This window comes from Hylobates moloch, unplaced genomic scaffold, assembly GCF_009828535.3.
Source record: "Hylobates moloch isolate HMO894 unplaced genomic scaffold, HMol_V3 SCAFFOLD_3, whole genome shotgun sequence".
NCBI lineage: Eukaryota > Metazoa > Chordata > Mammalia > Primates > Hylobatidae > Hylobates > Hylobates moloch.
This window is the reverse complement of record NW_026652278.1, coordinates 108,688,477-108,832,655: the sequence shown is the minus strand read 5'-3', so window position 1 is coordinate 108,832,655 and position 144,179 is coordinate 108,688,477. Positions and strand designations below refer to the sequence as shown.

At 34.9% G+C, this 144,179-nt stretch overlaps 1 pseudogene; it reads left to right on the top strand.

Annotated features, from left to right (window-relative positions):
* The first annotated feature begins 70,021 nt into the window (after window positions 1-70,021).
* On the top strand, window positions 70,022-124,556 carry LOC116481063 (tetratricopeptide repeat protein 39C-like; annotated as a pseudogene).
* Window positions 124,557-144,179: the final 19,623 nt, after the last annotated feature.

Below are 144,179 nucleotides of genomic sequence, written 5' to 3'. Positions count from 1 at the left end.
GTACTACACATATGCCAAAAATCTGTTTCTTACAATGCAGGTCACCAGTTTAATTCTTTGTAAAGCTTTTTCTGTTCGACTGTCCATGTGATGCTTACCCACAGTGTATAACTTTGATAATATGTTATATCCAAAAATATCAGTAATTTAAAAACGTGTTGCTAGCTGGGCACAGTGGCTCACATCTGTAATCCCAGCACTTTGGGAGGCCGAGGTGGGTGGATCACGAGGTAAGGAGTTGAAGACCACCCTGGCCAGCATGGTGAAACCCTGTCTCTACTAAGAATACAAAAAATTAACCAGGCATGGTGGTGTGCACCTGTAATCCCAGCTACTCAGGAGGCTGAGGCAGGAGAATTGTTTGAACCTAGGAGGTGGAAGTTGCAGTGAGCTGAGATCGTGGCACTGCACTCCGGCCTGGAGGACAGACAAGAGTGAGACTCTGTCTCAAATAAAATAGAAAAAGAAAAAAAAAAAGTGTTGCTAGTAACTCAATCTGTTTGCCAAACTCTCATATTTATAATTAATTTTATAGCTACATTTATATGTCAAATAACAGAGCTCCAAAATATATAGAGTAAAAACTTCTATTAATCACACAAGAAATACTTGAAAGAAACAATCGTAATAAGGAACTTTACATATCACTATCATTTTAAGAAAGGTCACTTATAACTAAGATTGTTTTCTTTTATACTTACACATATAGCTCACCCGTAACTGACTTTACATTTCACCAAGAAAATTTTATACAATTGAGGGAATCTAATTTCCTTATGCTTAAGATTTCATAACTGGAAAAAAGGTTAAATGTCATTTTAATTTACATAGGATCATTGTATTCCTATTTTCTAGTGGCCAGCTATGAAGGCATTGAAGCCATCCCCTACTCCTGCCTGATTCTGCTGTGTTGTATCTTTATTTTACTGCTGTGTTGTATCTTTCCTACTTAAAGAAAATCTTTTTAATTTCAGCTTTAAGCTACACAGACTACACTGCATTATTTGTAATACATTTCTACTGTCACTCAGAAAGACTATTGAGATATTCAGTAAAATAGAGTTTCTTTTAAAGTCAGATTTGCAGTAATATAAATACAAATTACTAAGTTCATTAAAAGTAATCACTGGTATAGTTTTATAAGGAAGTTGAAAAGCTAACAACATTTCAAAATTAAGCATTTCTAGTTATTAGTTCAGTTGCTTCAAGAGGCATATGGCAAATAAAGGTCAATATTTTCACTAATTAACAGCCTTCAAAAGCTGGAGAGTAAGAATTTTTAAAATATATTCTTAGGATGGTCTGCTCTACAAGCAAATTTATGATGAAATAAACATAAAAACAATAAAGTAAAATATTCAAAAATAAACTGGTCTAATACATTTTCTTTGTTTTGTGACTCTGAAATTTTTCTGTGTGAAGAAATCACAGGACAAAAAAAACATTTTTCTGGGGGTATAGTGCAGAATAATCACTTAGTAATGTTCTTTTAAGTTGAGATTTATTTATTCCTTTGCGCAGTAAGAAGACACTAGTAAGGGCAAAGCCTCAAAATTGGGACCAAGAAAATAGAGATAAAGGAGAGAGCACTGCTCTCAGGAAGCGAAGGCACAGGCCATCCTAGGATCCTAAGATTGGACCAGTTCACCTGGGACTAAGAAGGGAGGGCAGTATCATCTTGGCACGCAGATATCCAGACACTCCAAGCTCCATACAAGCTAGGGCAGTAAGACTAATTTAACAATCCACCTCTTGGTGACTTTTTGGACCTTGAATGTTATCTGACTTCATGAGGGTGAATTCAGGACCGAGAAAGTGAGAGCCGATGCTGAAGTAGGTTTGAGGGCAGTACAGAAGCAAGGATTCACACAAACCAAACACATTTTCTCTTTTCCACTATTAAAACCCCTTGGTTTCAGAGTAGATTGTTTGACTTTAAATTCATTGTAATGTATCTTTTCATTGAGACAGTAGGACACATGCCATCTTAGAATTTTTCTTTCCTTAGAAACAAATGCTATACTAAAAAATAGTTTTGTTCAAAATCAGCAATGCTTATAGCTTTAATTTTAGGATTCTTTACATTTACATCTTAAGCATAATAACACATCTATATGTATCACAGTTTTCAGCTATAAAGAAATACTTTATATCTATGGATAGAACCTCAAAAATGTCCTAAGAGACTTACAATTTTATTTTCCTACTTGACAGAAGAATACCAGCATCATGACTAATCAATTAAGATATAGTACACTTCCATTCACCTTAATGTCATGGTCAAGACATACATATAATATGCTTTGTTGGTATGAAAAAGATAAACAATTGTCTTCTATAGATAAGGAAAGTGAGGAACTAGAGCCTAAGGCTTTTACCCAAAGTATATTTCCGGTAAATGTCAGTATTGTCATTAGACTCTGCTGTGTTTACTGCTTTACACTACCCAGAGTCTCTATTCTAAGTCTCAGTTTCTTTTCCTGCAAAATGAGGAAAAATAGTACCTACATAATAAAGTTTAGTGAAAGTTAAATAATAAGTAGTGTATTTGGAAAAGTATTTCATAAACGTCAACTGCCATTAATATTAGTGTTAACAATATGCTACGTTTTCACTAATACTAAAGATATTGCCCTTAAAACAAAAGTACAATGGTTGGAAAAAACACATTAGGTAATCAATGGCATGTTTACATGAGGGCTTATCAGACGCATGGGATAACTTTTTTATGAATAAGCGTAATTTGTTTTTTCACATATATCATGTAATTGAAGAGATAATGCTCATTGGTTAAACAACAACTCTGCCAGCACATTGTTTATGATCATATCAAAGGCTTTTGCAAATGCTCCAATGATATTTAGAAAAATAATTAAGACTGGAAGAAAAATACATACTGTTTCATATATTTGACTAATATTAAGCTAATCTTTTTTTCCTTTATTTTTAACAGCTTCATTTAAGCATAATTGATATACAGAGAGCTGGATATCCTTACAGTGTACATGGCATAAAGTTTCAGTTATGCTATTTCTAGAAATCAACTGTACAACGTAGTGCCTATAGTTAACAATATGATATTTTGCATTTATTAAATTTATTAAGAGGGCAGATTTTATGTTAAGTTTTCTTTTCACAGAAAATGTTAAACGAATCTTATGTAATAGTCTATGTAATTGCATATGTCTGAAGGTTACTTTTGAGATGATCAGCTCTGTATACACCGACGCTACTTTTGAGAAACGAAAGTCTGTCCTGCAACAAATTTTCAGTTATGTTTCCAAACAAGCCAAACAAACTAGGACCCGATCGTTACATGTCCTCATCATTACGAGAAGATATTATTATATGATAAAGATAGAAATATTGATATGTTGATATAAATAGTATATTTATTATTTCTAAAACCACTTTTGAAATTAATTGTAATTAATATTTATGTGCTTTTAAAACTACTTTTGAAAGTAAATGAATATCTTTTAGGATGAAGAATGAGGTCACATCCTTTGCAGGAATATGGATGGAGCTGGAGGCCATTATTCATAGCAAACTAATGCAGAAACAGAACACTCAAGACCGAATGTCCTCACTTGTAAGTGGAAGCTAAATGATGAGAACACGTGGATGACAGAATGGAACAACACACACTAGGGCCTGTCCGAGGGTGGAGGGTGGGAGGAGGAAAAGGATTAGGAAAAATAACTAATGGGTACTAGGCTCAATAACTGGGGGATAAAATAATCTGTACCACAAATTTCCATGAAACAAGTTTACCTATGTAACAAACCTGCACATATACCCTGGAACTTAAAATAAAAGTTAAAATAATAAAAATAGTTTAAAACATTGGAGAAAAAAAGCACGAAAAACTTGTTCATAATGTTTTTAAGCTTCCTTTGATTGCCGTTACTAATGATATATAAGATACAGTTATATTATTGCTGGACTGGGTCTGCTCTATGCTTATCTTTATGGATACCTTAAATTCTCTTGGTTAAGATAAGGCAAGACCAGGCACGGTGGCTCACGCCTGTAATCCCAGCACTTTGGAGGGCCGAGGCAGGTGAATAGCTTGAGCCCAGGAATTCGAGAGCAGAGTGGGCAACACGTTGAAACCCTGTCTCTACAAAAAACACACAAAAAATTTATCTGGGCTTGGTTGTGCATGCCTGGAGTCACAGCTACTCAGAAGGCTGAAGCAAAAGGATGAATTGAGCCTGGGAGATCGAGGCTGCAATGAGCAGTGATCATGCCACTGTACTGCACATAAGCGTGGGTGACAGAGCAAGATCCTGTAAAAAATAAAAAAATAAAAAATAAAAAACATAAGGCTAAATATAAAGTAATAAACTTGCTGGGGTATTCTGGACCAGCTGGATTAGGGATGTGTACATTGATGACTTACACCTGGTGTAACTGAGCCTGGTTTGGCTACCTGACCAGTGGGACCTAAAACACCTTGATAGGAACTTTTGCCCATATTCCCCTGAACCCAAGATAGTTTGCAGAGGATTTGCGATCCCAAAATTAATACATTCTAGACCACTAAGAAAGAAGCGGAGGGAGCAGCCACTGGATGTCTTTTGGGTCCTCATGCTTGCCTGCACTTTCTTTCTCCTGCTCTTTGGTATTAATTACATTAAGGCCTTACAGGAGTGCAAACTGTGAGTCCTTTTAAGTCCCTTTAATTATTCAAACTTGTGAAATTGTTGCAATTTAGTTCTCCAATTATCTGCTACCTTGAAACCAAAGGGGATACATATCTTTTGCAGAGGAAAGAAAATTGAGGTTGTGAGTGGTTATAGGAAGAGTTTAAAAAGCAAGGGTTGTGTCAGCCTTTGGAATTCTACCAAATTCATTGCACTCCCCAACCTTTCATTTAGAGTCTTATTTTATTTTCTTGCCCTACTTTTCTATTGCCTCCTGGAACTATAATTTGTCCAAGATAATTCACTTAGGGAAGACATTCTTCTTTGATGCCTGGTTATTCATGGCTTATTTTGTCTTAATCCACTTTTTTCGTTTTCTAATGAAATTTTCCAGCCCATTACCTAGCTGATTGCTGTGGAAGGTAAACTGCTATAGCCTCTATGGTAAATAATTTGGCATGTTCTTAAAATGTTAAACTTACTGCTATTCTGAGATTCAGCAGTTCGACTTCTATATGTTTACTTAGGAGATTTTTAAAAACCTACATTCATAAAAGACTTGTATATATTCATAACAATCTTATCTATATTAACCTCAAATTGGAAGCAATCCAAATGTTCATGAACAGGGTTACAGATAAACAAATTCTAATGTACTTATACAATGAGATGCTTCTCAACAATTAAAATGTGCTGGTAAATGCAATAGGTAAATGACTGAAAGAAGTCAGCCACCCAAGATTACGTATTATGTTATTCCATTTACCAAGTTCTTGATTAGTTATAATTAATCTATGGTGAGAGATATAGTGAAAAAAAAAAAACACCCAGATTAGAATATAGGGAAATCTGCCTGGAAGTAAATACTGGGTATCACTCCAAGTGTCAGGCTCCAGCCCAAGCTGAGGACTGAGGGAAGTGAGTGGACAAGTGACAGGCAGCTGAAAGAACACTCAAGTAATCCTAGGGAGTTTTGACATGGCTCTATTCTCTCTCTGGGCACAAGCAAGCCAGCCGTATGTACAGCATCAGTAGGGTAGCTGTACCTTTTACGGACAATAGTGGCTCTGAGCCAAGCACAAGATCATGTGAGTGGTAACCTAATGCACCTCAGATGGCATGATTACATAATATGCCTCATGTGGCATGGTTACATAAAGTGCGGAGTCGTGTGCCTGTGTTCTGAACCCGCTGAGACATGCTGCACTGGAAGGCTGCCTTGGCCGACTCCTGACTAAAGCACAGCCATTTCCCTTATACTCCACCACCTCTGCTGAGGGCATCCTCCAGGCAGAGACATGTGCCCATAGGGCAGAGACCCAAATTCATAACCCACAACAACAATACAGAGAGCAACAGCTCACTACTAGGATCCCAGCTATGCTACTTATGACTATTAGGGCCTAGCAAGGGCCAGAGCCTAGAGATGCCCACCATCTCTGCAGGGGGTTGTCAGTAAGGCTCTTGACCACCTTAATCTCCATGAGACCCCTTGCAAGGCTGCTGTTATGTTCTGCCCATTGTCAGGAATAAAGGTACAACACTGTGTTCCTAAAATGGCGCAGGTGCCTCCTTGGGCAGCAGTTACTAGGTTTAAGGCCATTCAGTTTTTCAACACCTTTTTTCTCATCTGATCAACCTCATCCATTAACAGAAAGAGGGCTACTTAGGTGTAATTCAGAGCCCAAGCGGTGTGCTCTGCAAGAGCAGTAACTTGTGCTTCTACAGTTATGACACTCGCTCCAGGGATAGTCATTTCTAAGGGGTAGAACCACCAGGGGGCTCGTTGCACTTGCAAAAACCGAGAGCATACCACCTCCCAGTTATGTGAGTGGGTCCGGGCAATGTGGGGAGAACAGTGGCAGGTACATAAGGCCACCCCAGGTACAACAGCCAGTCCAGTTCATTGGTAGGTAAGACCACCCTGTGTCCCCACAGACCCATAAACTCCCAGGGGGCACAAAGTCCATCAGAGCCTGACCTTGATGGGGCTGCTTGCTATACCATATCTTCAGTGTGGTGACATGTGTTATGTTTGCACAGGCCGTAAGGGGTACCCATCCCACAGTAGTGGTACCCTAATGTTGTTCTATGCACCGTGTTGCTTGGGCCAGAGGTACTACATGTTCCCCCACTAGCCAGCCCCACCCATCATAAACACCATGGGCCAGCCAGGAGGTGGATGTACCATGGGTCTTGCAGTGTCCTTTGTCCAAGGCTTGCCACGTTGCGTTCCAGGCATTGGCCATGGGACCCCAAATCTCCAGCCATGTCCAGTTCTCTGCAGACCTTGAATGTATGTGCCAAGGCAAGCCATCTGCAGCTGCTGCTGGAAGGGCAGTGCAGATCCAACTGTTGGAAACATTGGTTATCTCAGTGTAGGCGTGGGCTCAGTCCACAATGCAATCAGAGCATGTTAACCAATGGTCGAAATGACAGAGCAGGCACAGGTGCTAACAGAGGTAAATCACATCCCTCAGGCAAAATACAGGCTAACCTTTCATCCTGGATAAGAATGCAGCCACCAAAGGCTTCTGCACTCGGCGATGGTAGCACATTTTCTCAGCTCCCCATGATTCCTTTGGGTCCTGTATATATGCCAAAGTCACAGGAAAGCTCATAATAGGCCATACAGACAGTACATATGTCTCCCGGAGAAGGGATCGCCCCCGACTGTTCCCTTATGAACAGTCAACTGTGGGGACATGTATTGAACACCCAAGGAGTTTCATGCAAGTCATACTGTAGGCCCTCTCCCCAGGGAGCTTCGACGGCCAACAACCAGGAGTGGGGGGCTTTGGTCCATGAGGTCCATGGTCACAGCCAAGTTTTCTGTTGCCTCGCCTACCATTCATCTCCACAGCTGGTTGGGGGAGGTCATCCTTCCTCCCATAGGTTTTGCCACATAGCTTGGCCCCACATGGACCGGTGACCAAGTGGCCACTTCTGTATTTTCCAGGTAGTTAACCACAAGGTTAAGCCTCAAGAGACCACCCAGCTATTGGTACAGATTGTCATAGGTGTCACCTCTTTAGTGATCACCATCCACACTGCTCTAAGTTCAGCCCACTGGCTACTTTGCCCATACCCAGTTTCAAACCATATGGTGTCAGTACGAGGTTGGACTGCAACAGTGGTCCAGGAAGCGGTAGTACCTTGGCTAGACCCATCTGTGTACCATGCCCCACTGGCAATAGGGGGGCTCCCTTCCTTAAATGGTGCTGGCTTGGGGTCTAGGGGTGCCTCAGGCCCCATGGCCTTATCTTGCATTATGACTACAGGTCCCAAGACCTCTTGCAGCTCTGCTGCTAAGGGACTCATACTCAGAGTACTCCGCTGCTCAAAGTAGGTGTCCCACTTTGCTAAAGTGGATGTCTGCGCTGTTCCAGTCCAAGGGGTCATTACTCATGAATGCACCCATCCCACTATAGGGCATGTTGTCCGCTTGACAACTGTAGCCTATCTTGTCATGTTCTCATGAGGCTGGAGGGCGGCATATACAGCTGCTGTTTCTCTGTCAAGGAATACCGGAGCTCAGCTGCTTTCCAAAGTTGGGACCAAAAACCTACTGGCATTCTAAAGGGCTCCATGCACTGCGAGGGGCCCCAGCCAAAACCATCTGTGGTCACATGCACATGCAGCTCAAATGAGTGCCCCTAGTCAACTTCCTGTAGGGCTTGTGCCTGCTGAATAGCCCACCTGGCTGCTAGGAAGGAGGTCCCAGCCGCACCATTCCAATCCCAGGAAAGAGGAGCATTGCCATTTCTAAATCTGCAAGATAATCAGAAGTTAACATTAATATCATCCATGACATATAGAGACCATGACATATAGTGGGGCTATGCATATAGCCCTGCGGCAACACTGTAAAAGTCCATTGTCACCGTTCCATGAAGGAATGCTATTTCTGGCTCTCCAGAGCAATGTCAATTGAGAAGAATGCATTGGCCAAGTCCACCACATAGTGGTACCGTTCCAATTTCATCAGAAAGTGGTCCATCAAGTCCGTGATAGATGGGTCAGCTGCCAAGCCGTGTAGAATGTCCACCCATAGAATGTATCTGTGCCGGTGTCTACCAGTGCCAGCACTTGCCGTATGTTGGTGGCAGACAAGTGGATTGCTAATTTTACATGTGGCCTCCAGTCATCCGGTGTTTTCCTAAGCTAGGCACCTTGGCCAGTTCCTTAATCAAATAGAAAAAGTTCTACGCCCCCGCCCAGCTGCAGCAAATAATCTTTGAACTGGAACTCCCAGGAGGGACCTGGTCATGCAGCATTCTTCTTCTCCTGAATGACTTGCACCAAGTCTGTATAGGACTGCCATCTACTGACAGTTTTGAGCATTTCACCGGCATCGTTCACCGTTCCTGTGGCTGCCCATAGCCTCTCAGTCAGGGTGTGGTCACCTTGCCCTTTTTCCAGCCACCTACTTACTTGCAGCCACTGACGAAAGAAGGGGTCAGTTGTGATAGAGGCCAGCTTTTCCATCTCAGAGGTGGAACAGCATATACAATCTGTCCCCTCGTTCCACAGACAAACCATCCAGGTGGGCAGGGGTTTCCTGGACGTGGTAACAGTTTCTTTAACTCCACGCCGGACCCCTTAGGGACTAAGCATGCACTTCCTGCAGCACAGTCACAAATGCCCATCCAACTGGGCAAAGGCTCGCTCCTTCTCGATGCTCTGTGCTTCCAGCTGCTTCAGTGCCTTCTCCATTCTTGTGGGGGACCCATGTACCACCACCCAGGTTTCCACCAGATCCCATCCAAGCAGCACAGCTGCTTGTCAGCACAGCCTATCCAAGTATCACAGCTCATGTTGTGGCCACATGGCTGACCTGGAATCAGCAGGGGCCAAAGGCTCACTCATGCCAACTATGTCAAGTGTCACACCAAGTGTCAGTTTCGAGCCCAAGCTGAGGACCGAAGGGAGTGGGTAGACAAGTGGTAGACAGCTGAAAGAACACTTGAGGAATTGTAAGAAGTTTCAACATGGCTTTGTTCTGTCTCTGGGAGCAAGCAAGCCATCCGTATGTACAGCATCAGCAGGGTAGTTATACCTTTTGTTTTGTTTTTGTTTTTGAGACGGAGTCTCGCTCTGTCGCCCAGGCTGGAGTGCAGTGGCGCAATCTCCACTCACTGCAAGCTCCGCCTCCCGGGGTCACGCCATTCTCCTGCCTCAGCCTCTCCGAGTAGCTGGGACTACAGGCTCCCACCACCACGCCCGGCTAATTTTTTGTATTTTTAGTAGCGATGGGGTTTCACCGTGGTCTCGATCTCCTGACCTCGTGATTCGCCCGCCTCGGCCTCCCAAAGTGCTGGGATTACAAACGTGAGCCACCGCGCCCGGCCGGTAGTTATACCTTTTACAGACAATAGTGGCTCCGAGCCAAGTGCGAGCTCATGTGAGTGGTTACATAATGTGCCTCACATGGAGTGGTTACATAATGTGCAGAGTTGTGCACCTGTGCTCCAAACCCGCTGAGTCATGCCACATCAGAAGTCTGCCTTGGCCTACTGCTGACTAAAGTGCAGCCATTTCCCTTACACTGGGGAACTTTAGTGATGAAATGTTCTCCATCATTCTTTGTTTTATTTTTTTCTTTTGTAAGTTTCACATTTCTATGGAATTAGCAAAATTCATCAAATAGAACACTTAGAACTGTGTGTTTTCTTTTTTGTATACTTTGAGTTTCCATTTAAGCATTTTATTTTTTCTCGCATATAAATTGCACCTGAACTTTTAAAAAAATAATAAGAATGAAATAAAGCAAGCATAGAATCAAAGGTAAGGGGTTATAGTAACCTATTTTACTTCCCACCACAACAAAAATTAAAGGAAATTAAAAGGATTTTTTTCAGTGTTACTAGATGTGGTTTGACCTATATTTGAGTGGTCTAGATTCCTGAGGTTAGGAATATTTGTACTACAATTATTTAAAAAAGTGTGTATGGAGGAGACAGGATAGCCAGCCAACATTTGGATGGCATCATGTTTTAATATCTTTGTTTAATATGATTCAAAGCATCATACCTAATTGCAAACGATATTCCTTTTAAGTATGAAACTATCTGCAGATGTATCTGTTTTAAGCAATTAGTGCACAGACCAATGTCAATTGAGAAATTTGAAATTAGGTCAACTATTTTTGTTGCTTGATTCCAAGCAACCAATTTTACTTAATTTTACATAAATTTGTTTACTATTTGTCACACTCTACAAACATTTGCTTTTAATTCTATTATCTAGAAGAAAAAAACTAAGAATGGGAAATATTTTTTAAAAATGAAGGCTTGCTACGATTCTACAGAAAAATCCTCTCAAATTATAGATTCTTTTTGTAAAAGAAAGTCTCAGAAACACAGAGTAATAATAATAAAGAACTATATTTCCTATAATTCACAACTAGTTGACTTCTGCTAAGGTGTATTCTTTTCACCTTCTCTAGTATTAAGGAATTCACTTCAGGATTAAGTGTCTCCTCATTCCTTCTAAGAAGTTATTTTCTGAATAAAAGTGACTGCCTGGGCAGACTGAAAGGTGAATTTTAAAAAGCTGACTCAAGGATTCTGGGAATATTTATGAAAATATGTATTCTAACCTAGGAGTTAAAAGCATTCAGAATCTCAAAAACATTGGTTTCTATGAAAATAACATTTTTGGTAATTTTTACAGTGATATTTCATATCCACATTACTCATTCACTGCTTTTAGAAAGATCTGAGGGTATTGCTCTTTGCAGGTATATTCAGTTTTTTCTCTTTAAACCACCACTACCAATTATCAACAGCCCAATGTTTCTGAAGACTTACAAATAATTTATTTTTCTTTACCAATTGGTAAAGCTATAGGTGAGGAAGAATAGTCAAAAGGTATTTAGGAAAAGCACTCCCATTATACACTTAAGAGATGAAAACCAATCTACTCTAAGCCAAAGAAATCAAAAAATAAATAAATAAATAGAAAAACAGAAATGTTAAGCATTTCTGCAATGACTTAACATTTTTTTAAAAGTCTGAGCTTTTTTATACCCTCACATCTCAAACAGAAGAATTATTTCTTCTCATAATTACTTAATAATTGAATTCTAATAGTGGTATAATATTATCCAGAACATAAGGATTAATTATCATATAAAAGATAGCTCGCTTCACTAAATGGGCTATGTAACTAACCCAAGGTCACTCCTTATCAACATCCTTACACACATACACACACAAACACACACACTTTCACATATTCATGAACACTCTTACACACACTCATACACACGAATGTAAACACACAAGTCTCAGAAATTTCTCAAGATACTGGCTATCACTTTTCATCAGTTTATATTACTTGTAGCATACTTAATAAAAACTTAAATGTATTAGATACATTTAATAACTATTAAATAAGTGCAGGTAATATATCTCAAAATATTTTTCAGTGTAAAATTTGTATTAGAAACTGCATCTGGTTCCTCCAAAACTAGAACTAGTGTGCTGTTTTTTGTTGTTGCTAAATGAATATAACACAATTTTGGAATTTGCACTCCTAAGTTTATAAGCACTCCAAATTCATTTAGTGAAGTGTTGCTCTTAATAAATACATACATATTTATATACACGAACACAAAATCCAGGTCAGAAAATGCAATAGATAGGGCAGAATTTTTTAAAACACTTTATTTTTTATCTTTTTGTCCTGTGGATATTAGCCAATAACAGTTTTTAATAGAGGCCATAATAGATTTTTACCTCATTTGTGTTCAATAAGTACTTGTTGAATCAATTAACAACTGTAGGAGGCAAAAACTAGTTATGTGAAAATTTGTTTTCAAAAGCAACATTCATAAGTATTTTTGTGGAAGAGAAAAATACTTCATTATTATTTTCAGCTATAAAAATCAAGCACCAGGCCGGGTGTAGTGGCTCACGCCTGTAATCCTAGCACTTTGGGAGGCCGAGGCGGGCGGATCACGAGATCAGGAGATCGAGAGCATCCTACCTAATACGGTGAAACCCCATTTCTGTTAAAAATACAAAAAATCAGCCAGGCATGGTGGCGGGCGCCTGTAGTCCCAGCTACTCGGGAGTCTGAGGCAGGAGAATGGCGTGAACCCGTAAGGTGGAGCTTGCAGTGAGCCAAGATCGCGCCACTACACTCCAGCCTGGGCAACAGAGGGAGACTCCATCTCAAAATAAAGACATAAATAAATAAATAAATAATCTAGCACCAATTAACCACAGGCCAGGGGGTTGAAGGGAAAAAAAATGTGGTTTCTGTAACAGACGTGGGTATAAGTATAATAAAAATGTGTAAAGAGTGATTTACAATTATAACAGACCAGAGAACTTTGCATCTTAATCTTAGCAAATCTCAGATTTTAATAAAATTATTGATTGGCTTTTCTAATATTATTACTATTTCAGGTTGCAAGATCAATGTACACAGGGTAATTATATTCAAAACACAGAACAATGCTAGAGATCACATAGTTTTTAACATCTTCAGTTGTATGATATTAATCCGTAGTCTTAGGATTTCTGTCTAGACCTTTCAAGAAGACAATGAACATTTTACCCTCCTTGTATTATGGAAATTTTCATATTTGTTTCTAATATAATGTTTACTAACTCAAAAAATGTCATTAGGCAGGCAGAAATCCCATTCTTTTCTACATGTAACAAATATTTGAAAATCAGCAACAAAAATGTAGTTATTAATACTAATCTGAATACTAGATCATATGCCATATGTTTTCACAATAATATAAAATTGCAATTAAATATTTGATTAAAATTTAATAAAAGACACAATTATTGGCTCTCTTTGCTAAATCTAAAATAAAGAGGTTGAACAGATGCAGTTGACTTACTGTCTAAACAAAATTCTCTCAAAATTCTTGCAACATGTTTTCGAGTTAACTACAGAGAAATAGCAATAATTCATCTTGAGGAAGCAATTGACATTTAATTAACTAACATCCTTTACATGCAAATTAAAACTTATCTGAGCAACCTAATTGGAAGTGTTTCTAGTGTGCTTTTATTAATTTAACTAACAACTATGAGTATTTCATGAGTTTTAGCTGTATAGAGCAACAACAAAAAGCTTTATACTGTAACCATGTTATATAATAGATACCTAGAATAATATTTTTGAATAGGCATATACTGCTCTTATCCAAATTCACAAATGGTTTCATGTTATACCAAGACTGTTCATCATCTTGAACTCATACAAAGACATTAAGGCTGGAAAAAAACATACAAAGTTTAATTTAAAAATAACTTTACTTCTATCTGAACACTGAAGCAGTCGCCAAATGTATTTTATATTCCGAGTCTATGGAAAAGCTAATACATTTTTGGTCAGTACTTACGCAGCCAAGCTATTTAATCTATAAACACAAGCCACTAGTATCTCAAAGAATGGCAATGTAAAGCTAAGATATTTTAGCCTAGAGACAGCTATTGAGACCAAAAACTTCAGCACCTATCTTCAAGTGTCATTTCCATTAGAGTGGAGTTTAAATCTCCTAACCTCTCATACAGCTGGAAAATAAAAGCTCCATTTTAATAATAAAGATGACAAAAAGGAGAGAAAATAAATTATTTGATGATTATATCCATAATTGAGAATTATTTGCTTTCTAAAAATGAAAATTGCCAAGAGAGCATAAACTTTCTTGAACATCTTAAACTTTTTGCTAAGTATTATGCATTTATTTTTCATTTTTTTAAACTGGGAATTTAAAAATGATCTTAACCTAGTTACAATTGCTTGACATTTTTCTAAGTCTATTGTTTACATATTATTAGAATGTCATTTTTCTGGTTGATGGCTCTTGCTTTCCTGCTAGTAAAAATGTAATTTAAAATACTTATTACTATTAAATTGGTACACTGATAACTTGAGTGAATTTAACTTAAATATGTAGCAGCTTTTAAACATAACCTGTTAGAATTTCAATAAGAACAAAGCATTTAAGTCAGAAACTATAAGAATCCTTTTTTTATTTCAAAAATGGGAATCAAATGGAAATAATGTAATTCTACTTGATTTATGTTAATTATCACCTGATACTGTATAGAACATTTAATTTTCCCCACTGGAGAAGTGAAAATAAGTTTCTAATTCCGTATTCACTGAATACTGATATAAAATTACATATAACAAACTGAAAATTTTGTTAATCTTCAGAAATTTAGTAAGATAAGAAAATAACACTTTAACCCAAAACTGAAAATAACAATTCATGAAAGAAATGCTTGGGCTTTTATTTATTGTAGTGGTACAAATACATATTGAAGTCATTCTCATCCCTTCGAATCTATCTAAAATAAAATATTTTTCCCACAAGATTAGATATAAACTCTTACTTTTGCGATGGAATTTTTTGTTTCAACTTGGCTAGGCTATGATGCCCAGATGTTTGGTCAAATACCAGTTTAGATGTTGCTGTGAAGGAATTTTTTAGATGTGATTAACATTTAAGTCAGTAAAGTTTGAGTAAAGCAGATTACCCTCCATAATGTGGGTGGGTCTCATCTTCATCCTTAAACTGAAGGTACTGGGGGAGAAAGACTGCAGTCCCCCATGAAAGAAGAAATTCTGCCTCCAGATTGCCTTTGAACTCACAACACATCAATTCTTTCCTGTGTCTCCATCGTTCTAACCTGGTCTTCAGATGTTATATTTGCCACCCCACATAGTTACAGGAACCAATTACTTAAAATAAATCTCTCTCTCTCTGTACACACACACACACACACACACACACACACACACACCCCTATCGGTTGTTTCCCCAGAGAACTCTAACACAGATTTCTTTGACTGTCTCATGTATTGGAAACCATTAAATAAGCATGATTTTTCTTGTGCTTTTCCTTGACTTGAAAAGCAGCAAATTCACCATTTGCTGCTCTGATAATCAACTTACAGATCGAATAATAATTGAGGCAGGGTATATCAATAAGGAAATAATTGTTAAGTTTCAATAGAACCCTGGTGATAAAATCTATATTACAATAACATAAAAAGTAAGTGATGACATAGCAAATATAGACAAACCAATTATTAAGTCTGGCCATGATGAAGAAGAAAGACAGAGAGTAACATGGGTCAAGATAGATTAACTTTTTAAGTCTCCATTTGAAAATAATGTGAAATATATAGTGGAATGCTAACAATAGACACAATATCTGTATACTTTTTATCTAGATTTATGAATCTTCAGTTTCTCTTCACTCATAAATGCTTCCATTTATTTTGCTTAAACAAAAGGGCATTCCCCTAAATAACGACTATGCAATTATCAAATTCAGTGAAGTTACTGCTGATAGAAAAAACTATTAACATATATAGTTTATATGCAAATTTTATGAATTATCCCAATAATGCCTTTTATTTCACTTTTTCTCTCAATCTGGAGTATAACTGATAAGCATGCATTGCATTTAGTTATGATGGAAAGCAATTTGAGTTTGTGCTCATGCTTACACAGTAAGAGGTGGTAATTTTAAATGAGATAAAATGGTGCAAGTAAAAATTAAAATTCCCTAAATTGCTATGAGAATGATGATATCCAACACATGAGTGAAAGCCCAACGATAGAAAGCAGATTTAGCAGTGGCAATACAAGTAAATTTATAGGTCTAATGGCAGAAAATTGGTGCCTGTTTTCTCAGTAAGTGGAAAGTGAGTTTATCTGCTGAGTATAGAGGAGAGTTTGTAGGGTCAGAAGTTTAAAGCGATTGGAAACTTTTGAAATAGCTGTTGTGATAAACGAGAAAGGGAGGCGATGAAGGAAATGGAAGGTTGTTCTGCAACACTGAGGGCAAACATGAAGTTGAACACTTAAATTTATGGTGGCCACAATCTAAATGTTGTACAATTTACTACGGCAATATTCAGGAGCCTCAGAGTGGGAGAGAGAATGTTCATTTAGAGTTTCCCAAGACTAGAGTTTATCCAGAAGAGTTAAAAAAAAAATGGACGATAGGGAATATGGTTAAGTTTTTGATGAGAGAGCTTGCGTGATAAAACATGTAGCCTAGTAGGAATGCCAAAATACAAAGAAGGAATTGATAAATAAGAGAAAAACAAAGCAAAACTAAAGTGTAAGCTGTAAAATAGATACAGGTAGATCATATATAGGGTTTTTAAAAAAGACAGAAACTAAGTTGTCCACTTCAGAATTGGAATTCTCAATAGGCCAAATCAGATATATAGTGGAGGTAACTAAGTGAGAACAATTGGGCGCAAAAACAACATAATATTGCAGTGATGTGATGTAGGAATTCACACTATTAGAAGTATAAATGTAACCATGAGAATGGATGTAAAGGGAAATTCACTGAATATCATATTTTTCAGTCACTAAGTTTCCATGTACCATTGGAAATTCCACATGAATTTGAAATCAGAACAAATGTGGTGAAATATTTAAGTGGAGAGCAAGACATCATATAGGTTTTAAATTCTGTAGTAACTGGATGCACGTTTACTTAATAATGAGAAGAAGATATAGAAAGGTGATATAGCTGGGTGGCATGTCTTAAAGAAAGAAGCAAGGCTATTTTAAAAAGGAAGGAACAGGGCAGATGTAAAGGCAGCATTGGAGATCAAGCACATCTGAGACACCAGCTTTCAATTTTTAGTTTAAAACTGTAATGAGAAAATTAGCCATTCCATGAGAGTGCAAGACAGGAAGAACTTAATTGCCATTGTCACAGAAGATGAAGAAAATGTGAAAATGAGAAGTTAGGAATGAGAGTTTGTTTACCAAAGGACAGAAAGTCCAGAACATGCGGTGAAATGAATTTAGAGAGAGAAGATATGGAGGGCTTGGTTAAGTGAAAAGGAAGAACACACAGCTATGGGCAGGAAAATACGAATATGGAAAAGATGGTAGTTGTAACTGGCAATGTGAATTTTAAAGCATTATCTCAGACAAGTGGATTAGAATTCACTTAGGCTTTTCATGAATAGCAGCAGCACTCTGGATGGTCTGCAGTCCTAGCATATTTTATGGCTGTCTTAATTGAAGGACACCAGCCAATTCTGAAAGAAAGATCCTGGTTTGGATTCACTACATGTTTTAAATACGTTACCAGATTCCAGGTGGATCTCAGAGTTGAATATGAAGCCTGAAATTTCTGGAACCCTCTTTTTGCTGTTCCTCAGCTAGTACGGATTCTGATATTGTGGAGCTCTAGTAATTATCTGTATCCAACTTTTTTTCCAATATTGAAATTGTTGGTTGCTTTTTTCTATTCACTTGATAGTGACTTTTTTAGCATATCCTGTAATATACATTTTTTAATTTTTTTATATTCCTAAGATCTTCAAACTAAGTAGTATAATAACAAATATTTCTACAGGAAAAGAATACAAAGAAAAATAAACAAACTAGTTATATATGCAGATTCAAGATGAAAATACATATAATTAGCAAACGCCAATATTGGAGATACTGTTTGAAAAATGTATAATTTTTTCCTAATGTGTTCAAATAATATAGAACATGAACATAGAATTAAAGAATATTAATTTTCTTAGTGAGTTTTGTTTCTTTTTTTTTTTTTTTGAGATGGAGTCTCCCTCTGTCGCCCAGGCTGGAATGCAGTGGCGCCATCTCAGCTCACTGCAAGCTCCGCCTCCTGGGTTCACGCCAATCGCCTGCCTCAGCCTCCCTAGTAGCTAGGACTATAGGCGCCTGCTACTGTGTCCAGAATTAGTGGGTTCTTGGTCTCACTGACTTCAAAAATGAAGCCGCGGACCGTCGCAGTGAGTGTTACAGCTCTTAAGGTGGCGCGTCTGGAGTTTGTTCCTTCTGATGTTCAGATGTGTTCGGAGTTTCTTCCTTCTGGTGGGTTCGTGGTCTTGCTGGCTCAGGAGTGAAGCTGCAGACCTTCGCGGTGAGTGTTACAGCTCTTAAGGCGGCGCGTCCGGAGTTGTTCATTCCTCCTGGTGGGCTCGTGGTCTTGCTGGCTTCAGGAGTGAAGCTGCAGACCTTCTGCGGTGAGTGTTACAGCTCATAAAAGCAGTGTGGACCCAAAGAGCGAGCAGTAGCAAGATTTATTGCAAAGAGCGAAAGAACAAAGCTTCCACGGTGTGGAAGGGGACCTGACCAGGTTGCCACTGCTGGCTCGGGCAGCCTGCTTTTATTCTCTTATCTGGCCCCACCCACATCCTGCTGATTGGTAGAGCCGAGTAGTCTGTTTTGACAGGGCGCCGATTGGTGTGTTTACCATCCCTGAGCTAGACATAAAAGTCCTCCACGTCCCCATCAGATCAGTTAGATACAGAGTATGGACACAAAGGTTCTCTAAGGCCCCACCAGGGCGGCCAGACACAGAGTGTCGATTGGTGCATCCACAAACCTGGAGCTAGACACAGGGTGCTGATTGGTGTGTTTACAATCCCTGAGCTAGACATAAAGGTTCTCCACATCTCCACCAGACTCAGGAGCCCAGATGGCTTCACCCAGTGGATCCAGCACAGGGGCCACAGGTGGAGCTGCCTGCCAGTCCTGCACCGCGCGCTCGCACTCCTCAGCCCTTGGGTGGTCGATGGGACTGGGTGCCCTGGAGCATGGGGTGGCACTCGTCAGGGAGGCTCGGGCAGCACAGGAGCCCATGGAGGGGGTGGGAGGCTCAGGCATGGCGGGCTGCAGGTCCCCAGTCCTGCCCCACAGGAAGGCAGCTAAGGTCCGGTGAGAAATCGAGCACAGCGCCGGTGAGTCGGCACTGCTGGGGTACCCAGTACACCCTCCGCAGCCGCTGGCCTGGGTGCTAAGCCCCTCACTGCCCAGGGCCGGCAGGGCTGGCCGGCTGCTCGGAGTTGGTGAGCCTGCCAAGCCCACGCCCACCCGGAACTCCAGCCGGCCGGCAAGTGCCACGTGCAGTCCAGGTTTCCGCTTTCCTTCACACCTTCTTGCAAGCTGAGGGAGCCGGCTCCTGCCTTGGCCAGCCCAGAAAGGGGCTCCCATAGTGCAGCGGTGGGCTGAAGGGCTCCTCAAGTGCCGCCAAAGTGGGAGCCCAGGCAGAGGAGGCTCCGAGAGCAAGCGAGGGCTGTGAGGACTGCCAGCACACTGTCACCTCTCACTACCACGCCTGGCTACTTTTTTTTTTTTTTTTGTATTTTCAGTAGAGATGGGGTTTCACCATGTTAGCCAGAATGGTCTTGATCTCCTGACCTTGTGATCCACCCCTCTTGGCCTTCCAAAGTGCTGGGATTATAGGCTTGAGCCACCGCCCCCGGCCCTTAGTAAATTTTTAATACAATATGTGGATAGGTGCTGGAGTACTGGACTAACTAGACATTCATAGGCCAAAAAAGAAAAAAACCTTAGCCTATGATTCACACTGAAGTCATACAGTATACAAAAGTTAATTGAATATAGATCATGGATTTAAAAACAAAATTAATGCTACAAAACTTTTAGAAAAAAACATAGGACCACATACACAAATTAATTCAAAATTATTTATAGATTTAAATATAAAATTATAAACTTTTAGGAAAATAATTTTTAAGAAAAGTTAAGATATGACAACCAAAAGCAAAGCTTATTATGGACGATATTGTTAAGTTGTTTTTCATCAAAATTAAAATCTATTGATTTCCACAAGATCCTATAAAGAGATAAGCTACAGGCCAGGCGCGGTGGCTTATGCCTGTAATCCCAGCACTTTGGGAGGCCGAGGTGGGCAGATCACTTAAAGTCAGGAGTTTGAGACCAGCCTGGCCAACATGGTGAAACCATGTCTTTACTAAAAATACAAAAATAGCTGGGTGTGGTGGCGGGCCCCTGATCCCAGCTACTCGGGAAACTGAGGCAGGAGAATCATTTGAACCCGGGAGGCAGAGGTTGCAGTGACAATAGTTGGTGCCATTGCACTCCAGCCTGGGTGACAGAGTGAAACTCCGTCCAAAAAAAAAAAAAAAAGGAGATAAGCTACAGCTTAGGATAAAATATTGGCAAACTACATGACTGAGGAAAGTCTTGTATCTAGAATATACAAATAACTTTCAAAACTCATCAATAAAACAAACAACATAATTAGAAAATGTACAAAATACATCAACAGGCTTTTTTTTAAAAGAAAATACATATGAGAGGTAAATATATGATATTCAACATCATTAGCTACTGGGGAACTGCAAATTAGAACCATAATGAAATATTGTTACATATCTATTAGAATAACTGAAAATTTTTAAAAAGTCGTATGGTAATGTCATAACACTGGCAAGCATGTAGAGTAACTGGACACCTCATATATTGATAGTGGGGTTGTATTACGGTATAGACATTCTGGAAAATATTTGATAGTTTCTTAGTAACACATGCATTTATTATAAGAGCAATTCTTCTCTTGAACATTTATCCCAGAGAAATGAAAACTCAGATTCACAGAAACACTTGCACATTAATGTAATCAGAACCTAGATCAAGAAACAGAGTACTACCACATCCATAAGAGCCTTATTTTTAACTCTGTTCTTCTACAGTGAGAAATTTGATTATTATTACTTGTTATTATATGCTTACTTAAGGAGTTCAAATGAGTATTGCTTAATCTCACTATGTATAAACAATGTCCCATTATTTCTGTTGCCACTTCTCTATCCTCTTGGGTTCTGAATACCTACGATTGGTGTCTGAAAACCTATGCGGGGCTGTCCATATATTCCCTGCCTTTAGGGAACATCCTCACTTCCACACCTCCTTCCACTCCCGGACTTCCCGCCCTCTTCCCCAGCCTTGCAAACTTAGGCTTTAGCATCTCACAGTGGGCAGTCACAGATGCTTCTACTTGACTTTTTATGAGCATAAATGCAAGTAACAATGAACTCTGAGTTCCACCTTGGGCCTCATTGCACCTTTAAAACGTATAGTGAATCCAAACCAGGATCTTCCTTTCAGAATTGGCTGGTGTCCTTCAGTTAAGAAGGTAATAATATATGTTAGGACTGCAGACCATCCAGAGCACTGCTGGTATTTATGAAAAGCCTAAGTGAATTCTAATCCACCTGTCTGAGATAATGCTTCAGAAAATCACATTGCCAGTTATAACTACCATCTTTTCTATATTCATATTTTGCTGCCCATAGCTATGTGTTCTTCCTTTTCTCTTAACCAAGTCCTCCCTATTCCCTCTCTCTAAATTCATTTCACTGCATGCTCTGGACTCTCTGTCTTTTGGCAAACGAACTCTCATTCTTAACTTCTCACTTTCACATTCCCTTCATCTTCTCATGAAAATAGCAACTAGGTTCTTCCTGTACTACACTCTCATAAAAAAAGATATTATTTCTCATCTACCCTTTGTAACTAAAAAAATGACAGTAGAAGTCTCAAATATGCCTGCATTCTATAAAAGCTTATGTACACTTTTGTTAATCAAGATTACCGAAACATACTAACTAGATTTCACATGATTATTATCACATGCAGGCTTTACTTTCCTAAATTAAATGTTTTCCCTAGTATAATTGTTACAATTTTGATATTACAAAATTTAAAAATTTTGGCTATATAGTTTTTAGTTTTTTTCTCCCTTTAAAAGCAGAAATGTAATGAAGTACATCAAAAAGAAAGTGAAGTTTGTTTGCTAATGTCCTACTTTTTAAAGTATACTTCCATATACATAATCAGTTTTGAATAATTTAGTGATACATATAAGCAAAAACAAGTGCCATTCAAAATTTTGAGAAATGAGTCAAACTGATTAACACAATATAGCTATGCTAGCTGAGTAAATTGAAAGCTATGTGTGTTGTTAAATCAACAGTCTTTTCTCCATTAGAGAAATAAAACAGATCTTGCCTACATTTTATTGGTACATTGTATTAGTATCTTCCAGTGTTACAGAATGTTATGCTGATATAGCTCAGAAGATAAGATGAAATATAACTGCCTTATCTCTATAAGGGATTCTCTGGCCAATTCTGGTATAAATTGGGCATGAAATGAATGTATTACTATAAAAGTGTGGAAATAAAACCCATTATAAACTAGAAATTAACCGTTGCAATGGCAAATCATTTTGTAAGCCACAGGATTTTCTTCCTGACTGCTTTGCTTTATTCTTTTTAAAGGTTCGCTGAAAAGCAATTACCATCCTTTTTCTATTTACTTTTCTTACTTATGACTTTCATATTAATGTGTACCTTGTCCATTTGGTATATATTTGAAGAACTAATTGGTTTTTAAAGGTCTATTGATTTGGTGGCCATAGTCTGTATTTGCTTTTCAACTATCTTTTAAAAACTTGCATCCTACAACTTAAACTTGTTAAAAAAATAAAACACCTAATAACACAAATTAAGTAAAATTAAAATTTCATTCTCTAATGTATGAAATAAGATGAGTCAATGCTCTGTAACAATTAGAATGAATTTCTGGTGATTTTTACCTTGTTATTCTCAAATTCCCTGTGTCACGACCATGTGATTAATGTATGTAAAAGTAGCAAGCAAGTGCATTTGTTGTTTATTAAGTGAGTTTACATATATTTAGTAAATTTTAGGACACATAACTTGTTATAAATAAATTATAATGTCAGGAAATCAACATATATATGTAATTTTTAAAACATTTTAAACTATATTATCTATTTTATGACATTTGCTTTGTGAAACTTGTTCCAGAGCTTTTAAATCAAACCCATTACAATTATATAAAGAGAGAAGTTCACACTCCAACACTATATATGCATTTCTGGAAAACAATAGTTGTAAAAATATATCTCTAAATAAAAATCAAAATGGACTCATTGCACTTTTTATCCAGAATACTAACAAAACAATACCTATACAAATAAAACTCTAACACATGAAGAAATATTACAATAAATGTTGGCCTTTACAAAACAAAATGTGAGTTATTTGATGGAAAGGAATATAAGAAAGGCATAAAACAGCTGAGTTTTGTAAACAAGACAGAAGGAAATTATATGTAGAAGTTGCAGGTGAAGATGCAGGTGAGTGCTCTAAGTGAATTACAGTGGCACTGCAGATGGAGGACTCTGGCCGCTTGTCTTTTATTTGACTCACCACCATCATTATGAGAGAGAACTGAAAATAAGCTTTTAATGCAGAGGACGAGGTCAGGCTCAACCAAGGGGAAGATCATGGGGGTAAATGATAATTCTACCTAGTATTCTTTCCTCTTGCCTATGTTAATACACTTAATTCAGTGGACCTTAGTGATATGAGTTTTATGTGTGTACATCAATGACACTTCCAAATTATATTGAAGAATTAGCCTACTTAGCATATAGATCAATTCTTATTGTGAGGTTATATACTGAAACAGAGTAGACTATGTTTATTTTACATAAGTAATATTTTTTCCTTTTACATAAGTGTATGATTTCTGAAGAACTCTTGTTGAAGGACCTGTTGGTTTACACAACTACAATAGAACCCAGTGAAAATACATTTATGATTTCCATGGAAAAAAAATCCTCAACAGTCAATCTCTTGAAAGCAATTTCTACATAATAACTATAGACTGATCTTTCCGAATATTTTAGAGGAATGGGTTCTTTTTACAGATACATGAGGAGACATTCTCTTCAGATACAGAGTTTATTTTCCAAAAATTTTCCTATGAACTTGCTGATGGTCCCCATATTTTTTTTTAGTTTGAGGATTCTAGGTTAAGATCCAGTTCTGCAGAAGGATTATAATGAGGTTAGTAAATGTGGGAAAAGCTGTCAGAAATGTTCCTAAATAATATGCATTTATTAAAAGCCTTCTGAAATAAAAAAAAAAAGATACTAAATGTGGAGTTGAAAAGAAGTACAACTCATGATTTGTCTGAGAGAATTTTAAATTTCCATCAGAGATTTTAGTCATATAATTTAACAAAACCAAAAAAAGTGAATATGTTTGTAGATGTATATAAAATGATAGAACAGTAGAAGCATTTTCTATAAAGTCAGCAATAAGACAAGCATTTAACTACTTTTCTCAAATATTTTCTGGAAGTACTATCTAATTTATTTAGAAAAGAGAAAGAAAACAGTTTTATTAGAATGAGAAAAATAGATGAAAAAACCATAAATATGCATAGAAAATATGATGACAATCTTAGAAAATTAAAGATAATTAAATGCATCCAAATAATTGTACACAAAAAACTTCAATTGTAATATACACGCATCAAAATACCTAAAATACAGAAGGCAAATAATATTGAGTGTTCTCAAGATTGTGAAAAAATTGAAAGTTCCATATACTGCTGTTGTAAGTTAATGCACCTACTTTGGAAAGTTATTTGGCAGTATCTACAAAAGATAAACAAATGCATACAAAATTCCCAACACTTCTAATTCTAGGTAAATACCCAACAAAAAGTTTTATGTATGTTCAATGAATGCAATGCCAAAAGACAAAATTTCAACAAATTAATTTTAATGATTGAATTGGCTTTTATTAGTGATCCATGAAGCAGACAGCATTCCATCTAGAAAGAGAGAGGTACTTTGTTGGGCATGACAGAACAGTTGGTTTTGTAAGGTAACTTGAGCACAAACAAGGAAACAGTAATAAAACATGTGTATTTGTTAACCTCATGTTACTTCAGGTTACTTTCCTTGTAAGGGTTAAAGCAGAGAGGATTTCAAGTCATGCTGGCTTAGGTTGACTGGGCCCTTTCATATGGGTTGATATGAATCTCCAGTCTTTAGGACACTTTGGGATTTTCCTGCTTCTTTAAAATTTCAGTTTGATTACATGGCACTTAGCATGACTGACTCCATTTTGTTTTGATCTATTGGGGCCTAGTGCAGGAGCCTAGTCCAAAACAATGCCTCCAATGAATTTTATTTAACAACAGGTACGAGGACTTGGCAGCAGTAATATTAATAAATAAAACCTAGAAATAGCACACATGGGAACAGCAGAATTTATACTTTGGGAAATATATTATGTTGAAGATTTGTTAGAGAATTGTAAGTAAAATTAATACATTCCTAAAATGTATTGGTGTTTGGTGTTTGCTATTTGCTAGTGTCAAGAAACACTGAAAAACTCTGAGTGGACAATGATTATGGATATCCTATCTAACACACCCTGCCAGGTTATCTCTGCATTTTATTGTCACTGAGTTACTTACAACCCGTGAGTGGTAGAACACATACTAATAAAAATGATCTTGTTCATAGAAATGCAAATTATGTCAATTGTAATTTAATTGCCTATTGCCCTGTATATTTGACAGTTTTGATTCTATTTATAAATTTATGTCATTATTCTTTTTTTCATCAATGGATGCTTGACACTCTGGATTCTTCTGTGAACACAGTTGTAACATCTCATTGTTTCTTTCAATAATTAATGAATGAAATAAAATCATTAATAAGTGCTTATTTTATATTTACATGAAGGCAAACATTTTATCTTTTTTACTTTTTAACATTACCCTTTTTGAATAATAATATGTCTCAACCCTAAAATACTTTGTGATATTTAGTTAAAAAATGGTTTGGTTGTATCAGCAACTATTTATTATTTAGGTGTTACCGTTGAAAGAGTGGTTGTTTTGGCTTAACTTTTAATAAAGATATATTCCAGAGTATGATCATAGAGAGAACACTATATGTGCAGTGCATACTCTGAAACATCCATAACATAATGAATGAAAAATATTTTTACAAAGAGCTACAGGAGATGATCCTAGTTCTTTCAAAAGACTTAACAAGCTTAAATATAGACTACATATCTTATAGAAATACATGTTGTAAAATTTGTCGGTCTTTGCTGGAACATCAGAATTATATCAACAAACGGATACTTTTGAAAAACAAACAGAGGCATTTAAACTGTTCCTTCACAGTAAAAGCAACTGCTTCTGAGATGAAATTTGTTTTGTGAAGTTGTAAGTTTGAAAACAGTTATTTGGAAAAGTTTCTGGCACCTAAAAGAAATTCATGCATTCCTAAAGCTTCAGCATGCTAAGAACTGACAGAAACTTAACTTTTAATTCGTAATTTACGCAGGAATGTGTTCGGGCTGTTTCCAGGAATTTTCACATGGCAGATCTCTAGAAGATGTGGGAAGAGTCTGAAGGAATCACACAGGGTCTTCACATTTATCAGGAGGTGAGATGAGCAACAACATGCCTTAAAGTGCCAACAATATTTGCCCCTCAGATTCCGGGTGCTCTGATCTGGTGCCCATCTTATATCAGCTAAATTTCTGCACTCTTTGCCTAATGGGAAGATACTTGTATCCTTTACCTCAGTTCCTTGTCCTCTGTCAATCACATACTGATTCTGCACCAATACAGCAAAATTTCTTACCTACGAAAACACTCGTGACACTTTTACAAGACTTGGAAAAGGAGTATTACAACATTTACATGACTTTTCATATAAAAATTTCAGTGGAAGTATGAAATGTAATCACAATTATTAAAATGTAATGTATATTGATTAGTCATTAAGAACAACTGCTTGATATCAATGAAGATGAAATTTAATGAGTTCAATTTCAAAACTAAAGTTAAACATTATGACTGAAAATAAAATATCATGATTAGTTCATTGAAACCGAGATGAAAGTTTTTCTTTTAGGCCCACATATTTTGGTAAAGTAACATTTTCATTGAAGTAATCAATAAAACAGACCATTTACAATTAAACCAACCATTTAAATTGTTGTATTATAATGCATTAACTCCAAAATACATAAAAGCTATACACATTAAACTATATTTATTTTAACACCATACAAATTATAAAACATTTAAAATATTCATAGGCCAGGTGCAGTGGCCTGTAATTATATAATTATATGCCTGTAATCCCAGTCAGGGCTGGAGAATCACTTGAGCCCAGGAGTTAGAGACCAGCAACGCAGTAACACTCCATCTCTACAAGAAAAAAAAATTCTGGACGTGGTAGCATGTGAGTGTGGCCTCAGCTACTCAGGAGGCTGAAGTTGGAGGATTGTTTGAGCCTGGGAGGTCAAGGCTGCAGTGAGCTTAGATTGTGCCACCACATTCCTGCCTGGGCAATAGCATGAGATTCTGATTAAAAAAGAAAAAAAAAAGTCTTTTATTTTAATGTTACACTTTTAACTTTACCTTGTCCTATTTTGTGTATTACATAGAGAGAAAACATAAAAAATTAATAGGTGAAAGTTCACATTAAAAACATAGCTATAGGATGGGCATGGTGGCTCACCCCTGTAATCCCAGCACTTTGGGAGGCCCAGGTGGGCAGATCACTTAAAGTCAGGAGTTCGTGACCAGCCTGGCCAACATGGTGAAACCCTGTCTGTACTAAAAATACAAAAATTAGCCAGGCATGGTGGCAGACTCCTGTAATTTCAATCTCCAGGAGAATCGCTTGAGCCCAGGAGGTGGTGGTTGCAGTGAGCCAAAATCACACCACTGCCCTCCATCCTGGGTGACAGATCAAGACTCCATCTCCAAAACAGACAAAAAACACAGCTACAGATGCACGTTCAGTAAAGGTTTGAGAACATTGCTATAGGTGTCAGACAAGATGTTGAATTTGACTGATAGTATATAGAATCATTAATATATATTTTCTCCTTCATACAAACATCATGACTACTTGAACAAATAGAATATTGAAGATTGAGGTGAGAGGCAAGTCTTAGAACATTTGTAAGAAGGAAATTTACAATAATAAATGTCTAAGTAAAAAAAAAGAAGGAATATCTTGAACAATCTGACATTACACCTCAAGGATCTCTAATTAACAATGTAACATAACACCCTAAGGAACTAGTAAGAGAACTAAGTTCAAAGTTAGCAGAAAGAGTGGAATAATATAGATCAGATCAGTCAGAGCAGAAATAAATGAAATAGAGACTAGGAAAACAATAGAAAAAATTAATGAAACTATGAGCTTGTCTTTTGAAAAAAAATGGACAAACCCTTAGCTAGACTAAGAAAAAAGAAAGACCATTCAAATAAATCAAATTAGAAATGGAAGAGGAGACATTATAACTGATACCATAGAACTACAACAGATCATAAAATACTATGAACAATTACTCACCAACAAATTGGATAACCTAGAATTGTATAAATCCCTAGACATATTCAACCTACCAATACAGAATCATGAGGAAATAGGAAATCTGGACGGATCAATGATGAGTAAGCAAAATGAATCAGTAATGAAAGCTCTTCCATCGAAGAAAAGTCCAGGGTCAGATGGTATCACAGCTGAATTCTGCCAAACATTTAAAGAAATATTAATACCAATCCTTCTCAAATTCTTCCAAAAAATTGATGAAAAGGGAATACTTCCAAACTTACCCTAATACCAAGGCCAGACAAAGATACCACCAAAAAAGTACAGGCAAATATTTTTAATAAGCATTGATGCATAAATTGTAAACAAAATACTAGCAAACTGTATTCAACAACACATTGAAATAATTATTCACCATGATTAAGCTGGGTTTATCTCTGGGATGCAAGAATGGCTCAACAAACATAAATAAATAAATGTGATAAATTAATAGAATGAAGGACAAAACCGTATGATCATACTAATAGATAGAGAAAAGGATTGGACAAAATTCCACATTCGTTTATTATAAAAATTGTCAACTCATTACATATAGAAGAAAAGTACCACAATAGTAATGGCCATGTGTAACAAAACCACAGATAAAATCATACTCAATAGTCAAAAGTTGAAAGTTTTCTTCTAAGATCAAAAACATAACAAGGGAGTTCACTTTCACCACTTCCTTTCAACATAGTTCTGGAAACCCTCACCACAGTAATTAGGCAAGAATAATAAATAAACAACATCCTAATAGGAAAAAAAAAGAAGTGAAATTGTCTGTTTGCTGATGACACATCTTATTATAGAAAATTATAGGTCTTATTGTAGAAAATTATAAAGATTCCATGAAAAAACTCTTAAAAATAATAAATGAAATCATTAAGGTTGAACGATATAAAATCAACATACAGAAATCAGTTATCTTTGTATGTACTAACAATGAACTCTCCAAAGAGAAATTAAGAAATCAATCCTGCTTGCAATAGCAATGATAGCAATAAAAATACTTAGCAAAGAAAAATTCTTAGATATAAATTTAACCAAAGATGTGAAATATTAGTATACTGAAAACTAGAAAACATTGATAAAAGATATTGACAAAAACACAAATAAATAGACATCTTTTGTACATGGATTGGAATAATTAATACTGTTAAAATGTCCAAACTAAGTAAATCTACTGATTCAGTGCAATTCTTAGTAAAATTTCAGTGTCATTTTTTCACACCATTATACAAAACAATCCAAAAATCCATATAAAGTCAGAAAAAACCCCAATAGTCATAACAAATTAAGCAAAACAAACAAACAAACAAAACAAAAACTGAGAGACATCATACTACCAGGCATCAAAATATATTACAAGGTGATAATAATTAAAATATAATGGTATTGGCTTAAAAATACATCATACACTGGAACAGGATAAAAAATCCAGAAATAAACCCACAGATTTACAGAAATTATTTTTTGTAAAGGTGCCACTAACGCACAATGGGGAAAGGACAGTATCTTCAGTGGTGTTGGGAAGCTGAATAACTACATGCAGAAGATAAAATCTGATTCTTATATCATATACAACAAACATCTCAAAATGGATTAAAAGTAAAATGTAAGACCTGAAACTAAAATGAATGAAGAAAACATCGGAAAAAAATCTCCTTAACATTGATCTAAGCAATAATTTTCTGAATAGGGCCCTGAAAGCATAGAAAACACAGGAAAAATAGATAAATGGGATGACATAAAACTAAAACGTTTCTACACAGCAAGGAAAACAACAGAGTAGAGAAAACCCACAGAATGGGAATCTATATTTGCAAGTCATACATCTGATAAAGGGTTAATATCCAAAATGTATAGGAAAATCAACTCAATAGCCAGGAAAAATACACATATAAATGGTCAAAGACCTGAATATACATTTATTAAAGACATCCAAATGTTTCACAGATTCATTAAAAAAATACTTAACATTACTAACCATTAGGGAAATGAAAATTAAAACCACAATGAGATAATGAGATAATACCTCCTAACAGTTAGAATGACTATTGTTAAAAAGGTGAAATATAAGTGTTATTGAAGATGTGGAGAAAAGGGAATCCTTGTATACTATTAAGTGAGAATGTAAATTTGTATAGCCGTTATGTAAAACCATATAGGGGTTCCTCAAAATATTAAAGATAGAATTACCATGTGCTTCAGCAATTCCACTTCTGAGTATATATCCAAAAGAATTCAAATCAACATGACCAACTTATGTCTGCACCCCCATGTTCATTGCAGCACTATTCATAATAGCCAATACATGGAATCTACCTAAGTGTCCATCAACTGATGAATGCATGAAGAAAAATATGGTGTGTTTACATAACTGAATATTATTCAGACTTTAAAAAGCAGAAAATTCTGTCATTTGCAATACCTAGATGAACCTCCATGAATGAACCTGGAGGAAGTTCTGCTAAATAAGCCAGGCACAGACAGCAAATACTACATGATATCACTTACATGTGGAATCTAAAAAAGTTGAACTCATAGAAATAGAGAGTAGAATGATGGTTATGAAAGCATGGTGGGGGATGAGAGAGGGAATGTGGAGATGTTGGTCAAAAGGTACTAAGTTTCAATTAGAGAGGAGGAATAAATGTTTGAGTTTTATACGGCACTATGACTACAGTTAATAATAATATTTTATATATTTCAAAATTGCTGAGCCAGTTTTAAACGTCTTACCACTAAAATGATAAGTGAGATGATAAATATGCTAATTAGTTTCATTTAGTTTTTAACTTGTTAACACCTATCAAAACATTATATTTTCCCTCATAAATGTATGCAATCATTATTTGTCAGTTAAAAATAATTTTAAAAGAAACATTTCTGAGATTGAACTCTAATGGAGTAATATTTCAAACATAACTATAAAGGATTTGGCCTGCATGTTTATACATTTAAATGCCTTTTCTCCTGTTAGCCTGTCTATTGTTAGTTCATTTCAATTGCCTTCAAAGGGCAGAAGAGAATATAAACAATATATGTCCTGTTAGAAATAAATACATAAAAACGGAGACAACAGTCTGAATACCCTAAAGGCAACCACCCATAGCCATGTAACCAAAACTTAAGTCATTCTGGTTTCCCCAAAACACTAACCTTAAACATAAATAAAACACAAACATAAGCTTTTTTATCCTTATCAGCATGATTAAATGAAATTAAGCCAACTAAACAAATCACATATTAATGAAACAGATTAAACAGCTCTATTTACCTAAAAATATACATGGCAGTCAATCATTAAAAAGTCAAAATACTTTATCCTTTATGATTGGTAAGGTGTGCTATAATTGCTGTAATACAGTAACTTTGTGCCATTTTTTGATATGAAGTCTCCCAGTTTGTGAAGTGTTTTTTTTTTGTATCCACAATAAACACTTAACATTCTAACTTGATCATGAAGTGGTTTTTTTTGTATGCACAATAGACACTTAACATTCTAAGTTGATCTGATTTTATTTTTCACAATGTATTATTGTGTATATTTATGTATATGTATATATAAATCTATGCAATTATATATAAAAATAATATCAAATTAAAATGGTACCTCTTTTCTTTCTGCTTGTTCTAAAAGTTACATATAAATGGGTGTCAAGAGGGCTGACAAACGCCACTCTGTTGGTCCTAGCTGACAGTATGATTTTTTTGTGTTCTTCATCTTGGTGATGGTTTCCTTGAAATGATGCTCCTTCTATGTACCCAGCTCAAGTATTGGTGCTTAGACCCAAGACAATCAAATCTTTTATATTTAATACCACTGTTTATTATCATTCCAGAAAATCTTCAGATTTTACATTCATTCCAGAGAGACTGAGGTTTTATATCAGGGATTAACTGATGTCCCTGTGCCAATTTTCTTCTTCCTATACCATTCCCTACATCCAAATGTAAGCTACCATCCATAATCTGTAGGGTTTTGTTTACTTGCCTTTGTCTTTGGGGACTTGATTTTGGCCATTTTGATAAATGTTAAATCTGGCATGATAAATCTTAAGCAGGAGAATAATATAAACTATTTATGTTTAAAAATTCACCATAGTTATTACGTGGAGTAAGGTTTGTAGCTTGGCAGCAGGGGGTCAGTTTAGAGCTATAGTAGTACTACAGGGGGAGATAATGGCAGCAGTGAAAATAAATGGATTTGAATTATATTTTATGGTAGGAACTGATGAAAGATGATCTATTAAGAGCAACTGGGAGGAATCAAGCGATTATTTGCAGATTTGGTTTTGCAGGTGCTAATTAAATGAGAAGAATATGAGAGAAACTGATTTGTGTAGTAGAGAGGAGACTAGTCTAATCAATTTTGCTTTTAATATATTAAGACTGAGATGTGTATTAATGTAACATTTAGGAATTTGGAAGTGGGAAGTGAATTTCTTAGTATGTTGTTTCGGGATGAGTTTAGAGATAGAGACTGGAATTTGGTTGTAATTAGCATGTACATAATAATCTGTGTTATGACTGACTTATTATAATATTTTAATGACCAGTGTTATAAAATTACTTGCTTGATAAAAATTTTTGATAATTTTTTTACAAAACTGGTAATTATTTAGGTTGGGAATTTTTTTTTTTTTTTTTTGAGACGGAGTCTTGCTCTGTCACCCAGGCTGGTGTGCAATGGCACGATCTCGGCTCACTGCAACATCCACCACCCGGGTTCAAGTAATTCTCCCGCCTCAGCCTCCTGAGTAGCTGGGATTACAGGCACCTGCCACCATGCCTGGGAAATTTTTGTATTTTTAGTAGAGATGGGGTTTCACCATCTTGGCCAGGCTGGTCTTGAACTCCTAACCTCGTGATCCACTCACCTTGGAAAAATATTTTAAAGCAATTCATCTACATATTTAGAAACAAGAAATTGCACATACACAAAAATACAGATTCAATATGACAAGCATTATTTTTTTCTTATATTTTAGTATTTAACATGGTATTCAATGACCATGTTTGAAGAAATAAACCATCTAAAGCAATAGTTTTGTATGCTTTTAAGCAAGATACTACACAGAGAAATGTGAAAGATTTATTTTAAGACAGGGAGATTTGCAGTTATCTTCTATCTACATATTGCAGCCTAATCTTTAAAAACTACTGAAGAAATGTCCAAAATAACAATGATTAAAAGGCAAAGGAAGCTTCCTCTCTTCCAAAAAACAGCACTATGTCTCAGTGGATCACTCCATGCATATTAATTAATTATTTTACTAACTTTGGAGTTCCATTCATAGGTTGTCATAAAACATATTATGTGTAATTCTGCATAAAGTTTTTAAAATTTATGATCCTGTTTCCTTATTCTATACAAATACCTTATATTACCCCTGAATAACATTAAATCTACTTAGGAGAATTATTTTATCCCGTATAGTTTAAGGATTATTACCCCCAGAATCAATAGTGCCTTATTGACGTAGTAATTTATTCTGTGGACCCAATCTTATTCTTTCCAGTTGAAAAGACTTTATTTATCATGGGAAGAAAGAAAGCGGCTGTTTATTTTTCTTGACAAAATAAATGAAAGTTCAGCATATCTGGAGAAAGCTGCTTCCTGAGATGAAAGCTGGCTGTGAAGAGACACTGGCCCTTTACAGTTAGATGACAGCTTTCAGTGACCTCAATTTCATTTAAACACACCGTAACAATTCTGTGATATTATATTTAAAGTACTTTTAGACCTCTCTTTAATTCAAAAATACAGGCTTCATGTGACTTTCTCCCTTCCAGCTAGAGGAGACTATGGCAATGAAGTTCATACTTTTAGGATACTGTGAGTTACTGTTACAGAATCCAAAACCAGATAAACAAGAATTGGGTGTAACCTACTATTTTCAGTTGCAATGAAGAAACATGCTGAAGTTCATTTTTAACCAAAAATCATCAATGACATGAATTTTTTTCCCACTCACTCACAATTTGATTCTGGCAAGCCATTTTTATTTACAATTCTTACTGAAACACTTCCTAATAAATCTAGGTTTGACATACGAGTGAGTTTTACTTAAGAGATTGTTTAATAACAGGTCTGTTTTGTCCTGATAAAAATGGAACTGTCACTGAATTTTAGTCATGGCTGTAGACATCCTCCAGGAAAATCACTTAAAGGCATATGGGAGTCTCTCTCTCTGATTCTCTCTGTCTGTCTGTCTCTCTTCCTCTTTCCATGAGTATAGCTATCAGCAGGGAGAGCTTGGCACCTGTGATTGGAATTTTTGCCTGACTTCTTGTGTCCAAACAAGCCTGTTTACAAGAGTAAATCTTCTCTATTTCTGCTGCTATCAGATTGAAAGCTCATGTTGTCAGTTTCCCTGTTTTGCAGGTAAATTATGCCAATTTCTAATTTGAAATGCATTAGATAGATGAAGTGATTTATTAGATAAGCACACTTTGTTGGGGTAAAGTTGGCATGCATAGCGCAGCTACAGCTATTTTCTTTGCTTCCCTTTAGGTATTAAATCCTCTTTAGGATTTATAAATAGATCTAGTCGATGTCCACCTCCCATGGGGAGTGATCTGCTCATTTCAATGTTGTCTGCAAACAAAGTGATAAATCTGGGATTCAGAGAGCAGGCCCGGTGGACTTCCAATCAAGTAACATAATCCAGCGTATCCTTGCCAAAATGGTAGGTGATATTTTGATCTCTGTACCTATTTAACATTTCTTCATCTAATCTTTTTAAAGATGGAACATGAAAGGTGAGTGTATTTTTTAGGGACCCTCTTAATAATCATAAGAAGTGATATTTTATTGTAGATTTTGTTTTGTTTTGTTTTGTTTTAATTTTCAATTTGTACCCAAACAGCATTGTTTACCTATTCTTATATGTTTGGATTTGTACCCATTTCTAGGATACAATAGTAAAGAAGATAAAGTCTTTTAACTAAAATAAATTAAATTTAAAATATATACATATTTTTAAGAAACAATTACTATTTAGCTCCTAGGGTGGAGGTATTTTCAAAATGCAGATGATAGAAGTAAATGATACAATTAAGTGAATACAGCTTTGGGAAAATGTAGAGGGATATGTTTTTCTCAAATGTGTCTTAACATGCAATGATCAATATTAAAATTATGCATCTTTAAGGTTGTGTCCCTAAAAACGTGGATATAACTATAATATTGCAGTATCTATGCTGTGTAAGAAAAGAAAAAAATGTAAGCTTAATATATAAAAAGTAAAAAAATTGCAGAAATCATTAAATTGATTGCAGGACAGAAAATGTATTGTTGTAAGATAGCGTATTTAGAATGTACAAAACATTATTGTCATTTTTCTATAGCTCTCGGTATAGCAGCCATCCATAAATTATATGGCTTCAGTTTAAACTAGAAAGGTCAACTACCGTTGGCATTCCATGTAATAAAATCAACAAAAGTTTGTGTTCTTATTAAAGTTCTATCTCTGAAGAAATATAGCTGGTGATGACATTCTTTTCTCAAGCTAGAAGTAGAGAGTTCAATTTTTGGAAGGCCGAACGACCTGGATATAATTTTCCTATTATAGTGCAGTTGACATTTTTTTCTGGGAAAATGTGTTTACTAGTAAAATGTGTTTACATGATATACACCTACCCCATTACATATTAAGAGTCTAAAATTGTTTATTGTTAGTTGATAGCCTTAGATAGTCCCTATGAAGTAATTTTGTTTTTTCACAGTCTGAACATCAAGATTTAATATAGCAGAAATACGTGTCTCAAAACTTTTCAAAAAATACTCAAAAAGACTATTTCTAAAGCCATGGTGATTTTTAGTGATCTGATCTATAGTTTTCTTATCATGCATTTCCTTTTTCACCATTTTTCCAATATTCTATCTAATATCCTGCACATGTGCTACTACTATGCAAGTTCCATCTGCTACGCGTCAATTTGTTGTAGTTGAGATTCTAAGTTGCCTCCTTAACATGAATATTGCCTTTTTACTTTGTCATAATCAGCTCTTGAGAATGGAGAGTGTTATTCTGTATTTATAAACTGTGGGTTATTAATTTTTTTTTTTAATTTTTATGTTGCAGAGACCTTTCTCTGTTGCCAAGGCTGAGTACAATGGCACAATCATAGATGACTGTAAACTTGAGCTCCTGTGATTGATCAACTGATTCTCCTGCCTCAGCTTCGTGAGCAGCTAGGACTACAAGCACACACTATCATGCCCAAATAAGCTTTTAAAAATTTTTGTAGCGATAGGGACTTACTATATTACCTAGGATGGTTTTGAACTGCTGGCTTCAAGTGATCCTCCCACCTTGGCTTCCCAAAGTACTGCGATTACAGGGTTGAGTCACCATGTTAAGTCTATGTTTATTTGTACTATTTGATATTGTCAAATTACTGGATATACATAATACATATGTAATTTTAAACTGTAGTAATAAAATGAATACCTGAGTACATACCACTTAATTTAAGATCTGGTATAATCTTATAATTTTAATATCATCAAAATAGTACAAAATACTGTAGAAAAATGAAAGCATAATGGTTTTATCAATTTTTGTTTCTATAACAAATTACCTTGACTGGGTAATTGATAAACAATATAAATGTATTGCTCACAGCCCTGGAGGCTGAAAATACTAAGCTTCTATTGAAATCAGTGGGAAAATAAGAAAACGGTACCAGAAAAATTCATTAACCATATAAAGTAAATAGACTTTTATTCTTTCTTTATACCAGTTACAAAAAACAATTCCAGAAAGATAATTAATTTATCTGTGAATGTTATGTTTTTCCAAATAATCTATAAAAATGCCATAATGGTGCTATGATCTCATTGAGGGAAAATATTAGAATAAAGGAAGTTAAAATTTAAGCTACAACTATATGAAATTTAAAATTATTTTCACCAAAATATGATGGAAATTTAGCAGAAAGACAAACCACAACTAGAAGATATCTACAATGCTTAAAATCGCAAATAATTGTTATGTAAAATATATAAACAACTCCCATGAATCAATTAAAGGAACAATTTACTAGCAAAATAAGCAGTAACACATTAGCAAACATTATACAGAAGATGAAAAACAAATAATCAGTAATGTATGAAAAATTGTTCAACCTCATTTCTAATTAAAAACCGTAATGAGATAACGTTTCGCTCTCAGCAAATTGTCAGAAAAATATAGTCTGCAATACATGGGTTTCATCAGTATGCTCTTAGGAGGAAAATATATATATATGCTATGTTCTTTGCATAATGGTTAAAATTGCAGGTTTTAGTTTCAGACATTTCTATGTTCTAACTGTCCTGTCACTTAGCAGCTGTTGATTCTGATCCTATTTGAACATTAGTGAAAGCTGCCATAAAGAGGGTTAACATAATGCCCATCTCATCCTCATGAGATAGTGTTTGACATATAGAAATAACTCAGTCTTAAGTATTTGCTAGTAGTTCTCAGCATACTTGATGTTTTAACTTCTTACTGCCATTGGCTAGGAGTTTCACTGAGCATTTGTTTTCTAAATACAAGTGAATAGAAAATATGAACTGCTCTGGCAATCACGCATCAGGCAGTTGGCTTGATGTTAGAGATAGATATGCAAGACAGAAGACCACTAAACACTCTTGCATAGTAGTCAATGGGGATTAATGAGATTCATTTAAGTTTCTGCTGTTTAAAATATCACTAGTATTTATGTAAATTAGTATGATCCTGAATTTGAAAATAAAACCAGAGGGAGCAGTAAATGTTGCCTTTCATTTTTCCTTTTCTAATCTTCAAATAGAAAATCTCTATTTGATGAATTACATAGTTATTAAATCTAGGAAAGGTAAAGCTATAAATCCAAAGACTCATTCTGTATTGAAAGTCTTTATTGAACGTGAAATTCGGTGTCTTTATGACCACTGTCACTCCACTGTGGTGGAGATTGAAGACTGCAATTAAAGAAATGTCAAATACAGTGCAGGATCTCTCCTTGACCTCCTCTTTCCGGTGAAAAATTATGTTGCTTTCTTGTGAGGTGAAGTTACTTATAAAGTTAGGTATAACTCAGAAATTTCAAAATTTGAATTTTAAAGTGAAGCTAGTCAAGCTGAGCAAAACATAAATCCACCTAGTCTCTGCTCCCTTCCCTAGCCTAACCCAATTTGAGATGTATGATTCATTCACAATCATATGATATGATTTCAAAAACACTTTTTTTGTTAGAAAATATAGTCTTTCTATTCACACTGCATTGGACTTTCTGGAGTGTAGATTCTTAAAGGATTAATAGGCAGTCGAATCACCCAGACTAAGGAATCTGCAATGGAGTTGTATAATCAAATAAATAAATCTTTGGAGTATTCTCCTCTGCCAAATAATGATGTGAACAGAGCTTTCTCTCCTCTCAGGTCAGATCTTTAGCATTCATTTTTATACATCAGCAATAAGAAGTTACATATTTTAATTCAAAATAATATAATTTGTGATGTAAATATGATCTAACAAGGAATATACTGAACAAAAGAATTACAAGACCTTAACGGAGGCAATCATAAAATTTTACTGAAAAATATGTAAGATGAAAATTAATGGAGAGACATGTCATGCAAATAGGATGCAGATTTGTTAGGTAAAGTTATTTGTTATTCTTCATTTGATTTGTAGCATTAATGTGAATAAAGTAAAAAAAAGTTGGCCAGGCGCGGTGGCTCACGCCTGTAATCCCAGCACTTTGGGAGTCCGAGGTGGGTGGATCACGAGGTCAGTAGATCGAGACCATCCTGGCTAACACGGTGAAACCCCGTCTCTACTAAAAATGCTACTTGGGAGGCTGAGGCAGGAGAATGGCGTGAACCCGGGAGGCAGAGCTTGCAGTGAGCCGAGATCGCACCACTGCACTCCAGCCTGGGCGACAGAGCGAGACCCTGTCTCAAAAAAAAAAAAAGTTATAAAACATAAATGCTATCAATGGCTATCAAATATAGCCTGAAAAATGTGAAGAGTAAGACAGTGGTGTGAAGAATAACCTACTAGATATTCATACATTATTTGTGTAGCCTCGTTTTTTAAAACAATGTGGTTGGTGCAGCAATATCTGTGTGTAACAATAAGGAAATGTTCAGACACCTGTGAAATCTTTATATAATACTAAGCTGCTATTGCAAATGAATGGGAAAATAAGAAAACGGTACCAGAAAAATTCATTAACCATATAAAGTAAATAGACTTTTATTCTTTCTTTATACCAGTTACAAAAAACAATTCCGGAAAGATAATTAATTTATTTGTGAATGTTATGTTTTTCCAAATATTCTATAAAAACATCCTAATGGTGCTATGATCTCATTAAAGGAAAATATTAGAATAAAGGAAGTCAAAATTTAGGCTACAACTATATGAAATTTAAAATTATTTTCACCAAAATATGATGGAAATTTAGCAGAAAGACAAACCACAACTAGAAGATATCTACAATACTTAAAATCGGCAAATAATTGTTATGTAAAATATATAAACAACTCCCATGAATCAACTAAAGGAACAATTTACTAGCAAAATAAGCAATAACACATTAGGAAACATACAGAAGATGAAAAACAAATAACCAATAATGTATGAAAAATTGTTCAACCTCATTTCTAATTAAAAACCATAATGAGATAACGTTTCACTCTCAGCAAATTGTCAGAAAAATATAGTCTGCAATACATGGGTTTCATCAGTATGCTCTTAGGAGGAAAATTGTTACAAGCACTTTAGAAAATACTTTTGCATTAATTATTGAAGTTAAAGATATGTGTACTTTTAACTTCTTACAGACCCATGAAAAGTTTCTTGCCATGTGCCTCAGAATAAGTGTTCAAGAATATAGCATAATTTTCAGTAACAATAAATAAAGGGTCATAGTAGTCATTCAACAATGGAATATATAAACAGCCTGTGGTATATTAATACAGTGGATTATTTTATATGTGTAAATACAGTACATTAATTTTCCAATTTTGATATTAATTTATATTGATAATCTTGACTTTATAATAATAGCCTCCAAATACCCCATCATTATATTCCATATGATGCTATTTACATAAATTTCAAAAATAGGTATAAACGAGCAGTAAAACTATAAAAATTGGCAATATATAACACTGATTTCAATATATAACACTAATTTCTGGTTATTAATTTCCCGAGGGAGAAGTGGATATTATGTAAAATTAAAAGGCACACATGGAGCAGTCAACACGTTACTAAAATTCAGAAATTTGTTGGTAAATATTCAGATGCTGCTTACTTTTTATTAAAACCATATATATATGGTATGTTTTTGTATGTAAGATATATATACTGTAAGATTTTATTCCATGGTGTATATGTGCCACATTTTCTTAATCCAGTCTATCATTGTTGGACATTGGAAACCATCATTCTCAGCAAACTACCTCAAGGACAAAAAACCAAACACCGCATGTTCTAACTCGTATGTGGGAATTGAACAATGAGAACACGTGGACACAGGAAGGGGAACATCACACAACGGGGCCTGTTGTGGGGTGGGGGGAGGGGGGAGGCAGGAGGGATAGCATTAGGAGATATACCTAATGTTAAATGACGAGTTAATGGGTGCAGCACACCAACATGGCACATGTATACATATGTAACAAACCTGCATGTTGTGCACATGTACCCTAAAACTTAAAGTATAATAAAAAAAAGATTTTAAATTAGGCATTGAACAAGTGTAAAGAAATATATACTACATAGTTTTCTACCAAAAATCTCAGTGAAATAGCTGAAATATAAAATTTGATGACATTTTCACCACCATGTGTCACACCGATGTTGTAATAAACAATATGCAATTATTTTTAAAGCGTTTCTATTAGTTAACCATACATAATTTTAAACTGTAGCAGATGGATTATTCTGAGGACCAAATCTCTCTGTGATTTACGTGTTAAAAATTCATAATACACTTGACTTTTCTAGCTTCTAGAGTGAACTTAAGAAACTAAAAATTCTGAGATTATTTGAAAGCATTTATGCTTTCCTCATTATATGAAGCATTATGCTTTCTTCATTATATTAAAATAGTTAGTAATATATTGTAAATCTTAGCTATCACTTACTATAAATTAAGTTGCTTTCAACATTACCTTGTCATCAAGTTGTAAGGTTAACTTTGTTGTTTTGTAAGGCAATGATACAATGATGTATAATCAAGACAAAAGTAAATGTTCCTAATAAAACTATGTCACAGATAATTACAAATGAATTTTTTTACCTTTGCTTTTACTGAGACATATTAAATCATGAGTCCTGTTGTATTTAGAGTCTTATTAAAGTGATACTTGTCATATAATTTTATGTCACAATATTAAACTTCCCAAGATTGGAAAGAATTATATGTAGTTATATGTACAATATAAAGGGGCCAGCAAATATGTGCATAAACATGAATCAAGGCAAAGACTAGAGTTATGATTTAGACAGAATTCTGAAGGACATTTTATATCCATCATCTACTTTAATTTTAGTTGAATAAACGAATTGAATAAATAAACAAAAACACATTTGACAAATGAGACTGCAGAAGTGACAGTAAAATTTAGGGGGTTAAATAGGTGATTGACTTGGAATGTAGCAAGGCTTATTACCAAATTGACTGACCCAGCTCCAGGAAAATTCTACAAACCTCACGGAAACAAGTGAGGATAGAACTGTCTTCATAATGCTGCACAATCACTAGATAAAGTTGGAAGTTACCATATTTTTGAAAAATAAATGTGGGAGAAAAAAATGAGAATTAAACGATAGTAAGAAAGTCAAGTGGGAAAAATTGAAAAGTGAAACAATTGAATGGCAAAAAGAGACAATCTGGAAGCAACACAATGACAAGAGCACAGAGAAGAAAAAGGGTGTCATTTTGGGGTTTGAACATAGCTAACTTATTCATAGCTCACCCCAGGTTAGTTCATGTCTAGGTTGCAATGTCAAGAATAGATAGGTTCCTCAGAAGGTTTTCCTGAAGAGCTTAATATTTTTACCAAATATTTTATGATTATGACTGACACAAATATTATTAAGCTCAAATAATTGACTGGTTTAGGAGCTAGAAAACCCAATTATTATTGCAAATGAAAGAGAACTTTTCCATGAGTTCATGAGAAAAAGTCTAACGCAGGTATATGTAATAAAATGAAATATCAATTAAAAATCTGGTCAGGACATACTGGTTGTGTACCCGGGAAAAGATACTTCATTTTAGGGAATTCATCTTTAAAAATTCCTATTACAATTATTTGCATGATTAAAAGAGATTTACCAGCCTGGGCAACATGGTGAAACCCTGTCTCTACAAATAAATAAATAATAAATAAATAAATAAATAAAATTAGGCCCAGGGTGGTGACTTTAGCCTGTAATCCCAGCAGTTTGGGAAGCTCAGATGGGCAGATTGCCTGAACCCAGGAGTTCGAGACCAGCCTGGGCAATACAGTGAAACCCCCATCTCTACAACATTTAGCCAGGTGTGGTTGCGGGCACCTACAGTCTCAGCTACTTGGGAGGCTGACATAGAAGGATCTCTTGAGCCCAAGAGGTTGAGGCTGCAGTGAGGGGCGACTGCACCACTGCACTACAGCCTGAGAGACGCAGTAAGCCGCTATCTGGGTGAGAGTGAGGGGGGCAAGAAAAGAAAAGAAAAGAAGAACTAATTTAAAAGTTGTATAATAAACTATACAGCATTCTGCTTAACACATGGTAGATTTTCTTTAAAGGTTTATTTCTCAATTTCTTTTGTATCTGTATCTTTAAAATAGAAATAAGAAACAGGTTTTACTCAATAAGTAAACATGTTGAAATCAAGGACTCAAATATCTGGAAAGATTATTTAGACACTGTTACCTACAAATAAAAGATTGCCTTACTTCAGTTAACAGTATATGCAAAGTTTAAATACAATGAAATGTCAGAGTTTGCACATTTTTTCTGTGAAAAAAATTTGCTCTCTTTGCAACCAAATTACTTTTAGTAAATTTACAAAATTCATAAATATATTTTTTCGAAGTAAAATAAAAGAACTAATAACGTTAAAATTATAAGAATTATGAAATATTCGTATAAACAAAAGAAAGCTTTTAAAACTCATTACTTGATTTTAGACTAATTAAGCCAAGACAGTTATATGTTTTATTTTACCTTCGAGTGTGCAGGAAGAGAAGAAATTATCTAATTTCACTACTTCAACAAATATATTTTGCAAGCATCCATAATTTTTAGAAGTCAATAGATGTGGGTTAAACATTTATTAGCAGTGTAACATTATTAAGAAAGCCACATTATTATAATTACAGCATGTAACACTTAAATGTTTCTGTTTACAGGACATATTACTCTCTGAGATTTGGATTTTTTAAATATTGTGTTAAAATAATATTTCCAAGGACAATTTTGTAATAAAAAGCAAAACAGTATTGCATATTTTTGTACATGCTTCATACTAAGCAAAATATAAGGTTGGGAACTGGAGAATGTTCTTAATTTAACACTTTATCAGATTAAACTTTTTGAAGGTTATGTAGCTTCAAGTTATATTTTTTTTATAGCTTCAAGCAAGGGAAGATTTTAATCTTCTTATCTTTCAAACGTTCTGTTCCCTAGTGACATTTTCAAGGGTAGGAAATTGAACTAATTATTTAGCAGTAAGCAAACAGAACAAACTTAAAATGCTCAAAGCTTAAAATATGTGAAAAATAAAAAGGCCAGAAAAGTTTTTTGAAAAGAAATATAAACAATTTATTTTTTTTCTAAATAATTTCTTTTTTTTTTTGAGACGGAGTCTCCCTCTGTCGCCCAGGCTGGAGTGCAGTGGCGCGATCTCGGCTCACTGCAAGCTCCGCCTCCCTGCAAGCTCCGCCTCCCGGGTTCACGCCATTCTCCTGCCTCAGCCTCTCCGAGTAGCTGGGACTACAGGCGCCCGCCACCACGCCCGGCTAATTTTTTTGTATTTTTAGTAGAGACGGTGTTTCACCGTGGTCTCGATCTCCTTACCTCGTGATCCGCCCGCCTCGGCCTCCCAAAGTGCTGGGATCACAAGCGTGAGCGACTGCGCCCGGCCTCTAAATAATTTCTTAACGAAAAGAGAAACAAGTATAAACTAGCTTTAGTAAAGGGGAACTTATTGTGAAGAAATTGGCACATTTCTTGAAACTCAAGTGCCAGGGAAGGCTCTAACAACAAAAGAAACTGAAAACTACCAGAAAAACTAAGTTTCATTTTTCAGTCTCTCATTTGTTTCTTCAGAATATTTATTTTTCTAATTTTTTCAATCTAGATTTTCTAGTGTGTACTCTTTCTAATAAAGACGGCCTCAAAATTTGACTTCAACATAGATACTCTTGAACTGTATCTAAATAACCTTAAACCTCAGTTCTAATTAAAAATTTATTTTATTTTATTTTATTTTTCCATAAGTTATTGGGGTACAGATGGTATTTGGTTACATGAGTAAGTTCTTTAGTGGTGATTTGTGAGATTTTGGTGCACACATCACCAGAGCAGTATACACTGCACCATATTTGTAGTATTTCATCCCTTGCCCCCTCTCACTCTTACCCCCAAGTCCCCAAACTCCATTGTATCATTTTTATGCCTTTGTGTCCTCATAGCTTAGCTCCTACAATTCACAATTGCAAAATCGTGGAACCAACCCAAATGCCCATCAATCAACGAGTGGATAAAGTTTCTTCATGTGGCAACTTCTAATTTTTGTGAGAGGGTCTCTGTTTGGTTGTATTAGGTAATCAGCCTACCCTTGATCCTTTATTCGTGGCTTGTGTGGAGGGTGTTATTGGAGGAAAGCGCATATGGCTTGTTTCTCACACAAGTAAGCGTTGTGAAATTCGACTGTCTCAGGAATGATAATGTGAACATTGGAGATGAAAATTTCTCAGAAAAGGGAACATGTTTGGTCAGACACTCCAAGACCTATTTAGATATGAACACTGCCAAGAATTATTAATATATCTTGAAGTTAGAAAATAATTCAATTTATATAGCCTAATTTCTAATTATTCCACTATTATTTTTCCGTCTTTCAGAAGCTTGGTCAATTGTGATAGAAAAGGGATTGTCATGTAAAATTTAATTGGCTTGTGAAAAAAAATTCTAACTGAAAGCAGGACTATCAGGAAAGGACCAAAGGATGAAAAATTATGAAGAAGCTGTTTATTTTGCTAAAGTTAAATTTTAAAAATAGTTCATTGCATTTTCTTTGCATCTAAAACTTCCTTTTTAAATTCAACTCCAGATATTTTTATGTTGCTGTTATACAGGAGCATTTCATCCTGACACCTGTCAAAAGAAAAAAAAAATAGTACTATAAATAAAAAAAAAATAGATGTGGCATTTGAATAACAATGAGTTGTCTGTTGTCAGAAGGCAGATGCATTTTCAATACCAAATGCTTTGCTCAGCACATTTTTTTATGTCGGAAGTGTGGAGATTTCAATCTGTAAAAAGTGTTTGGAGCTGTGAGGTGGTGCACACCTGTAGTCTCAGTTACTCCAGAGACTGAAGCAGGAGGATCTCTGAAGCCCTGTAATTCAAGGGTACAGTGTGCTATGATAGCAATGATGAATAGGTACTGCCCTTGAGCCTAGGCATCATAGAGAAAAGAATTAAACGATCATTCGGAGTCAATAGAGAAAATGTACAACCTTCATGAATAGTAACTAAGCTCCCTTTTCTTTGTTTGCCACTTTCAATTTGCCGACACTGGTGTCCCAATATGGCTTAGTATCCTTTCATATCTGTTGGGAATTAAACATGACATTGTTTTAAATTTAGAAAAAATAATGGACGTATTTTATGTCAGCATGGATGAAACAACTGATTCATAATTTACAGGATACTGTTTCTTGCTATTGCTGATTCGTTTAGACCTTAAAGTGAACACATTCTATGTACACTAATATACAAATATATAAGAAAGAAAAAGATTCTACTTATTATAAATATACCGTTGGATATATGTAATGAATTTGCTAATATTTGGCTTACATTAATAAAATTATGCATTTTAATAGTTTTTATTTTGGTCTTGATTTACTAATTCCCAGGATTTATAAATAGCAAGTAGAGGGTAGATGGGCTATTCAATGAAATAATTAGTGCATGACATCTTAGAAAGAATATACTTTATTTCATTAAGTGAATATCTAGCAATAAGGTGTGTTAAAAATAAAAAAAGAAATTGGAAGGTGGATCTTCATTCGAGGTTTGATTTCAGCATTTTCTTGCCTGCTGACACTGAACAAGACTCTTTACATCTCAGTTTATCTGTTAACATGATAGTGATACCATATTTGCACAATTCAAATCTCTGCATGTGTCTTACATCGCTGAAGCTAGTTGGGGGTTATTGGACTCTCACAAATAACTTGCTTGCTGACAGGCAGAGGATGAAGTGTGAATTTATTGTCTTTTGCTTAAGTGTACTGAGCCGAAGAGTAGAGGACTCTGCTTGTTCAATTGTTAATTGAGTTAATACACTTTCTTCCACTGCTGTAAAAATTGTCCTCTTAGAAGAGGTCAGAGCTAGGAGAGATACGTGAGAATGATTTCAAAAGATTAATTGAGCGCTGAATATTCTTCAAAACCTACAGGCTGATATTCAAGATATGTTAATCATCAGCAACATGGACTTAAACGAGAAATGAAATAAAAATTTACAGAGCAAAGTTTGTCCAAATGGGAAATGGAAAATTACGGCGCATGTTCTCCAACACAGTTTGTGTTCATATTGTTGACTCTAATGCTTCCGTGTTAGGAGTTTCCAGCAGCCTCTAAGATGAAAAACGTTACTGTGAACAGTCCACCTCCCTAAGGAAAAACACAGAGGACTCAACAGAATAGTTAACCTCACTTACGAAGGGATAAAGTTAAACTTTGATACTGACTAGGAACATAAATATGTGGCTATTTATCTTACTGATTATTGTTTAAATGGTGTTCTAAAGTAAACGTTTATTAAAACATAATTTAAGCAGTGTAAAAATCACTGTTTTTAAGTGTACAATCGGATAAGTATTGAAACGTGATATAGGTGTGCACCATCATCACGAATTCAGGATGTAGAATGTTTCCCTCAACACCAACATTTTCCTTCTACCCCTTTGCTATCACATTTCCTGCTGGATCTTGGCAACCACTGATGTTTTCCTTCTCTATAGTTTTAACTTGTATATAATTTAAAATAAATGAAGTCATACATGAAGTATTTTATATCTGGCTTCATTAGTTCAGCATCATACTTTTCAGATATATCTATAGTGTTGTGTATATCAGTAGAATTTTTTTGGTTGCTAAACAATAATTGGTATAATTGACAGTAAATCACACATTTATTGTTATCTATATTAATAACCCAAAATCATTATTTTATAATCGTCATTAATAAGTCATAATTATTATTTATATTAATAATACAATAATTATAACAATAACCCCAAATTATATAATCCTCCAAAATATATATTATTAACCCAAGATTTATCCATTTGATAGTTGATGGATAATTGGATTGTTTTAGTTTTTAAAGCAATTTTAATTAAATATATATTACACAGCATACAATTAATTTCAAACTTTACATATCAATGATTTCCTTTTTTTTTCCTACTTACATAAGGTATGTCTTCTGTGAATCACCATTATCAAATGGTATAAGTCAATCCCAATAGGACTTCCTGGGATCAATGACCCAGTATATTTTGTGTTCAAATGTTTCTTAAAAATGTCTGTTCTAATTAGGATTTTAAAAGAGGTGTACACTTACTGCCAATACGTCACTAATAATAGAAGTTATCCTGAAATATTTTAACAAAAACTCTTTATGACTCAGCTAAAATGGCAAAGTACTGTTTGACTGAAATGTGCCATTGAGTGATTGAAGTATGTCACTTGTGGGATAATATGTGGGATATAAATTTTCTGACAGATTTTTTTTCTCCAGTCATTTTCCCGTGTAAGGGAATTTAAAGCCATAGTAGTTATTATGTTAAAATTAAGAAAAGATATTCCCATTCATTTTAAAGATATTTCTGTTTTTTAACCATTGAAATAAAATTATTTGAGGCTTATAGGAAAAAACTATTGACTCCAAAATATCAAAGAAAAAATTTTAAGTAAAAATCAATAAATGTCTAAATGTTTAAAAACATTGTAATCTTGTACATATAGATTTTTATATTTTAAAAAATGAGGTTCAATTTACACTCATATTATTTTAAAGTTATGTTAAAATATTTTTAAAATTTTACAGCAAACTTTTAAGTTTAACTTGTATATAGATACAACTAAATACTAGAAGGAATTTTGCAAAGTGCTTAGGGCACACATTGTTCTTACAACACTTGGCAAGTGGTGTAGTTGGGGTACCTTTTCCTTAGTATCAGAAAAAAAAGTTATAATTTACTCGTGTCTTCACACAGAAGGGAATATGAGTCCTAAGGGTAATCTAATTGACCTGTGCCAAATATATAAAATTGTTATATGAATTCTATGAAGAAAAAGAAGTTATTTTTGCGATCCAATATTCCTTTTATTTTATTAAAACTAAACATTTAATTCTATTTTAAAAGTAAACTCTGTATTTTGTACCCTCCAGCTTTTATTTTTTTAATATTATTTTTGATATACCATTCTAGTTTATGCATTTAGTCACATGTAAATAATAGTAAAAAGTTATCCATTCAGGGAGATTATATTTTTGGTAATGGTTAGCCAGGAAATTTTCATCCACTCTTCCAAGGTGAATAACTAGGAAACCTGGAGGGATTGAAAAAAAAGAAGAAATAATAATCGTATGTAATCAAAATCTAAGAGAAAAAGAACAGAAATGCGAGCCGTATGTTTGAAATCATTCTTTACCCAAAGATGTCTGCCAATTCAGAACAATTAGCTGAGTGACTGAGAAACCAAGCAAAAAATCACTACTTTCATAACTTTCTGGAGAGAGAAAGACAGGAAAAAAAAGATGATATAGTCAGCTAAGAACGGCTTCTGTGGTAAAAGTCAACCTTGGAATAAAGACTACGAAAGGCAATGTTAGTACTGGGGGTGAAGTGGAACTACAGGATCCAGACAGGGCCAAAATATATAAATCTCTGAAATTGTACTATGGTGATTTAAGATTGTTTCTATACCTAGATGTTGACAGAAGCAATAATAAATTCTCTCAAAAGGAGTATAATATCATTCTAGGCCTCAAAATATTTTAAATATTTTTATATGAAGTACTAGGCATTTAAACAAAAATTAATAGTAACACAAGGAGATAAGATACTATGTTTGAAATCAAGTCAATAGAATCAATCAACAGAGTCATATATCATGGGGTCATCATGCACAAACTTTGAAAATATTTATGGAACTAAAAGTTGAGATTAATAATGTAATCAGATAATTTGAAATAATAATGATAATAAAATTAAGTAAAAAGTTTATAACTGTAAAGCATCAACATTAGTGAGATAGAAATGCAGAAATTCAGGTCAAAGAAATCAAGTTGATAAAAAAGCTGGAAACATACATGTAGGTATGTATCAATAAAATGTGATCATATCAAAGAAAACTATTCTAAAATCATTTTTGAACCAGCAGTTAAAAAGGAACAAGAGTCAAAATGACAGCAAACTTTTCAATAGCAACATTGTAAATAAAATAATAATAGCACAAATACTTCAAAGAGTTGAAAGAAATTGACACTGCCTTTCAGTGATTTAAAGAATTATAACTTTATGGGGTTTTAATTGAAATACAATAAACTGTATGTACTTAAAGTGTATAATTGGGTAAATTTTAACAAATTAATACATCCTGAAATCATAACGTTGATCAAGACAGCAGACATTTCCATCACCCCAAAAGTTTTCTTTTGCCTCATATTGTAAACATCTGTCCTACAGGTACCATTCTCACGGAGCTGCTGATCTGATTTCTGCCACATTTATTTATTTCTATTTTCTTGAGGTTGTATACATTTCTCTAATTCTATATACTCTTTTCTTCTGCCTAGTTTTTCGTATTTACATAATTTTCTTAAAATTCATTTGTGTTTTTGCACATATCAATATTCCAGATCATTGTATTGTTTAATAGTATTCCATTAAATGCGTATAGTCTAATATGTTTATCCATTCATTTACTGACGAACATTTAAATTATTTTTAGCTCAGTGCTATTACAATAAAGCTTCTATATACATTTTTAAATGTATAAATCTTTGGGTATATTTTTATTTTACTTGGGTAAGTAGGAATGGGATGTCTGAGTAACATGGCATGCAGATGTTTAATTTTTTAAGAGCTTCCAAATATTTTTTCTAAAGTGTTTTTACCATTTTGCATTTCCACTAGCAATGCAGTAGATTTCCAGTTGCCCCATGGCCTCACCATCAATTTAGGTGAGGTGAGCTATTTAGGAAATAGCTAAAACCATGTGGTCAGCTATATTTTAATTTTAACCAATCTAATACATGTATTAAGCATCAAAAATGTACATATTGGTCAAAATATCATGTAAATATCATGGCCTATCCAAGATATTCATGCACACAAGACCTAAAAGAAATCTTTTGTGAAAATATTCTTGAAGGAAATACTTTGGAAAGAACAGCAACAAACCCAGAAGATCCTTATGAAATATATAGGTAGGAAGGTTAAATCAATTAGAAAAATATTGTCTAAAGAAGCAATTTTAAAAAGCCCAACATAGTGAATGTATGCATACTAGATGTATGTCAGTGTTGATGGTGACTATGCAGATATGAAGAAACATCAATCATATCCTCTTTCTTTATGGTGAGACCAAAATGTAGCCATTTTTGTGAATCCCATTCTTGTTCAAATGTATGTAATTTCTAACTCTACTTCAAAGTGCTCTCATTTCTAATAAACCCTTGCAATGCACTGCCTTTCATGTAGCATATTATGACTTTTAATGGATAAAACTAGTGATAGCCTTGATTTTACACTTATTTAGGTGTCTAGAAAATTACTAAACTCATTTCTCTTTCTTAAAATAGAGATTAAAAAACCATTTCAAGTATTGTTATCAGGGTTACATACTGAAGCACTATAGATTTTTCAACAATAGTGACTTACTTTTTTATCATATGATTACAATCTCCTTGAGACAAATATACATTTGTTGAATAAATCACATATAGGATATTTGAATTATAAACAGACACACATAGCTTCAGTGTATATTCTTGTGAATGAGAGTGAGACTATTCAGCAACTAGACCAACATAATATTTAAATAATATTGTAAATAAAATGAGTTTTGTGATTCTCTGGATTATATTCTCTCCAGTATACATAGATTACAATAGCAAAATCAAGCTGTAACCATATCCTGCAGTGGGTGACAAATAACACCTGCCAAACTTTAATGCCAATGTCTCCCTTCAGTGAACAAGTTTCATTAATTTGCTTTAAATTTGGCAGAAGCCTTACTGTTGGAAACTCAATGGCAGACATTTCATTATAAGTCCAGCTGGTAATCATAAGTAGTGTTGAATCTAATGCAATACAAACCCAGCCATTTGCCCTTACAAGATTTTGTGTCAGGTAAAATCCACAGTTCTTACAGATACACGCAAGGCCCAAAGTAGAAGTTAATTACATCCATCCTACGCTACTAACACAGGAACTGACTTAAAGATGCATCCCAAAGCACCAACATCTTTCTCTGCTTCTCACAAAAAAGAGAGTTAAATCCAGTTTTAATTAATAAATGTATAATGAGAATAGATGTTCATGCAGTATGATTCTAAACTCTGCATGGCTGCTTCTAAAATTTAAAACACATAGCTGAACACATTAGAATAGCATAGTCTCCCCATAATGACATATGCCAGTTTTGTGTGTGTCTCTTTTAGTGGCAAATAATTTGTGTAATTTCTTTCACAGAAATGAAAGTGATTGTTTTAAAGAAAAAAAAACATGTTTTCTATTTAGAATAACCTGCAGTCTTATTCTTTAAAATTAATGCATTTTGGCATTGTGAGGTATGGAAATAGCTAAAGCTATGTGCAATATGTCAAAAAATATTTCCTGAAATCTTATAATAAGAGTAATTTATGGACTAGCCAAAAATCAAATCTATGACCAAAGATGACTATTGTGAAATATGACTACATAAAATATTCTTTATCAATTAATAGATTTATCTAATATTTGTGAGCATTTTACTTTGTATCCTAATGACTCATTATCTCTGATGCACTTCTCTAGCTTTTTCATTTTTTAGCCTTGTTTACTCATGATTTCTCTTAATAGTGGTTGAGGAATAACACTTGTTATTACAGGAACTGGGGTGTTTAGTTGTGCTGCAAACCTGTTGCTTTGCTTGTTGCTGCTGAGGAAATAATTGATACTTTGCATATTCTCCTGTCCTCTTTTTCCTACTGTGCCCCTTTGCATGGCTAAAATGGGAACCAATGACTCAATTCTGTATTGGAGAAAGTGAAAACAATTTCTAGACCCATTGTATATGTTTCCTATTTCTGCTGTAAGAAATTGCCAAAAACATAGTGACCTTAAGCAATATAAATATGTTACCTCACGGTTTTAGTTGTCGGAAGTCTAAAATGTGTTCTTAGGGCTGCTTTTCTTCTGGAGGCTCTAGGGAAGAAATAGTATTTTCCAGCTTCTCATGTTTGCCTTTCTCTAACTTTCAAGGCTGCTTTGCAGTGTAATATCTTCCCGCCCTCTCCACTATCACCAATTGACTTCTTGCCTGTCTTTTTTAATGACCATGTGATTACATAAGAGCCAGTGGGATAATACAGGATGATCTCCCCATCTCAAGATCCTTAACTTAATAAAATACACAAAGTCCTTTTTTCCATCTAAGATAATATATTCACAGTTTTCAGGAGTTAGGACATGGACATCTTTGGGGATTATCAATGAGTCTACCATACTCATGAAGTACTAACTGCTTGGTACAGAAAGTTGGGTGGGTGATATGGTTTGGCTGTATACCCACCCACATCTCATCTTGAATTCCCATGTGTTGTGGGAGGGACCTGGTGGGAACTGACTCATGAATTGAATCACGGAGGCAGGTCTTCGCTGTGCTTGTCTTCTGACAGTGATTAAGCCTCATGAGACCTGATAGTTTTAAAAAGGGGAGTTTCCCTGCACAAGCTCTCTTCTCTTGTCTGCCACCTTATAAGACATGCCTTTCACCTTCTACCATGATTGTGAGGCATTCCCAGCCATGTGCAAATGTAAGTCCAATAAACCTCTTTCTTTTGTAAATTACCCAGTCTCAGGCAGGCATTTATCAGCAAAATGAAAACAGACTAACATAAGAAATTGGTACCAGTAGAGTGGGGCATTGCTGAAAAAATACCAGAAAAATATGGAAGCGACTTTGGAACTGGGTAACAGGCAGAGGTTGGAACAGTTTAGAGGGCTTAGATGAAGATAAGAAAATGCGGGAAAGTTTGGAACTTTCTAGAGACTTGTTGAATAGCTTTGACAAAAATGCTGATAGTGATACGAACAATAAGGTCCAGGCTTGAGGTGGTCTCAGACAAAGATGAGGAACTTTTTGGGAACTGGAGCAAAGGCGACTCTTGCAATATTTTAGCAAAAAGACTGGTGGCATTATGCCCCTGACCTAGAGATTTGTGGAATTTAACTTGACAGAGATGATTTAGGGTATCTGGTGGAAAACATTTCTAAGCAGCAAAGCATTCAAGAGGTGACTTGGGTGCTGTTAGAGGCATTCAGTTTTATAAGGGAAGCAGAGTATAAAAGCTTGGAAAATTTGCAGTCTGACAATGCAGTAGAAAAGAAAATCCCATTTTCTGAGGAAACGTTAAAGCTGGCCACAGAAATGTGCATAAGTAATGAGGAGCCAGATGTTAATCCCCAAGACAATGGGGAAAATGTCTCCAGGAATGTCAGAGGTCTCACAGCAGTCTCTCCCACCACAGGCCCAGAGACCTAGAAGGAAAAGTGGTTTCTGGACCAGGCCCAGGGTCCCTCTGTTGTTTGCAGTCTGGGAACTTGGTATCCTGCATCCCAGCTGCTCCAGCTGTGACTAAAAGGGGCCAAGACACAGCTTGGGCTGTTGTTTCAGAGGGTGGAAGCCTGAAGCCTTGACAGTTTCCTTGTGGTGTTGGGAGTGTGGGTGCACAGAAGTCAAGAATAGAGGCTTGGGAACATCCTCCTGGATTTCAGAGGATGTATGGGAATGACTGGATGCCCAGGCAGAAGTCTGCTGCAGTAGGAGGCCCTCATGGAGAACCTCTGATACAGTGATACAGAAGGGAAATGTGGGGTTGGAGCCTCCACACAGAAGCCCTACTGGGGCACTGCCTAGTGGAACTGTGAGAAGAGAGCTATCGTTCTCCAGACCCCAGAGGAATATATCTGCTGACAGCTTAGATCAGGCACCTGGAAAAGCTTCAGACACTCAATTTCATGTGGGCCTGTGAAAGCAGCTGGGAGGGAAGATGTACCCTGCAAAGCCATGTGGGCAGAGTTGCCCAAGACCATAGGAACCCACCTCTTGCATCAGTATGACATGGATGTGAGACATGGTGTCAAAGGAGAGCTTTTTGGAGCTTTAAGATTTGACTGCCCCACTGGGATTCAGACTTGCATGGGGCCTTTAGCCCCTTTGTTTTGGCCATTTGGAATGGTTGTATTTACTCAACACCTGTATCCCCATTGTATCTAGAAAGCAACTAACTTGCTTTTGAACTGGGTAACAGAAAGAGACTGGAACAGTTTGGAGGGCTCAGAGGAAGATAAGAAAATGTATAAAGGCTCATAGGCATAAAGGACTTGCCTTGTCTCAGATGAGACTTTGGACTGTGGACTTCTGAGTTAATGCTGAAATGAGTTAAGACTTTGGGGGCTGTTGGGAAGGCGTGATTGGTTTTGAAATGTGAGGACATGAGATTTGGGAAGGGCCAAGTGTGGAATTATATGGTTTGGCTGTGTGCTCATGCAAATATCATATTGAATGCCCATATGTTGTGGGATGGGTGCAGTTGGAGGTAATTGAATCAGGGTGGCAGGTCTTTCTAGTGTTGTTCTCATCATAGTGAATGAGTCTCACAAGATCTGATGGTTTTAAAAATGGGAGTTTCCCTGTACACTCTCTCTTCTCTTGTCTACTGCCTCGTGAGATGTGTCTTTCACACTCTGCCGTGATTGTGAGGCCTCCCCAACCATGTGGAACTATAAGCCCATTAAACCTGTTTCTTTTATAAATTGCCTGGTCTCAGGTATGTCTCTATTGGCAGTGTGAAAACGAGCTAATACAGATGGTGAAACATGTCTTAGTCTTATACTAATATAGCTGGAGAAACAGGTTTCTTAGCTTTATCTTTAGGAAAAGAACTACCATGGTTATGTTAGTAGCTGGTGGAGGTATGCTTGTACTTTTTTTTCCTCTAACTGATATCTGCTTTTTAATGAAGTAGGTACAAGTGCAAAGTTAATGAAATATATTCTAGTTACGTTAGAATAACTTAATTTGAGTAGTTTGTGTATTTCAAGCTTTTGCAGACAAACACCATAGAGATATATACTATAGCTCTGAGAATTTATCTCTATAGAGATAAATGCTCAGTCTTTCAGATATCTGCTACCACTTCCTTCCCTTTCTAGTTTATAAACTAGCTTACAAACTTACAGTGCAGAGGGAAAATTGATTCTGCAGATCCAACAAGACCTCTAGACTTTCAAATTTCTGGGTTGTTAGCAAACTAGTTTGTTACATGAACTGAAGACTATTGAGGTATGTCTGATGTTCTTGGGCTCTTCGAGTGGCTGATTCCCAACAGTGGAGTTTTGGCCATGGGCTTCCAGACTCAATATTTCCAACCACAGAGGTATTATTTTTCCAACCTGACTTTCAACAAACCACATGCAATCTAAGTAGCTTTGAAACCAACCCAGTTGCCCAGAACTGAACTGATGTTTACGTTTTTTTAAAGAAACATAGAAATCGACACACCCAGTCTTTTTTTTTTTTTTTTTTTGAGATGGCTTCTTGCTCAGTCACCCAGGCTGGAGTGCAGTGGTGTGATCTCTGCTCACTGCAAGCTCTGCCTCCCAGGTTCATGTCGTTCTCCTGCCTCAGCCTCTCAAGTAGCTAGGACTACAGCCGCCCACCACCATGCCCAGCTAATTTTTTGTATTTTTAGTAGAGACAGGGTTTCACTGTGTTAGCCAGGATGATCTCCATCTCCTGACCTCATTATCCGCCTGCCTCGGCCTCCCAAAGTGCTGGAATTACAGGCGTGAGCCACCGCATCCAGCCACTCCCAGTCTTAAAACTTAAGAAAGTTACAGTTTTCTTATCTGAGTTCCTTTCTCAGGAAACCAACCTTCAGCCTTCTCAGATAGTATCAATGAACTGAAACTTACCAAATCATTGCATCTGTACAATAAGACACTAGACCCCTCATCCATCATAATTGCCTAACTGATCACCTGCTTCCTGTTAACCAACTCCTCTTCCTTACCTCTTGCTAATTCCTGTTTTTCTGCATGCAGCTACATTTCTTCTCTGCTACATAAACCTCTCATTTCAGTTGATCAGAGAGAAGAATTTAAGACTGATCCCCCATGTCCTCAAATGCAGCACCCAATTAAAGCTTTTTTCCCTGGCAACATTCGTTGTCTCAGTGATTGACTTTCTATGCAGTGAACAGCAGGATGTACACCAAACCCCTGGTGTTCTGATAACAATTTCATGTATTTTATTGGGAAGACTGGGACCCAGGGAGCCTCTACATAGAGTTATAAGACCATGGTGTATCAAAAAATTATTTAATTCACCTATTTAGGTACTATCTAATAATGATTCATTGTCTCTGCCTTGCACTATGTTTGAAGCGCTTCCTACAGACTTATATAGGCTCACAATTTTCCTTACCTAAGCCTGAAAAATAGAGTTCCCTACCTGATTTTCCACTACTATGCCAAAGCTATGTGGAAGTTTCTAATTTCACTCTGGCCAATAAGTGTGGGCCAAAGATGTTGGTAAATTCAGAAACAAAACTCCAATACATAATATTCTTTTAGTGTAGTTATGATGTATTTTTTCTCCTCACAAAACATCGTGTTTGAAAGGGAAAATGTGGTATCTTCTAAAATTATTTTTACATCTTGTCTCTGTTCTTCGTAGCTGAGAAAGCCTCATTTTTTAGTTATCAGTGGCACAACTAATGCTTAGCTACGTTTTCTGACTGTTTGTAATTACTCATTTGAATTTGTATAACATATATTATAGTGAAAAGAAGTTGGATATAGTTTGCATTTTGTATTGGGTTCTATTTTTTCCAGTATAAATGTTTATTTTGAATTTGAATCTTGGTCTTAATTTGTTGTATTATTTTTCCTTTGCTAATAATCTAGATTATAACATCTAATGAGACAAAATTTTGCTGATAAAATCATTTAAAACATTTGAGTCATTAAAACTATTATTTTTTCTAAAATGATGTAATACATTACTTTGGTAAAATAACTTACTCATGAGATCAGAAAATATTAAGTGAGTGAAAGACATTTTTCTAGGCATCCCAAAGGAGACTGACTATTTACAGTAATTTAGTATAAATATTTAAACTAATAAATTTAAATCATAAGGAAGTTATTCATGCCCAAGATAACAAAATAAGAAAGTTGTTAAGGCAAAAACTCATCTTTTACATATTATAAATAGTGAGAATTTGTGCTGGATTGAAGCATTGTTTAGATAAAGACCAAACAGTAGATATTAGAACCAAGCACTTCAACAGCACGTGAAAAGCTTTAATTTCAACTGCATAAGGAGCCAATGAAGATTTTTGATTAGGTAAATTATATAAAACTTTATAATGATTGTTCTAGGTTAAGTATTTAAGATGTGCTGTAGGTAGAATATATCTGTAAGAACAATTAAAAATATAAAGATAAATTTATGGATTTCCAATATGTACAATCATTTTCAAGAGAAATTCTTGAGGTAGAATTAGTGGAATATATTCATTCATAGCAAATTACAGAAAGCAATTAAAATGATTTTAGGTTTTCATGCCTTTGTGGCTGGCAGAACTGCGTTATTGAGAAAAAAAGAAAGTCATAGGGAAAAAGTTCACATGGGGAAAGAAGTGAAAACCTAGTGAATGGTTTAATAGACACAGCATGGTATCTACACTGCTACTATATTTGTTAGATCCATTATTATCTTTCCTTCCATTATTAAAACAGCTTCCTAACAAATTGTTCTGCTACTACACATAAGCTAACCCCTCACAATATCCTACAAGGTTATACATGATTTGACTACATGTTACCACTTTGACTTCCTCTTCTCTTTTTCTTCCTGCTTATTTAATCTATAGTAGTCTCCTTGATGTTTCTTGGTTCAGTCAGTGGTATTCTTGCCTCAGTGATGACCCCTCTCCCTGGAAGTCTTATACTCAAGATACCTGCCTTGCCAAATTCCTCATGGTGTTTTAGCCTTTCCTTAAATATCTCATCAATGAGTCTATCCTAATCAGCCACCTCCACTGTTATTTTACTGGAATCCTATTGGAGTGGTGGTAAAGTGTGGAAAACAGGAATATTTTGTGTGTTTTTTATTAAATCTTAATATTTTAATAAGGTCTGGGTCTTGTCCCTGAGACTTTAAAAAGTGTTTCTTCAGTAATATAGCTCTGCTTGCAAGCCCAGGCTCTGCCTCCTTTTCCTGGTTGAAAAGTTCTCAATGTACACGCTTGGAATCTTGATGCTACAATGAGGTTTTGTGTTTGTTTATTTCACTTTTGATGTGACAGGAAGTCTAGAAGGGACTGGAGTCTTTTTCCTTGCAAAAGACTCTGTGTATGTCACATATTATATTTCATTATGATTACACTTGTATTTTCTATCCTGCTGGAGCCAACAGAGGGTCTTTCTCAGATCTCCACAGAAAGAACCTGGTGACATTTCCAAAGATAAAGTCCAGAAATGTGTGTATCCTGCAAAAAAAAATATGATTTTCTTATTCTCACTCTAGTTTTTACTCTACACTTCTACACTCAGCTTCCAGCAGTATAGAGACCCTACCAGTTATTGTCTTTAGTGCTGTCTTTTCTAGATGAGAAGATTTTTATTGTGTCTCTCTGGACTTGCCTGTCTCTCCAGATTTCATCATGACAATTTACTCTGACCTTATTTCTCTGGTGGACACATGAAAATGCCTTGATTTTCTGTATGTTCAGCTTTTTCTTGTTGTAAAGACAAGTGTGATGACTTCTAAGCTCTTCACATGTTGGAGTTGAAACACAAGTCTGATGGATACATTTTCAAATTAAAGCCACCATAATTTCCTAAAAAAGTAAAAGGGGGATATAAGAATTAAAATGTGGTATGTATAGCTGAAAGCAAGAAGGGAATCATTTTATGGACTATTTATCTTCAGATCTCTTGTCTATGAGGTGAATAAGCTCATCTGTGTAAGCTCTATTTATTTGGCATTTCACTTACAATCATCTATAATAAATCCTTCTAGATATATATTTTTAAAATTTTTGATATGTCATTGTGTCTAAATTGTGTCTAAATACATGTATATATGTTTGTAAATCAAATTAAAAAGTATACTAGATAAGAAATTGATAATAATAGAAGGGAAGAAAAATAAGAATAAAAGAAGGACAATGTGGGATACATCACATTTGAAATGGCTAATTTTTAGTCACACTGACTGTTTTACTGCTTTTCATCTGTACTGAGACTGTTGACACATCTATGCCATTTATTACAGGCTTGTTTTGCTAGGAATGGCCCAAAGCTTCTTCACTTACAGTATTCTCTTCATCTCCCCAACTCACGTGCAAAGGTCACTTTTAGAAAATATAAGAAAATAATCAGAAAGCCACTTCTAGAAGTAGTTCTTTTTTAATTTTTTAATTATAATGGATACATAATAGATGCATGTATTTATGGGGTACATGCAATATTTTGATATAAATATACAATGTGTGATGATCAATCATGGTAATTGGAGTATCCCTCACCTCAAGAATTTATTATTTCTTTGTGTTAGGAGGATTCTAATTCCACTCTTTCAGTTATTTTGAAATGTACAATAAATTAGCCTCAATATCTGGGTCTGCCTTAGCAGCTCTGACAGCACACATCCCTCCTGGCTGTCACTCTGTGGCAAAGGCAATTTCAATCCTCACTGCTCAGCCTGAACTGGAGATCTCCATCCTAGAAAAATGAAACTCTATATGCCTTTTGCCTCAGAAGATAGAATTTCCTTCTCAACCCAAATCCTGTTAACACTAACAAATTCCACCTGTTTGAATTATTTTTTGTAGAATAACTTCAAATGAGATTAATCTCATCTTCAGGAAGATCCCACATTATTATATCCTTGCAGAATTTCCTGGACTGGAGGAAGTTAAAAGGTATCAGAATACAATATAATACTTTGTTGTTAGTATGTCCTGAGCTAGTCATTCTAAAATAGTCTTGTGTGTAGGTCAGTATTCAAAATAATATACTTTAAAAAAATCTTTAGCATAAAGTAATGTTTTTTTTTTTTCTTGCCTTCTTTACTTGCTTTTAGTACTGAATCTCAAACTTGTGATTCATATAAACATAGTTTCATCAGTACAATCAGGTGCTCAAGAACAAGCACTAATTTAATTATGCATGCTTCAAATTGCTGAAAGTTTTATGCCATACTTGCATAGGTCAAGAGAAATATAGTTCCATTATTTGCTGATGCAGGAACATGTGTTTCTGTGGGATTTTAAGTCAGGTAACTTTAGGAATAATTTTCTACCAGAAGCTAGATAAATTTTTTATTAGATATTATTCCAAGGGCCTGAGGAATGGACTGATACTGGTCAGAACATAAAATTCATACACTACAAGCAGAAATGTTCATATCTGAATGAGATTTTACAAGGATTAACATTCTATAGGCATTATGCTTGGGACTGGAATTTACACATCCCATGAAAGATTCTTTCGGAGTCCAAATCACTGAATGTCAAAGTAAGCAGTAACTTGTATTGTATTGACATGTATTGATGTCATCATATCTAAGCAATACTTGTATTATACTGACATGTATTGATATCATCATATCTAAGCAAGAGAAAGGGGGAAATATGCTAGTATTTGCACAACAGATAAACTACTCTTCTCCTGGGCGTGGTACAACATGGCCTAGAAAATCAGAAATAACTAATTCCATACAGTAGTGACACAAAGTCAATGCTGATTTATAATCGGTATTGTTTGTTAAGAAGTGGTTGACTTGGCCAGGCACAGTGGCTCTCTCCTGTATTCCCAGCACTTTTGGAGGCTGAGGCAGGTGGACCAAGAGGTCAGGAGATCGAGGCCATCTTGGTCAATATGGTGAAACCCCATCTCTACTAAAATACAAAAAATTATACAGGTGTTGTGGCGTGTGCCTGTAATCCCAGCTACTTGGGAGGCTGAGTCAGGGGAATTGCTTGAAGCTGGGAGACAGAAGTTGCAGTGAGCCGAGATTGCACCACTGCACTCCAGCCTGGTGACAGAGCAAGACTCCACCTCAAAAAAAAAAGAAAAAAAAAAAAAAAAAAAAAAGAAGTAGTTGACTTAACTACAACCCAAAAAAAGGCTTGTGGATGTTATAATGTTGATCAAGCAGACTATGTATTAGTCTGTTTTCATGCTGCTGATAAAAGACATACCTGAGACTGGGCAATTTATAAATTTATTTATTAGACTTACAGTTCCATGTGGTTGAGAAGGCCTCACCATCATGGCAGAAGGTGAAAGGCATGTCTCACATTGTGGCAGACAAGAGAAGAGAGTTGTGCAGGGAAACTCCCCCTTTTAAAACCATCAGACCTCATGAAACTTATTCGCAACCATGAGAACAGCATGGGAAAAACCTGCCCCTATGATTCAATTACCTCCCACTGGATCACGCTCAGAACACATGGGAATTCAAGATGAGATCTGGATGGGGACGCATCCAAACAATATTATTCTGCCCCTGGCCCCTCCAAAATCTCATGTCCTCACATTTCAAAACCAATCATGCCTTCCCAACAGTCCCCTAAAGTCTTAACTAACTTCAGCATTGACTCAAAAGTCCACAATCCAAAGTCCCATCTGAGACAAGGCAAGTCCCTTCTGCCTATGAGCCTGTAAAATCAAAAGCAAGTTAGTTTCTTCCTAGATACAATGGGGTTACAGGCATCAGGTAAATATAGCCACTCCAAATGGAAGACATTGGCCAAAATGAAGAGACTACAGGCTCAATGCAAGTCCAAAATCCAGCAGGGCAGTCAAATCTTAAAGCTCCAAAATGCTCTCCTGGGACTTAATTTCTCACATCCAGGTCACACTGATGCAAGAGGTGCCTTCCTGTGGCCTTGGACAGCTCTTTCCCTGTGGCTTTGCAGGGTAAAGCTGCCCTCCTGGCAACTTTCATGGGGTAGCATTGAGTAACTGTGGTTTTTCCAGGCACACAGTGCAAGCTGTTGGTGGATCTACCATTCTTGGGTGTGGAGGATAGTGGCCCTCTTCTTATAGTTCCACTAGGCAGTGCCCCAGTAGGGACTCTGTGTAGGGGCTCCAACCCTACATTTCCCTTTTGTATTGCCCTAGCAGAGGTTCTCTATGAGGGCCTACCCCTGCAGCAAACTTCTGCCTGGCCATTCAGGCATTTCCATACATTCTCTGAAATCTAGGTGGAGGTTCCAAATCTCAATACTTGACTTCTGTGCACCTGCAGGCTAAACACCATGTGAAAGCTGCCAAGGCTTGGGACTTCCACCCTCTGAAGCAACAGCCTGAGCTGTACTTTGGCCCCTTTTAGCCATGACTGGAGTGGCTGGCACATAGGATAACCAGTCCCTAGGCAGCACAGAGCAGGCGGGCCCTGTGCCCAGCTCATGAAACCATCTTTTCCTACTAAGTTTCTGGGCGTGTGATGGGAGGGGCTACCATGAAGACCTCTGACATGCCCTGGAGACATTTTCCCCAATGTCTTGGAGATTAACATTTGGCTCCTCATTATTCATTCAAATTTCTGCAGCTGACTTGTATTTCTTATCAGAAAATGGAATTTTCTTTTCTATTGTATTGTCAGGCTGCAAATTTTCCAAACTTTTATGCTCTGTTTCCCTTTTATAACTGAATACCTTTATGGCACCCAAGTCACCTCTTGAATGCTTTGCTGTTTAGAAATGTCTTCTGCCAGATACCCTAAATCATCTCTGTCAAGTTCAAAGTTTGCAAATCTCTATGGCAGGGGCAAAATGCCACCAGTCTCTTTGCTAAAACGTAACAAATGTCACCTTTGCCCCAGTTCCCAAGAAGTTCTTCATCTCCATCTGAGACCACCTCAGCCCGGACATTATTGTTCATATCATTGTCAGCATTTTTGTCAAAGACATTCCACAAGTCTCTAGGAAGTTCCAAACTTTCCCACATTTTCCTGTTGTCTTCTGAGCCCTCCAAAACCTCTTCCTGTTACCCAGTTCCAAAGTCACTTCCAATTTTTCACATACCTTTTCAGCAAAACACTACTTCTGGTGCCAATTTACTGTATTAATATGTTTGCACACTGCTGAAAAAGATATACCTGAGACTGGGAAATTTACAAAAGAAGAAGTTTATTACACTTACAGTTCCATATGGCTGGGAAGGCCTCATAATCATGGCAGAAGGTAAAAAGCACATCTTACATGGAGGCAGACAACAGAAGAGAGCTTGTGCAGGGAAACTCCCCTTTTAAAAGCCATCAGATCTTATGAGATTTATTTGCTATTATGAGAACAGCATGGAAAAGACCTGTCCCCATGATTCAATTACCTCCCACCGGGTCCCTCCCACAACACATGGGAATTCAATATGAGATTTAGGTGGGGAAACAGCCAAACCCTATTAGACTACTATGGCAGTTCACTAAAAATCAGATCAATTAATGAAATGCCAGATCTGAAAGACTAATCATGTTCATATGCTAAAAATAAGAAATTCAGTTGTTGCATAGTAATAACCAGGTTCTTCATTTCTTGACAAATATTTCTAAAACAAATGCTCTTTTTCAGTTTGGTAGTCGTAATTATTCTTTAATTTCAAGTGTGTTAAAATTGATTACCAATATTATCCAAATATTATCTGCAATATTTTGGCTATATATCCCAAAGTATTATTTTAAACCTAGGAAATTAAAAAGAATCTCACACTTTTTAAAGTTAAGATAGTCAGAAATATCTTGTAGCCAATTACCATAGCACCAAAAATAAAGCAAAAACTAAAATATTGAGAAGGAAGGACTTGTCATAGTTCTTACATTACCAAAGAAACTTAGTCTAATGTTGGATACCAACTTTTACCTGTCCTCAATGGCTCAAGATGGGATGAAATGCCTTTCTCAGACTGTAAGTATCCTAAAAGGGAATGAGGCTGGAAAATTCTCCGTCATCTTCTGAGGAAATATTGCATTTTCTCTGCTATACTTATAAGCAGTGTGTGGGAGTGGGAGAGGTGCTATGTACATTTTTAACAGAACTAAAATATATCAAAAATATGTGTTCATGTGTAAGAACTCCAAGCCTTCTTCACTAGGTTTGCTGTTAATACATATTTATGCTTCAAAACCAGATAAATGGGTGTAATAAAATAAAATAAATATTTTTCAGGGTCTTCTCTGTTGGAATCCTGATAATAGAATAAGAATAGAAAAAAAATGAAAAGAAAATCAATGAGTATACTAAATTGACTTGGATGATGAGTGTAAAGGTACAGAGACTAGGAAGAGTGAAGAAAATACCTGTTCTTTCATAAGCAAAGACTTGAATGGGCAGGTGTTATCAACTGGACTCCCTATAACATTCATTGTTACACAAGCAAACACACTTGATGATGAGGAGATTATTGGCCCAGTTTAAGGACAAAGGCAAGTTCTGTATGTACTTAAGCATTTCTAGTGAATCATGTGAATGTTCTGAACTGGGAAACTTCAAAAGCAATTTGCCTTAAAAATATTAGGTAATAAATTATAGTCTATACTTTAATAAAGGTCCATTTTTGTCAGGTCTATACTAGAATTATCTAGTGTCTATATGGTAATTTGTCCAATATAGTCCTTTTTAACAACATTTGAGCTTAAAAAGCTTACCATTGTGTTCATTGGAATATAATTATTAATTTTATGAGTACGTTGTAAGTTAAATGCTTAGCATGGGAAATTTCCCATGTTTCAGACTCATTTCTTTATGAGAGCTATGAATTTTTATGTTGTCAGAAAGCAGTAACTTTCTTGTAATAGGCCATATTAAATTGCTGACAATAACAGATTCATTTCTCAAAATAAATGCAAGTGTGAATTTTTTCTGCCATAATTAGACATTAAAATGTATTTTCAATGACTTTTGAATGATGGACTTACTTTCAAAATGTCTTTTTGCGAAAATCGGTACACACGATACCATGAATTTTATTAGTTATGTAATAATTGAGCATATATTTAAAATCTGCACCTCCAGAGTGGGGAAGGACTAAATGGTTCTGACACAATTGATTGAATATGAGAGTCTCAATAGCAAGGGTAATGTGGGAGAAAAAAATCATGTATAACTACAAGTCATAGAAAACAAAAAACTATTCAAATCTAAATTAAAATTGATTTCATATAAATGTTTTTATTTAAAATACATCATACCCTAGGAGCATATTTACCGTTCTAGGCATGTCCTACAGAAACATAGAGATAAAACAATAGTTGAAATAACATAAAGTCATGAAAAGTGTACTACTTCCATGATGACCAGGCAAGCTTCAGGTCATTGAAATGATACAGCTGTGGCATGACCAGCATTAATGACAGTCTCTTTCAGGGTATTGTACATGTACATGGTACATGTGAATTTGGAGAAATAAGGGTAATTTACATGGTGTAAACTGCCTTACATATATATATATAGAAATATATATATGATAAATAAGATTAGTTTTCTAGATTTTTTTTTTGCTTATATAAGTTACCTGTAAACATTTCTCTATTTTTCTGCTACATATGTCTACATTGAGAAAAATACTTTTTAGTAATCTTAGTGGTTTTGACAATATATGAATTTTTCTTTGCATGGAAGACTATATGGAGTGAGGGCACTTTATGAAGTGGGCCCTATTTCTCTTGTCCTTTCATAATAAGATAAATGTTATATAGATAGAAACTGACCTGGATTACTTAGGTCTGAACTCAGATCACATAGAACTTTAACCGTTAAACAAACGAACCCTTAACAGAGGCTACACCATTAGGATGTCCTCATCCAACATCGAGGTCATAAACCCTATTGTCAATACTGTTATCCGTAGGGTAATTTATTCTGTTGATCGAATTATTTGGTCAATGTGTATTAACTCACTTAGACTAGTGCAGTCTTAGTTTAGGTTGTTCGGAGGTTGAACTATGCTCCGAGGTCACCCCAACCAAAATTTTTAATGCAGGGATAGTAGGCTAGGGCCTCTAGGCTTGTTTGGGTTTTTATTTGCATTAATGAATTAAAGCTCCAAAGGGTCTTCTAGTCTCATTTGTTTATATCTGCCTCTTCACAGATAGGTCAATTTCACTGATTAAAAGTAAGAGACAGGTGAACCCTTGTGTGTCCATTCATACAAGTCCTTATTTAGGGAGCAAGCGATTATGCTACCTTTGCACGGTCAGGACACCATGGCCGTTGAACATATGTCACTGGGCAGGCAGTGACTCTAATACTGGTAATGCTAGAGGTGATGTTTTTGGTAAACAGGTGGGGTAAGATTTATGGTGTTCCTCCTACTTTTTGCAATCTTTCCTTAGAGCATACCTTAGTTGGGTTAACAGTGTAAATAATAGGGTACTTATTATATCATTTATTAATATTAGGTTGTTAACTGTCAGTGGGTTATTCCAGTCTGATGTAAACTTATGCAATGGAGAATGCTTATATTAACATTATTGGTTCTATTAAGTAATAGATTAGTCCAATATGATGTTAGGAGTTCAGTGATTAGAATTGAAGATAGTTAGATGTTGAGCTTTAAATGCTTTCTTAATTGGTGGCTGCTTTTGGGCCAACTATGGTGGTAATATTTTTTACTTGCTGTAGGAACGTCGTTTCCTAGGGTCTAAAGAGCTGTCCCTCTTAGACTAACAGCTAAATTCACAGGGAGAGTAAATAATTCTGTGGGTAAGTTTAAAGTTGAACTAAGATTCCATGTTGGACAACCAACTATCACCAGGCTTGGTAGGCTTGTCACCGCTAGTCATGAATCTCCCAACTATTTTGCCACATAGGTGGGTGTGCTCTTCAGTTGTTCTTGGATAGCTCATCTGGTTTTGGGGGACTTGCCTATAATTCTCTGTGTAAAGTTACTTCTAGTTAGTACATTATGCAGAAGGTATAAGAGCTTGTCTTTGCTTTTTAGTGCTTTATATAGTTCTTTCACCTTTCTTTTACGGTACTATGTCTATTATGCCAGGGTAAAAATTTCTATCACCTATACTTTTGTTTAAGGTAAATGGTTTGATTAAGATAGTTTGATAATATTTTTAGCGAGGTTTGGGGCTAGAGTTGGCTCAAAGTGAACAGATCATGATGAAATCTTCCAGGTGTAAGCCAGATGCTTTGGGTTAAGCTACACTTTGGTTTGTCCAAGTGCACTTTCCAGTACGCTTACCATGTTACAACTTATCTCCTGTATACGTGCATAGAAAGTTTTTAGTAATAGTGATTTCTAGAGTAATATTTGAGGAGGGTGATGAGCGGTGTGTGCATGCTTCACGGCCTTATTCAACCAAGCACTCTGCTCTTGGTTTACTACTAAACCCTCCTTGAGCCCTTAGATTTCATAAAGGTTGTTGTGAGATTTTCTGGATACAGAAAATGTAGCCCATTTCTTGCCACCTCATAGGCTACACCTTGACCTAATGTTTCTATGTGTGTACTTGTGCTTACTCTATAACTTTTTTAGGGTTTGCTGAAGATGGCAGTATATAGGCTGAGGGCAAGAGGTGGTGAGGTGGTTGTATCGGGGTTTATGGATTATACAACAGGCTCCTCTAGAGGGATATAAAGCACCGCCAAGTCCTTTGAGTTTTAAGCTGTTGCTTGTAGTACTCTGGCGAATGGTTTTCTCAGTGTAACTATTAGAGTTTAGGGCTAAGCATAGCGGGGTATCTAATCCCAGTTTGGGTCTTAGCTATTGTGTCTTCAGGGTATTAAAGCCACTTTCGTAGTATATTTTATTTCAGCTGTAGTTTTTTACAACTCAGTTGGAGTTTAGCTTTATTGAGGGTAGACCTTAAACACTCTTTACGCTGAGTTCTGTCAGCTCGGGTTAATCATATGGTCGCGGTGGCTGGCACGAAATTGACCTACCCTAAATATTAGTGTAGCTTAGTTAAACTTTCGTTTATTACTAAAGATTTATCACCGCCGTTTCCCATGGGGGTGTGGCTGAGCAAAGTTGTTTTGAGCTGTATTCATGCTTACTTGATACTTGCTCCTTTTGATCCGGGTGACCTAGAGGGCATTTTCACTGGGGCAGGGATGCTTACATGTGAAATCTTTTTTTTTTTTTTTTTTTATTATACTTTAGGTTTTAGGGTACTACCTGTGAAATCTTACTAAGAGCTAGTAAAAAGGCTAAGACGAAACCTATCTGTTTATAAGGTTGTACAGATCCATCTAGACATTTTCAGTGTCGTGCTTTGAATAATTAAGCTACATTAACTCCATAAATTCTTAAGTGTAAATATTAAAATATGAGAAATAAATAAATAAAAATAGTCTTTTGCAGTTCTGGAAATTCAGGGTCTTTAAAATTGAATTGGCAGAGGTTTGGCTGAGAAGATCACTCATAATTAGAGTATGATTGATTTAGGAGATGATATATGGGGCAACGCTTTCAGGGGATATGCTCAAGGTATTATATTAGTATTAGGGCAGAAATTTAGTTATTATATTTATTATACAAAGGGTAAGATTAATTTAGTAGGAGGGTGTTAAGATTTTTTAGAATAATTACATCAATCGAGGGGTAGCTGTTGAGGCGTTCGTGGTTAAAATATGATTTCTGGGCTCTGACTGGGCTGCATTTTAGTCTCTTGTTTTGGGGGTTTGGCAAGGATACATTTACCTAGGTTGACAGTAAAGTCAGAGATGTGGGGAGGGGGTATTGCAGATTTAATCGGAAATAGTTCTTGAAATTCAGAGTGCATGCGTGACTCTGTCGGTACGGGCGTGAGCGTCGGTACGGGCGTGAGCGTGGGTACGGGCGCGAGCGAGCGTGGGTACGGGCGCGAGCGAGCGTGGGTACGGGCGTGAGCGTCGGTACGGGAGTGAGAGAGCGTCGGTACGGGCGTAAACGTCGGTACGGGCGTGGGCGAGCGTCGGTACGGGCGTGAGCGTCGGTACGGGCTTGCGTGTCTATTAATTGTTATGTCCTTCAAGTATGAATTAATTAACACCTTATGGTTATTATGCCAGCCCGGAATATGAATATAAGGTTAGCTTCTACAATTGATTTGGCAGGAATCAAATCCGAGTTCCTCTACTGCGGATTCGGCAGGGACCAGGCCTTCCGCGATGGTGAGTGATAGCAACCCCCAAAGTTAAAAGTACCAAATGCATGACATGACGGTGCTCCTGTGACTGGTTAATAGGGTGGTAGTCATTAGTCCATGGAAATGTCTTATTTAAGGGGAACGTGTGGGCGATCTTAATTCTATGGCCCTGAAGTAAGAACCAGATGCCAGGTATAGTTTCAGTATAGTCACCCGCAAGTGTCGTGGGCCTGGAACCAGGAGGGTACCACTCCCGAGCGGGATGATGATTTCTCAGAGGTTGGTAGATTAAGAGAGCAAAATATGGTAGGGGATATACATGTTGACGAGGGATTTCTTGACTGAAATGTGCTATGTCCGATGAACGAATGTATGCACTGTGATTTACAGTATGGGTCAATATCCATGTGGGTTAGATTTTATTGTATAGTCAATAGTAGATGTGTGATAGTTGATTAAGAAGTTATTAGTATGTGCTTATATGCATGTGGACTATGCATGTGGAAGATCATAATTTAGGAGGTGTTAATATTAAAAAAACCTAAGAATTCTATAAATATCAGTAGATAGAGGAAACAACATACACAGGAATAAATGTAACATGATGTGCAATGAAATTGTCTTCTCACTGTAGAATACTAACTAGCATTTTAAACATCATTATACATAATAGGAAAAGATAGGTTTATATATTTTATGATTTTACTTAGTTTAGTTCACATAGTAAAATACAGTATATCTGAATTCTCATTAAACTTTTCCAGTTAACTATTAAAAATAGACGCTAGTACATTACCAACTGTGTGTTTTTTCAAGTTGTCCAAATTCATTAAAAAGAAACCTCCAAGACTGGACTGTGTTTATACTCTGATGACTATTTCCCAAAATTCTTTCCTGATTTTGTTTCATATAAGTGTTCATATTCCTAAACCTTTATTTTTCATCTCCCTATGCCTTTGATAACTCTGAGAGTGAAATAATCCATTAATTACAGTATCACCTAAAAGCTGTATCATTAGGTCCAATCATTTCTAGAGCTTCATTTCCATTTTATATATACTTATAAAATATTAGACTGCTTAATATGTACTTTCTCAAATCTGAAGTTATCATTCTCTCTTTCAAAATTGCCAAGGAATATGAATTTCCTGTTATGACTAGCATGATAGTTTATAAATGGTTTCATACGAGACAAGTAATCTAAGGCCTTCTGCTCTAGTAGAAAGCACAATAAACTTGCAGCAAAACATTTCATGTTTCATTTGTGGATCTTCTGCTAATAGGATATGTGCTGTTCAATTATGTGCTTAAACAGTATAAACTTGAGTCTCCATATCTTTATAATATTAATGATAGCACCTATAGATTATGTTATGTGATAATAAAACAATATGTATTACAGTAAACTCCTCCAAAAAATGTTAAGAGCTATAAAGATGTTTATTATTAGTAGTAAAGTTTCTATAATACAAATATAATCAATGTAAATTGCCAGAACCTACTGTACTAATGCATGCTATTATCATTTGAGATAATATAGCACACTTAAAGGAAACAAAACTATGATTTGTATTGACCAGACTCAATCAAAACTTTTAAAAGTCATCTATACCAATTCTGTGGACTTCCTCCACTTCTCCCCAAGCATAAATGAAGTATTTGATTTTATAAAGTGCTAATATGTAAAGAGATTATTTGGTGATTTTGCAAGTTATGTTATAATCAGATCAGATCAATTTTCATCTTTCTCCTGGAAAGTCATGAATCAATAATAAGCTCACTTCTATGGAAAACAACAAATCATCGTTTAAAGGCTCCTTATTCACACAGCCCATGAATTATAAAGCATCACAATAAAAGCAGTAAAAATGATAGCATTAAACCATTTTTTATAAAATTATTACACAATATAGTTAAAAAACAGGTATGGGCTTTGTGAGGTGTGCTCTAGAAACTTAACTCAGGGAATGTAAAACTAGTGATTTCAAGCTTAAGAAACATTACATGCTGCCCATCACGTCCCTCTAAACTCCTACTGAATAGAATTTGAAAGCTGCACAACCAAGCTAGAGGCACCAGGACTGCCTCAGAATTGGTGATAGCAAGTTGGAAAAGTAATCAATGGACTTCGTTACATAATACTTGACATGCATGTGTTTGAAAACCAAAAAAAAAAAAAAAAAAAAAGTAGAAGATATACTAAAATTGATAACAGATAGAATAAGGGAAGAAAAATACAGTAAGAGACAAGAAAATGAAAATAGACAAGAGAAATATCGAATGAGAAGTTATATGTGATGATAATCAAACTATCAGAAATTTCCAAGGAAGGAAGAGAGACAATCTGTGTAATAAAATGATAGCGCAGAAAATTGGAGAGGTAGTTATTACAATGTTCTCAACAAAAGAACTAAACTTCAGGAATGTTAGTGGAGATAGAAAGGGGCCATGTTAACTAGTGCAACTGTGTGTAGTTAAGTAGGCTGTAGGCTGTAGTCTTCACAGGGTCACCTTGTTGGTGTGCCATGTCAAGCAATGAGCCCTGGCATGAGGCTACATCAGTCCTGAGGAAGGGGCTTCATTTCCTAATTAGTCCTCCCCAAAGAGGAGCTTTTTTAAAATTATTTTTTCGTCATCAATCCACCTAAAAAATAATGTTTTCTCTTGCTGCTGTTCCTCCTCCTGCTCTTCCTCCTCCTCTTCCTCTTTCTTCACACAAAGTTACAGTACAAACTTGGTGCAGTCTTTCCCCCCACAAAATGGAACAAGGTTACAGAGGAGAGTGAAAAAATGTTTAAAGCCAGAAAGCGATCAGAACTTTGAGAAAATGTGCATTTTGTGGTATGGGTCACAGGTGGGTAGGAGATTTAAATTCTCCAGTGGATAATAATTAAGCCAGGATAGAAATTGATAGAAAATACAAGGAACATGTTGCAGATATCATTCAAGCTGGATTTGGTAATTACTTTTATGTGGAGATTATACAAAAGAGGAGTCATTTAAAAATAAGGCTCCTAGCCAGGAAGATATAGTACCTAATCAAACAATGGTATAGTATAAAAATAAGTATAAATATTAAATATAAGTATAAAAGTATAAAATATTATTTTAGTATAAAAATAAGAGGAGAGAGAATAATTTTGTAGGTAATGTCATGTGAATTAAGTCTCTTATTAGACTTAATAAGGACACATGAAAACACTATATAAAAATTAAAGGATGTATTATGAAGCCAACTGTATAAATTTCGGGGTAAACCACCTAATATAAATCTGATGAAAAATTTGTTAAATACTAAATCATTTTATTTAATTATTTTATCTCTTCAAACAATTTTGAGGTCTTTTATATGCAGATCATTGAATAATGCTCTAGATATTTACAAATAAGCACCTAACAGTGCCATTGGGTAGATACAGATCCATCCTGTCACTCACATAATAAGCTTATGAAGTCCGTAGTCGAGAATCTACCAAGGTTATACAATGTACTGTGCCATTCTAAGATTTCACTCAAAGTGTATTTGACTTTCATCTGCATTCATTAAAAATTGATATGATAAATAATATGCCTTATTGTTAAATTATGAAAATTTGTAGCTAAATGATCTTAAGAGTTAATGTGTCACGTTCATTAAAAGCTCAAAAATTAATGTGTTTTGAAATGTCCTAGCATCTTCTCAAAATTTTCAACCTAGTTTCTGTGAGTAAATGCAATTTTAAGTTTAAAATCATTACTATGAATTACTGTTGAATTTTAACTGACATGTCATAAGTGAGAGACTCTCTACAATGACTTTAGGACATCCAGGAGTATGAAATTTTATTTAAAATAATGTAATAATTACTGTCTACATGAAACTTCCCATATTTCTTCTAATGATAATTTATATTTTGTCTGTTATATTTACACATTGATTTAAAACAAATATCTTGTAAGATATAATTTCATTCAGTAATGGTGAGTAGAGTGATGGTTTTCCATCATGCTAATAGAAGAGAAACAGGAAAAAAAAGAAGACTCATTCAATTGTGCAGAAGTACCTCAATGGTACCACCACCTTTATAGTTGATGACAACATTTTTGCTTTACTACATGACCATTGTACTATGCCTTAAAATTACAGATATGAATGAGTGGATAGAGATACTGTCTGGAAATGATTTGATGACCTAGTATCATCTTTTTAATAGCAATTAGGCTCTGGAAATGGCACTGGTGAGACTTCGCTGAGTCAATGGATGATAAACAGTGTTTACTCAGCTTGTAAATGTATTCTAAATCATACACCCCAGGAATGTCTAGAAATTCTTATTAAATATTAGTACTATATTTTTCCATGTGTTTAAAGTGGAACGTGCATGAGCAATAAATCTGAACTTACGTTTTTTAATGATTAAGGCAAAATAGTCCATCCTTGGGAAAAAATGAATTTATTGACTATTTGGAGTTCCTTCTGCATTTTACGTCTTTGATAATAATAATGACAGTCTTAAGTGATTGTTATACTATGTCTTCAAAATCAAACTATATCAAAGAGAAAAGAAAGTAAATGGTCCAAGTCTATTCTTTGAATATTGTATCAGAATGATATAAAAGTCTATTTGCATTTTATTTGCTGTGTGATTACTTTTTGTTTTAACAAGTTACGTATTATACTGATTCAAAATTCGAGTCTGTTTCAATTGAGATATTGTAATTTTGGTTTACAAATCGGTTGGCTTATCTAAATTTTACGTCAATCTCACTGGTACTTTACTTACCTCCTGTAGATTTTAATAACAAAAAATAATAAATTTGAAGTAAGAAAATTATGCTTCTTCAAATCATTTGTAAGCACTGACATTTACAAATTTTCTTTTCACAAAATGTTAACTGAATCTCATTTGATAGCATAAATTCTCCGAACACAATAGGTTTTCTTGGAAATTATTGCACATTGATTTTAAATTGCTAACAATATGGTTTCATATTAAGAATGCTTGATGGAATTACAAGTAAGATTCAAAATCCAAGGTGTTTTATTTTGCCTATTTAATGGCAGTCAACTAGAAAATTTTACTGTAATGATAATGAATAGACAAGGACTCAACTATAAATTATAAATAAATACCTTGTATTCTACCCAAAATACAATCCAGTGTTTAGGTTAAAGTTGAGAGTGCACACTGATGGATAAGATAACGAAATTCTTTTATATAATATAAAACTAATCTGTCAAAATTTAAATAAGCTATGTTAAGCCTTTGAGGAGTAAAAATATTGATCAGTGTGTTGTAAAACTGAGTAACAGATATATATCTATTTTAGAAGGAATTTTGTTTTTTTCTGATATTTCATTAATATTTGATTTCTTGCCTATACTACTACTTAAGACAAAACCTCTAGATAATAAGCAATTCTATTCAAAATATATAAACATAAAATATTCTATAATGTGTTCACTTTTAAAATTTACCCATTACTGTTATTTTCAAAACTATATGTTAAATGTATTTCTAAATAAGGTGATAAAATCATGACATTTCTATAATAAATTCATTTTTTTCCCAAGGATGGACTATTTTACCTTAATCATTAAAAAACCTAAATTCAGATTTATTGCTCATGCACATATTCCACTTTAAACACATGGAAAAAATCAACTGAAAATAAAAATATATATATAATTAAGCCCTATGGCATACATTTCTTTCGAGCCAAATAAGGTAGGATCCTGATAGGCTACATATTTCTACATAATTCTAATCTCCTAGGCAAAATTCTGTACACATGATTTTACAACCACTGGTTTCTTACTTGGAATAGCATGTCAGATTGTTGTTTTTTAAGGCATCTCAGAAGTAAATTATACACTGATGTTTAGGAAGAAAGTCTCATCAAAATGAGAAACCAGGCAAATCCTCCATGTTTACAGGAGTAGACTGGATCAATAGTGTATGATTAGGAAAGCAGAAACCACTCAAGATATCTCTCAAAACTATTGGAAGGGCTGGGGAAATAAGGTGATGAGGAGAAGCAAATAAATAAATGAATACATAATAAATAAAAGCAAAGAAAATCTTCAGTTAACCTTTAGTCAACTAGAATGAAGAATTATTTAAAATAAATATTTTACTGAATTGAGTGGTTATTGCCTTAGAACAATATAAATACCATGATGAGTTCAATAACTAAGGTTAGCATAATTTCCTTTAATAACACTAATGGTTCAATCACAAGCACAGATCATTAAATTATTAGTTCAATTTACAAAGTAGAGAGTACGGAATTTTATGAGCACCAGAGATCTTTTCCAGATGAGTAAAAATATTCATTCTCATGATCCTTCTGGTATCTGATTTGAAATAGTGAGTGAGATGATGGTCCCACCAGATTGCATAAGTGAAATTGGTTCAATGATTGGAAGAGTGTGGCTCCAAGAATATATTATGTGGGAGGATCTGGGTAACTAAGAGCTCCCTGAACCTCCATGCCACCAAGCTCACTTTGCCAGAAGAAGCAGTAGTGCTTCCCTTGAATGATGAAACTCATATTTTGCTTTAATAACAATTCTCTTGCCTAAGGTAAGTTCCCTACAGTGGGGAGCTGATGCTCCCCATGCCCCAAACCCCATTTCCCCTAAGACTATCAGTAGAATTAAATATTAGCCTGTCTCTGTGAGAGGTATAAACACAGGATTAAAAACACAAACCTCAGGAAATTGCTAAATGTATAAATAAACTCTGAGGATAATGAAAACAAAAAAGAGAGAATATTACAATTTTACACTAGAGTCAGTTTTAAAAAAATGAATACTTTCCTCCACAATCTGGATTCAGTGGACCAACTGGGACATCAGTATGTGGTTCCAGTTATCCCAGTCTTTACTTGCTTCGTTAACAAGAACATGGCCTCAAAGAAGATTGAGGCAAATAGGGTGGCTGAATATACATATTTAATGATCTGTAAGTGGAGTCAATTATAAAAGGAGAAATGTGCACATATGCAGTTGAGCTTTGTGCCTCTTCATGAGTCGAATGATTTAAAAATGGCAGCGTGAGCATGATCTAAGAGTGGAGTTTTCAACACACTGACATCAAAAGGTGAAGCCAAGGACGCAAAAACCCTCTCTGTGCATCTTCTCCAAACTAGTCTGGTGATCATTGTTGGTTTTTAGGAAGAGACGCACTGTAAATCTGGTGAGCTGTCACATCTGCTGTTGGCTTCAGATGATTGGCCTAAGGAGACAAAGGAATGTGCTTTATATTTTTTGTTTTTCAGAGCTGGTTTCTGTTTATTCCTTAGGAAAGCACTGTGGTTAAAGATTAATAAAGAGGAGTTATACTGAGGTGTATCCAACCTCCCATTCTGTCATGGCCAGGAACTCAGTTTTTAAAGTTTCTCTGGGTTCCCCTTGGCCAAGATGGAGATTAGGATTCGTTCAGTTGATTGGGAGGTTTAAGATTTTATTATTATGTCTCAAGTGAAAAAAGCCACACTGAAAGAGTAGATATTCTGGGATTTTGTTTGTGTAAAATTCCATAAAATGCAAACTAATCTAAACTGACAGAAGCAGGTTACTCATTGCCTGGGGAAGAGGATTAGCAGTTGGGAAGGGGATGTGTAGAGATGTGACAGTATGCAGAAGAAAACTTTTGGCTGTGATGGATTTGTCCATTATCTACATATAATAGTGGTTTTATAGGTGTATACATGTACCAAAACTTATCAAATTGTTTACATATTTTTACTTTATTGTATGACAATTTTATTTCAATAAAGACATTATAAATGTAAAACCAACAACAAAAAATATATAGTCTTCAGCAAAATTTAAAACTTCCTTTACAAATCCCAATTTTAAAAATGAAAAGTCACCCTATTCACGATAAATTCCGGTCTTATTCTTCCCTAACTCGAAGTGCTTGTTTCCAGATTCTGTCAGAGACTGTGCTTCCTAGCCTGTCCGAATGGCCACTTTGCAGGATACAACCCTTTAGAAGAAACAAAGCTCTCCTTTGCAAATTTTTTAACCCTGTGATTCTTCAGTCGACATACTTAATATAATTATTTTGAGAGATCCAAAATATAATTATATATATCAATAATTTATTCTTTTTATTGAAGAATAGTATTCCATTATATGGAAATGCAATTTGTTTACTCACATGTTGATAGACTGCATTGCTTCCAGTTTTTGACTATCGAAAATAAAAATAAAAAAATACAAGTATTTACGCAGAAGCTTTTGTTTGAAAAAAAACACTTTCATTTTTGAAATACCTAGGAATGCAATATCTGTGTCCTATGGCAGGTGTATTGTTAGCTTTTAGTTAAATGGTGACAAAAAAATTAGCTGGGTGTGGTGGCAGGAGCCTGTAGTCCCAGCAACCCGGGAGGCTGAGGCAGGAATGGTGTGAACCCACGAGGTGGAGCTTGCAGTGAGCTGAGATCACGCAACTGCACTCCAGCCTGGGCAACAGAACGAGACTCTGTCTCAAAAATAAAATAAAATAAAATAAAATAAAATAAAATAAAATAAAATAAAATAAAATAAAATAAAATAAAATAAAATAAAATAAAATAAAATAAATGTAGTTCATTACTTCAGAAAATAATAGAGTATCTGTCTATTTTAGTAATCTCCTATAATAAACTTCAGTGAGTGATGCCAAGTATACTGTTTCCCAGTACCACATATGGTGTAATAAAGGATTAAATATTGGAAAGTCCATTTTTTTTTGTTTTGTTTTCTGACCTCAAGGTACAAGGGGGCACTAAAAAGAGCTGAACATCCTACTGCAATTACATTTTTGCTTAAATGAATCTTTAGAAATGTAGCTTCAATGTCACATAGGATAAATATCCATATGAGCAAAATTCTCCCACTTTACTACATTCCCACACTAAAAATTATTACAAAGAGACTAAGACTTATCTTTCATAAGTTATCATTTTATGGACATTTGACATTAAAGGCAGTTAATATAATAAGCTATTTAACAGTTTCAGTATTCATAGCAGAAATTTTGAGTAAGCACCAAGACCTTTGTTTCATTTGCTTGTTATTTTAGATTCAGAAGTACATGTGTCTTTGTTTACATAGGTAAACTTGTGTCACAGGAGTTTGATGTACAGATTATTTTGTCACCCAGGTACTAAGCTTAGTATCCAATAGTAATTTTTTCTGAGCCTCTCCCTCATTTCACCCTCTGATAGGACCCAATGTTTGTCGTTCCCCTCTCTGTGTCCATACATCATTTATTTCCCACTTACGTGTGAGAATATTTGGTATTTGGTTTTCTTTTCCTGCATTAGTTTGCTAAGGATAATGACCTCCAGCTGCATTCATGTTCCTACGAAGGACATGATCTCATTCTTTTTTATGGCTGCATTGTATTCCATGATGTATATGTACCATATTTTCTTTATCCAGTCTATCATTGATGGGCATTTAGGTTGATTCCATAACTTTTCTGTTGTGAATAATGCTACAATGAACATGCACATGCATGTGTCTTTCTGATAGAATGGTTTATAATCCTTTGGTCATATGCCCAATAAGGGGATTGTTGTGTTGAATGGTAGTTATGTTTCAAACTATTTGAGGAGTTGTCAAACTGCTTTCCCCAATCATTGAACTAATTTACACTCCCACCAACAGCGTGTAAGTGTCCTTTTTCTCTGCCACCTTGACAGCATCTGTTATTTTTCTGACTCTTTAGTAATAACCATTCTGACTGGTGTAAGGTGATATTTCATTGTGGTTTTGATTTGCATTTCTCTGATGATCAGTGATATTGAGCTTTTTATTGCTTTTTGGCCACATGTATGTCTTCTGAAAGTGTCTGTTCATGTCTTTTGCCCACTTTTTAATGAAGTTCTTAGTATTTCTTGTACATTTGCTTAAGTTCCTTGTAGATGCTGGATATTAGACCTTTGTCAGATGCAAAATTTGCAAAACTTTTCCCCCATTAGGTAGGTTGCCTGCTTACTTGGTTGATAGTTTCCTTTTCTTTGCAGAAGTTCTTTAGGCTAATTAGATCCCGTTTGTCTACTTTTGCTTTTGTTGCAGTTGATTTTGGTGTATTCATCATGACATCTTTGCCCATGTCTATGTCAAGAATGCTATTACCTAGGTTGTCTTCCAGGGTTTTTATACTTGTGGGTTTTACATTTCAGTCTCCATCTTGAGTTGATTTTAGCATATGGTGTAAGGAAGGGGTCCAGTTTCAATCTTCTGCATAGGGCTAGCTAGTCATCCCAGCATCATTTATTGAATAGAGAGTATTTCCTAATTGCTTGTTTTTGTCAACTTTATAAAAAATAAGATGGTTGCAGGCATGCACCTTTATTTCTTGACTCTCTATTCTGTTCTATTAGTCTATGTGTCTGTTTTTGTACCAGTAGCATGCTATTTTGTTTACTGTAGCCCTGTAATATAGTTTGAAGTTGGGAAGCATGATGCCTCCAACTTTGTTATTTTTGCTTAGAATTGCTTTGGCTATTTGGGCTGCTTTTTGGTTAATATAAATTTCAAAATAGTTTTTTCTAGTTCTGTGAAGAATGTTGTTGGTAGTTTGGTAGGCATAGCTTTGAATCTGTAAATTGCTGTGTGCAGTATGGCTATTTTAATGATATTGATTCTTATGATCAATGAGCATGGAATGTTTTTTCCAATTGTTTGTGTCATCTCTGATTTCTCTCAGTAGTGTTTCATAATTCTTTTTGTAGAGATCTTTCAACTCCATTGTTAGGTATATTCCTAGGTATTTTATTCTTTTTGTGGCAACTGTGAAGAGGGTTGCATTGCTAATTTGGCTCTTGACTTGGCTGTTGTTGATGTATAAGAATGCTGGTAATTTCTGTACATTGATTTTGTATCCTAAATTTGCTGCAGTTATCTATCAGCTTAAGGAGCTTTAAGGCCAAGACTCTGGGGCTTTCTAGATATAGAATCATGCTATCTGGAAACAGGGATAGTTTGACTTCCTCTGTTCCTATTTGGATGCCCTTCACTTTTTCCTTTTGCCTGATTGCTCTGGCCAGGACTTCCAATACTATGTTGAATAAAAGTGATGATAAAAGGCATCCTTGTCTTGTACAAATTTTCAAGGGGAATGCTTTGATCCATTCCATATGATGTTGGCAGGGAGTTTCTCATAGATGGCTCTTACTACTTTGTGGTATATTTCTTCACTATGTAGTTTGTTAAGAGTTTTCAACATGAAAGGATGTTGAATTTTATCAAAGGCCTTTTCTATATCTGTTGCAATGATCATGTGGTTTTGTCTTTTCTTCTGTTTATGTGATGAGTCACATTTATTGATTTGCCTATGTTAAACTAACCTTGCATCCCAGAAATAAAGCCTACCTGATTGTGGGGTTAGCTTTTTGATGTGCTGCTGGATTTCATTTGCTAGTATTTTATTGAGGATTTTTGTATCAATGTTCATCAAGGATATTGGCCTAAAGTTTTTGTTGTTGTTGTTGTGTCTCTACCAGGTTTTGGTATCAGGATGATGCTGGGCTCATAGAATGTGATGGCAAGGATTCCCTCCTCCTCAATTTTTTTGGAATAGTTTCAGTAGGAATGTTACCAGCTCATCTTTGTACATATGGTAGAATTTGGCTGTGATTCCATCTGCTCCAGGGCTTTTTTGGTTGGTAGGCTGTTTATTACTGATTCAGTTTTGGAGTTCATTTTTGGTCTGTTTGGGGATACACATTTCTTCCTGGTTCCATCTTGGGAAGGTGTATGTATCCAGGAATTTATTCATCTTTTCTACATTTTCTAGTGTGTGTGCGTAGAGGTGTTCGTAAGTGTCTCTGATCATTATTGGTATTTCTGTGGGGTCAGTGGTAGTGTCTTCTTTGTTGTTTCTGATTGTATTTATTTAGGTCTTTTTTTTCTTCTTTATTAGTCTAGCTAGCAGTCTATCTATCCCATAATTTTTTTTTTTCAAAAAACCAGCTCCTGGATTTGTTGATCTTTTGAATGGATTTTTGTGTATCTCTTTCAGTTCAGTTCTGATTTTGGTTATTTCTTAACCTTCTGCGGGCTCTGGGATTGGTTTGATCTTGCTTCCTTAGTTCTTTTAGTTGTGATGTTAGGTTGTTAAACAGATCTTTTTAAATTTTTGATGTGGGTGTGTAGTGCTAAAAATTTCCTTCTTAATATTGCCTTAGCTGTGATCCAAAGATTCTGGTAGGTTTTATCTTTGTTTTCAGTAGTTTCAGTCCTCTTGATTTATGCCTTAATTTCATTATTTACCCAAAAGTCATTCAGAAGCAGGTTGTTTAATTTATATGTAATTGCATGGTTTTGAGTGATATTCTTAGTTTTGAATTCTATTTTTATTGTGTTGTGGTCTGAGAGAGAGAGTGGTTGGTATGTTTTTGTTCTTTTGCATTTGCTGAGGATTGTCTCATGTCCCACTGTGTGGTCAATTTTAGAATGTGTGCTATATGCAGAGGAGAAGGATGTATATGCTGCTGTTTTGGGTGAACAGTTCTGTAGATGTCTATCAGATCCATTTGGTCCAGTGTTGAATTCAGGTCCTGAATATCTTTGTTAATTTTCTTCCGTGATGATCTGGCTAGTAATGTTAATGGGCTGTTAAAGTTTCCCACTATTATTGTGTGGGAGTCTAAGTCTTTTTAAGGTCTCTAGGAACTTGCTTCATAAATCTGAGTGCCCCTGTGTTGGGTGCATATATATTTAGGATATTTAGGTTTTCTTGCTGAATTGAAGCCTTTACCAGTATGCAATGCCCTTCTTTGTCTTTTTTAATCTTTTTTGGTTTAATGTCTCTATTGTCTGAAATTAGAATTGCAACCTGTGCTTTTCTTCAGTTTTCCATTTGCTTGGTAGTGTTTTCTTCATCCCTTTGTTTTGAGCCTATGGGTGCCATTGCATGGGAGATGGGTCTCTTGAAGACAGCATACCATTGGGCTTTGCTTCTTTATCCAGCTTGTCACTCTGTGCCTTTTAATTGGGGGCATTTAGCCTATTTACATTCAAGTTTAGTGTTGATATGTGTGAATTTTATCCTGTCATTATGTTGTTAGCTGTTTATTATAGTGACTTATTTGTGTGGTTGCTTTATAGTCTCACTGCTCTGAGTATTTAATTGTGTTTTTGTAGTGTCTGGTAATGGTCTTTCTTTCCGTTTTTAGTGCTTCTTTCAGGAGCAAATCTTCTCAGACCTAAAATTTGTATAAATCTTTATTCCGCTCTTCCGTTGTGTTTTATCCAGTAGAAACAGGAAATCCTTCAGAGTATGCTTTCAAAATATATCCAGAAATTGAGCATATTTCACTGCCTTTGCTGCTGTAACCATTGTCTAAGTGACTCTTTCTTACTGGAATTATGTTGTATTCCTGGACTCCTAGCTGGTCTCCTGAATTCATATTTTGTACACACCCTGCCTTGTTTATTATCAATAGGATTGTGAGAGCACTCTTGCATTCATTCAAGGAGTATTCACAGAAAGTCTATTTCTATTAATAGACATTTTAAAGGCTTACATTAGACCATATAATCCATCTGCTCAAAACTCTGCAATTACTCTTCTTTCCTCAGTGTAAATTGTAAAATTCTGATTATGGTATATAGGTGGGTGATTATAGATTATAGTTTGCATTGGGGAATCACTGTTTATACCTGATTCTCTGCATAGTTAGAACTCAGTTCTTCAAACATGTACTATTTGACATTCTATGTTCTACCTCCATAGCCCTGGCCCACTTTGCTCCAGATTTTGTTGTTATTGTAACACATCTGATATTCTTCCACCTTAGATCTTTTGTTCTGGCTATTAACTTCTGCCTAGAAACTCTTCCTTCGGATCCACAACATGTTTATATCTATTAAGTTTTTGTTCAAATATTACCTTTACCTTATAGTCTATCCTGACCACTCTAGTTAAAATGGTAAACCTACACTCCTGAACTCCTTTATCCTGTTTGAACATTTTAACAAGAACACTCAAAATTTTCCACTATACCGCATACTTTCTGTGTTATATTTCTATTTATTTCTGTGTCATTCTTGCTGGAATATAATCTATTGGAGAGTGAATATCTTTAAAAATCTGTTGATGTTATTCTGCTACCTAGGAAAGGGTTTAACAAGCAAATAATTACTTACAAAATGAATACATAATGCTGTAATATTACCTACTCAGAATTCAGGGTGACAAAGTGTTCGTTCACTGGGCATTGCCCTTGTCAGTCTATAATAAGATAAAAATGAAAGATTCTCATAGATTAACGTAGAAGTCATTAAAAGAAAAGATGAGGTGAAGGGAATGACTTGCCTGAATAGAGAAAAGCAAAATGAAAATGAAGGTAAGGTTAGAAAGCTGGAAAGACTTCCTGTTTATTTTCCCTAACATGCAGGAGAGTAATGGAAAGAATATAGATGCTTCATAGCATCATTGAGAAGCTAAGCCCTTTAATGGAACTAAGGCTGATCTGCTATCTACAGATTCATTGCTGAACTTGTTACTGAAGAATAAGTAATAAAAATGTGTCCCTTTCTCAATAGTGATTTATCAAAGTTTAAATAAAACACATAAATTGCATGGGAAAATGTTTATCACAGAGTGTTAAATAATCGCTAGTTATTTTATATGAATACAGTAAAAACATGGTTATTAACTTGTGGGATTAAGGGACTGAAGGGATTCTAAAATGACATGATGGTTTCTGGCTTTTCCATTGGAATTTTATAACTTTTATGTTGTCATGTAGCTATTTTGTTTCTTTATCATATCTACATGTTTCAGAGTTTACATCTAAAAGTTAATAACTGTTAAAATCACAAGTCACACATATATGTGCTGTTATGTTACATCACTCAAAAAAGTAATTTTTTCAGTGGCCGAGCCAAATGGTCTAGGCAAACATTGCCACAGCACATTGGAAAGGACTATGGATAGCGTGCTAAGAATGTGTTGAAGCTCTTATTGCTAGGGGGAAAAATAACTCAAGTGAATGGCTCAAGAATTTAGTGATCACCATTGAGTAATGGAATAGTTGTTGCAAATCAGTTGTTGCAAATAGTTGTAGTCAGAATCAGGAACACCTAATCAAGGCATGCTTCAGCTTTCTTACCTTTTAAGTCAATCAGAATTAGGTTGGGATATATTAACATGCAAGTAACGGAAATAAGGGAACATGACCAGAGGAGTATTTAGGCAAAGGAAATGAAGGAAGAGTAATTAGTACCACATACCATTAAAATGTCCTTAGCATTTATCTTTAGATTTGCTTGAATTCAGTGTCTTCACTCCTTTCAACATAAGCTGACAAATAATGCAATTTTCTTTACATTCCTACTGACAAAATTTGATAGTCAGGGTACTCACTATTGTAAATGTCACACAGAATTATAAAAGTGTCTTCTAAAACATTTCATTAGCACGATAAATTTAATCAGAAATAACACCTATTTACTTTGAGCCCCTGTTCCATGAGTCTGAGCACCGTAGAGTTTGGATGGATTGTCACAAGTAATATCTAGCAAATTCCAGGTCAAGATGGTATCGTGACTAAATAAACTTGAAATTAAATGCACTAGCTTCAATCTGTTAACAAAAATCTAGGTTAACATGGGTCATAATAATAGTAAGTTTAACTGAGTTTAACACCAGAAGAATTGGTATTAAAGTACATAGATTCATCATAGAAAAAAATAGAACTTTAAGCTGAGTCACACAGCTGTAATTTAGCTCTCTTAATATTAATAACTGACTGGAAGATACTAGTGTAAATCCAAGTTGACAGCTTGAAGAATAGAATTGGCATCTAAAACTATCTAGATTAACTAGCACTTTACTGGTTCCAAAGAAATGTATGCAACATCATCCAAAAATAATTCTTATGTAGTCACTCCTGTAGAAAGTCTTTGAAAACCAATTTAAAGCTTAACTACTACAGTTGAAGAATTAATTTAAGACAAAACCCTCAGAAACTGTGCATTAATGACACATTAAAAGTATATATTCTTAAGTTTAAATGGTCCATAAGTAGATCATTACAAGTAAGAAATCCAATAATATGAGCATCAGTAATAAGGCCACTAACAGAAGTGAAATAATTAAAATTGCATGATTAAAGTGCTCATTAATACACTAAATACTATAGTATTAAAGAGATTGAGAAACATTTTTGAAAGGTATACTTAATTTAAAAAAAATTGTATGAAGAAAGCTAGTAACTTCAGGCAATTCTCTAAAAATAGTTAAATAGCAACATTTTTAACCAACAAGTTTAAATAGCACAATGTTTTCCCCACAAAGAATAATTTACACACAACTTCTCATTTGGAGTTAATCTGAGAGAAAATATGGTAATGTAGATAGAGCAGTGACCTTGAAGTCAGGGATTATAGAGTACAATTTTAAATATCAAAATCTAACTTTATGACCTTGGTCAAAGACTCCAAATTTTCATTGCCTCTTTATCTGCCCATATTGTAATATATTAGGAATAAATTGCAAATAGTACATTGAAGCTTTGAAAGTGATATAAAAATCCATCTTAAATAAAGGCTTGGAGTTTTTTAATAGCAGTAACAAGAATTGTGATTTTACTTTTTACTGAAATTACTAGATGTATCAATCAAAACAACTACTAATATTTTGAAAAAACTGTGGTATATAAATAATAGATGGCATTTAAATATAAATTGTATTAGGATCCACCAGAGAAATAAAATTAATAGGATCTGGATATTAATGTAAGAAATTTATTTTAAGGCATTAGCTTACAGAATTATGAAGTCTGAGAAGTCCAAAATCTACAGTTCAAGTCCCAAAGCCTTCAGGCTGGAGACGAGGAAAGAGACAATGCAGTCTGAAGTCTGAGGTGTGATAATTTAGAGAAGAGACAAGGTTGCAGTTGGAGTCCGAAAGCCATCTGCTGGCAGAATTCTTATCCACAGGAGGTCAGCCCTTTGGTCTATTCAGCCCTTCAACTGATTGGATAAAGCCTACTCGTATTAGGGAAAGTAATCCGCTTTTCTCAAAGTCCCTTGATTTAAGTGTTAATCTCGTAAAAAAAAAATACCCTCACAGGAACATACAGAATAATGTTTGACCATATATCTAGTCACTGTGGATCCGCAAAGTAGAAACATATAGTTAACCATTATATAAACTAAATATGATTATAAATTATGAATCCAATATATTAATTATTCTTTATTTAACTTTACAAAATGGTCTTGGAATTTATATAAGGCAAGGTAGTTACCAAATAAACGTCAGAAGAATCCCAAAGTTTACACAGTCCTTTGTCTTCATCAGATGGATATTCTATGTACTTATTCTCTTACCCTTTAAAGTTCATATAAAGACTTGTACATAGATAAAACATTGTAGCTTCCCCTGAGTTTTCATTTGAAATACTCCCTTGCTTCTTTCTTGTATTTCCCCACATCTTTTGTTTTTCATGTATGCAGAGCTTACATCCAGGTCTACTACTGTGGCCTTTATTATGTTGAGTTAAATTTCTTTACCAAGTTTATTGAATATTTTTATCATAAAAGAGTGTTGAATTTTATCAAATGCTTTTTCTGAATCTATTAAAATGATTATGCTCATCTGATTAGTATACTTTGTTTTTGTTAATGTGTGGTGTATCATATTTGCATATATTGAAATATCCTTGCTGCTAAAGGATAAATCTCACTTGAACATACTGTATGATGTTTTCAATGTTCTGTTGAATTCAACAGCTATTCAATTTGCTATTATTCTGATAATAATTTTAGAACTATGTTTTATCAAGTATATTTTAGCTTGTAGTTTATTCTCCTTGCAGTACTTTTGCCTAGCTTTGGTATCCAGGTAATGCTGACATCATAAAATAAGTTTGTAAATGTTTCCTTCTCTTTAATTCTTGAGAAGGATTGGTATAATTCATTTCAAATGTTTGGTAGAATTCACCTGTGGAGCAAATTGGCCCTGGGCTTTTCTTAATTGGGACATTATCGTTTACTGATTCAATCTCCTCACGTGTTGTAGGTCTGTTCAGTTTTTCTATTTCTTCATAATTCATTCAAAGCAGGCGTATGTTTCTAGAAATTTATCTATTCCACCTAGATTATCCATTGTGTTGGTGTACAGTTGTTCATACGTTCATAGTAGTTTTTATTTATGCAACATCTGTTATAATATCTCTTTTAATTTCTGATTTTGTTTGTTGAGTTTTCTGTCTTCTTTCTTATTCTGAGAAAGTTTTGTCATCTTATAAAACCCCAATACCTAGTTTTGTTGAATTTTCTATTATCCATTTTGTTTATTTCTGCTTTAATCCTTCTTCTTCTAATTTTGGGCTTAGTTTGTTCTTTTCCTAGTTTCTCTAGGTATATACGTAAGTTGTTTATTGATGTTATTTCTTCCTTGTTAATGTAGGCCATTTATTGCTATAAAATTCCCTCTTAGTACTGCTTTTGCTGCATTCCTTAAGTTTTGGTATGTTTTGTTTTCATTATCATTTTTTACGAAGTATTTTAGAATTTCTTTTTTCTTTTTTGACCCATTGGTTGTTCAGGTGTGCATTGTTAAATTTCTACATACACCCTGATGTTGAGTACATATGTTTTGGATTGTTGTAATTCCCTGATGACTTGGATCTTTTATTATTATAGATTAACTTCTTTGTCTTTTTAGATAATTTTTGATTTAAGTCTATTTTGTTTGATATAATTGTAGCCTTGACTCCTTTTTTTTTCCTACTGTTTGCATGGAATACCTTTTTTCAGCCTTTTATGTTCAACATTTGTATGTTCTTAAATCTAAATTGAGTCCTGATATGGTTTGGCTCTGTTTCCTCTCCCAAATCTTATCTCAAATTGTAATCCCCAAGCGTCAAGGAAGGGACCTGTAATCCCCACATGTAGAGGGAAGGAGGTGATTGAATCATGATATTCTCATGATAGTGAGTGAGTTCTCATGAGATCTGAAGGTTTTATAAGTGTTTGTAAGTTCCTCCTTCACTTCTCTCTTTCCTACTGCCTTGTCAAAAAGGTACTTGCTGCTTCTTCACCTTCCACCATAATTGTAAATTTTCTTAGGCCTTCCCAGCCATGCAGAACTGTGAGTCAATTAAACCTCTGTCCTCTATAAATTACCCAGTCTTGGGCAGTATCTTTATAGCAGTGTGAAAACAGACTAATACAAGTCCCTTATAGATATTTTCTTTGTGGTTATCATAAAGATCTCGTATAAGTCCTTATTCTTATAATAGTCATTTTAAGTTGAAATAATTTGTCATAAATTGCATATATGTAAAGCTACCTTTTACTTCTACAAATACACTTTATGCCACTGATGTCACAGTTTACATCTTGTATATTGTGTATCCATCAAAATTTTATGTAATCATAGTTATTCTTAATATTTTTGTCTTTTAACTTATGTACTAAAAATTATAACGTATTTACATGCCCCCATTACTGTATTCTGTATTTGCCCATATATTTGCTTTGCCAGTGAATTATACTTTCATATGCCTTCATGTTTCTATTTAATGCCCTTTTGTCTCAAACTGGAGGACTTCCTTTAGCATTTATTGTAAGAAAGGTTTAGTGGTGATAAACCACCTCAGCTTTTGTTTATATGGGAAAGTTTTTATTTCTTCGTGTTTGAACAGCATTTTTACCAAATACATATTCTTAATTGGCAGATTTTTTTTTTCAGCACTTTGAATCTATCATCCCACTTCTGTCTGCCCTGAAATGTTTCTGTTTAGCAAAGTGCTGATATGGAAGCTCTCTTGCGTATGATGAGTCTTGTTTCTCTTGCTGCTTTCAAATTCTGTTTGTCTTGATATTTTGATGATGTGATTGTGATGTGTCTCAGAATAGATTTCTTTGAGTTCCTCTACTTAGAGATCTTTTGGTCTTCATGATCTGAATATACATTTTTCTCCTTAGGTTTGGGGAGTTTTCTTTAAATAATATATCTGACCCTCTCTCTATCTCTTGTCCCTCTGTGACTTCCATAAGGCATTCATTGGTCACTTAATGATGTTTTGTATGTTTCTATTTTTTTTTTGCCCAATTTTTCTTTCTTTTTTTGTTCCTCTGAGTTTACTGATTCTTTTCTCTGCTTGATCAAGTCTGCTTTTGGTACTCTGTATTGATTTCTTTTTGTTTCAGTTATTGTATCTCTAGCTCTATAATTTCTGTTTGGTTGTTTTTATGGCTTCTATATTTTTATTGATATTCTCATTTGTTCATGCATTATTTTCCTGATTCCATTTAGTTGTGTAATGTGTTCTCTTATAATTTACCAAGCTTCTTTAAGACCTTTATTTTGAATTCCCTTTCAGACAATTCACAGATCTTCATTTCTTGAAGGTCAGTTAGTGGAGATTTATTTTGTTCATTTGTCATGTTTCCATGATTCTTCATGTTTCTTGTTGCTTTATGTTAGTAGCTATGCATTGAAAGGAACAGCCAATTTTTCCGGTTCTTACAAATTAATATCAATAAAAAAGACCAATAGCAATAAACCTACTTAGATATTCTGGAAGCCTCTAAAATCCTTTCTGTGACATGTATGCTCTACTACTTTTCCTTCCTCCTTTTGGTGATGTCTCAGTATTCTGTGCCTTCTCTGGATCTCATGTAGCCATACTAGCTACAATAAGCCATGTTCTCTCCCTACAGAAGTGCTCTAAAAGCCTGGGGTGTTGAATACAAGCTTCACTCTTCTCCTTTCCTCCTGGACCAGAAGTCTCAGGGTTGTCCACCTTGTCCCAATCTCACATAGCTGATCTGACAACAGTAAGCCATCTGCCACTTGTCTTTATTCTTAGATCCCCCAAAGGCAACCAAACTACACTTGTTCCATCCATTATGTTCAAAGGAGAATAATATGCAGTACTTATAAACTTGAAGTTACAACTGACATGGCAATATTAGTACTTACCATTCATCACTGAAGTACATGTTCTATGTAAGTAACCCTGCTTGCTTTTTCTCAATATGAATAAAATTTACATATTTGATATGATCCAATAATATAGTTCAAAAATGTCTTTTAAAAAATTAACTATCTGTAAACATAAGCTGAAAAATATGTATTTGGAACATATAGGTGCAGAACAATGAATTCCTTAGCTATGCAGTCTATTTATACAATTCAAAGCAAAAAAATTACAGACCCTATAATGCAGAGTCGGAATAACTATACTTTTAGTCATAATGTGGAAATTAAAATACATTAACATCTTTTATTTTGCCTAATTATTTGATGTTAAATGTGTGTGTGTGTGCATGTGTGTGTGTACATGCATGTTTGTAAAAATAGCTAATGACATAACCTTAGTCAGACTCTTTCTACTGGTCCTCTTTAACCTGCCATGTTATTTATTTTTATTCAAACATTAGGAGTAAACCATAAAATGTGAGTGAAATAAACAGATTTTTCAAAAATGACAGCAGTTTTACCAAAAGATCCAATGCAATCAGAGTAGACTCTTCCTTAACACACATTCTTATGTATATTTTTAATTATTTAAAAATATTTCTACAATTTTTTCTTATTATAACTTTATACCCATAAATATTTTGTACTTTAATGCCAATTTAGTCTTTGGCTATTTGAATATTCAGATGCAGTGACCTATATGCTATTTATAGTCTTGGCTCTATTCACTAGCTGGAACTAACTTTCGTGATTGAAGAATAGTGGTATCCTTTGAGAATATAAATCATTGCATCTAGCATATTTTCCAATAAACATGGCTATTGATAGAATAAATTTTAGAGCAGAAGTTTATAGATTTTGTTTAATGTAATTCTCTATGTAAATAACTAAATAGAAGCACAGTCAAGTGCCTTTTCCATAACAAAAGTTTATTTTGAAAAATCTAGATAATTTCAAGCTTTCTGACTTTTAATTCAATTTTTTTAAATGTATCATACTACATAAGACTAAATTTTCTGTCTCTCACTTAATTTTTTTCTCCATCATTTTAACTAGCTTATAGAAGTAAAGAAGCAAAAGTAGTAATTCAACACTTTATTATGAAATAGGCTAATGTAAATATTCTGTGCACATTTAAGTTTGGCTAGGGTAAAGGTATGATGCTCAGTAGGTTAGGTATAGTATTAAATGCATTATCTTTTGCTTTTATTTTTTGGCCAAAGAAAGCTTTTTTTTCTGTTTTTATTTCTTTTTGGCTCCCAAAAGCTTTTTATTGGCCTCTCTTATGTTTCTTTCTTTTTTTTTTTTCCAACTTTCATTTCACTGTCATGTGGTACATGTGCAGGCTTGTTACATGGGTAAATTGCATGTCACTTGTTTGGTGTACAAGTGATTTCATCACCCAGGTAGTAAGCATACTACTCAATAGGTAGTTTTTGAATCCTCATCCTCCTTTCACCCTCCACCCTTAGGTAAGTTACAGTGCCTATTGTTCCCCTCTTTGTGTCTATGTGTACTCAAAATTTAGACCCATGTATAAAGGAGAATATGTGGTATTTGTTTTTCTGTTCCTGCATTACTTCACTTAGGATGACAACCTCCAGTTGCATCCATTTTATTGCAAAAGAAAGGGTTTCATTCTTTTTATGGCTCTGCAGTGTTCCACTGTATATATGTACTATATTTTCTTTATACAGTCAAATATTGATGAGCATTTAGATTGATTTTATGTCCTTGCTATTGTGAAAAGTAGTACAATGCACATTTGCATTCATGTGTCTGTGTGATAGAAATATATATATATATATATATACTCGTTTGGATATATACTCAGTAATGGGATTACTGGGTCAAAAGGTACTTCTGTTTTAAATTTTTTTGAGAAATCTTCAAACTGCTATTCACAGTGACTGAACTAATTTACATTCCCTTCTGCAGTGTATAAGGGCTCCCTTTTGTCCACAACCTCACCAGCATTTGTTATCTTTTGACTTTTTAATAATAGCCATTCTGACTAGTGTGAGATGGTATCTCATTGTAGTTTTTATTTGCATTAAGTGTATTTTCAACTTGGCAGCATTTTCAATTTAAAGATGAGTTTGTTGGGACATAACCCCATCGTAAGCTGAGGAGCATTTTATGTTACAAAATGTAAACTTACTCTTTCAAATCAAAAGATCTTACAGTTTTCCTTCTTGTTGAAAAAATATAAAACCTTGTTATAGCAATATCTTTTTCACATCACACTTAGATTTTGAAAAAATATTATGAGTAGCTCTTTGTCTAACAAATCAAGTTAAAGGAATTATTTGGAACTCAGTATATTCAGTCACTGAATATCAAATTATATTATATTTCTCAGTCATGTGAACTTCTCAAAGATTATAGAGACCTATAATAAACTTTCTTCTTTGCATTTTATCTCTCTCATAAATATTCATGTTTTAGAACTAAACTTTATGAAAGAGAAATTAAAGCAAAAATACCACTCGATTATTAACATTCTATAATATTGCGTATTTGTAAGGAAATGCCAGAGAAAACAATTATACTTGATTTTATAGTAATAAGTAAAAAGAAAATTTCTCCACTGTCACTGCATATTTTAACTATTTAAATTCTGTATACCACTTCAAAATATTTAAACTTCTCACACCTGCTTGCATATTCACATGCATATATTCATTTGATTTAGAAAACATTTGGAACAAATGGTAAGACTTTAATTTAATCATAGAGAAGCATGTCATCTAAGCACTTAGAGCCATGGCTTTAAGTCTAAGTTGATAAAACTCATCAGAAATCCTAGCTTAGCATTTCTGTTACTATTTCCTAAGTTAAGTCTAATATAAGAATAGACACTTCAAAACATTTGTCCACTAAGAAATAACAGTGACGGTAGAATTTTAAAAAGGCCTAAATTTGGCCAGGTGTGGTGGCTCATGCCTGTAATCCCAGCACTTTGGGAGGCCGAGGCAGGTGGATCATCTGAGGTCAGGAGTTTGAGACCAGCCTGAACAACGTGGTGAAACTCTATCTCTGCCAAAAAATACAAAAATTAGCCAGGTGTGGTGGTGTGCGCATGTAGTTCCAGGTACTGGGGAGCCTGAAGTGGGAGGATTGCTTGAACCAGGGATGCGGAGGTTTCAGTGAGCCGAGATCACACCACTGCACTCCAGTCTGGGTGACAGCGTGAGAACCTGTCTCGAAAACAAAAGTCCTAAATTTTTATAAACTTGTCAAAACATCTTCAATAAATATTAATAAATGAATATATGGTCTTATGGTATGTTAAAAAACAGAACTCTTAGAAAAATGTGAAAGCATTTTTTCCTATGTGTAAGTATTTTCATGGTCATAGGAGACTTATTTGGCATAAATTATTGAGTTTGATCCTTCTACTGAACTTAATTCTTTCCTTTCATCTATTTATTCTAATTTTCAAATAAATAGTGATGTTAACATAATTTAACACTGAATGAGTATATAGTACCTACATAGATTCAACCATTACAGTTGTTTTATCACACATTATTCCTCATTTATTCCTCTATTTATCTTGGATTTTAAACTTTTTTAAGCAAACTTTTTATTTTAGAATTGTTTTAAATTTGCAGATAAATTTAAAATATAGTACTGTGTTCCAATTATGCCACAGCCAGTTTTGTTTTGTGTAATTAACATCTTATTACATTATTATTATGGTATATTTGTCACTATTGATGAATGTAATGATACATCACTATTTACTGAAGTTCATACTTTATTCATATTTTCCTTGTTTTTACACAATGTTCATTATTCTGTTCCAGAATTTCATCCATGATACCACATTGTACTTACTTGTTATATCTTTTTAGGTTCCTAGTAGACAGTGGATTTTTTCAATACTTTGTTTTGGATGATGCTAACAGTATTTTTAGAATACCTGTAATATGAATTTGTTTAACATTTTCCCCATGATTATAAGACTGAGGATTTAGGGTTTGGGGAGGAAGACCACAAGGATAAAGTGTCATTCTTTTCATAGCATATCAATATCAATACTAACATGACTTACCCCTGTTGTGAACCTCTATTGCCTGGCTGAGGAAGTCTGTGACAGGTTTTGTCACTGTCAGTTTACTAAAGGTGTCATTCTAGGCAGCCCACACTTAAGAGATAGGGAATTATGCTCCATTTCCCTGGGGGCAGAGTATCTACATAAATGACTTAAAATTATTTTGCGTAGGATATTAATTTTTCTCATTTATTTAGTAATATACTATTTGTAGGGGCTTGGTATATATTTTATACTGTGAGCTATAATACTAATTTATTTATTTTGTTGCTCAGATTGTTCCAGCCTTAGATGTAGATGTTACAGTAGGTACCTTGTCAGGCATGAACCGGGCAGGAGAGGGCTCTCCAACACAAACACACCAGGAATTGTCAGGTGTCCGTAAGATGATGGGCAGGCAGTCATTAACTGTGTCGCTAAAATAATAATTGGTCACAGCTGGTGCCAGGGAAAGGTTGTCTCTTAATAGATAGAAACACCTGATACTGGTGATCAGCAGCTTCAGGATAAGATCTCAGGAGGTGGGTGAGTGGGCTCAGGCATGCGCACTAAGAGGAAAACATGGAGGCCTTTAGCTGGCATATGACCTTCCTCCAGGAATGCTAGACTAGTAAGGGAAGAACACTTCAAATGAGCAGACATACAACTCCAGTAAACACACTGCACATACTCACCTCCCAAGTGCTATCATGCCACTGCACATGCAGACAGCCTACCCCACGGGAAGAATCAGGGGAGAAGAATGGCAAGACCGCAGAAGTACGCCAACATATAAAGCCCCAAGTCAAAAGGTCAGACCATTCACTTGATCTTTCAAGTAGCTGCTTGGCCCTCTTCCATGCATACTGTACTTCCTTTCATTCCTGTCTTAAAGGTTTTTAATAAACTTTCACTTCTGCCTTGGTCTCTCCTTCTGTCTTATGCCCCTCAGTCCAATTCTTTCTTATGAGGAGGCAAGAATTGAGGTTGCTGCAGACCGTATGGATTCGCCGCTGGTAACAGGCAGATCTTTCAATTGGCTCTTATTTCCTTTTGAGATACCCCTATCAGTGTGCGTGTGTGTGTGTGTGTGTGTGTGTGTGTGTGTGTGTGTGTTTGTGTGTTTATGTACCTCCTTACTTCCTGCTACTAAAAGATTCTCCATGTTCTTCCTATGTATTTCTTGTCCCAGTGTAAAAACAGCCACAGTATTAGAAACCATAGCTTAGTGCTAGATATGCACATTGTTACTTAGTCCATAGCTTAACTTTTAAAAACAGTGATTCTACAGGAAAAGCATGGTAAGTGATTTTGCATTATGGACAATTAAATCGACTTCAGTTTTTAAAACATATAAATGGTTTGTCATGAAACTTGCAAAGAAATCTCACTGGAAAAATATGTAAAAAGCCTTAAACAGCCAGGCGCGGTGGCTCTCGCCTGTACCCAACTCTTTGGGAGGCCGAGGTGGGTGGATCACCTGACTTTGGTAGTTGGAGACCAGCCTGACCAACATGGAGAAACCCCGTCTCTACTAAAAATACAAAATTAAAAAGGCATGGTGGCAGATGCCTGTAATCTCAGCTACTCGGGAGGCTGAAGCAGGAGAATCGCTTGAACCAGTGAGATGGAGATTGCTGTGAGCTGAGATCATGCCATTGCACTCCAGCCTGGGCAGCAAGAGCAAAACTTCGTCTCAAAAAAAAAAAAAAAAAAAGAAAGAAAAAGAAAGAAAAAAGCCTTAAACAACAGCACAATAGTTACTTTAAAACAATAGCTTGATTTAAATGCTTAAAAAATGTGTTTCTTTTAAATATTTTACTTATATTTATACTGAGCAGTTCGCAAACCTTAAGCATACAAGCTGATGTACTGTCACAAGCTGAACCCATCTACACAACTACCAGACAAGTGAGTGCCCAGAATCGTGGACACCTTCTTGCTCCCCCAAGTGTGATTCCACATTTGTCCTAAATCTTGTTTCCTCAGCCACTCTTGTGCCTAGCACTGTATTCCCATTTCCAGCAAAAGCAAGCTGTGGCACTGGTCAAGTACACAACTGCAGGTCACTCTGTATGTCAACATATAAAGCCCCAAGTCAAAAGGTCAAACCATGTACTTGATCTCTCAGGTTACCCACAAGATTAATTCACTTTCTGAGCAGCTGACCACACAAAATTTTATTGTTTTTATTGCCTGAAATTCGTATATCCAATAGCAAGTTCCCCTTTCCTGACACCATTTAAGTAGTATAGTGGGTGGAATAGTGCCCCCCCACACACCAAAATAAAGACTGAACCTACGAATATGACCTCATTTGGAAAAAAGATCATTGTAGCTATAATTAAAAATCTTGAGATCATCCTGGATTACTCTGGTGGACCCTAACTCCAGTGACAATTATGCTTCTAAAAAACAGAAAAGGATAAGACACAAGAAGAGGACAAGGCTGTGCAATGAGAGGATCAGTGATTGGAATCCCAGCCACAAGTCAATGAGTGCCTGAAGCCACTAGAAGCTAGAGAGGCAAGGAAGAAATATTCCTGACAGAGTGACCCTGTTAACACACTGATTTCAGACTTCTGGTCTCCAGAGCTGTGAGAGAATGAATTGCTGCTATTATATGCCATCAGGTTTATGGTAAATTATTATGCCAGGCCTATGACACTAATACATGAGAAAAGGCCTGAGGATTTGCACAGATGTTACAATCAGGGCAATAAAGAAAAATGGCTAAAGTAATGTGCAAAAAAAAAGGGCGGGGGAAATTAATTTTATAATTCTTTCTAGGAAAATAAAGGAAATATAGGAAAACAGAAAAGTAAGGAGGAAGAAGAAGAAGTATAAGTGTACATAAATGAAGGGCCAATGATGTTTTCCCCGTGGTGAAGCAAAAGGTCTTTATTAGGCACGTGTTTAAAAAGAAGTCAGGTGTCTTCCTTAATCTTTATATCTCTTCTGAATTTTAATAAATGTTGGTACATTCAATATAAAGTATGTAAGGTCTTATGTGTGTGTGGATTTAGGATGGATTGTCTCAAAAGAGTTTAAAATGTGGGTCAACAAGATGTGGGGCAGTGATAGACTAGTGAAAACAGGCTTCCAGAGTTTTAGGGAAATTTGTGGATACAAAATAATAATTCACAGAAATATTAGGGCATTTTTTGGACTTTTATATGGTTCGTAATTACTTCAACTTAACAATCACAATATTACATTCTCTTCCTAGTGGTCTTTATATTACAGCTTTACGATTGGCTAACCACTCTCCCTAAATTAGATCTGGGGTTATCTGTTTCGGCACTTGTTTACCAACTTATTCTGCTAGAATGATGAAATTTAACAAGGAGAAGACATGGCAAATGGTTTATATCTGTCACCTGCAATAATATTCTACTCAATAGAAGGTAACCAAGAACAGGAAAAAAATTCTAGTAATCTTTACATCTGTTTAAATCCATAACTACCCTGGTGGCACTTCTTTTTCTAAGTGAGTAAAACATTTAACTGTTATAGTAAGACTTCAGTAACCAGGTATCACAAGGAATCACTTAATATCATTCAAATTGATTACTACTGACAGCAACTCTTTTAATATTACCACACAAAACAAGTTTAGCACTAATGAAAAAAATTAGTTAAGGGTACTTTCTGGAATGTTAAATATATATTTAGATTTAACAACTAAGTGGAGGAGTAACCACACTTTGAAAAATTGTTTTGGCTAATGTATTTTGAAATGATATTTGGAAAATGTTTGTGTGGAGGCTGCTATAACAAGATACCATAGACTGGATGAATTAAACAACAGAAATTTATTTCTCATAAATCTGAAGGTTGGGATGTTCAAGATCAAGGTGCCAGCAGGTTCTGAGTTTGGTGAGGGCCTGCTTTCTTGTTATGTTCTCCTATGATGGTGAGAGACAGAGGGAGAGAAAGCAAGGTCTATGGCATGTCTCTTAGAAGGGTACTAATCTAATTATGAGTTACACCCTTATGACCTAACTACCTCCCAAACCCCCATGTTACTATCCCACTGGGGGTTAGTGTTTTAACATATGAATTGTGGTACATTCAAGCAATTCATTATGGTCCTACTCAGTTTGGGATGCTATAACAAGGTACCATAAACTGGGTTGCTTATACATAACAGCAATTTATTTCTCAGAGTTCTGGTGGCTGGAAATCTAAGATCAGGGTGCTAGCCTACTTGATATTTGGTGACGACCCCCTTCCAGGTTGCAGACTGCCTCCTTCTTGTTGTATCTTCACATACCAGAAAACGGGTGAGAGAGCTCTGTAGGGTTTCTTTTAAAAGGATACTAATCCCACGCATGAGGGCTCTACTCTCATGACCTAATTTTTCCCCAAAAGCTCTACCTTCTAATACTATTATATTAAGAGTTGGGATTTCAACGTATGAATTTGGGGGAGGGGGAGACAAAAATATTCACTCCATTGCAAGGACAAAGGTATAATATAAAATATTTGAAATGTGAAAATTTTGTGATATACTTTACTCAAATTCAGCAAAGGTAACAAATCAGTGTCAGTGTTATATACTAGATATAAAACATGACCAAAATTCTACAGTAAACATAGTACAACTTAATTTATACCTGAAAGTGCACTTTAAATTTGGAGATAAACCAGGTGTGATGATGAATAATTTATCTACTCAGCTGTTGTATTAAGTACTCTAAGTTTTGACAGGAAAATAAAATATAAAATGTAACAATGTAAGCTTAACTTAGACTATTATTTAATAAAATTATCCCAAAATATGTTGTAAATTGAGATACCTTTTCCAATTATTTATATTAGAGGTTTTTCTTTTTACATTCTTTTAAGTATTAAATATCTCCTTTATTACTTTTAAACTTGGTCCTGCCACACTGGCCAAGAATTAAGAGCTGAACAGTGTTACGTATTAAATACAGAATTGCATCTGCACATATTAAGAATTAAATGTAAATATTCTGGAGACTTAAGAAGAAGTTTTATTGATATACTTCAGATAATCACTTTATGTGATCATTAAACTAAAATTACAAATTAAGATGCTCAGTATGGTTGCTTTTGAATGATTGGAAACAATTTTTATAACTACAAGGGTATGTTTTGTGTTTTTCATTTTTGAAAACATGATGATAATTATTTTATTCATAGAGAAGTTTTATACACTTCAGTATATAATTTATAAATATATTTATTTGCTTATTCTTCACAATTTAAATCAATTTTAATTTATTCTAATTTATTTTGGTTTCCTACTTAAACTTTTGATTCCTTCTCTGTATCTCTCCTTCAGCTCCTCAGGAGAAAACCAACACTCTGAACACCTTTGAAATTTTTATTGTCCAAATTTTAATATGCAAAATATTTAAATTGCAGCTTCTCATCTGAACTCACAGACATTTTTCTTTCTATCTCAGCTACTCAAATCCATTAACCACCTTTTTTGTCTTTTTTAACTCTCCCAGTCCTTTGAATTCTCAAGTTTCTATTTGTATCTGCTAGTATTTATTTGCCAATTAGATAGAGTCATTGACCATAAGGAAAATCAGTCCTTTGGAAATACTTTAAACTTTGCTCATTTCCTCCATTTCTTTACCTGGCAACATCTGATGGATAGAAACTGGGGTATAATAATTTCTGCTCCTTGAGCTAACTCTGAGTCATGTCCTGTACTATCTGCCAGAGATCCCTAACAAAACAGATAGCCCGTTTCTCCTAGTGCTAACATGCTCATTAAAATACATTGAGTTTCTCTTAATTTCCCTTTTTCATTTCCCCATCCCCTCTCTGGTGATTCTTCTAGTTAACTCTCAAATAGATTACTTGCATTTGAATCTTTTGCCTTAGAGTATGTGTTTGGGGAAACCAAGACTAATGCACTTGGTACTTAAAATGCTCCTAAGAAGAGACCCTTAGAATGGGAACAGGCAATGGGTCACTTGCAGGCCAGATGTCAGCAACTTTATTGAGACTAAGTGGAGAATGTTACTGCGTAGCCTGGCATATTGTAGCACCAAGATTATTAAATGATGGATTGGTATTGGCTAGAGATGGAAGGGGTTATACTGGCCTAAGCAGTAGCTCATGTGCTTGAAAAATATGAAAGCAATGATGATTTTCATGTTTGTGGATTTAGTTGACTGTTATTAATTGCCAGAGAAGTGCCAAAGTATGAAAATATCAGACTCAATTCAGTTGGCTAAGAATTTGGTATACGAAGTGAATGCCACAAATATTTTAAAGCAGTATTTAAAATAACTTATCTCATGCAGTGAGAGAGCTGACTCTATTGTAAATTAAATGGACCAAGAAATGATTATGAGTATGACAAAGTTATAATTGAAACCAAGTCCACAGTCCCTGCAAGTTTCCTACACTGAAGGAAATAGAAGTAGATCCTGAAGCAATGCACTGAGACATTTTTCTGTATGTATGTGAGAACTTTCATCCCCCAGATGCCCTTGAACCTTTGGGTTGAAAGGAGCTGACCCCTGATAACCTCCAGAAGAGAACATCTTCCCAATATCTAGAGAACATTCAATATTTTACTTGAGAAAGTTACTTTGCAGGATAATAACTTTCTACTGGTTCCCCTCCATTTCCCCACTTATTGCCACTAGAACAATAACTAGTTCAAGTTTCAGAATGATTTCAGTGGCCATAATCCAGAAGAAAAAACATGACATTATAAAAAAATTTATAAGATCTAGCTATCATTCCAGGAAGAACCATGAGGACACGCTCGTGAATAAACTTTGAAAATACTACATTACAGAATGTGGACAATAAGGCTGGGTAAGTGAAATTTTGTTGATATCAGGACATTTTTGATTCAGGGAATATGATTTTATATAATTTTTATTTGCCATTATCATGACTGTTTAAAACTTGGAAATAATAATGGCCTTCATTAAAAGAAATGAAGAGAGAACTGTTAGCAGAATGTAACCAGCAGAAACAAGACAAGCAGAATTACTGCAAGGATCAGTAAACTGACATTGCAGTTAGAGATCCTTGACTCGCAAGGATTTATGGTGATGGCTGATAGACTATGGTGCTCCTAGGAATGAGAGAGATGCACAACCAACTGTTGTTTTGGTTTTTTTTGTGTGTGTGTGTGTGTTTGTTTTCACTTATATAGCCATAAAATATGAAGAATGGGTGAGTCAATGTCTAATATTTATTGCTACAATGGAAAAATCATAATATCTAACTCAGTCTCCTCACCTGAGCCAAATCTCAGATCCAGAGTCAGTTGATTGAATAAAAGACTTATCCACATATCTTTTTGAACAAAGACCCTGAAATTCTGCAGAGTGTATTTGGTGGCTATTCCCCCAAAAGAGTAATGTATATTGGGGACAGCAGATGAAACAGAAACATTTATGAGTAGCCAAGCTGAATGTAATACCAGATGAACCAAAATGAAATCAATGTCTCCCATTAGAATAGGAGTATATGGATACAAGGTGGTAAATGCACACCAGGCCCAGGTCTATCTCAAATGTCCAAAGACTCTGGAGACCCATCTTGCAGTTATTTCTCCAGTTTCTTTGTGAATTATTGGCATGGATTTACTTAACAGATGGTCGAATATTGCATTGGTTCTCTTTCATGTGCAGCAATGAAAGATTATGTTAGGAGAAGTCAAGTGGAAGCCTTTGAAACTTATTTTACAGCCAACATTGTAAATCAGAAACAGTGCCGCATCCCAAGTAGAATGGCATAGATTAATGCCACACCTAAAGGCTTAAGGAATGCAGAGAACCACACTTAATTCAATGGCTTTCATCATATAAATGAGAGGAGATCATGAGAGATGATTGTATAGTCCCAACTGCAGCTGCTTCTCATTTTTCTACTTATCTCCACTACAGAATCTTGCAAATTGGGGATTTCTATTTGCTTTCTCAACTTTGCTGATAATCCCAGAATTCTGCCTGCCTTATTTCTGGTGGATAGGTGTTGCCAACAGTTCTTTCTTCTTTTATCGCAGGCCATCATTGTTTTACAGTTTCAAGCATATAAAGTAGAATCTTTTATACATATTCTGACACTGTATACTTTGATCTAGTCAATATGTTTCTTTTGATTTTCATCAAAATTGAAGATAAAATAGTTTGCAGTCACCCGAGGCCTTTCCCCAGGACAAAGTAAACCCTTTTGCTCTCTATCAACATATAAAAGAAAGGGGATTTAACTATCTTGACATAATAATGAAAAATGCACTGGTCTATTGTAATGATGGAATTTGGTTAATTGGGCTTGAGGGTAAGAAGTAAATACTTTGGATGTCCTCTCCTGATAAGATGCATGTAAACAAGACGGTGAGAGATCATCTGTACAAGTTTTCATAGATCTGCCACATCAAAAGTTTTAAGGGATCAATTTCTCTTGCATATGCTTGGGCATGTCTGTCCTCCAATTTGAATTAAAAGTTAATATACACTGTACCTCTTATCAAAACAAAGGAGCATAGAATTTGATAGGCTGCTTTAGAATGTGGAAACAGCAAATGTCACATTTAAAGTACTGCCTGGATTTTGGAAGGCTGGCAGTTTTAAGTGGAACCTATAGAAAGAGAGGATAATGCTCTAGGTTTAGCCTGAAGTTGAGTTAGCTCTAACTTGTGGGTCATGTGACCTGGCCGAAGCCATATAGTGTTATCTGTGTCATAAGGATGATGCATGGAGTCTCTGAAAATCCTCAATAAAGAAATCATAGCGTAAAACCCTAGGTTATGCTATCTTCAAGATAAAACTTTTTATAATCTAAAAAGCAGCTTCCAGAGTGCTGCTGATACCTCACGGAGATTGAATGCCTGACTGTAGGATGTCAGGTGACTATGATTCTGTTGAAGCTGCTTGACATGAGTTGAGTGTTGTCAGATCCACCAAACCCAAATGTTGGATGAGTATAATTCAAATACTTTATGTGATGGAGATGACATATTCAGGGTTTGTTCTGAGCAGGCCCAGAAAGAGCAAGTAAAAGAAGTAGCAGGAGATGGTGGTGTGGAATTGGCATCCCTAGTGTCAATAGGGGCAGTCAGTATTGTTGAGTTAATTGTCATTTACCTTCCTTGCTTCAGTTCCTCTCTTCCTGTTTGTTTCAGTAGAATCTGAGTGATTTTCTATGATGAACTGATAGTGAAGGATGTGCTAGATATATTGGTGCCTGTGATGATTAATATTTTGTCAACTTGACAATACAGTGGTGCCCAGATATCTCATCAAACATTATTCTGATGCTTCTATGAAGGTGTTTTCTGAATGAGATTAACACTTAAATTGGTGGACTTTGAGTAAAGTTGATTACCCTCTATAATGAGGGTGAGCCCCATCTGATCAGTTGAAAGTCTTAATAGAACAGACTGACCTCCCCTGAGAAAGAGGAAATTCTGCCAGCAGATTATTTTCAGACTTGAACTGCAACTCTTCCCAGGATCTCCAGCCTGCCAGCCTACCTTGAAAATTTTGGATTTACCAAGCCTCCACAATCGTGTTACTAGTTTCTGAAATAATAATCTCTCTCTCTCTCTCTCTGTCTGTTTCTCTGTCTCTCTCCTTTCTCCCTCTGTCTCTGTTCTGTTGCTCTGGAAAACACTGATCAATATAGTACCTTGCTACAGCTCCTCTTAGGGCAGTCCTAAAAGGCATTGATGAAGAGATATATTACCATGAACTGAACTCCATAAATTTAGATATAGGAAGAGTTTTTTCTCATATTAGCACATAATTTGGACTGATGATAAGGGACCTGGAAAATGCGAGACTGGAAAACTGGAAACAGAAAAAGTCTGGAGGAAAGGCAGGTAGATGGACTGTGGGGAACACTCTTCATTCCCAGCTCGCGCTCTTTTTTTTTTTTTTTTGTTAAGACAGAGTCTTGCTCTGTCACCCAGGCTGGAGTGCAGTGGCGTGATCTCGGCTCACTGCAACCTCCACTTCCCAGGCACAAGTGATTCTCTTGCTTCAGCCACCTAGTAGCTGGGATTACAGGTGCCTGCCACCACGTGCAGCTAATTGTTGTATTTTTAGTAGAGATGGGGTTTCACCATTTTGGCCAGGCAACCTCTGTCTCCTGGAGTCAAGCATTTCTACTGACTCAGCCTCCCAAGTAGCTGGGATTACAGGCACGCACACAATGCCCAGCACATTTTTGTATTTTTAGTAGAGATGGGGTTTCACCATGTCTGCCAGGCTGGTCTTGAACTCCTGACCTCAAGTGATCCTCCTCGACCTCCCAACGTGGTGAGAATACAGGTATGAACCACCAGGCCCACAGCTTTATTTCTTACATCACTGCCCACTAAGCAGCATCTGTTGCACAGGAAGCACTGAACCAACAATCACGGACAGAGCCCGGCCGAGTAACCAGTTGTTTAAACATCTTAATTGTATACATGTAGCTTGAGACACCAGACAAGCAAACTAGATGATCAGAAATCCTGGCCAAATGTAAAGCAAATCTAGAATGAGTGTTGAGGAAGGTGATGATAAGTACCAATTTTTGGTTCGGAGGTGAGCTATGGCAGTGAGAACTGTAGGTTATCTAACTACTCTTCATTTTTTTTTTCCCTTTTATAAGGTTAGAACACTTTTACACTGTTGGTGGGACTGTAAACTAGTTCAACCATTGTGGAAGTCAGTGTGGCGATTCCTCAGGGATCTAGAACTGGAAATACCATTTGACCCAGCCATCCCATTACTGGGTATATACCCAAAGGACTATAAATCATGCTGCTATAAAGACACATGCACACGTATGTTTATTGCGGTACTATTCACAATAGCAAAGACTTGGAACCAACCCAAATGTCCAGCAATGATAGGCTGGATTAAGAAAATGTGGCACATATACACCATGGAATACTATGCAGCCATAAAATATGATGAGTTCATGTCCTTTGATTTGTAGGGACATGGATGAAACTGGAAACCATCATTCTCAGTAAACTATTGCAAGGACAAAAAACCAAACACCACATGTTCTCACTCATAGGTGGGAATTGAACAATGAGAACTCATGGACACAGGAAGGGGAACATCACACTCTGGGGACTGTTGCGGGGTGGGGGGAGGGGGGAGGGACAGCATTAGGAGATATACCTAATGCTAAATGATGAGTTAATGGGTGCAGCAAACCAACATGGCACATGGATACATATGTAACAAACCTGCACATTGTGCACATGTACCCTAAAACCTAAAGTATAATGATAAAATAAAAGAAAAGAAAAGAAAAGAAAAGAAATTATAACCAGCCATCACCTGGAAGAATCAGTGTCCTTAAAGTCAACATGAAGTATCACCAGTAGATCTTAGTGGTTCAAGGGGTAGATTGTAGCAGACATTATCAGTGCCTTATCTACACTACTTTTTACCTATTTTTTTCAACCATATTATGGGCTTCTTATTGCAAACACAAGTGACTATTAGCCGGTGGGCTTTGCTCAGCCCATGCATGAGATAGGTCTGGAGTATCAGAGTATTAATATCCTCAGAAGCAGTCTTCAATGATGAACCCCAGCCTCTTCATGCTTAAGGTGGGGAAACTCACAGGGTTTGTCTAATCAGTCCCAGATGTCCTTGGCATGAGTAAACCTTGCTTAATATAATGATAACTTGCTCTTCCATGCAACCTGCCTTAGTGTTCTTCCCTGCCCTGTCTCACTTCTAGACTCCACTTTTAGATCTTTCAAAGATCACTTTCAAAGTAAACTACTTTTATTTAAATCTTGTTTTAGGGCACGTTTCTGGGATATCTCCTCTCATAATGGAAATTTTTTGATCATATCTATCTGAGAGAATGGGGTAAATTTTGAAAGATAGCTTACACTTTCAGTACTCCATATGTTAATATAAAATTTAAATTTTAAAATTTATCTGTATTTAAATAACAAAATTTCCACGGATTACATTGCAATCAGTACAGCTTCTTTATACAATTAATTATATTCAATGTAAGAAAATGCATTTTGAAAAATATAACCAGTAGATTAATGTCATTTTCTGTCTAAAGATTGTAATTTTTTTTCCAATTTAGTTGAAATCCCACTACCTGGGATTTTCTTAAAAATCTACAACATTTTCTGTGTATTCTATAGGGTATGCATCACCATCTCAATTGTAGCTATGAATATCATAAAAAATCATAAGTAAAACATAATACTAAAAGTATAACTGTTGATCAATGAAATTGATAAGCCTCGAGCCCTGCTAACGAAGAAAAAGAGTAAAGACCCAAATTATTAATATCAGAATTGAAGAAAGGGCTAACTAAACTGATCCTCATGGACATTAAAAGGATAATAAAGAAATATGAGCAACTCTCTGCCTTACAATTTGATAGTTTAGATGAAATAAATTTTTGAAAGACAAAATCTGCCAAAACTCACATAACGACATAGAGATCCTCTGAATAAATGAACCTATATATATTTTAAAGAAACTGAATCATTAATTAATAACCTTTTAGAACAGAAAGTACCAGTCCCAGAATTGTTCACTTGGGAATTCTATCAATCATTAATGAAAGAAATGATAATAATTTTCTACAATCTTCTCCATAGAATAGAAGCAGAGACAACACTTCGTAATTATTTCTATAAGGCCAGTATTACTATAATTCCAAACCCAGACAAAGGCATTACAAGAATAGAAAGCTACAGACCATATTTCTCATGAACATAAGTGCAAAAATCTTCAAAAATTTATTAGCAAATCAAAGTTATCAGTGTATTAAAGATTATACACTAAGACCAAATGAGATTTATTCCAGAGATGCAAAACTTGTTCAACATTTGAAAATCAATTAATGTAATCCATCATATTAACGGGCTAAGAGGAAAAATCATATGATTTTACCAATAGATGCAGAAAAATCATTTCACTCATCCATGATAAATGCTGTCAGTAAATTAGGACTAGAGGAAGTATTCCTCAAATCGATGAATAATATCATCTACCAAAAAAGTATAGCTAACAGCATACATCTATTCAACATTGTACTGAAGTTCTGCCTAATGCAATAAGAAAAGAGTAAATAAAAGTTAAGTAGTATATACAGTTTAGGAAAGAAAAATAAAGCTGGCTTTGCTTGCAGATGACATGACAGTCTATGTAAAAAATCCCGAAGAATGCACAACAACAAAACTGCTTGAACTAATAAGAAATTATAGCAAGGCGATAGGATGCAAGGTTAATATACAAAGTCAATTGCTTTCTTATATTTTAGTAATGAGCAATTAAAATTTTCTTAAGACATTTTTTTCCAAGTGGTGTTAGACTCGCAGAAAAAATCAGAAGGAAATGCAGAGATTTCCCATATAGCCCTGTCCCCATACATGCATAGCTTATTCTATTGTCATTATCCCCACCAGGATGGTACATCTTCTACAATTGATGTACCTACATTAACACATCATAATCACCCCATATCCATAGTTGAATTTAGAGTTTACTCTTGGTTTTATACATTCTATCGGTGTGTATACCAGCATTTGGTGGTGGTAGTGTTCTAGGTTTTGGTACCTACCATTCTAATGGATGTGTAGTGTTATCTCAAAGTTGTTTAAATTTTCATTTTCTGATGACATAGGGTATAAAGCATGTTTTTATAAGCTTACTAATCATCTGTATGTCTTTTTGGGTGAGGTGCCTCTTAAGATCTTTGGCCCAGTTTTAATCAGGTAACTTGTTTTCTTATTTTGAGTGAAGAGTTCATTGTATATGAATATCTTATCAGATGTGTGTTTTGCAAATACTTTCTTCCAGTCTGTGGCTTGTCTTCTTATTCTCATAACATGGTCATTCACAGAGCATAAATTTCAGATGTTTATAATAAAGTGCAGTTTATCCATTTTTTTTTTTTCGTAGATTGTGCTTCTGGTGTTGTAGCTAGAAATTTATCACCATACTAAGGGTCATCTAAGTTTTCTCTTATGTTAGCTTCTAGGAGTTTTATAGTTTTGCATTTTACATTTAGTTTGTAATCCATTTTGAGTTAATTTTATAATGATTGTAATGTCTATGTCTAGATTAATTTTGTTTAGCATATGAATATCCAGTTGCTCCAGCATTATTTGTTGGAAATACTGTATTTGTTTTATTGTACTGCCTTTGCTCTTTTGTTAAAGATCAGGTGGTCTATTTCTGCGCTTTCTATTCTGTTTTGAGAATCTATTTATCTATTAATTTGTCAGTATCACACTATCTTCATGACTGCATATTTATAATAAGTTTAATGTTGAGTAATGTCAATCCTCCAACTTTGTTCTTCTTCAATATTGTGTTGGCTATTCTGGGTATTTTGCCCTTCAATAAACTTTAGAATTAATTTATTGGCATCCACTAAATAACTCTTTGGAGTTTTGACTGAGATTACATTGAATCTGTAGATCAAGATGGGAAGAACTGATGTCTTGACAATTTGAGTCTTTTTATCCAAAAACATATAATATATTTTTAAATATTTGGTTTATCTTTGATTACACTCATCAGAGTTAGTGGTTATCTTCATATATGTTTTATACATGTTTTGTTAGATTTATAGCTAAGCATTTTATTTTGGGGGCCGCTAATTTTAAATAGTATTGTGTGTGTAATTCAAATTCCACTTATATATTGCTAGTATATATAAAAGTGGTTGACTTTTTAATTTTAACCTTTTATGCTGAAATCTTATTATAATTATTATTATTTCTAGGAGAATTTTTTGTTGATTCTTTAGGATTTTCTACATAGACAACTATGTTATCTGTGGACAAAGATGATTTATTTCATCCTTTCTACTCTGTATACCTTATGTTTTTCTTTTCCTGTCTTATTGTGTTAGTTAGAAATTTCAATGGTCTTTTAAAAAAGTGGCCAGGGGGACATTTTTTTCGTACCTGGTCTTAGTGAGAAAACATTTAGTTTCTTACTATCTTGGTCCATTCAGGCTTCTAGAACAAAATGCCATAAAATTCTATAGTAAAATGCCATAATAGGTAGCTAATGAACAACAGAAATTTATTTCCCACAGTTCTGGAAGTGGTAAGCCTAAGATGAAAACATCAGCAGATTTTGTGTTTGGTGATGGGCCACTTTCTAATTCATAGATGGTACCTTCTCACTGTGTCCTCACATGGTAGAAGGGGCGAGAGGACTCCCTTGGGCTTCTTTTATAAGGGAACTAATCCTATTTATGAAGACTCAGCCCTCATGACCTAATCACTTTCCAAAGGCCCTACCTCCCAATATCATTACCTCAGGAATTAGGATTTCAACATACGAATTTTTGGAGGTCATGAGTATTTGGTCCATTGTACTCAGCTTTAAGTATGATGTTAGCTGTAGAATTATTTTTGAAGATACTCTTTGTCAAGTTTTCAAACTTCCCCTCTATTTCTAGTTTCCTGAGTGTTTTCACCATAAATGATTGTCAGATTTTGTGAAATACTTTTTCTCCATCTATTGACATGATCAGAATAATGAAAATCTGAAATTTAAACATAACACCATTTACATTAGCACCAACACATAATATAATAGGTATAAGTCTAACAAAATGTGTACCAGTTTTCAGTGAGGAAAACTACAAAACTCTGATGAAAGAATCAAAGAATACCTAAATAAATAAAAAGATATTGCATGCACATAGATAGTAAGATTCAATATTGTTAATAAGTTAGTTTTTCCATCCAGACCCACTAATTCCAGGAATCCCTACTCATAATTCCAGCATATTGCTTTGTAGATATTGATAAACTGATCTTACAATTTATATGGAAACAAAAGTCTAAAAATAGCCAAGATGATAGTGAAGAACAAAGTTTGAGGACTAAAGCTACTGTACTTCAGTTTTGTTATAAAACTACTATAATTAAGACTGTGTTGTATTGGCAAAAAAAAAGTAAACAAATAGATCAATGGAATAGAACAGATAGCCACAAAATAAACTCAAATAAATATAGTCAACCAATCTTTGACAAAGAAGCAAAAGCGATCAATAACAAAAAACTCATCTTTTCATCAGATGATGCTGAAACAACTGGACATCCACATGCAAAAAAACAAAATGAATCTAAACATTGACCTTACAACTTTCATTACAATTAACTCAAAGTAGCCTGGGCATGGTGGCTCACTCCTGTAATCCCAGCAGTTTGGGAGGCCAAGGTGGGAGGATCCCCTGAGGTCAGGAGTTCGAGACCAGCCTGGCCAACATGGTGAAACCAGTCTCTACTAAAAATAGAAAAATTTGCTGGGCATTGTGGTGCACACCTGTAATTCCAGCTACTCAGGAGGCTGAGGCAGTAGAATTGCTTGAATCTGAGAGGCAGAGGTTGCAGTGAACTGAGATTGTGACATTGCACTCCAGCCTGAGCAACAAGAGCTCCAGCCTGAGCAACAAGAGCAAAACTCCATCTTACATAATAATAATAATAAAAATAATGTATCTAATGTGGCTCAATAACTGTAACAAATACACAACACTAAAACTTCTCAAAAATACTATATTAATTTTAAAATGTGACAAAAAAATTTTGGGGGCTGATGACTACACCAATTTTCATGATTGTGTTAATGGCTTTACAGGTGTATACCTCTATCAAAATTTAGTGACAAAAAGAAATGAGCCATCAAGCCACAAGAATACACAAAGTAACCTTAAATTCATATTAATAAGTGAAAGAAGCCAATCTGAGAAGGTACTTAGTGCACCATTCCAAGGCTGCATAATGTATGACATTCTGGGAAAGGTGAAGTTATAGACAATAAAAATATCCGTAGTTGCCAGGGGTTGAGAGGATGAGAGAGAGGGATGAATAGATGAAGTCAGGGAGTTCTAAGAGCAATAACACTCTATGTACTGTGTATAACACTGTAATAAAAATTTGAATTTTTAATGATACTGTTATGGTGGCTATGTGATATTATGCATTTGGCAAAACCCATAGATGTGTTACAACACAGAGAGTGAACCATAATTGAAACTATAGATATTAGTTATAATATCTGTAGTGTCAGTATTGTTTTGTTTTGTTTTGTTTTTGCTGGAGTCTCGCTCTGTCACCCAGGCTGGAGTGCAGTGACATGATCTTGGCTCACTGCAACTTCCGCCTCCTGGTTCAAGCAATTCTCCTGCCTCAGCCTCCCAAGTAGTTGGGACTACAGGTGTGCACCACCACGCTCGGCTAATTTTTGTATTTTTAGTAGAGACAGGGTTTCACCATGTTGGTCAGGCTGGTCTCAAACTCCTGACCTCAGGTGATCCGCCCACCTCGGCCTCCCAAAGTGCTGAGATTACAGGCATGAACTACTGCGCCGGTCCACTATTGTTTCAATTGTAACAAATCTGTCACACCAATGCAAGATATCGATGATAGGGAAAACTAAGGGCAGTAGGACAGAAAGTATACAGAACTCTTTCTACTTTCTGCTCAATTTTTCTTTAACCCTGAAACTGATCTAAAAAAAAAAAACTTTATTGACTTTTTTAAAGAAAAGTAGATATGAAAGAGTAATCAAAACTAACCTTAGTTTTGTTTTTTTTTCTTGTTGTTCTTTTTTGAAGGAGTCAAAAACAGGCATTTTGTTTTATCATTATAAACCACAAAATTTATTATTTCCATAACTTATTTTGTCAAGTTAGTCATAGAACACTTCATTTCAAACATTGGAGAAAAAAATAAACTTTGTTCATAAATACTGTTTATTATTTCATTTTTAAGTTAGTAAAATGAAATACGTTAGGCTGTGCTCCTGGCAAATTGCTGCAATGGACAGATGGTTTTTTATTATCTATTACACAGAACTACAAGGACGGTGACAGTGTGTTTGGTAGGGATGCTTATTCATCTGTGATAGAGAAATTTTTGAGCTGCTTGGCCAGAGCACATCCTAAATCTTCCTCTCTTCCCCTGCCTCTGCAAAAACATCTGCCTAAAACAGCGTGTGTGTGTGTGTGTGTGTGTGTGTGTAGTTAGGAAGATACTTTCCATCTTGTGTCTTCCCAAAGGCAAAATCATATGAGTGAAAAGTGGGCTATTTAAAATAACTTTGAGGGTTATTTTTAAAGTGTATTCCTTTTTGCTTAAAAATGTAAAATCTTATTTGGCACTTATTTTGCTTTGCTAGCAGATGTTTCTAATGATTAACTTAGAAAAAGTAATTTCTCTTTGAAACAGCTTGTAACTGGTAGCAATTGGTGTACTAGCATGGTTATTTATCTACATAGTGTATTTTATAGACAGAAGAAACCTTCAGTAAATAATACAATTTCATACTACATACTTTAAAAAGATAAACTTATCTTGTGCTTATTCTAAAGTAAAACATAATTTTTTATGTTTAATAAATGCTGTTTTTGAGAAATATTAATTTGCACAATTTTAACAACTCAGTAAATTAATTTCATTTAAAAATATACTGAGAATCTTATTTTGTTATGCAAAAGTGTGCTCCTTTAAGTTGAATATTATTTGTACCTTCAATTTGTTCTGTTTTAATTTTCTTTCTGCATTAATCTTTCTTAAGTAGTAATTACTGAAGCAGTAGACATAAACATATGATCTGGTATTTGGAATACATGTAGTAGCTTGATAAGTGATAACTACAGGAGTTATTTATGGTGTTTTTTCTCTTTTCTTCATGAATCTAGTTTTATTTTTCTGTTATCTGGTGCTTTCCCTGACAGATTTTCAAGGTTACAAAATTGGCTGCTTGAAGTCAGATGTATAGCAAAGGCCATTCGTCATGTTCACTTTCACATTAATAGGCCCTATCAAAGAAGAAAATCTGCTCAAACCTCTTAGAAAATTTCAAATGAATTCATTATGTAAGAATAGCTGGAAATCAGATTAAGCATGGGAAATTACCCTGCAAAAAGTTCTGACTCAAGTTGTTTAAATTGTTTTTCTAATCTTCTAACTTGCCTACCTCTGTTTTTTGCATATAATCTGATCATATCCAAATAATATAATTACATGAACATCAAAGAGAGCCAAACATGCTAGCAGAATGATGTTTTAATTAACTTTTTACCAGAGAAGAGTCAAGTGCTTTCCAACAGTGGCATCCTTAGTTTATCAGATAATTTCCCAAATTCATTTCCATGAAATTAATGACAATAGATATGTTTAATGCTCTCCAACTATCTAAACATGCCCAGATGATAATTTTAAAAATATTGGAAGTTCATTTCACCAAAATATTATATTTTTGAGTCATCAAAAAGAGTAACTTATAGCACCTAGGGATGTTTGTCTTGGATCAAGGAAAATCAGGGGAAATCAGGAGTTGATTCAAACAGCTACCAGATGTAGGAAACCTCTCCTGGTAATGAATATCAAGGCAAATTTTAATTCATATTTAAAGTCAGTACTGAAGATAGTTCGTCTCTTGAGCCATAATGAAATTAATTTAATTCTCTAGAACTTATCATAAGAATGGTGGAGAGTGACAGAAAATAAAAGTCCAAAGAGTGAGAAAAAATATTATCTGTTAATCACATATAATCAGATTATATTGTCAGATAATATATTATGATATATTATCTGTATGAAGTTTATTTTACTTCTCTCTATTAAAATGCAAATCTGGATTAATAGGGAAATGACTTCTTACAAATTTTAGTGTCCTTATTAAATCTGATAGACATTGATTACAAGTCGAATTCCAAGATTTTTGTTTCACTTTTACATCAGTGGTATCAATTTTTGTATTAATTCAAGAATATGTATCCTTAAAAGGCAGATACTTGTGTCTTAATAGGATTGCACTGAGCATGAGTTTCTGTGGTTAATGCACATTTACTTAAAACTTTAAAAATTAGGTTTTTGTCATCATTTTGAACTAGTAAAATTCAAATCTTGAATTTTCCACTAAATCTTTTCTTCTACTTTATTTCTTATCTCTGTTGCACCATTATCCTCCATTCTGTATACAGCCATAACATTTCAAGTATCATTGACATTCTTTGCTATACAGTCAATTACAAAGTCCCATACATTTAAGTTTTTCTATCTTTCAAGCTTATTTTTTTATTTCCAAGCCAATATTTATCTTCCTTCAACTGTCCAAAATCCCTTGTCAAATGTTGTGAAGACTTAGAGAAACTTTTGATATTGAACTGTGTGTGGTTAAAATGTTAATATTCAAGATAAATATCTTTGATAATACTAAGTAAATACTATGTAATAAAGAATAAAGTTGGTATTTTCCTTAAGTTTTGGTGTATTTTATGTGGATAAAATAAAAATGCACACATTGATGCTAAATATGTATTATTTTCATACAATGATCCAAATGCTTTCTACAAATTAGTTTAACTTACAAGAAATCCCATGAAATTTAAATGATTATTATCACAATTTTATAGATAAAGAATCTGAAATATAAATAAGAATAATATTAAATTTCTAGATCCTATATAAAATATTCTGTATTTTCATAAACAAATATATTGCTGTAGTTAACGTTGTTTCTATTACTCATAGCCACACATCATCAAGTAAAGTTTTCAATCTGTAGCAGCATGTAATAGCTTTCATATTTTGCTGTGATGAACAACATATTTTCTCATAGATACAATTATAGCATATAGCCACCAATGTGGCTGAATAATTTTATGATCAGTATATATGTATGTGTGTGTAAAAAAATAGTGAAATGAACAGAATATCTGTAACTTTAGTAAAGTCTATAAATATATTTGAGATTATACTAAAATCTCTAAAGTCTAAGTGCATACTTTTGTGATATAAATTGCTGAATATTACATTGATACATTAAAAATTTCAGACACAACTAAATTAACTATCTCATTATTAAATATTTCAGGAAGAATTATACTGAACTTTGCTTTTCTTTGAAATAAGGTAAATAATTCCTCATAACATATATAAAGCATTTGGACCATCATGTGGAAACAGTAAATATTAAAGGTATAACAGTTCCCTTTTATTCACTCATTCTTTTCTCAGAAAGATTGACCTTCCTTTCTTTTGTCGTGTGATACAGCCTTCTCCAGTGGGAAGAGTATGCCTCCTTCCAGAATTAGTGCTGGGCTTCACCATGTAACTTGATTTAGCCAACGGCATGTGAGCAGAAGTGATAACTACAACAGCTTTTAGAGGCATAGCTGGTTTTTGCCTGCTGTCTTGCTTTTTCATCTTGTTACACCTGTAACCACTGATCCTTCAGTTAGGACGTAAGAGAGAAGACACATAGATAAGCTAAATAAACGTAGAAGCAAAGAACTGCAGCTTACTCTTAGCTGCCAAAAGGTGACATAAGTGAAAAATATCATTATTATTGTAAAGCCACTGAGAAATTTTGGAAGTTTTGTTATTCACCCTTGCCTGGGGAAGATTACAAATGCTCTTGGCTATTTTATGTGTTGTCTCAAAATTGTTGGGGCATTTCTCATGTGGCAGCATGCTGTAATCCATTAAGAGTGAAATAATCCTGTAAATTTGATTACCTAAATAATTAAACTAAAATCATAGCAATATGCAATCTGGAAGAGAGGCCATGCTGTAAGGAAACTTTGGCCAAGGGCCAAAGGTATGGCTGCTTAGAAAGGGGTAAGATAGAAGGCCTGAGGTTGCTGTCCTTATAAAGACCTGCTGGCGAAGTTGCCTTTTGTCTGGCATGTGGGAACCTGGATTTTGGGAAAGTTCCCACTCTTCTCAGAACTAAGAAGAGTGGCTCACCCTGCCTGAAATACTTGTAAAAACAATATGGCTTATGCTGAACATATAATTTCTTTCTGCAAGTCTGATATTTCATATGTGCTAGGAATAGGGTTCTTACATGACTAGACCCTAATAAAACTGTGGACATTGAGTCTCTACAACGCATGGTGTCACAACATTTGTTGGAGGAGTTAAGCATGCATTGTATAACTCCAATAGGAGAATACTCTTTGTAAGCTGCACCTGTTTTCCTCCAGACTCTATCCTGCATCTATTCACGTTGCTGATTTTGCTTTGTATCTTTTCACCGTAATTAGTAATAGCCATGAGTATGACTATATTCTCAGTCCTATGAATCCTCTTTGTGAATTATCAAACCTGGGTGTGGTCTTAACAGTCCCCGCCACAACAATGATATTAATTATATTGAAATACATTAATTAAATATAACAATTAAAGAGCTGAGAGACTGGATAATTTTAAAAAAAACAAAATACATGCTTCCTACATAAGGTATACTTAACATTTAACAACAAATTAAGAGCTAATTAATTTTATTAAGATGGAGTGACACTCCATCTTAATAAAAATGTATTTTAAAAATTGTTTAAGAAAATAATTAAAAACCAAGTAAATAAAATAAACATGTAACTCAGAAAATAGGAGAGTTTTCAAAAATAAAGAGGTTTTTATTTATGTAAAAGAGGCATAACTTACCTAAAAGAAAGGTATTACTTACACTAAAGATACTAATAAATTAAGACAGAAAGAAATGAATGCTTTCAGAAATAAATGCTACAGTATGTTCTTTGGGAATAAAAGAAAGTCTAAATTGTTTATCTATTATTGAACAAGAAAACAATATATAATTCATCAAATACAAATTGAAAGTATAAAGCACACAATTAAACATGTTATATACACTTTACAAAATGCAACATATTTCACATTTTATGTGTGTTTCTTAAGAGAGCTATTTTATTTTTCCATATATATCATTTATTCAATTACTACACAATTAATAGATATGAAGGTTATAATAGCAAATAAACTTATATAAACTTTATATATAAACATATATATATAGTTTATTTTGCTATTATTTTAAAAATTATGTGCAAATATATCTACAAAATCTGTTCCCAGAAGTGAGATTGCTGAGTCATAGGCTGTGAACATTTAAAGAACTGGTTGCTGGTGACTAGCTAACCCATTATCATCAATGGGTATATGGATATATCCCCAAGCAAAATGTGTGGAGTACCTACTTAACTCATCTTTTCATCACTTTCTATGTCTTTGCCTATCTCACTGGGAAAATGTGTTACTTCATTAAATATTTACTTTGCAATAATTCAAATATCCTTTTTTACTTATTCTTTCTTAATTGGTGAGGTAATCTTCCATTCTACACTGTAATAATTCACTAAGCTGCATACTTATGACTTGTGTACATTTCCGTATGAACATTTGTGAAATGTATCCATGTCGTGAAAATAGCCATAGTTTATTTATTGCATTGCCCCCTGGCATTACACAATCTACTTCTCCATTCTGCTATTTAACAACAGTTTTAATCTTCACTAAAATGCATTACTATGGGCGTATTCTTTCTTCTCATATTTCTTCTTAAATATTTCAAAGAGTGCAATTAAATTTCTAAAAAAAATTATGTTAACTACAATGGCCTGAATAATTGTGTCACCTTGGAATTTATATATTGAAATCCAAACCCCCAATGTGATCATTTTAGAAGATGAAGTCTTTGGAAAGAAATTACTTGGTATGGTGGTGCCCTCATGAACGGCACTAGTGTCTCTATTAAAAAAAAAAAAATCCAGAGAATTCTTGAGCCCTCTTTCTGCCACAAGAGGATACAATAAATATACAATGAGAAGTCTGCAATCTGTAGTCCAGAAGAGGACCCTCAACAGAACCTGACCATGCTGGTGCCCTGATTTCAGACTTCTAGCCTCTAGAACTCAGAAATAAATTCCTGTTGTTTATAAGCCATGTAGTCTGCGATGCTTTGTTATGGCAGCCAAAATTAAATAAGACAAAAACAGGTATTAAAATAACATACTTTTATTTATTACATGTTTATTCTCTCAATTATTGACACAATTGAGTATCTCTTTTTTATATTGGGGGTTTGCCATGATCACTATGCTAATATTTTATGGGTGTGGGATAGGAGAAACAGTAGCGGCCAGTGGATAAATAGTCTTCTCCTAGTTTTTACAAAGGTGACTAACTTCAGGCTACACAGTAATGACAACAGAAGAACTTTTCCTGACTCCAAATGGAAGATTTCAACAAACATTCTGTAGACATGGAATAATAATTATGACAAATAAGAATAATAGCACAATTTTGGTTATAGCTTCAGGATAATGCTTCCCTGAGTACTATTAGATGATGGATATATAGTCTGTCACTCAGTCAACTACAAAACAGGCAGGTGAGTTGGTGAAACAGATTTCCTCCCTATTTCAAAGAGATTGACAGGATATATATTACTTCTCATCCAAGAAAAATAAAAATGTCATCAGATCATCCACATCCTGTCTTATTAATTTGCACTATTCCACAGTGCACCCTGGTACACTAGTATGTTCGTGTGTGTGTGTGTATATACACACACATATACATATAGTTATCAATAAATGTTTCACTTCCAAAATTATTTAAAACATTTAGCTACTGACTGAATTCATCTGCTTTTCAAGATTACTTACTCCAGTATTCTACTCCAGATATTATTCCAACACTTTGCATCATCTAATTTACTGACACTACCAGTTTTTAAACTTCACCACACCTATCGTTTTCTTCCTTTCTTCTTTACCCAACATATAGACAGGGCTTCATCATTTTCTTTCCCTGCTCTACATTTCTTATACTTGCTGGGAAAATCTCTCATCTCAAATTTTAATGATTAAAACCAATTAATTTCCTCTTCAGTGATTGTATGCAAGAAGTATACAATTGGAAAAAATTGAAACAGCTATGCTCACTCTTTTGATTTTATGTGAATGGAGATACTTATATATCTCATGCAATTTATAATTTCTACTAAGCAATCCTCCTATTTTTCCCCTAGGTTATGAACTCTCAAATACTTCCAATATGAACGTTTTCTCTCATCAAACCTCTAACATCTCCTTGCCTCTTGCATCAAGCTGATACTCTGCCATCTATTTTACAGAAAAGGGAGTAACAGAAGAAAAAACTCACCTTTCTTCAAGAAATATTCCAACTGCTCTGCATCTGTGAACATGCTCTGCCTTCACTCCTGTCACTGAAGATCCTTCACTGCACAGCTCTTTAACTCTACTCAACGTGAGTCTTAATGTCTCTTTAGTTAATTGTATAATGGCCATAATCCTCCCAGAAATTTCTGTTGATACTTCATCACAATGTTAAAATAAATCACGGGTCTTGGTCATAACTTCAAGATAGTACTTGCCCAAGTTACTTATTAATTAGAAATGGAAAGATAGTAATATCAAAGAGCAGAAGTCACACACTACTTGAACTCAGCAAAACAAGTTAAGCTCATCAGTAATGGGACAAACAGAAATCATGTGCTTCCTATCATTATGCTCAGAGAAGGATGAAATATTTCATCTGGTAACCCTGCCAAAAATGTTTAACTTGAATTTAATCATAAATAAACATCATACAAATATGTAAATAGAGGAACATCCCACAGATATCAAGGACATCAAAGACAACAAAAATCCAAGGAATTGTTCCAGATTATGAGAGATTAAAGAAATTTAACAACTCAATGCAAGTTAAAATCCTGCCTTGGATCTAGGACCAGATTTTTGTCACTTACAGCAATGGAACAATAAGAAAAATTTAAGTAAGGTCATTAAATAAGATACTAGTACTGTATCAATGCTGATACTACTATAGTTAAATATAATATTCATCTTTTTTCTTTACTTAAGAAAAAATATTGAACATAACAGGAAAGACTTAAAACACTGTAAGATGGTAACAGAAAATTCAACAGGTTTTTGACTTGTTTGCTACAGTATGTGGAGGTACTGATCTGAAAAATACAGAAATTCACCATTCTGAATTATCTTGTATTTTATTTCAAATCCATTTAATTAACCTTTCAAACATATGGTTTTAAATATCCATGTCTTATATAGAAAACTGCTTGAAACATTTCTGTTACTTGAATAATCATTATGTGTGTATGCATAAACCAGGAAAGGTCTAATTGCTATTTGCATGGATTATTTACAGCTAAGTGGCCCATGAAAAAAATGAGAGTCCATAAAAATGCTATTGTATGCTAAAACCAACCTGTCTTGCTCATTTTAATTGTGAATGAGAGTATCAGTTTATCGATTTTAGAAGCATAGGCTTATAAATGTTTCTCACAAACAAGAACAAAGGTTATAGAAGCAATCTGTCAACTAAATGCTTTAATAAACTTTCATACATAATGCTTTATTTCCCCCAGAAAACTGGTTTTTCTGTTTCCAAAAGGCGGATCACTAAGATGCCTCTTTTATTCTGTGTAACTAACTTATTATTTTAATTAATATAGTTGTAGTATGTATGTATGTATTTATGTATGTATGTTTGCATGTATTGAGACAGAGTCTTGCTCTGTCACCCAGGCTGGAGTTCAGTGGCACGATTTCAGCTGACTGCAACTTCCACCACCTGGGTTTAAATGATTCTCCTGCCTCAGCCTCATGAGTAGCTGGGACTACAGGAGCGCGCCACCACGCCTGGCTAATTTTTGTATTTTTAGTGGAGACGGGGATTCCCAATGTTTGACAGACTGATCTGGAACACCTGACGTCAGGTGATCCGCCCGCCTCGGCCTCCCAAAGTGCTGGGATTACAGGCCTGAGCCACCGTGCCTAGCCTGTTGTAGCATTTCAACAGATCTAACATGGTGACCGCCATGGAGTTGATTTGTTGTTGTTGTTGTTGTTGTTTTCAATCATTTGTATGGCATATATATTCAGGTCATTTAAAAATAGAAGTTTCTAGGTTGGTGAGCACATGAAGGTTCTGGAAGGGTGGCATGCCCTGAGAGGGCATGAAAGCTCTATGCCCCTTCCTGCATACCTTGCCCTGTGCATCTCTCCTATTTGACTGTTCCTGAGTTGTGTCCTTTATAATAAGTCATGACAAATCAAGTGTCTCAACTCGTTTTCATAATGCTTTGGAACTTGCAATACATCTGAGAGAAATTCAACATGTCTGTCTGTATGAAATTGGTTGGTGCCAAATGATAAAGCTGAATAAATAAAGCAAGGATAAATTTGATTCCTTAGAGAGGCTGAAAAAAATAAAGGGTTCAGACGGTCCCAGTGCTATCTGCCTGTTTAACTGCAGTTTGTCAGGAATCCACTGGTGATGTGGGAGGCACAGTTTGTCTTTAAAGAAGCTCACACACTCTTCAAAAGGAAAAACAACCAAATTGAACAGTTCTCTGTGAAAAAGTCAGAGGGAGTTTGGAAACAAACCTTAACCAAACTGCCCTGTGTGCTGGCATCTACCGAAGTGTTATACTTAAGCCCTTCCAAACTGTTCTGTTCCCAGCCTATAGAGGAATTAGTCAAATTTCACCAGTGAGTGGATAATTCATCTGTTGGATTAAAGTATTTGCTTCTTGGTGCCATACATAAATCTCTAGGAAACTCAGAAGATGTTGTTCAGTTATTTCAGCAAGCAATTAAAGATGAGTTGTGTCATCAGTATAACTTACATGTTCAACTGTATGCTTGCTGTGAACTTGGCTATTTTCTATTAGTGAAAGCAGAGACTAGAGAGAAGCAGAACTCTACTTTTTTTATTATTATTATACTTCAAGTTTTAGGGTACATGTGCACAATGTGCAGGTTTGTTACATATATATCCATGTGCCATGTTGATGTGCTGCACCCATTAACTGGTCATTTAGCATTAGGTGTATCTCCTAATGCTATCCCTCCCCCCTCCCCCCAACCCACAACAGGCCCGGTTGTGTGATGTTCCCCTTCCTGTGTCCATGTGTTTTCATTGTTCAATTCCCACCTGTGAGTGAGAACATGCGGTGTTTGGTTTTTTGTCCTTGCGATAGTTTACTGAGAATGATTATTTCCAGTTTCATCCATGTCCCTACAAAGGACATGAACTCATCATTTTTATGGCTGCATAGTATTCCATTGTGTATATGTGCCACATTTTCTTAATCCAGTCTATCGTTGTTGGACATTTGGGTAAGAACTCTACTTCTTAAGAAAAGTAGGATTGCTCTGGCTCCAACTTTGAAAACGGATTGCATTTCTACATCGATTCCAGTCTTTCTCAGAAAATTGGTTTCTCAGTGACAGATCTGATATTTCTGCTCTGTCACTCTCCACCCAGGTTCTGTTTTTTAAGATCAAAGCAGAGGACAAAGCTCTTGTAAAGATGAGCTTTTGTTCTGAAAATCACCTATGCCAAAGACACATTTTTCCAGTTAGGCTGACATATTAAATATCTCCTCTTTTAAATATATGACTAAAACATAATAATAATAATAATAATAATAATAATAATAATAATAATAATAACTACCTGGGAAGACAGTTAAATGAACTTGTTCATTTTAACTTTGTGATTTATTAATTTTAAAACAAAATTAAACTAAGTATTCAAAAATAAAATACAGAAGCGACTAATCTCAGTCATTATTGATCTCAGCATATTCACACTTAAAGAGAAGGGGGGGCAAGATAGCTATACATTCTTCTTTTTATTTTTGTGTTTGTTTGTTTCAATGATAAAAACAGATGAGTCTATTCTTCTAGATACCAGAAATTGTCATAGCACCATAAACTGTAAGTTATTGAAGTTCTTAATTAAACAGCTTTTACCTGTAACACACTCTAGTTGAGTCTCATTTTAATTTTCTTTATACTACCTTTCCTTTGAAATAGAAAGTAAATAATGTTCTCTTGGCAGCTGTTTTCCCTTATTAACTAATTATGATTATATTTATCCAATATTTATTGGACTTTTACCACACATAGAGTACTGTGGTAGGCTCTGACAATACAATAGTAAATGAGATATGTCCCCATCTCCATAGATGAATATATGGATTTCTAGAAATGGTAACTAAGTAAGCAGGATATCAGAATAAGAGACAAACAGAGGATAAAGTGAAAAGATAATTCTGAGAATACTTTTGAACTCTGCATTGTAGTTTTGTCCTTGTTTCATACAATATTCAGATATCCATGTTTATTTACTATTAAATGATGAAAAGAATAAACAATATGTGACTCATGTGAAGACAGATGCCAAGGGCAAAAAACCAACCAAACCAAACAAACCTGGAGTTATTTTATTATTATTTTTTTAAATTTCTGCTTTCACTGATTTTTTAATATAATTACAATGAAGGTATTATGCAGAGAAGAATATTCAAGAGAAAAAAGATGATAAATTTGAAATCAAGAGCCAACTTATTAGAAAGTTCAGTGCATTTGTTTTGATATTCAATTAAATGTCTAATTTGAATATTAGATTTTTTTAAAAAGCATGCCCATTATTGAAAGCTCAATCGAAATTAGCCAAATTCTTTAGAATCTTTAGAGATGCTTAACATAATATAATATTCCTATACTCAATGAGAATATTTCATAATTTTTGGCTTAAAAATTGAGCATAATCTATAGTCTAAAAATGTAATGAAAAGAAAGTAGGTAGAAGCTACCCACATTTGCAGTCTTAGTTGTGTCCTAGGCTCCTCTTGATGGGCATTGCTCGTATCTGTAGCATACAAATACTTTTACAATAGGTAGATCTGCTTCAGTAAGAATGTTATAATTTACGTAGTTTTTTTCTTCTCTGAGAAGATTAATTTAAAGTTTTTTTATTTGCAGAGGTCCAACCTCATGTAGTAAATTTTTCTTTTCACAATATTTCTCCAGCTATCCTCCTTTTTTCATTATCTTCAGATACATAGCTTTTCACCTAATCTAATTCAGAAATTGCAGTGTGTGGTCATTTCATATTTTCTGTCTTTCTTCTCTAATCCATGAAAACTAGCATCCAATTTAAATTCTTAAAACTTAAACCTGACACAAACACTTTCCTTATCTGAAATTATATAAAAGCAAACAAAAATCTCAAATTACCCCATTCCTTCCATAATTAAATGCGTTTTTCTCACATTGACAGTTCATGCTTCACCCACCAATTCTTATTTTGCATTCACTATCTGCTCCCAATACCTTTTCTGATAACCAAAATGTTTCACTGAACACCCGTAGTATTATTTAGCTTCAGTAATGGTATCAATAATGGCTAACATTGTCTCTTAGAGCTTTATATATACCAGGCATCTTCCAGAGTATAAAGTAAAATAAGGGTAACTTTCATAATATTAAGGTTCTGCAAATAGTAAGAGACAGTGCCTGGCTTTGAATCATTCTTCTCCATTACTATATCTTACCTTATTTTATAATTATTTATTCAGGTGAATTAATCTTCCTGTTCCTACTCCCCCATCTGATTGTTAGTTGTAACAAGTAGAGACTGGCTAACCATCTTCAAATCCCATGTCATCAATATTTGAATATTTATTGACTCAATAAGACTAACACAGCTGTATAAATATATACAACACAGGTGAAATAAAACCGCATGTGTAAATGTTTACACCAATACTAATAATTAGAATTAATTATGTTAATTAAATACTTCTTTGTGATGCAAAAGAGTGATTCTACCAGTGTCACTTAATTATCTTGATATTATTCTTTACAGTAAATTATCAAAATCTGAAGTTCCTAAATGTGTTTATTTATATTACAACAGATATGAATTAGTCTAATCAACCATAATTATAGTGAAAATTTGAGCATGCCAAAGAATATATGCAATAGTGTATTGAATGATTATTACAATAATGAGCAAACTAAACTCTATTCAACCAATTTTAAAAGTCACATTAGAACCTTAACAAATAATGCTTCTCTTGTTGAGAATTATAAGGAATAAGGCTTTCATTTATTTAAACTAGTCATTTTTGAGGAAAGTATTAAAAATAGCTATTACCTATGGACTTATAATGATTATAGTGTACAATTCTGAGTCCAAGAAATCAGACTAACATATTGTGTTTTCTTAGAAGTTGTGAATTAAATAAATTGTGTGGAAGAGCTCAGAGAGTGATGAGGTTATAACACTGGGGCTAATACCAAAGAGTATTCCAGACAATTTTTAAAAAATTATTATTATTTTAAGTTCTGGGGTACATGTGCAGGATGTGCAGATTTGTTACATAGGTAAACCTGTGCCATGGTGGTTTGCTGCACCTGTCAACCCATTACCTAGGTATTAACCCCAGCATGCATAAGCTATTTTCCCTAATGCTCCCCCCGCCATCACCAGCCATACCTCGACAGGCCCCAGTGTGTTGTTACCCTCCCCGTGTCCATGCGTTCTCATTGTTCAGCTCCCACTTATAAGTGAGAACATGCAGTGTTTGGTTTTCTGTTCCTGCTTTAGTTTGCTGAGGATAATGGCTTCCAGCTTCACCCATGTCCTTGCAACATTCTAAGAAAAAATTTGAGGTAATCTTTTACGTTTTCTTTTCAAATGCTCTAAGAATTCCAGTACAAAGGATCCAAACCTGAAGATACCTCAAGAAGTCTTTCATCTACTATCAGTTACAAAACCCGAATTTCCAAGATCTTTTTTTCAAATTTATCTTGACAAAAACACCATCCCTGGCATTCAACAAGGATGGTAGACGGTTAAATATACATTCAGTATTTTATCAGAACAACATAAATACCTTATTGCCTGTAGTTCTTTACTATAGTTCATTTTGATCTCTTACACTACCTGAGCTCTACCCTGCTCATTTTATCACTCTTTTTTTATGCATTTAAAATGAGATTTCTCCAATTACTAGGGATTTCTAATCTTTTTACATTATAAACTAATACTTATCTATCGACTTCAATAGGAAATACAAAGTTTGTCAATCTTAAGTGACTCTACCTCACCAATAAAACAGTTTTAGGGGAATCGTTATATATATCAATTTCCTTTTGGAAAATTAAGTTAGCATATTACACATGATGGTAACTTATACAGTAAGCAAAGTATGTACTTTTGAATAAACCAATATTTAAGGCATTTGACTATGCAACAACTTTTTTCTTGCGGTATATATAATAACATCTTATAAACCACTGCTTTATTAAATAAAATATGAGAGAGGCAGAGACAGAAGGTTATTCCCAAGGAACTATTCTCTACTTGTTTTAAAAAATTGGCATTTTCCTTTTGTCCATACTTACCAGCATGAAATAAATAAAAAAAAAAAGAGTATAATTCCAAGTTTCAATTACGTGGGAATGTGGCTATGATCTAATATCTCTCTGCTGCTGGTAAAAAAGAAGTGGCTAAAATTGATTTGTATATTTGTGTGATTAGCTTATAATAAGACAAATTTGCTAAATTATTACAAATATTAACAAAATCTTAAAAGACAATGGTATGTATAATTCTTTGTTCTTTACAAAATATTTTTGGAAATTTGATTCTACTCATATCTAATATTGATTATCATTGTAAAGTTTTCAGTTCATAGGGAATGTTTGCATCATTTATGGAAGTAAGTTTTGTGTTTTTCTGCATTTTAACCATTAAATATCATAGGGAAATTTTTATTTTTTTGATACGAAATTTTTTTTCCAGTGATATCTTTTATTAAACTTCAAACATTTTTCCTCAAATTTTAATTTTGAAATGCCTACTGGCCTGATTTCCCAGAGTGCTAATAATCTGAATAGTGAGCTCTTATTATTTGAAAAAATTGTGGCCTTTCAACCTCTACCTTTATCTTTATTTTATTTTAATTTTATTTATTTTTAAACTTTTATTTTAGGTTCAAGGGTACATATGCTGGATTTTATATAGGTAAAATTGTGTCATGGGAGTTTGTTGTACAGATCATTTAATTACCCAGATACCAAGCCTAGTACTGAATAGCTATTCTTTCTACTTCTCTCCCACTCCCACCCTCCAACCTGGGTAGGCCCCAGTGTTTGTTGTTGCCCTCTTTGTGTCGATGTGTTTCATCATTGAGCTCCCACTTACAAATGAGAATATGCAGTATTTGGTTTCCTGTTCCTGTGTTACTTTGCTACGGATAATGTCCTCTAGCTCCATGCATGTTCTTGCAAAAGACATGATCTTGTTTGTTATTATGGCTTCATAGTATTCAATGGTGTATATGTACCACATTTTCTTTGATCAGTCTGCCATTTATGGGCATTTATGTTGATTCCATGTCTTTGCTATTGTGAACAGTGATGCAGTGAACACACCCATGCATGTTTCTCTATGATAGAATAATTGATATTCTATGAGAGAATAATTGATATTCCTTACTGGGTATTACCCAGTAATTGGATAGCTGGCTTGAATGGTAGTTCTGTTTTTAGCTCTTTGAGGAATCACGACATTGCCTTCCACAATGGTTGAGCTAATTTATACTCCCACCAACATTGTATAAGTGTTACCTTTCTCTGCAATCTCACTAACATCTGTTTGTTTGTTTGTTTTGACTTTTCAGTAATAACCATTCTAAATGGTGTGAGATGGCATCTTACTGTGGTTTACATTTGCATTCCTCTAACAATTAGTAATATTGAGCCTTTTTTCATATTGGTCACATGTATGTCTTCTTTTGAAAAGTGTCCTGTTGTTTTCATTTGCCCACTTTTTAATTTTTTTTTTCTTGTAAATTGGTTTGAATTCCTTATGGATACTGGATATTGAACCTTTGTAAAATCTATAATTTGGAAATATATTCTCCCATCCTGTATGTTGTCTGTTTACTTCATTGATAGTTTCTTTTGCTGGGCAGAAGGGCTTTAGTGTAATTAGATACCATTTGTCAATTTTTGTTTTGTTCAGTCTTCTTCCAGTCTTTTCCCTCTATTATTTTCTTGAAATAAAATCATACTAAACATTATATTTCATATGTTGTTTTAGTTTATTTTGCATTTTATTTTATTATGCAGGCAATATCAGAACTGTAAAAAAGTGTGTAGTCTTTTTTTCCTTACAAACCAAATACTCACAAAGCCAATACCCAGATCAAGAAAAAGAATATTCACAGAATTCCAGATATCTCTGTTTCTCTCCTTCTAGACACTAATCCCCTACAAAAGTAAACACTAGCCAAACTCACTGTGCCGTAAATTAGATTTTCCTCTTTCTGACATTTATATAAACTGAATCACAAATTTTAATTTTGTTTAGTGGTTTCATCCATTCAACATTATGTTTGTGCAGTTTAACTTGGTGGTTGAAAGTAACCATGATGCATTTGTTTTCGCTGCAATTTATCCATTCTGTTTTTCACAGACCTTCAGGTTCTTTCCCCTTCTGAGTTATTACGACTAATACTGCTATTGATGGCCTATGTAGGGATTGTCATCGTATACATACGTAGAAATAGAAGAGCAGAGTCTGCAGGTTGTAGTGAAATGTATCCAGTATACATTTAATAGTATTCAATTCTATCATTAAAAATAACTAGAACATATATACGAAACAAAAAGAAACAAAACATAAGACAGTTGGATGAATCTAACTATACAGACAAGTAGCTTGTGAGATAAGTTACACATAAATTATGAAATAAATTTTAGTTGTCAACATAAAAAAGAAGGATGGAAGGACTAAGAAGGCATAGGGATATTCATTAAGTATATGAGGAACTTTGATACCCCAAATTACGCACATGAAACATTAAATATTCATGATACAGTAAATATGCAAGCCACATGAGTCATTCAATATTCACAGAGCTTTTAACCAGCCACCCATTAGTGACGCCCATCGTCATTCATTTGTCCTCTGCCATATAGTACCCGTAACTGTTTATCTGGCCAATTCCTAAGGCTCAGCTACAGGCATGCACCTTCCTGAGTGCCTTCAAAAGAACAAGAATATTATAGTTACAGACCCCTCTATCTGCTGACTTCCTTTTTTTATACCTTAACTCTGCTTCTTGTATCCCTGCCATCAGTAGGAAAACTTGATGAAGCATAAAGAGATAGGATACATGTACATTGCATAAAACAAGACTCAGGTAGCTTGGTCATTCTACTCTGCTTGCATGCTATCCTAAGTGTATAACCCTACCTTCTTCTCTTTCCCCTTGGTTCTTACAGTGTGTTTGAAATAAATTCGATAAACCATGAGATTCATTTATTTCAATTTTCTCAGTGAGTCTGTTCTGTAACTTTAGTAATACACTTGTATCAATTTTTCACACTTCCACAAGGATAGAATGCAATTATATAGGCATTCCAATTAAATTATAAGAGGATGAATTCGTGCCCTAAAAAATATTCTCTAAAATGAAAGCAATATCCAAGATGAAGAAATCTAATTTAGAAGGACTATCAAACAACACACCCACAGTTTATATTAAGAAGTTGAATATTCAGACCCAAACTCAATTTAGATTTAATAAGCCTCCCAAAAAAGGTCTTGAAATCTAAAAGAAAAAGCCCAAGTCTAAAAAAGATAACTTTGATATTGTTGGAAACTTTAACAAATGACAAATAACAGAATATGACAGAAAAAAGATAAAATATCAAATACCCAAGTATGAGGAAATGACCCCAGAAATTATTTTCAATAGAAAGAAACTCAAAGCCAAGGCAGATAGCTTAGACATTATATAATGATATCTTATAAAAGAATAGGGCAAAACATTAAGATACAGTAGCCCAGCTCTGGAAAACAGAATACATAAATTTGTATTTGCTTCTCTCTTCTCAGTCTCTACTCAGAGGATAACAAAGTGAACATTATGATCTGCTGATGTTTATTTACAAATCCTAAGAAATTGCTGGTGACCACTGAACTTTAAATTCAGGAACTAGGAACTACACCAGGTCAAAATTTCTATAAATGAATTAGAGTGTGTAACTAAAACTTAGGAAAAAGTAATGAATGGATAGAGCAAATTAGGAAACACTCTATTCAGAGCCACTCTTCTACAGGCTGCAGGCAGTAAACATTGGTGGCAACTGCACCATGCGATCTCCACTAGTGCACAGAGTGCACAGCTGTGGGTGCATGGCTGCCTCCACTTAGATTTCAAAAAATGTCCCAGACACCCTCAGGGCCCAGGCAGAGAGCTGCCACAGGGGCAGGGCCACTTTAGAGACCTCCCACTAGGGAAATGTCTAGTGGAGGTTTGGGAACAGGTCTACCCTCAAGACCTCCACCTATGTTAAACTCCAGCCAAGGAGAGCCATAGACTTCGTGTCACCACTGTGCCTGGGACCACTGGAACCACACCTGGGACAGTTGAGTATTGGTGTGCCAGAAAGCAGGGAGCAGAGATTTGTGGTGGTACAGGAAAGGGAGGAGAGTGTGGAGGCCAGTAGGGGCCTCGGGTCTCTCCTGATATTTTTCTGTCCCCCAGGCCTTGGAACTCTAGACCTATGATAGAAGTGACAGACCTGATGATCTCCAAAATGCGTTTAAGGTCGTTCCTCCATTGTCTTGATGAATAGCACCTAGCTGTCTTCATCCATAGGAAGGACTGCTTGTCCATGCCCTTGGTGTAATCTTGTAAAACGGCTTTCTCATTCTTTGCAACATGGGGAGACTGTGGTTTTTCCAAATCTTTCAGTTCTGCTTCCTTTTTATCAATTTCATATTTACATTTTTTTCTCTCATCTAGTATTTTATTTTAAGTAGTCAAGTGAAGCCAAGCTGCTCCTTCAACATTTTGCTTAGAAATTCTTTTGTCAAATACCCCATTTCATCTCTCACAAGTTTCACCTTCCACAAAACACTAGGACATGAACACAATTCAGCCTAGTTCTTTGCCACTTTATAACAAGGATTACCTTTCCTACAATTTTCAATAACTTGCTACTTACTTTTTATCTGAGCTTCATCAGAATGGAAACACTGTTCATATTTCTATCAACATTCTCTTCACACTATCTTAGAAAACATCTTCTAAGAAGACTGAGGCTTTCTCTCTAACTTTTGTCTTCTTCTGAGCCCTCACCAGAATTACTCCTAATGCTCCCCCATTTATGGCAGTGTGGGCTTTTTCCTAGCGTGTACTTCCAAAGTCTATCCATTACGCAGTTTCAAAGTCCCTTCCATATTTTTAGGTATTTGTTCCAGCATCAGCCTCACTTCTGGTAGCAATTTCTTTCTTAGATTATTCAGGCTGCTTTAACAAAATACCTTGGATTGGATAATTTATAAACTGCAGAGATTAATTGTTCATAGTTCTGGAGGCTGGAAAGGCAAAGATCAAGGTGCCAGCAGATTCAATGTCTGGTGAAGGCTCACTCTCTTCCTCACAGATGGTACCTTCTTGCTGTGTCTTCACATAGTAGAAGGGGCAAACAAGTTCCCTTGGGTGGGCCTCTTTTATAAGGCACTGATCCCATCTACCTCATGACCTGATCACCTCCCAAAGGTCTCACACTATTCCACTGAGGATTAGACATCACATATGAATTCTGGGAGAATGAAAACATTCAGAGCACAGCAAATAGTGTATCAAATTAGTATTCCCAAAACCTGAATCAAATATTACATAAAAGAGGTAGCAGTGAAATAGATACTTTAATAAAATGTGGTTATACATTTAAAATATATAACCCTAATATCCTTTCCATAATATATAAATAATTTTAATTACTCTAATTTCTAATTTCACAATGCATGCAATCTCAAGAGCTAACTCCTTTAAAAATCAAGTGAATTATTTTAGATTAACACATAAATAAAGCTTAGATCCACATATCTGTTGGCAAATGAATAAAACATCTTAAGACATTTTAATATGCCAATTACCAGGCTTTACAGTACTGCATATCTACTCTCAAGTAGCTGTCAAGCTATAATTTTTTTTCTGGTTTTGGTTAATATTTTTCATCTACATTTCTCTAACTTTTACAATACAGATTTTAAAAAGTTAAGCAGAGTGAAGAATAATGTCAATAATAATAATTATAGTGTCTAGTACTTTTCATAACTTGGCTATAAAAGCATTTTCATATGCATCATCTCATTGGATTATCACCAAAAATAAATATTATTATCATAGATATACAAAGAAGTGAGGCAAATACAATTTTATGATTACATGAAACTAATAAAGCCATTAAATTGCAGAGCTGGAAATTTCTTCAAGATATTTTAACTTCAATTGAAAAGCTATTTTCCACAGTTCACCTACTTCATAGGGAAAAATGAGAAGAATCCCACTCATAGTAATATTTGTCACTGTAGTGATATAAAATTTGTTATAGAATTAAAAGTTGTTAGAACTTTTATATTATTTATTGCTTTCTGAAATATTTTTATTCATATGCCCTGTGAACTTCTTCCTTCTAAGTTACAATAGTTTATAATTCTTTTCAAAATCACTTTTTATTTATAGAATTCCCTGTTTCTTCAAGTACATTATCTTTTCAGAACTAAATCATGTAACCAATATTATAATAACTAATCCATACAGTAAATTATTAATGTTATTATTTTTGTTAATTTGTACTTATGCTTCATTCCTTGTAGGCTTTCTTCCTTCATTTTTTGAAGGAATATGTAGTGAAAAATTTCTGCTTATTGTCCCAATAATTTAATTCTCCTTCCTTCCTTCCTTCCTTCCTTCCTTCCTTCCTTCCTTATTTCCTTCCTTCCTTCCTTCCCTCCTTCCCTCCCTCCTTCCCTCCTCCATTCCTTCCTTCTTTCCTTCCTTCCTTCCTTCCTTCCTTCCTTCCTTCCTTCCTTCCTTCCTTCCTTCCCTCCTTCCTTTTATAACTTATTTCTCTAACAGATGCATGCCTGACTGGTATTTTTTTCATTCTCTATTCCTTATAAATCATTCTCCAGTTTCTTACTTACTAAAATTCTAAAGCCCTCACTTCATCTTAGAACTTGGGTAACTACTTGTTAAAACTTTCCCTAGACTGACATTCAGAATCTGCAAAACTCTGAACGAGCCTTTACTATTTAATCTTATGTGCACACCATAATACTTCTGTTTAAGTCTTAAGGCACCATATGTTCACTTAACCCTACATGTGTTATGCTTAAGCTCCACAGCAGGTGTTTATACATTACTGTCCTCTTAACTAAGCACATCACATCCATATTTCGGATAAAGTTGGTGAAACTTTCAATAATTGTCCCAGCCATCTTTTATTTTGCCTACTCTCAACCCCTGAAACAATTGTTTTGAAACGTAAATCACCTGATCCCTTCATGGTTACCTAGCTTCTGTGTGTGGATTTTATATAATTCAAAATTGCATTACAACAACAGTAATATGTCTTATGAGTCTTGTTTATATGAGATGTGTCATTTAATTTAAAAAGAGATCATCTGCACCAGTCAACTAGGATTTGTTTTAAAAATAAGTATGCCTAGCTTTTTCCTACTTTCAATCTACTGATTTAGAGTTTTTGGGTTATCTTGACTGACTAGAAATCTACATTTTTAACATGTGTACTCAGGTGATTTTTACACACATTGAGTTGTGAGGACTACTGGTATTATGGAGAATGATGTTGGAATTAACAACTGTGAAGACTTTACTTCTCTGTAAGCTTGAGTTTTTTCTACTGTGTAAAACATATATAATAGCTATTGCACTGGTTGGGTGTGATAAATGTGTGTAGGCTAACATAAAGCTCCTACACACAACAAGTTCTCAAAAGGTTTTTTTTTTTTTTTTTTTTTTTTTTTTTTTTGAGATGGAGTCTCACTCTGTCGCCAGGCTGGAGTGCAGTGGCGCAATCTCGGCTCACTACAACCTCCACCTGCTGGGTTCAAGTGATTCTCATGCCTCAGCCTCCCGAGTAGCTGGGATTACAGGCATGTGCCACCACACCTAGCTAATTTTTGTATTTTTAGTATAGAGGGGGTTTCACCATGTTGGGCAGGATGGTCTCATTCTCCTGACCTCGTGATGCGCCCACCTCGGCCTCCCAAAATGCTGGGATTACAGGCTTGAGCCACCGTGCCCAGTCGGCATTTGGTCATTTGTATATTTAACTAGGAGAATACTGCCAAAATTCATCCGCTACTTATATAAACTTTTCATACAAAAAGACCAACCATTTTATTTGAAAAGTCTTGATGGAAATACATAATTTTTATTACATTTATATCCAAGTGTTATAGATTGAACTGTGCCCTGCAAAATGATACATTGAAGTCAGGACTCACAGTAACCCAGAACATGACCTTGATAAAAAATTGTGTCATTATAGGTATAGCTAGTTAAAATGAAGTCATATTGAGCTAGGTTAGATCTTTAAATTAGTATATCTGATGTCCTTATAAGAGAGGAGAAAGTCCAGTGAAAAGCCAGATACAAGAGAGATATGAGGGCACACAGGGAGAAAATAGTTATGTAACAATTGTGGCAGAGGTTGGAACATTGTTGCCATAGCCAAGGAATGCCTGGAGCTCGCAGAAGCTGGATAAGCTAAAAAAGAATCTTCCTTTACAGGTTTCTGAGGGAAAATGGCTCTGCCAAAATTTTGGTTCTTCTAGAATCAAGACTTTTAGCCTCTAGAACTGTAGAGAACTAATCTCTGTAGTTTTAGTCCACCCAGTTTATAGTACTTTGTTATGGAAGCCCAAGGAAAATAATACACTAGGAATAGGGAGATAGGTTTTATTCAAGTGATTTTTTTCATTCTTCCTTATTTTCTGTATTTAATTTTTTAAAATTTGTGTCAATGTATTAAATACTTAACATTTTAAATTTTAATTTTTATTACTGTACATTGTTTTCATAATAATCATTCTAATTTTATACTTCAAAATTTTATCAATGAGATATATTTGGACCATATCTTAGAACATATTATCATTCATCTATGACACAACAGAATGTGAAGTCACGAGAAAATTTGGTCTTACAATTGAAAAAAAATCGTCATTTTCCAGTTCGAAATTCAATAGAAAAATCATGTTTCTGTTATAAAAGATTCTCCAATTTACTCTCTTAAAAACTTTGTTTTCCCCTTTTAAGCTATGTCCTGCAATTTTCCTTTGAATCATCATGAAGCACATAATGTAATATTGGTTTGTTCTTTGCCACTTTAAAAAAATGTATTTGTGTTAAATGAGTTTTATTGGCAGTGATAGATGGGAGGATTTTGATCAGGAAAACATCATTGAGAAAGCAAAATTTTCTGAACCATTTCTTATTTTTTGTAGAAAACATTACTCTATAACACTGGCCTAATTCAATACATGTTGAATGAAGACATGGAACAATTAATTAATTAACAGATTAATTAACTGGTTAACATGTGAAAGGGAATAGGAAGGGAAATGCATCAAGGACAAGGTTGGTTTAAGAGTTTAGAACGATAGGAAGGAGGATGCATATTGTGAAAGCTATGAGGAGACCATTTTAATTATAGAGACTATATTGAAGGTGAGAATGATTACACAAATTCAAGTATTAAGAGAAAGTTAGCATCTGGACATGAATAAAAAATGATTTAAAACTATAAGCAGCATGTTTAATTTATTAAGCCTTACTGGGTGCAAATGTTATATTGCAATTCTATTGGCCTTACAAAAACAATTGTAAGATAATGCCTCCAAATTAGTTACAATTTCAAGAATAATATGGCCAACTGAAAAAATAAGCAAAGGAAGGAAGTAATATAACCCTTGCAATACTGCACAGTGAAATAGAAAAGGTGAACTGTCTGCCAGAGTCAAATGGGGAGCTAAAATAACAGAGGAATGTTCTACAGAAAAGGCACAGGATTTGGTAAGAGATTGCTTAAGGACTGTTTTAAGCCATGGGCTATCTGTCTCCAGAATCCTGGTAACATAAAATACTTGACAATAGAATGTAAACAGTTTACTGTTTGGAGCTTGAGAAGAGCAAATGACTGTAACTCTTTGGGAGGAGGGAGACAGGAAAAGCAAGCAATAATATCTATTCATATTCCTAGGCAGTCTTGCTGTTTCTGAAATACTGAGAAAAATGTAGAAGGGGTACAATATGTTCATAAAATATATATTTATTAATTATACCACCACAAAAGAGAAAGTAGTGATGCATCTTTTACCCCAATCATGAAAAAAAAAAACAAGAATATCTGTTGCAAGGGCACCATCTGCTGGAAGATCAGTAAACAAACATAAAGCAGCTCAGAGGACAGTCATCTGTTCACAAAATTATAATGTCAATGTCCTCCATCTAATCGAAACTGCAGGCTATTAAAATATATATGTAAATGTTTAATGATCCTCTGAGGAAGAAATAATAACAAGACAGCTCATTGCAAGATGAGAAAGTATAATAAAATCTATGAAGTAATTAGATTGAGTCTCTTGTTAGATACTTTAGTTGCAATTTGCTTTCCGAAGAATGATATTTTTACACAAAATAAACATACATACTAACACAACTGACTATAATATTGTATCTAATTGTATCTCAACAAATATGTTTGACAGTCTATACAAACTTTGGTAATTAAATTTCTATTTTGTGGTACTAAATGGGATGTATACTCTTTCATAACAGATTTTACACGTATTTTCTTTGATTATATACATACATAGAGAGACAGAGAGAAGAGCGATTTTTAAAAAAAATGTAATCAGACACAGGATTATATTTCTAGATTTTCATAATTTTATCTCATAAGGTTTTGCAAGCTCTCATTTTTTATTTCTTTCACAGCCTTGCTGACACCCATACATCTACATTTTGTTTCCTCCTTATATCCAGAATTGAACTATTCAAGGATAATTTTTCCTATAATATTGGCTTTTCAGTGTTTAGATATGCTTCTCCCACCTGTAGTTAAAATAATGGTTCCACTTCCTGTTTTCAACCCTCTGAAATCTTCACTTTTTATTTCCAGATGTGGGTAGTCTTTCCTCCCATGCAAGCCCTTATGTGTCCCTCCTATCACACTCTCTTTCATCTACCACACACTTTACATTCTGACCTACAAAAAAGGAAGGAAATCGTTCATCAGAATTTCCCTTGAGTATAAGAAATATTGTATTTATTTATTTGCTTAATTTATTTGTTTTTGAGACAGGATTTTGCTCTGTTCCCCAGGCTGTGCAATCCAGGTTGTGCGGTGGCATGATCACAGCTCATTGCAGCCTCAGCACAGCTCATTGCAGCCTCAGCCTCATGGGATCAAACGATCCTCCACCACAGCCTCCCAAGTAGCTGGGACCAAATGCAGTGCCACATGATTAGATATGTTTTTTTTTTCTTTTTCTTCTTTTTTTTTTTTAAAGAGACAAAGTCTCCCTATGTTGCACAGGCTACTTTTGAACTGCTGAGCTCAAGGAATCCTCCTGCCTCAGCTTCCTAAATTGCTGGGATTACAGGTGTGAGCCACCACACCTAGCCATTTTGTGTTTAGAACAAATATTCAATAAGTTCAGTATTTTGGAGGTGAAGGCACAGATAATATGCACCACTAAACATTATTAAAAATGTGCTTTCTATAACAGGTGGACACTGTTGTCTATATGATTATTTGTTTTTGCTGACCAACAATATGAGACTTTGGATATGCATTATAAGAAACAATAGCAGAGTTAAACTTATTTTTTTTAATTATTTCTTTTTAGAAATAGGATCTCACTCTGTTGCCCAGGCTGGAGTGCAGTGGCATAATCACAGCTCACTGCAGCTTCAAACGCCTGGGCTCAAGCAGTCCTCCCACCTCAGCCTCCCAAGTGGCTGTGACTACAGGCGTGTTCCACCATGCCCAGTTGAGCTCAACTTATTTTTAACATACAGCAGAGCAAAGCCTGTCCTAGACGCTCTATGACCATGAAGGGATTTTGGAAAAGATAAATAACTACTACTAATTTTGGAATTTATCTGCTGTAGAGAGAACTATATTAAAACAAACAAACAAACAAACAAAAAACACCTCCTTTGTCTTTGCTATGTAATCTTTTTTTTTATGCAGTGGTGTGATCTCAATTCAAGTCCACCTCCGATGCCTTCTCCTGCCTCAGCCTCCTAGTGGGAAGGGCCTGCCACCAGCGACGGGGTTTCACTATGTTAGCCAGGATGGTCTCGATCTCCTGACTTCATGAACTGCCCACCTCGGCCTCCCAAAGTGCTGGGATTACAGTCGTTTGCTATGTAATCTTATGATGAAAAATCTAAATTGCTCAGCAAACATTTTATATGATGATATTATATGGAAGACTCAAAAAAAGTGCTATTTCTACACCAAGGTTAGTATAGGTCATAAAGATAGAAAATAATATGCTCTAATAGGCCTTGTCCTGATTGCTAAACAGTAAACACTTGGTGAGTTCACAATATAAAGTGAGAGTCTCAAAGACACATTCCCTAACCTACATCAAATAGTTTAATTTTATTTAATCCTCTTTTCTGAATACAGCCTTTTCTGAAGTTAATGAATTGGTTTTACTTCATGAAAATAGAATTGTGTAACCAACACCATGTTGAAAATGTAAAAATCTACTTATCATCCACACACACCTACAAAAACACACATTTTATGCTTAATTATTAATTTTCATTACTTTAAAAAATGTTCAGTTTTTGTTCCACTAAATACTGACATGCCTCACCCATTGGTAGAATTCAATCATTCATTCATTTAAAAAAATATTGAGCATTGCCAGCTCAGTAGACACTGAGTTGACTTGATTATACTGGATGAGCATTAATACATACACAAGTTCTAAAAAATTTGCTGATAAATGTAATTATAATTAATGCCAGAAAGGAAAACAATAAAAGGTTCTCTGAGAGTAGAAAGTCACACAAAACTTATGGATGGGATGAGTAGGTTCTTCCTAAATTTCATCTTAAAGAAGAGAAACTTGAAGGGAGGCTAAAAGATTGATATGGAAGATCATTTGCAAAAAAGGCTGCAATGACTCCTCTAATCCCTTTGTATACATCTTTTTGTGCTATGACTTTGCCACTACTTCTATTGATGAGTGGGGTTGATTTCCATATCTTCCAAGTCTGGATTGGCATATGACTTGCTTTTGCCAATGGGGCAATAACAAAAATAGCCACAAGCAGAGATTTGAAAAGTGCTTACAGGAGAAATGCCAGACGCTTACAAAACCATCTCATGAAAACTCACTCACTATCATGAGAACAGCATGTGGAAAACTGCTCCCAGGATCCAGTCACCTCCCTCCCTTGACGTGTGGAGATTACAATTCGAAATGAGATTTGTATGGAGTCATAGAGCCAAACCATATCACCCAGATATGCAAGTGAGTTAGTGGGAGATCATTCAGGCCCAGCTAAGACAATGCAAAACAAAACAACCTCTTAGCCCTTCCACAGAATCACAGAAACATGAGAAACAAAAATTTGTAGTTTTGTACTACTACGTTTGGGGCTATTTATTTAATAGTATCAGCTAACTGAAAAAAATTGTGCAGAAGCAAGAAAAACAGCACTAAATATTCTGAGCTGAAGGACTAGCATGCAGCAACTCTAAAGTCTAACTGGGGGTTTTCAATAATATAAAAAGTGCTGCATATAGCAATGGGGAAAGGATTCCCTATTTGATAAATGGTGCTTGGAGAATTGGCTAGCCATATGCAGAAAATTGAAATTGGACCTTTACCTTACACTTTATATAAAAATTAGCTCAAGATCAATTAAAGACTTAAATGTAAACCCAAAACTATAAAAACCCTAGAAGAAAATCTAGGCAATACCATTCAGGACATAGGCATGGGCAAAGATTTCATGACGAAACAAGGACCAATAAGGTTTGAGAGTTAAACAGAATTCTAGGTAATATTACTCCCAACTAGCCATTTATAAAAAAAATTAAGCTTATAGAAACTGGAATGAGAAATTTTTGCAATCTTAAATTGGGATGTGATAAGATTTGTCAGCTTTGCAGAATCAATTGACATGGAGAGGTCAAGATTAAAATGAAGGACAAAGGATGCTCTTGTATCAGTACAGGTGAAGCATAATTGCAGTTTGAAGGATGATAGCAGTGGCATGAGTGTATATACACTTTTAATCTCTTTCTTTCTTTCCCTTTGCTGAAGATATGAATATTTTTGAATAATCTTCAAAGTTGAAGAACATAACTAATCTGTTGTCACTGAAATACTATGGTATTTTCTATTGAACTAGTGGTGTTAAATTTTAGAATGATAGCATTCTGCCTTATTCCAGTAGTTATAGAGTTGTTTGCAAGTAACCTGACAGTTTTCAATTATTTTACTTTAATGTACCTATTTGTCAAAACTCTCCCCTATAATAGATCTGCTTCCCTCTGCACAAGGTGTGAAATGGTCTGGAGATCAGAATGTACAACCAAGTAAAAAGCCTGCTGACAAAAGAGCATAGTGCTAGGGAATGAGATAAGCTTTTTGAGATCTCTGCACTTTTAGTCTCACAGAAAAAGAGTGAACCTACTCATACACCCAATACATTGCTGCTACAATCAGCATTTTGGAAAGCTATTGCACAAAAGCCATCTATAATCAAGGAACTCATACAGACCCAAGGCCCCTTGAAAAGATCTAGAATCAAGGCCAAGCAATAATACACAACATACATTACAGTCACACCGTGAAAAGGAAAAAATATAATCCTATTGAAATGAGAGCAAAATCAAAAATAAGAAGTGACAGCTTCTCCAGATGAGAAGGAATCAGTACAAGAACTATATCAGCACTCACACACGCACACAAAACAGTGTTTTGACATCCTACAGGATCACAACAGCTCCTTAGCAATAGATCCTAACCAAAGTGAAAATTCTGAAACGACAGATAAATAATTCAAAATACAGATTGTAAGGAAGTTCAACGAGATCCAAGAGAAAGTTGAAAACAAACACACACACAAAACAAAACAAAAAAAACTCATAATATGAATACAATATTTACTAAATAGATATTTGTTTAAAAAACCACAACTTCTGGGAAAGAAAAATTCATTGAGTAAATTAACAAAAAATAGTTGCAAACTTTAACAATACCAAGGAGAAGAAAGAATATCAGAGCTTGAAGACTGGTCCTTTGAATTAACCCAGTCAGATTATATATATATATATATGTATATATATATGAATTAAGAACTGAACACAAACTTCAAGAAGTATAGAATTGTGTAAAGTGACCAAACCTAAAAGTTATAATCGCTTCTAATGGAGAAAAAGAAAAATTAAAAAGCTTTGAAAATGTATTTGATGGAACAATTCAGGAAAATATCCCAGGTCTAGATAGAGAATTAGAGAGAGAAAAGCAGCACAGAGAATGCCTGACAGGTACTCTGAAGAGAAAACTCAGCAAGGCATATAGTCAGACTATCCAAAGTAAACATAAAGGAAAAAATCTTTAAGCAGCAAAAGAGAACCATCTAATTACTTATAAAGGAAATCTCCTCAGACTAAAAGTGGACTTCTCAGCAGAAACCTTACAAACCATTAGAAAATGAGGGCCTATTTTCAGTCTACTTAAAGAAAAAAATAAATGCCAACTGAGAATTTTATATCTTGCTAAACTAAGCCTAATAAATAAAGGAGAAATAAAGTATCTCCCAGACAAGCCAAAACTAAGGGAATTCACCACCAAGAAATGATCAAAGGAGTTCTAAACATGAAAATGAAAGGAAGATACTTGTCATCATAAAAGCGCATGAAAGTACAAAGCTCCTATAAATAAATTACACAATTAAGACTACAAAGCAACAGGTAATAATTAACATTATGACAGAAACAAAAGCTTCACATATCAATATTAACCTTGAGCATAAATAGCCTAAGTAGTCCACTTAAATGATATAAATTGCCAAATTGGATTTTAAACACAAGATCCAACCATTTGTGGCCTACAAGAAACTTTACTAATTAGTAAAGATTCTTAAGATAAAGAGGTAGAAAAAGATATACCACACAAATTTTTTTTAAAAAGCAGGATTAGCTATACATATATCAGATAAATCATACTTTAAATCATCAGTGAAAAAAGACAAAGAAGGTCACTGTAAAATAATAGAGGATTCAATTCAAGAAGATACAATAACCATAAGTATATATGTAACCAACACTAGCACACAAAGATTCATAAAATAATACTACTAGACCTAAGAAAAGAGACAGACAACAGTAAAATAATATTGGGGAACTTCAACACCCCACTGACAGCACTAGAAAGATCATCATCACTGAAAATCAACAAAGAAACCCTGGAATTAAATTGGACTCTAAGACAAATGGACCTAAGAGGCATTTACATCATATAATGTATATTCTGTGATTGTTTTTCTACCCAACAATCATACAATATACGTTTTTCTCATCTGTGCATGGAGCATTCTTTGAAATAGACCATATTCTTGGAGATAAAGCATGCCTTATTATATTTAAAACAATTGAAAATATACCAAGCATCTTCTCTAACCACAGTGGAATAAAATTAGAAATTAATACCCAGAGGAACTCTCAAACAAATATATGGAAATCAAACAACTTACTCTTGAATGATCTTTGGGTAAACAATAAAATTAAGGCGGTAATAATTTTAAAAAAAGAATCAAATGAGAATAGAGACACAACATAAAAAAATACTCTGGGATAAAAAAAAGTAGTGCTAATAGAAAAGTTTGTAATATTAAATGCCTCTATCAGAAAGCTAGAAAAATCTATAATTAAAAAACACATGTTGCACCACAAGGAACTGGAAAAACAAGAATAAACCAAACCATTAAAAACAAAAACTTATGACCAACTCAATGGATGCAGAAAAAGCATTTAACAAATCCATCATACTTTCATTATCAAAACCCTCAACAAATTAAGCATCAAGGTACATCCCTCAAAATAATAAGAACCATATGAAACAAACCCACAGCCAACATTATCCTGAATGGGGAAAAGTTGAAAGCATTTCTCATAAGAACTTGAACAAGACAAGAATACCCACTCTCACCCTTCCTATGCAACACAGTACTAGAAGTCCTAGCCAGAGTAATCAAACAGAAGAAAGAATTAAAAAGCATCCAAATTGGAAAAGAGGAAGTCAGACTATATCTGCTCACTGATGGTGTGATCTTATACCTAGA